At 38.9% G+C, this 144179-nt stretch overlaps 1 protein-coding gene across 2 annotated transcripts; it reads right to left on the bottom strand.

The window, feature by feature from the left end:
- Window positions 1-31485: 31485 nt before the first annotated feature.
- Window positions 31486-108271, bottom strand: Nca (neurocalcin homolog). 2 transcript variants are annotated; one of them, XM_068376757.1, is made up of 4 exons: window positions 108081-108271; window positions 107855-107973; window positions 91759-91947; window positions 31486-35043 (listed from the first exon to the last, which is right to left on the bottom strand). In XM_068376757.1, exons 1-4 carry the CDS (start codon window positions 108148-108150, stop codon window positions 34846-34848), a joined length of 576 nt encoding a protein of 191 aa, XP_068232858.1. In that variant the 5' UTR covers window positions 108151-108271; the 3' UTR covers window positions 31486-34845. The 2 variants fall into 2 exon arrangements, with proteins under 2 accessions (XP_068232858.1, XP_068232857.1); XM_068376756.1 differs by having other exon boundaries at window positions 91759-91950.
- Window positions 108272-144179: the final 35908 nt, after the last annotated feature.

The following is a 144179-nucleotide window of genomic DNA, read 5'->3' on the forward strand; positions in this document are numbered from 1 at the left end:
TGCCAATAAGTTGTGGCAGTGGGCTGTGAAGGTCTCTTGTGCCTTGTATGGACAACGGTGTCCACACACAATTATACATACTGTATAAATATTGCAAACTTGGCTGTGATTATTATTTTAGTTTGTGTTTTTTTTTTTTTTTTGTACTGTTTACGAACTGTGTCGTCTCGGGTTTGTGAGGGGTATTTTTGAGTATTGGAGACGGTGTCCGTGCTCACACATGTATTTTCTGTATATTTTGTTTTTGAAGATTTAGGTTTGGGGATTTGTTTGTCTGTCTTTAGTATTAAGGTTTCGTGATTGACATTTTTTGGTTATTTGAATGTTTTTTTAATTGTTTTAGTTTGTAAGTAATATAATATTAAGGTCATGTTTTGTTTTTTTTGTCCTTTTGTCTAAGAGTCCAGTTTATGATAACGTAAGGGGAAAGTTTGTTTTGTAGAGACAATTGTCAGTTAGTGTGATCAAGGGTGTGGGGGTTGTTATTGCAACATCCCGCCACATTATTTTGGCGCCCGAACAGGGACTGGCGAGGTGGGATTGGAAGCTAGACTGTTAGACAAAGGACTGAATTAGGAATAGGAATTAGATATAAGGTTGATGAAAAATATAAGAGCAATTAAGGGTTTTGAAGGAGGAATTGCGGCTGAGTAAGGAGCGTGAGGAGAAGTTTCTGTATGAGAATAAGAGGTTAAGTTGTGAGAATGAGGAGATGCGAAAGGAACTGAAAGCACTAAATGGAAGCGTAGAGAGAGTGGAAGAGGGTGTTGAGATAAGGATGCGTGAGAATGAGGAACGAATGGAAGCTATGATGGGGTAGGTAATGAGAATGATGAAAACTTTCATGGGTGAAGGTGCAGTCGGAGGGGTGGCCTCTGCTACGGGTAATGGGTTGATAGTGGAAGAGAAGGTTAAGGTAGGTGATAATGGGAAAGGAAGTGATATTATTATTATTATTATTATTACTATCCAAGCTACAACCCTAGTTGGAAAAGCAAGATGCTATAAGCCCAGGGGCCCCAATAGGGAAAAATAACCCAGTGAGGAAAGGAAATAAGGAAATAAATAAATGAAGAGAACAAATTAACAATAAATCATTCTAAAAAAGGCAACAACGTCAAAACAGATATGTCATATATAAACTATTAACAACGTCAAAAACAAATATGTCATATATAAACTATAAAAAGTCTCATGTCTGCCTGGTCAACAAAAAAGCATTTGCTCCAACTTTGAACTTTTGAAGTTCTACTGATTCAACTACCCGATTAGAAAGATCATTCTACAACTTGGTAACAGCTGGAATAAAACTTCTAGAGTACTGCGTAGTATTGAGCCTCAGGATGGAGAAGGCCTGACTATTAGAATTAACTACTTGCCTAGTATTACGAACAGGATAGAATTGTCCAGGGAGATCTGAATGTAAAGGATGGTCAGAGTTATGAAAAATCTTATGCAACATGCATAATGAACTAATTGAACGATGGTGCCAGAGATTAATATCTAAATCAGTAATAAGAAATTTAATAGACTGTACGTTTCTGTCCAACAAATTAAGATGAGAATCAGCAGCTGAAGACCAGACAGGAGAACAATACTCAAAACAAGGTAGAATGAAAGAATTAAAACACTTCTTCAAAATAGATTGATCACCGAAAATTTTAAAAGACTTTCTCAATAGGCCAATTTTTTGTGCAATTGAAGAAGACACAGACCTTAAATGTTTCTCAAAAGTAAATTTGATGTCGAGAATCGCACCTAAAATTTTGAAAGAGTCATACAAATTTAAAGAAACATTATCAATACTGAGATCCGGATGTTGAGGAGCCACTGTCCTTGACCTACTTACAATCATACTTTGAGTTTTGTTAGGATTCAACTTCATACCCCATAATTTGCACCAAGCACTAATTTTAGCTAAATCTCTATTAAGGGATTCACCAACCCCAAATCTACATTCAGGGGATGGAATTGATGCAAAGAGAGTAGCATCATCTGCATATGCAACAAGCTTGTTTTCTAGGCCAACCCACATGTCATGTGTATATAGTAGGAAAAGTAATGGGCCAAGAACACTACCCTGTGGAACACCGGATATCACATTCCTATACTCACTATGGTGCCCGTCAACAACAACTCTTTGAGATCTATTACTTAAAAAAATCAATAATAACGCTAAGAAACGACCCACCCACTCCCAACTGTTTCAGTTTGAAAACAAGGGCCTCATGATTTACATGGTCAAAGGCAGCACTAAAATCAAGGCCAATTATACGCATTTCCTGACCACAATCAAGGGACTTCTGTACAGCATTGGAGATTGTAAGAAGGGCATCACATGCTCCAAGGCCTTTACGAAAACCAAATTGCAAACTAGGGAGTAGATGATTACCTTCAGCTAACCTATTAAGATCTTTTGCCAGAAGACGTTCAAAAATTTTAGATAATATGGGAGTTATGGAAATTGGGCGGTAATCAGTGGGACTTGAGCTACCACAAACACATTTACATAGAAGAGTAACATTACCAATTCTCCAACAAGTGCTAAAAGCTCCTCTTCTTGCGAACTTGCACAAAATAACAGATAACTTTGGAGCTAAGAAATCTGCTGTCTTTATAAAAAACAAAGGAAAAATACCATTTGGGTCTACACCTCCATAAGCATCAAGGTCCATCAACAGAGCTTTAATCTCACGAGATCGAAAAGCTAAACTAGTTATTTTAGCCTCAGGAAAACAGGAATGGGGAAGTTCGAGTTTTTCATTACTCTGTTTACTGTCAAAAACATCAGCCAAAAGGGTTGCCTTTTCCTTTGGACAGTGAGTGACTGAGCCATCAGGTTTAAGTAAAGGAGGAACTGTTGCATCTACACCAAAGAGTGCAGATTTAAGGGTAGACCACCATTTATGTTCCTGAGTTGTACCAGAAAGGGTTTCTTTTATGGTTAAATTGTACTCCTTTTCAGTTGAGGCATAAACTCTCTGAGCAAAAGCTCGAAGCTGAGTATAGTTGTTCCAGGTCAAATCTGATCTGTTACCCTTCCAAAGGTGATAGGCCTCCTGCTTCTCCAAATAAGCACGTCTACAATCATCATTGAACCACGGTTTGTCTTTCACTCAGTACTTTAGCACATGAGAAGGGATACGCCTATCGATTATGTGACTAGATTCTCATTCAAAGGGACAACGGGATCTACACTATCATATAATTGTGACCAATTCAAGCACAAAAGATCATGCAAAAATCCCATTCCAGTCTGCTTGGGATTTCATATAAATTTTACAAGAATATGATATATCAGGGACAGGCTGCTCAGTCTTCACTAATAATGAAATCAAGGCATGATCAGATGTCCCGACTGGAGAACCAACCTTTACTAGTTATAACGCCAGGGGAGTCAGTGTATACGAGGTCCAAGCAATTACCAGACCTGTGAGTAGCTTCATTTATGATTTGCTCACAGTCTGATTCAGAGGCAAAGTCTAAAGCTCTTAAGCCATGGGGATCGGTAGGAGAGATAGAACTTAACCACTTCCTATGGTGAGCATTAAAATCCCCAACAAAGACAAAAGAAGCCTTTCTATCATCTTCTTGTATCAGCCATAATGGTAAGAAGACAATCGAAGATAGAATCATCCATGTCTGGATTCTGGTAGATCGAACACAAATAAAAGTTGTTATGCCTGCCACAAACTTTTATCACCCGAGTCTCATGACATCCACATTGATAGCAGGACTTATGAGAAGCAGGGTACTCGGTCCTAATTTACACCGCCATTCCCCTGGCCCTAGGGATGGCATTGCGTTTCAACATTATTGGCTTCTTAAAACCACTTATAAGGAGCTCAGATGAGTGCCTCATATTAGAAACCAAAGTTTCTGAGCACAAAAGAATATCATACTGTCTGGATGCAACTGTAAGGTCTTGGATGTTTGCATGAAGACCACGAATATTGCAATACAGAAGACGACATTGACGAAATCTAGGTCGTACTGGTCCCGGATTTCGCTCAATGTCTCCAGACAGCATAAGAATTAATAGAAATAAAAAAGAGACATCATACTTAAAAACTAGATTAACAAGAATTATAACAAAAATAATATGTACAGAATTATAAATAAAGTGATTGATGATACCCATAGACTATAGTAAAAAGTCGGAAAAACTGGTCAACATGGAGGAGCCGATACACCATGCAAGGCTAAATACCCTCCAGGATAGCCACTTCAAGTGAAGGGAGGACAGTAAGGATGGTTTTGAGAAGAAAAAAAGTCAGAAAAAGGAAAAGACAACCTCTTGATAAACCACCAGGCATCCATGGCCCTTCTATTAAGCCTGCCCAACACACCATTTCAAAAAAACAAGAGGAAAAAAAAAATAATAAAATAGAATAGTGTGCCCGAGTGTACCCTCAAGCAAGAGAACTCTAACCCAAGACAGGGGAAGACCATGGTACAGAGGCTATGGCACTACCCAAGACTAGAGAACAATGGTTTAATTTTGGAGTGTCCTTCTCCTAGAAGAGCTGCTTACCATAGCTAAAGAGTATCATCTACCCTTACCAAGAGGAAAGTACACTGAACAAATTGCAGTACAGTAATTAACCCCTTGGGTGAAGAAGTGTTAAGTATCTCATTGTTGTCAGGTGTATGAGGAAAGACGAGAATATGTAAAGAATAGGCCAGACTATTCTGTGTAAGTGTAGGCAAAGAAAAAATAAGCCGTGACCAGAGAGAGGGATCCAATGCATTACTGTCTGGCCAGTCAAAGGATCCAATACCTCTCTAGTGGTAGTATCTCAACGGGCGGCTGGTGCCCTGGCCAACCTACTACAGTAATAGTAATAGTGATAGTGAGATTGAAGATAAGGGAATTAGGCATAGTAAGGATGAACAGAAATGTGATAGGAAGAATGAGAAGAAAGGTAAAAGTGATGTGAAGAAAGAGAAGAAAAAGTGTCAGGGTGATAACAAGGATTAACATACTGTTCCATAAGGTGCATATCTGACCAATAACACCAGGGCCGAGTGAACGTTTGCATCACAGTGTTTATGCATTTCCAAACATCTGAACATGTCAGATAGATTCGGTTTCCATCTCAATTGAGTGGCATTATTCCGATAAGGAATTTATATATATTTTTTCTACACGAGAAAATATAGACTTTGATGTGTTGTAATGCTGGATCAGATTCATACTCTATTGTAACTATTTTTGATAAATTAGTTGCAAAATAAAATACAAAAACGTATTTGTGTCTTATTACTGCTGCCTCAGTTACAGACTAATAAAATATACTAGAGTTTTATTCAATCCCTGTAAAGGGCTGATAACTTGAAATCAGGATACAGATTTCCATAAGAACGAATCTTACATTCTCATGGTAAGTAGAAAGGTAAGCTCCAAAGTTTTCCCTTTTTGTTCCTACGGAAATACAAAACTTGAATCCTTATCGTCGATATTGACATTTTCCTTGCTGGGGGCAGGAAGCACTAAACCAGCTCCAGGCTTAGTGAAAATGACATTTGCCTGGAATTTCACATACAGGTCTAGTAGACCAAATAAGGAAATCTATTCAAGGTGGAAGGCACATACACAAACCCACAGCTAATAGTAATTTCAAGATAATTCTCTGGTATGTTTCCATTAGGATGACATGGCCCGAGCCTAAAAAGCGGATTTTGAGCAAAGTGAAAAATCTATTTTTGGGTGAGTGCTATGTCATCCTGATGGACCCACCCTTTTGCTGACCCCTCACAAAATTACTTTATCTGCGGCCATTTCTGCTTAACGATAAGAAAAGGAATGGCATCGCGGTAGTAGTAGAGATGGAGGTCCACTGGGTACCTAGAACGGTACCCCCTTCTTTAGCCACTATTCCCCCTTACATCAAAGAGTTAAATCTATTCGGGGTGAAGATTGCTATGTGTCGTATCTAGCATACGTCCCCTGATATTATGCGATATCCTTTACTGGATACTCGCGCCAGGAGTTCAATTCTCTGTAGCAAATATCCCTTAGAAAGCTACCTAAAGGAACCTTCCATCAGGACGACATGGCACTCTCACCCAAAAATACATTTTTCGCTTTGCTCAAAATCCGTTTCTTTGGCCAGTAAGAACCATACATTTGTATTTGAACAAAACAAAAGGTATAGTATGTTGAATTTTTTTTCTGTGGGCTGAAGGTCCCTAATTGCCCGTTGACTAAATATTCTTTGTCATTCCTAGTTAAAAATTTGGTTGAAGAAGCTCACAAAAAAATAAGATCCCAAAATTTTTAAATGCTTTAAAGTGAAGATACATGATACTAGGAGGGCATCTATTTCCCTTAACTTTTGTAGAAATTTTTCTTTGAAAAAAATTTTAACAACAGCTCAATGGCATACCAATTCGGTTTTCACAAAACATTATATAAAAGAAGCATGGTTTGCTCATGAAGACCACTGGGCTCTAGGCTCCATAGTGGCAGCAAGGGATATTGTCTCAGTAATTTTGCATTCAGTTAATTTACTATATCTATGGTTGTATTTATATTCAATTTAGAATCAATCATGAATATCAGCTAGATTGAAATTAACATTTTGGGACATTCTACAGTAAGGTATTTTTAATTTCTTAATTTAATAATCTGGAGTCTCATATTTCAAACCACAGTTCAATTGGTTTGTCAAAGTATTCTAGACATGTAATCTAGACCCAAATCATGCCCAAACCATCTCCAAACCACATTCATAATAATTAAAAAGCATAGCTGTGTGGCAGTTTCCATATCCATACGTTCTCCCTTGTACTTAAATCTACCCATCTCTTTACTTCAATTGCACCCCACCTCCAGCATGGGAGTCAGCAATATGAACTTCAAGGGAGGTTCATAGAAATAAACATAATTAAAAAAGTAACATTTCTTATTTCTATACTCACCTATTGTTTATTTACATACCCATCCCCCTCCCCATTGACTTATGGTATAATCAGGAGGGATGATTTCCACTTCAAAACTGAAGAGACCGAGTAACTAATGCAGTAGTCCTGAGCCTCTGTACACCTACCGCTAAAAGGTTCCATTCCCTTGTTGGGGCATGTAATGTATTTATCAAAGCAAAAGGAAATGGGAACATTTAAAAAAAAAATAAAGAGAGCTTCTTGAGAAGTAATAGGTGGGTATAGAAATATGAAATTTTATTAACAAAATTCAGCTTTAATACTTTTACATTCAATCTAGAGATAACTGATTTTGCCTTTTCTTAACAATGGGGTAATGATTATGTGAAAACAGCATGAACTGCGTGGGTGGTGTATGGGCACAGTGTGACTGAATTCATGCTAGGCTTGTTAGTATTTGTCCACAGAAAAGGCTCATATGGCACAAAATTTTTGTTTGCAGACCAATGCAATACTGTATTCGTAACTCATTTCAAATTTGTATGCTAGTATTCCAGTTTGCTTGAAATCAAAGTTACTTGTAAATTGAGGTACTACTGCACTTGAATTAAGCTTAATGGCAGTTAAGATATTTGGTTCAAGTAATCTAATAAACTAACTTAAAATTACCAATAGGAATATATAATAAAACAAAAAGAACAAAGGCTCTTGTTGCTGTACTTTTATTTGATACTCCGTCTCACAGGAAAATACAACAAGAAGGAAACAAGACAAAAAAACATCAACTTTGGTTCTTCAGTGTGCACTGGTATAAGACTGTGCAACTAAGCCCGGGCCAATAATTTACTTCCTAAATTGGTTGCCATTAGAAAAATACAATACACCAATAAAAAAGTAATACCTAAAGGTTATATAAAAAGTAACTTGTGCTATGAGTAAAATTGGTACGAGCATCTATGAAATTAAGCACTAATAATTTTATAAGACTTGAGATGAAAAAAAGTTGCAAAATTTACCTCTGCTAATACAGCAAAGATGATACTTCATTGTTGGCTTTCTTTTACATTTCATCAGACCTTTGCTTAGGCACAGTCTACACTAACCACCTTTTTCTTCTGATATCATAACACATACATATTCATTCTTGACAGGAACCATGCAATGAAAAAAAAAGAGATGAACTTTGCTCATACTCCAGCAACCCCTTAATCAGCAATCTGATTTCAAGAGATAAAAAGTGCAAGATACCAAGTTTTAGGCACTGTACAGCCAGATTCATTGGAGGGCAATATGCTAGACCAAATTTCAATTTCCTGTTAAAATGGAGTGCAAGTTTATCAAAAGAACTGAACATTAAAAGTCAATAACAATACTGTTAATACCTATACTAAATGATGAAACTGCCCACACTACAAAAATTTCTTCATCGGCATAACCATTATCATTCTACCTCACATGACAACTGACTGAGGTATCAAGAGGCAACAATTATAGTGCAGCGTGTATAATCTTTATTCTTAACAATTACCTTAGTTTGACACAATATTGTGGCTTTAGTGTGATAAAAATTCAAAGCAGCAAATATGTTAAAAGATTTTAGCAGCCCCCAATACAAAAACTGGCAGAAATAGCATTTTTTGGGGGAGTACAGCACTGTCATCAAGCGTCATCAGATAACATGTGGCAATCACAGAAAAATACCCAGGCATTATGCAGGATATCATGATGCCTTACCAAAATAGATATAAATTTTCAGACTTAGGCATTATGGCAGAAATATTAATACAGTATGATTGTTTTCATGGACACCTTTACATTCAGCACACATGTATAATGAAAAAGGTTGAAAGGTTGAAACTATGCATAAAATGTCCAAGTTCATCTTTTACTTTTGAATACCCTTTACTTTTGCACATTATTGCAGTGGTAGTAAAATTTCTTGTTAATTTGTATGGCACAGTCAATTCAGTTTTTACTCAAAACTGATTTAGTCTTGTTACATTAGTTACTAAGCAGCATTGACATAGGAGATGGGGAAGCAATAATCTGCACAAAAGGTACACAAGTTTTGATCATTCAAATGATACTGTTAAAAAATTACATCTCTGAAGTCCACTGAATGTATCAAGAAATTAGTATAGTAAATGTATGTAAGCATTAACTTGGGCACAAAATTGATGGTCATGCAACATTTTGTGCACACAATAATAAAGGATGTCTGAAATATTGTCATACAAAACCAAAGACGATAAACTAAAAGTGAGAGGAACCCATACCTTAATAGCACTCAGTGAATGTAACATTATGCATATGGGGACCTAACAAAATAATAAAGGCGGGCTCAACACCATGGGTCTGAGAAATATGTCCACAGCCACAATACTATAAGAAAGTTTAAACATACAATATATCATAAAACCTCGACCTTTTATCATTATAATTTAGAAATAACACAAGCACTCCACTGCTAAAAAGACAAAAAACAGAGAGAGCACTCCTGATATTGGGTACTAAAATGGAAGTGGAACCTTGAGTCAACCTTCTCATAAAAAATTCCTCATGACACTTTGGCACAAAGATGGAGGAGAGAATAGTCGTTGAATACACACTGAATGCAAAGGCAGGGAAAACTTGACCACATTCATAATAATTAAAAAGCGTAGCTGTGTGGCAGTTCCCATATCCATATTTTCTCCCGACCTTTTTATATTTGCCTACAATATTAATACCAGTTTAAAGATAATTTTACAAAATCCCCTAGTACTTCTGTATGAAAATCAATTATCCTAAAATCACAATCCTAGTCAAGACACTATAATAAAAAATACAATATTTTTTTTTACATTTAAAATACCTTCATTTTTAAGTTTTCTCAAAAATCTGTTAATTTTGTCTTCTTTTTTGTAAATGTCCAAAAAATTTGGTTCACCATGTAACTTAAATTTAGTTTGGTCTGCAAGAATGTTATTAACCTTATCAATATAGTCTGATTTATTGAGCAGTACAACACCTTTACCCTTATCTGGTTTACAAATAACCAAACTATCTCGTTTGCCTAGTTTTTTTTTTTTTTTTTTTTTGTAGGATACTCAAATCCTCCTTCCTGAAAAACGGTGTCCAAGACACTCTCAACTTAGTGTAAGTTTTATGTAAAAGGAAAGACAACTTATGTTGCAAACCACTGAGGTCATTAATCAAATTTAAACCCTTGAGTCGTTGAAAAAGCATTTCGAAAGGAAAGTAGAAGTCTGCATACTTAGGTCTGTAGGAGGGCAAATTGAAATCCAACCCAAATGATAACAAAAACTCTTCTCTTTTGGAGAGAACATAGTTAGATAAATTAAAAATACAACAGTTTCTCTTATTAAAATTAGGAGTAACAACACCTAGTGCTTTCAGTTTCTTTTGATGTCGTAGTTGTACAGATGAGACATAATCATTTACAAAGTCATTAAAAAGTTTCTGATATATAAAACGGTCAATAAAAGATAAATCCTGAAAAAGTTGTTCTCGAAGGCGACAAATATTAGTACTTGTATTTTCAATAAGTTTCTGCTTCGTCTCAATCTCCTTCTTAAGTAGTTCGTCCAAGGCATTTCTGTAAAATTCGGTGTGATATAACGAGGTCTTGTAGAGCCTGAACCGAACAAACTTGGGGTGTACTCCATTTAAAAGACAATACTGCAGGAAATCCAAATCACACTTGGCTTTCTCTTCTTTCAAGGTCGATTTCTCAAGTTTTCTCGAGGTGGTCAGGGTCACTGGTGGATAGCGATGTTGGAGGAGTTGCGAAAAGTGCTGAAAACGGTGACATCTCAGCTTAAACGCGAAGAGAAAGACGAAAAGAAGTCGATGTAACATCACGGACGTATCCAGGGATTACAGGTGAAGATATAATATTTGGTGTGCAGCAGGGTCCAAAAAACATCAGTTAACAGGCCATAATTTATTTAGAGACGTTTCGAACATTGCAATGTTCATTATCAATCTGTAAAAGATATAAATATAAAATTCTTAAAATTTGTACAATAATTTAAAACAAAATAGTAAAAGAGTATTAAAACATTATTGATTTTATAACGGAAAATCGTAAAAAACTAAAACAGTAAAACAAAAGAGAACCAGTGCTCACCAGACCATCCATAGGAAAAGGTGAAGAACGAATGAGTAAAAATTGTTACCCACCTATGACTTCAGTTATGCTAAGAAAAGAGTAGAGGCAGAGATATTAGAGTTTAAAGAAGGAACAAGCCGTTTGATATATAATGACTCAAGGGTAGTTAGAAATTCGCTTTGTTTTGTCCCACCAATAATTCAGTGATATAGGGACCTGCGACATTTATCTCCATTGGGATAAGACGGTTAATGGGACGCACATATATTCCATGAGGGGTGCGCACCTTCACAGATCTAATATGACCATCTTGACCGGGGTAGGTTTCATGAATACGGGCCAAGGGATAATCTTCCCGATTTACTTCATCCAAAATTAACAAACATAAATCTCCAATTTTAGGAGGCACAGGGTGGATACGATTATTTTTTATGTGACGTTCACGAAGGGAATTGACATAATCCTGGGTCCATCGTTTTAAAAACACTTGCAATAGGTTCGTGAGTTTCTGATAACTAGCTGGGAGGCTGTTCCCTTCCCTATATGTGGGGTCATTGAGGTCGGTCATAAAGACCTGAGTAGCAAGACCTGAGGAGCAAGTGAGAGGGTTCGACCGTAAAGCAGATGACTCGGAGTCAAGGGGGTATCAGTAACGTCGTTGACATCCAAGTAAACTAAAGGTCTATCGTTGATGACGCATTCGGCTTCTTGTACCAAAGTGACAAATTCATTATAGGTAGGATACAAGTGATACATGGCTTTCCTTAAATTAAGTTTGGTGAAGCCTATTAGCCTTTCATAAAAACCTCCCTTCCAAGGGGCACGGGGAGTGATGAATTTCCAGGTCAGGTTATGGGAAGATTTAAACCCATCAATTACAGGGTGATGCTTAAGTTCAGTCAGAAGAGTTTGACCAGCTTGGAAAGTGGAAGCATTATCAGAGATGATACAGTGTGGCACTGCTTGCACAAATTCAATGACCGTTAGCGAAGTTGTGACTTCGAGAGCTACGGCTCTGGTTGCTGCGCAGGTGAAAAGCAAGATGTAAGCAAAATCTACATGTGAATTGTATACCTTAAAAGCTCCAGTGAAATCTAAGCCAGTTACTCGGAAGGGCACTCTTGAAATGAGACGATTGGGATGATACTGGGCTAATGGAGGCATTGGGTACGGGGCCGCTTGCACCTTCCGGCAATGGATGCAACGGCGCAAAATTTTCTTGATTTACTGCCACATTTGGGGAACCCAAAATTGTTTACGCAATTCAACATGGAGTGTTGAAGTATTACGGTGCAGCAAACGTTCACGCCAATGTCTGACGATAAGTGTCTAAAGGGCACAATGATGTTCCAGCAAAATAGGACCTACATAATCTAATTCCACGGGGGCATTACTGAGACGGGAAATAGCTTTGAGAAGACCTTGGTTATCCAGGTAAAGTTTACGTTGGCCGATGAAAGCTCGTTCGTCCGAATTGAGACGAACGTCTTCACCTTGCACCTGCTTTAGAATGTTAGGATAACTTTGGTTCTGGGAACATTTTAACATGACTGTTAAGGGTGGAAGGTTGAATTTATTGGTTAGATTAGGGTAACGTTGTGACAAGGGTTGTATCCATTGGGGAATTAAACGAAGGAGTGCAGTGTAGCACTTGATCGCGTCGTGAAGGGAGCTGTAATGATCAAAAAGTTGTACTCCCGGGGGATCAAGCCGAATAGGGCATGCACATATCTCCGGGTTAATAGAGAACCTGCTTTGATCGGGGTACTATGAAGGGTTACTGAGCTAAGGAGGGCCTTGTAGCCAGAATTTATTCTTAAGAATATGCCTGAGAGCGACACCACGCGATGCCAGGTCCGCAGGATTGCTATTAGTGGGGACATGCTTCAGGTTAAGATTACAAGTTAATTTAATGTTGATTATCTCCTCCACACGGTTAAGGACGTAAGGGGAGTTACTTTTAGCATTATGGACCCACTGGAGGGCAGTTGAAGCGTCGGACCAAACAGTGACCGAAGCGTATATGCCAGGTTGCAGTTCTGACAAGTGTTTGGTTAAACGACAGCCCAGTAAGAGCGCAGTTAACTCAAGTTTGGGAATGGTTAAACTTTCATCCATTTCCAACATGCGTTTAGGGATGACTCGGGCTTTAGCCGTAAGGAGGCGAGAATTACCTTCCTGGGTGACTATATAAGCAGCTACTCCGAAAGCGAGCTTGGAAGCATCGGCAAAAATGTGCAATGCTGGTTGACTGCCATCATGCACATTACGAGGGACTTTAATTTGTTCAAGACCTTTGTACCTTTTGATGATATCACTCAGTTCTTGAACTTGCTCAGGGTTAATAGGGGTGTCCCAGCCCTTGTCAGTCATCCACAGTTTTTGAATGAAGAGTTTGCCTATAATTGTAACAGGAGAAATAAGACCGATAGGGTCATAAATGGAAGAGAACAAGGACACGACCTTTCTTTTAGTGTTGATGTGGGAATGACTTATCTCTAATTCAGGGGGTAATTTAACATTCAAGGTATCATTAACAGTATCCCATTCAAGACCGAGGTAATCATGAATGCCTCTTTCTGTGAAATCACCATTAAGAGGGGTATTAGTCGTCCATTTGGCTAACGGCATTTTAGCCTTTAACATAAGTGCCTCAATGAGGGGCCTCTCACTCAGAATGTCTTTGGGGTCGACATAACAGCGTTGAAAGTTATCAATATAGAAACTGGTTTTGAGTGTCGACGCCAATCTACTGGACTGACTGTCTAAATGATGTTGGATAGTTTGGTTAAGCAAGTAGGGGCTCGAGGTGGCGACAAACAGAACGACCTTAAATCGATATGCGACGATCCTTGTCATTTCTGGATCTTCAAAGAAAAGAAAGCGACAGAAGTGTCTCTGTTCGGGGACAATCTCTATGCGAAGGAATGCTTTGGAAATATCTGCAGTTAAACCAAAGGGCTTCTCGCGGAACATTAAAATCATCGATTGAATCTTCGATGCAAGATTGGGTCCTGTGTACAGAGAATCGTTCAGAGAAAGTGAATTTGGGTTCGACCTGTATGAAGCGTTGAAGACAATACGTATAGGGGTGGTGGCAGAATTCTTAACTATGGGATGATGTGGTAAATAATGTACTTTTCCATCAACAGGGGTGCGTAAGGGGACAGGCTCAATAAAATTTTCTTCAAGATACTCATCCAGAATCTTACGGTAATCAGTAAACAATTGGGAGTTCTTTGATTTTTTGACTGACATGAGTTGGGCAAAGGCTCTAGCATAATTTGAAGCGAGACGCTTATCACTCTTGAAAGGTAGCTGAACAACATACTTTCCGGTTTTATATTGAGTAGTTCTCTTGAAGAGATCAACTGCTTTCTCTTCAAGATGGCTGACGGGTTCTTTAGTGATACCAATGGTGTCAAGTTTCCAAAGGTTTTCAAGAGGCGGGTTTATAGTCATAGGCGAGCCAACATCAATTTGGTTAATGGTAATTGTGACTGTGCTGACATCTCTTGGGTCCACGTCAGGACGTGACCAATCAGGCAACTCTCCCCATACCACTTAACCGGCGGGAGTGCTAAACAGGTTTACACCTTGGATATTATGGGTACGCTTGAGGAGCCTGGGAAGATAATCGGCAGCAAGAATGATCTCAATACCGGTAGCATTATCATCGGGACGATGATCCGCGAGACGAATTCCATTAGCTTCTACCGTATGGACAGTACGGGTGTAACCTGGCGTATTGGCACTAACAATAGCCACAATCTTATGTCTCCGTCTGCCGATTTTCATATTAAATTGTACTGGATCAGAACTTTTAGGGGGTTCGGTACAATTAAATGAGTTAAGCAGGAACACCATCTGTCCAACAGGTTTAAGATTTAATAATTCAACAACATTTGGGTGCACAAAAGTACATTGTGCACCACAACCTAGAAAAACTCTTGTGGAGTGTTTAAATTTACCGGAGACTAGTTCGACAGTGGAAGTCGGTAATGCAACTGGGGTGAGGTCATTAGGCTCAACACACGTGGTGTTTTTGCCAATACAAGCAATGTGATTGAGGTTTGCCGCAGGGGTATTGGTACTGGGAGGGATAAGGGGTTGCATGTCAAGGGGGTTATTAATGGGAGGTCTAATGGGTTGCATGTTAGGGGGGGTTATTAATGGAAGGTCTAATGGGTTGCATGTTAGGGGGGTTATTAATGGGAGGTCCAAGAGGTTGGGAGTTAGGGGTGGTGTTAGCAAACCCACTAATGGGTTTGATGAAGTGGTTGGATACTGCAAGGATATTTGGGCATACAGGCAATTTATGAGCCTGCTGACAGTTCAGACAAACAATGGTTGCATTGCAATTGCTGGCAAAGTGTTGAAAGAAAAACATTTTGTGCAACGATTCATTTCTCGCAACCTTGATATCCTACTTCTTGGATCGGGGAAATGAGGACATTTGGATTGCACGTGGTCACTATTGCCACAAAAAATACATTTACCTCTAGCAGTCCCGTTACTGGGGCCAGCAATAGGCCATCCATTTGATCGAATAGGAGTCGTTTGTAGATCCACGGACCGGACAGGGCCGTTATTAACTTTAAGTTTAGGTATATGATTGTTCACGTTGGAGGAAGGAGGGCTAGGCTGGTTAAGTGATTTACCGTTAGAGCGTGAGTTTCCGTAACGGTTGGCTCGCGCAGGTTTATCACAGGTATTAGGTTTGGGGCCGTCGTCAGGGCTGGTCATGAGCTTCATCATTTCCTTCGTGCGAGTATGAGCATACAGGGCCCTTTTCATTTTGGCCAAGGTTACTTCCTCGCGATTGTAATATCGGTAAACTATACCTAGGTGGAAGGATTTGAGCTTACTAGTGAAAACATGCTCTAACATTACCTCTGGTAAAGACGACCCAGTTAGTTGTACATATTCAGTTTCCGTGGTGTCCCATTCCATGAGGAAACGACGGAGATCAGTGCTATCATTATTAGGGGAGGATGCTTTATAAAATTTATTTATCACGAGGTGTTTAGTCAGAACGGGGGACTCATACTCTCGTTTAAGACTGTCTATTGATTTTTCATACAGACCCTCTGTCCACACTTGGTTACCGAGAAGTTTACGCGCTGGTCCCTCATGGGTACGCAACAAAATCTTGTATTTTTCTGTGGGAGAGTACCTGTGGTTTTCATGTACCGTCTGGTGAAACAAACTCCACCAGCCGGCCCAACAATCTCTACGACCATCGAAGGGAGTGGGATCAGGATCTGCAGCGACTGAGACGCATACAAACTGAGGGTTAGCGTTAGGTGCTTGAGGGGGATTTGAAGGGTTGATTTTTCCCTGTGTTACAAGTTGAAGGTGCATCGTTTCTGCGTCAGTTAACAAACTGACAAGATCGGTATAACTAGACAGGACAGTGGGGTTGTTCCAATGAGGTTTCCACAAAGTTTTAAAGTCCCTAAGTTCAGCAAGAACTCTACTTACTTTGTTTTTACAGTGCTCTAAACCCTCAGGGGTTGCACAGGCAAAATCTATTGAGGAAACAGCTTTCAGAGTTATGTTTGCCTCTTTGTAAATGAATCTGAACTCCTGTGTTTGTTCTTCAAGACGAGCATTAAGGTCTAAAGTAGCCGGCATCTCCACAGCCTACTGTGGGAGTTTAATGTGACTGTCTTTGCCCGCCATCTTGGGATGACCACGTGTACGATGGTACAGAAGGTCCACAAAAAAACAAATTATGCAGACAAACAAAGTCAAACTTAAATAACACACGGCACAGAGAATGTTACAGACAAACGGTCACCGAGAGGGGTACAAAGAACAAGGATAAAGGTAACCTACCTATAACGGGGAACAGTAAACCAAAGTGTGAAAACAAATTAATGGTTGAGAGGAAAAAACGAACAGATCAAAATAGCAACTCCAAAGCTCACAGTACATACGAAAATTCGTGCAACATATACCGATTATCCGAACAAATAAAATAAAACCTGAGTTCTCCTTCAGGGTAGAACTTTCTGGTTAAAACGCTTGGTTACACAGATGCCTTTATTCATCAAAGGTTACCATAAATTACGTCCTAAAACACTGTACATCTCGTTACCTATCAAAGTCTGGGCTTAATCATTCTACAAATTGGCTAGTGTGTGAGGTTTTGAGGTACGACTTAAGAGGGTGATGTTTATATAGCGAAAACGCTACAAATGAATTTATAATGTTTAAAATTTAATTATTCCACAAATCAATGGTGTCAGATCCGGTTCGAAGGACCACTGTTATTTATTTAAGTGTGGGAAATAATTCCGGGAAAGGCCTCCCCGTTTCTGATTTCCGGACCCGAGCCTGAAGGATAGAGCGCCAACACTCTCACACTTGACAAACTAGAGAACCGCAACGAAGACGGTTTGCTTTCCCTACACACGTTTAAGTCCAAAGATTATTCTATACCGGGAATCTCGGCACCGATATCACCTTGATGTTCAGACGTTACTCCAGTGCGCAGAATAGTAAATCCCAATCAAGTGTGGTTGGACTGAATCAGTTACGTTAACGACAGTTTCACAAAGAGTTAGGGGGAGCAGTACTGTAAAAGTCAAGACGTTCTAAGGACCACCGGGAGGTAATACCGTAGAACATTACAATAAAGGATTGACACCGATAGCTTTAGATTGACGTAAATATAAACTTACCCTTAAGTCATATCTCACCTCATGTGATAACTCATTTTAGTCATTTCAAAATATAAAGGTCAAGTTGAAAACAGTTAATAATTTTAACCTAAAAATGGCATATATTTCCATAAAGTACAACAGGAATTTTCACCTAACTGACATAGGAAAAAACAGCAAAACTACCTAATTGAAATTTGAATAAAGACCACATGGCATATGAAAAATGAAAAATGCCAAGAAAATGGTCAAATCAATTAAATCGTAAATCAATAATCAAATGACTAATCAACCAATGAAAGTAAAAATGGTGACTGAAATAATACCAAAACTTCTACTCACTACTTTGAACACATTCCTCTCGGGCAATAAAATTTCAAACTTGATAGAGGGGAACGAGAACACAACTTAGGTTAATGGTCACGCCACGAATGATTAAACCAGACAGTTTGAACATGACTTCCTAGCTAAATGTGCACATCGTCAAATAAAGGCTAGAAAAAAAAAGGGGGGACAGTTCCTTGGCCAAGGTTGAGCACCGTTAATTAGTACTCACGCTCTTGAGGGTTGATTGTAGACGTAGTGGAGGCATCTTGCAAACTGTTAAGAACACGGTGCATCTTCAGTTCTGCACTGACGTGTTTTGTCTTCGTAAGTTTATCTTCTAAATAATGACACAAAGTAAGGCATACTGTTGGTTAGTAAATGGTTGACCCACAGGTAGTTGAACTGACGCCTATGTTAAAACGACGTCTCAGATAAAGAGGCTATGCCTACGTCCGCTTTCCACGCTTCCTGGTTTTTAAGTGGGGTGCTCACACGCTTCTGCCTGCCGCCGCTGAGCTGGTTCAAGCCGGTCGAGTCTTCTTCTTCAAATTTCCATGAGTACGTGGTTTGCTGAAGGGTGCTTCTTCTTCAAATTTCCACGAATACGTGGTTTGCTGAAGGGTGCTTCTTCTTCAAATTTCCACGAATACGTGGTTTGCTGAAGGGTGCTTTTTATAAATACAAGGATCATTCTTGAAACTCCAGGGGAAAGTAATTATAAAGAAATCCTACTGTCTGGTTTATAAATATTAAGATACATACACAAAAATTAAGTGGCGTTTAGTGATGTTCAATAACACAGGAAACAATCCTAGCTAAACAAACTCATAAATAGGTACTAAGATGTAAGTAGCAATAAGCTAAGATCAATGAGTTACGTAAATTAAAGAGTTACTTAAATACAAACCAATTGTGGTTAAACATCCAAAGCTTCAAGAGCATTTGGAACAGAATGCAACCAAGCGCTGTCTTTGAAAATTGTCGACGGTCGGTTGCATCGTCAGAGCAATGTACTGTGAACTCACGAAAGGAGAGTAAAATCATCTATAGAGGAATGAGGTGATGAAAAGTAAAGCATTACAGGGGAATGATGGACATGTTAGCAGCAATGAATATTTAAAGGTATAACAATGAAGGTTACAAAGAAAAAAAAAAAGAAAAAAGAGATGCGTAAAACCCAGAAAATAACAAACAAAAAATAAAAAATGGAAAAACGGGGGTGACTAAAATAAAGCGTGGAAAGAATTTCCACAGGTGTGAATGCTGGACTATTATTATTATTCTTTACCACCAGCATGAAAGTGTTTATTTATTTCAAAAGCCGTGATTCCTCCTTGGATAGACTTACTGCTTTGGAGAGAGTTCCCTTGAATGTTTACTTGAGTGTTGACGACTTGGCCTGTAACAGAACTTGATACGACTGCTCAGATTTATTTACTTGTTGACGACCTGGACTACGATTATGATTATGATTTGATTGCTCTTAACGATTTTATTGATATTGATGCCATAATGACCCAGCCCGTTTGAAGGATTTTCCGTTTGGATCACTGATGATAAAGATTGTGATGATGATGATGACTATGATTAATTAGCCCCGATATAGGAAGTGAGTGTGGTAGTTTGACTCGGGGTACTACCGTTTGCCAATAAGTTGTGGCAGTGGGCTGTGAAGGTCTCTTGTGCCTTGTATGGACAACGGTGTCCACACACAATTATACATACTGTATAAATATTGCAAACTTGGCTGTGATTATTATTTTAGTTTGTGTTTTTTTTTTTTTTTTTGTACTGTTTACGAACTGTGTCGTCTCGGGTTTGTGAGGGGTATTTTTGAGTATTGGAGACGGTGTCCGTGCTCACACATGTATTTGCTGTATATTTTGTTTTTGAAGATTTAGGTTTGGGGATTTGTTTGTCTGTCTTTAGTATTAAGGTTTCGTGATTGACATTTTTTGGTTATTTGAATGTTTTTTTAATTGTTTTAGTTTGTAAGTAATATAATATTAAGGTCATGTTTTGTTTTTTTGTCCTTTTGTCTAAGAGTCCAGTTTATGATAACGTAAGGGGAAAGTTTGTTTTGTAGAGACAATTGTCAGTTAGTGTGATCAAGGGTGTGGGGGTTGTTATTGCAACATCCCGCCACATTATTTTGGCGCCCGAACAGGGACTGGCGAGGTGGGATTGGAAGCTAGACTGTTAGACAAAGGACTGAATTAGGAATAGGAATTAGATATAAGGTTGATGAAAAATATAAGAGCAATTAAGGGTTTTGAAGGAGGAATTGCGGCTGAGTAAGGAGCGTGAGGAGAAGTTTCTGTATGAGAATAAGAGGTTAAGTTGTGAGAATGAGGAGATGCGAAAGGAACTGAAAGCACTAAATGGAAGCGTAGAGAGAGTGGAAGAGGGTGTTGAGATAAGGATGCGTGAGAATGAGGAACGAATGGAAGCTATGATGGGGTAGGTAATGAGAATGATGAAAACTTTCATGGGTGAAGGTGCAGTCGGAGGGGTGGCCTCTGCTACGGGTAATGGGTTGATAGTGGAAGAGAAGGTTAAGGTAGGTGATAATGGGAAAGGAAGTGATATTATTATTATTATTATTATTATTATTACTATCCAAGCTACAACCCTAGTTGGAAAAGCAAGATGCTATAAGCCCAGGGGCCCCAATAGGGAAAAATAACCCAGTGAGGAAAGGAAATAAGGAAATAAATAAATGAAGAGAACAAATTAACAATAAATCATTCTAAAAAAGGCAACAACGTCAAAACAGATATGTCATATATAAACTATTAACAACGTCAAAAACAAATATGTCATATATAAACTATAAAAAGTCTCATGTCTGCCTGGTCAACAAAAAAGCATTTGCTCCAACTTTGAACTTTTGAAGTTCTACTGATTCAACTACCCGATTAGAAAGATCATTCTACAACTTGGTAACAGCTGGAATAAAACTTCTAGAGTACTGCGTAGTATTGAGCCTCAGGATGGAGAAGGCCTGACTATTAGAATTAACTACTTGCCTAGTATTACGAACAGGATAGAATTGTCCAGGGAGATCTGAATGTAAAGGATGGTCAGAGTTATGAAAAATCTTATGCAACATGCATAATGAACTAATTGAACGATGGTGCCAGAGATTAATATCTAGATCAGTAATAAGAAATTTAATAGACTGTACGTTTCTGTCCAACAAATTAAGATGAGAATCAGCAGCTGAAGACCAGACAGGAGAACAATACTCAAAACAAGGTAGAATGAAAGAATTAAAACACTTCTTCAAAATAGATTGATCACCGAAAATTTTAAAAGACTTTCTCAATAGGCCAATTTTTTGTGCAATTGAAGAAGACACAGACCTTAAATGTTTCTCAAAAGTAAATTTGATGTCGAGAATCGCACCTAAAATTTTGAAAGAGTCATACAAATTTAAAGAAACATTATCAATACTGAGATCCGGATGTTGAGGAGCCACTGTCCTTGACCTACTTACAATCATACTTTGAGTTTTGTTAGGATTCAACTTCATACCCCATAATTTGCACCAAGCACTAATTTTAGCTAAATCTCTATTAAGGGATTCACCAACCCCAAATCTACATTCAGGGGATGGAATTGATGCAAAGAGAGTAGCATCATCTGCATATGCAACAAGCTTGTTTTCTAGGCCAACCCACATGTCATGTGTATATAGTAGGAAAAGTAATGGGCCAAGAACACTACCCTGTGGAACACCGGATATCACATTCCTATACTCACTATGGTGCCCGTCAACAACAACTCTTTGAGATCTATTACTTAAAAAAATCAATAATAACGCTAAGAAACGACCCACCCACTCCCAACTGTTTCAGTTTGAAAACAAGGGCCTCATGATTTACATGGTCAAAGGCAGCACTAAAATCAAGGCCAATTATACGCATTTCCTGACCACAATCAAGGGACTTCTGTACAGCATTGGAGATTGTAAGAAGGGCATCACATGCTCCAAGGCCTTTACGAAAACCAAATTGCAAACTAGGGAGTAGATGATTACCTTCAGCTAACCTATTAAGATCTTTTGCCAGAAGACGTTCAAAAATTTTAGATAATATGGGAGTTATGGAAATTGGGCGGTAATCAGTGGGACTTGAGCTACCACAAACACATTTACATAGAGGAGTAACATTACCAATTCTCCAACAAGTGCTAAAAGCTCCTCTTCTTGCGAACTTGCACAAAATAACAGATAACTTTGGAGCTAAGAAATCTGCTGTCTTTATAAAAAACAAAGGAAAAATACCATTTGGGTCTACACCTCCATAAGCATCAAGGTCCATCAACAGAGCTTTAATCTCACGAGATCGAAAAGCTAAACTAGTTATTTTAGCCTCAGGAAAACAGGAATGGGGAAGTTCGAGTTTTTCATTACTCTGTTTACTGTCAAAAACATCAGCCAAAAGGGTTGCCTTTTCCTTTGGACAGTGAGTGACTGAGCCATCAGGTTTAAGTAAAGGAGGAACTGTTGCATCTACACCAAAGAGTGCAGATTTAAGGGTAGACCACCATTTATGTTCCTGAGTTGTACCAGAAAGGGTTTCTTTTATGGTTAAATTGTACTCCTTTTCAGTTGAGGCATAAACTCTCTGAGCAAAAGCTCGAAGCTGAGTATAGTTGTTCCAGGTCAAATCTGATCTGTTACCCTTCCAAAGGTGATAGGCCTCCTGCTTCTCCAAATAAGCACGTCTACAATCATCATTGAACCACGGTTTGTCTTTCACTCAGTACTTTAGCACATGAGAAGGGATACGCCTATCGATTATGTGACTAGATTCTCATTCAAAGGGACAACGGGATCTACACTATCATATAATTGTGACCAATTCAAGCACAAAAGATCATGCAAAAATCCCATTCCAGTCTGCTTGGGATTTCATATAAATTTTACAAGAATATGATATATCAGGGACAGGCTGCTCAGTCTTCACTAATAATGAAATCAAGGCATGATCAGATGTCCCGACTGGAGAACCAACCTTTACTAGTTATAACGCCAGGGGAGTCAGTGTATACGAGGTCCAAGCAATTACCAGACCTGTGAGTAGCTTCATTTATGATTTGCTCACAGCCTGATTCAGAGGCAAAGTCTAAAGCTCTTAAGCCATGGGGATCGGTAGGAGAGATAGAACTTAACCACTTCCTATGGTGAGCATTAAAATCCCCAACAAAGACAAAAGAAGCCTTTCTATCATCTTCTTGTATCAGCCATAATGGTAAGAAGACAATCGAAGATAGAATCATCCATGTCTGGATTCTGGTAGATCGAACACAAATAAAAGTTGTTATGCCTGCCACAAACTTTTATCACCCGAGTCTCATGACATCCACATTGATAGCAGGACTTATGAGAAGCAGGGTACTCGGTCCTAATTTACACCGCCATTCCCCTGGCCCTAGGGATGGCATTGCGTTTCAACATTATTGGCTTCTTAAAACCACTTATAAGGAGCTCAGATGAGTGCCTCATATTAGAAACCAAAGTTTCTGAGCACAAAAGAATATCATACTGTCTGGATGCAACTGTAAGGTCTTGGATGTTTGCATGAAGACCACGAATATTGCAATACAGAAGACGACATTGACGAAATCTAGGTCGTACTGGTCCCGGATTTCGCTCAATGTCTCCAGACAGCATAAGAATTAATAGAAATAAAAAAGAGACATCATACTTAAAAACTAGATTAACAAGAATTATAACAAAAATAATATGTACAGAATTATAAATAAAGTGATTGATGATACCCATAGACTATAGTAAAAAGTCGGAAAAACTGGTCAACATGGAGGAGCCGATACACCATGCAAGGCTAAATACCCTCCAGGATAGCCACTTCAAGTGAAGGGAGGACAGTAAGGATGGTTTTGAGAAGAAAAAAAGTCAGAAAAAGGAAAAGACAACCTCTTGATAAACCACCAGGCATCCATGGCCCTTCTATTAAGCCTGCCCAACACACCATTTCAAAAAAACAAGAGGAAAAAAAAAATAATAAAATAGAATAGTGTGCCCGAGTGTACCCTCAAGCAAGAGAACTCTAACCCAAGACAGGGGAAGACCATGGTACAGAGGCTATGGCACTACCCAAGACTAGAGAACAATGGTTTAATTTTGGAGTGTCCTTCTCCTAGAAGAGCTGCTTACCATAGCTAAAGAGTATCATCTACCCTTACCAAGAGGAAAGTACACTGAACAAATTGCAGTACAGTAATTAACCCCTTGGGTGAAGAAGTGTTAAGTATCTCATTGTTGTCAGGTGTATGAGGAAAGACGAGAATATGTAAAGAATAGGCCAGACTATTCTGTGTAAGTGTAGGCAAAGAAAAAATAAGCCGTGACCAGAGAGAGGGATCCAATGCATTACTGTCTGGCCAGTCAAAGGATCCAATACCTCTCTAGTGGTAGTATCTCAACGGGCGGCTGGTGCCCTGGCCAACCTACTACAGTAATAGTAATAGTGATAGTGAGATTGAAGATAAGGGAATTAGGCATAGTAAGGATGAACAGAAATGTGATAGGAAGAATGAGAAGAAAGGTAAAAGTGATGTGAAGAAAGAGAAGAAAAAGTGTCAGGGTGATAACAAGGATTAACATACTGTTCCATAAGGTGCATATCTGACCAATAACACCAGGGCCGAGTGAACGTTTGCATCACAGTGTTTATGCATTTCCAAACATCTGAACATGTCAGATAGATTCGGTTTCCATCTCAATTGAGTGGCATTATTCCGATAAGGAATTTATATATATTTTTTCTACACGAGAAAATATAGACTTTGATGTGTTGTAATGCTGGATCAGATTCATACTCTATTGTAACTATTTTTGATAAATTAGTTGCAAAATAAAATACAAAAACGTATTTGTGTCTTATTACTGCTGCCTCAGTTACAGACTAATAAAATATACTAGAGTTTTATTCAATCCCTGTAAAGGGCTGATAACTTGAAATCAGGATACAGATTTCCATAAGAACGAATCTTACATTCTCATGGTAAGTAGAAAGGTAAGCTCCAAAGTTTTCCCTTTTTGTTCCTACGGAAATACAAAACTTGAATCCTTATCGTCGATATTGACATTTTCCTTGCTGGGGGCAGGAAGCACTAAACCAGCTCCAGGCTTAGTGAAAATGACATTTGCCTGGAATTTCACATACAGGTCTAGTAGACCAAATAAGGAAATCTATTCAAGGTGGAAGGCACATACACAAACCCACAGCTAATAGTAATTTCAAGATAATTCTCTGGTATGTTTCCATTAGGATGACATGGCCCGAGCCTAAAAAGCGGATTTTGAGCAAAGTGAAAAATCTATTTTTGGGTGAGTGCTATGTCATCCTGATGGACCCACCCTTTTGCTGACCCCTCACAAAATTACTTTATCTGCGGCCATTTCTGCTTAACGATAAGAAAAGGAATGGCATCGCGGTAGTAGTAGAGATGGAGGTCCACTGGGTACCTAGAACGGTACCCCCTTCTTTAGCCACTATTCCCCCTTACATCAAAGAGTTAAATCTATTCGGGGTGAAGATTGCTATGTGTCGTATCTAGCATACGTCCCCTGATATTATGCGATATCCTTTACTGGATACTCGCGCCAGGAGTTCAATTCTCTGTAGCAAATATCCCTTAGAAAGCTACCTAAAGGAACCTTCCATCAGGACGACATGGCACTCTCACCCAAAAATACATTTTTCGCTTTGCTCAAAATCCGTTTCTTTGGCCAGTAAGAACCATACATTTGTATTTGAACAAAACAAAAGGTATAGTCTAGTAGGAAGATAGGGTTCCCATGCACCCCCATGATACATTTTTCTAACTTGCATTTTTGCAATCCCTGGGGTGTCTGGAAACAGAATCCCCTTTGTTCCCATTCAAAAAAATGTCCCATGTGGGTCATTTAGCCGTCTATTTGTCCGCCATCTTGGATTTCTTGAGATGTAAAAGTTAGGGGTAAGGGAAATATAAAGGGCCTTTTCGTAAAGAAATAAATTAGTTACAGGTACAAACTAGGTATCATTGGAAAGGGTATGAAAAAACACTATCACAAGAACCCATCACTTATTCGGTCATGACATTGATGACGTCATCAAAGGTCAAAAGGTCACGTTAAAGGGGCACTAGTCAAAATTCGGGCCCATCCAATTTGTTAACCATCCTGCACCTAACTGAATAAATATTTTGGATTCTAATTTGCTTCAAAGAAAGTGTACATGAATAGGTAGTTTTTAAATCTAAAACAAATTAATTAACGAGAGTGTAACATTAACCCTTTCCACAAATAAAACGAAAATATTGAAAAAATTATTTTTTTAAATGAGATTAATGTGAAATTCCAGTTCGACACATCTTTGTTTTCTCTGCCTTTCTGTTATGGTAAAAGGCCTTATATGTTCCAATGAGTCCCAAAATACAGTCTATGTATAATTCCGTTGGTATCTTCACTTGGTATTATCAGAATATGCTATACACACATATATAGAGATAGAATGTCTGATAACGAGTTGCTATAACACGAAGGACAAAAATGTATTAACTTGCAATATCATCATGACTGCCAAAAGTCTCAATGTTCATATTAATCTAATCTTCATTATTACTGAAAAGTTCTTCATTGTCACTGTCTTGGTCAGCCTGTTCTCCATCAGGGTCATCATCACACTGTTCCATCTCTTCCGCAGTCTTGTGAACTAAGTCTATCAAGGCAGGGGGAAGTACCGGGCTGCAAGACCACACTGGCTCCAGAATACCCTCAGAATTTTGTTCCCAAACTTGTTCAGGATCATATGGCTTTGGAGACCAGAAGATTGGAATATCTGCTCGCTTGTAGATAGCTAGGCGATGGTTCACTCGACGAATGTGTGGGATAAGGTTGTCTCGGCAAGGTGGCAAATGGGAGAGGTCAATCTTATATTTTGTTGTCAGTTGCTCATCTTCCCCAACCATCTTCCTCAACATGATTCTGCGTACAGTGTCAATAGATTTCTGTCTGGAGTAGCCATACATCAGACATCTGAATGCCTCGATATCATCAATCGTTTCTGGCTCTACCGACCATTCATCCCCAAGTTTTCTGAAAGGAGATGAGTATAATTATATCAATTGCCGCACAAAGTTGATAAGAAAGTGTAATAGTCAGGGCATTGCATACATATAGATAACAAGATAAATACCTGAAAGCTTCATGATGAATTGGATGACGTTGTAACTTCTTAAGTGGTCCAATCTTGCCCTTTCCCTTGAAGGAACTTGAAACGTCCTCCCCGGTGAACACGTACAGGCCAAGGACCATTTTACCTTTATTAGCACCCATGGATTCTGCCGTTTGACTTATGTTGACCATTTGACGATGTTTACCAGTTCCGATGTCAAGAAAGATGGTAGGACCTATGGTGTTAGCATGAAGCAGGAGAATGACAAAGATATCAGTGTCTGGCGTCCTGACTACAGCTGACTTGTAACCCAGTTTTGCTGCATACTTCAGGTACAGCACAATCCTTGTGTCTGTTTCCTCCTGATTAGACGTAAGCTCTTGAACCTCTTGTGCTGCAACCTGAAATGATAATGTGGAACTTATCATACATACTGATTTTACACAGTAGGCAAATGGTTAACCGTATTAAATTAATGGAATTCAATTACTTACATCACCATCAGATGATTGTAACTGGTATGCTTTGCCGTTCACAACCACCAGTGCTGTGCCACAGTGCTCCATGCGAGATGCTGCTACATTGCTGCTCCAAACCTGGAATAGTAGTTCACAGAGCTGTGTTTTATAGTGTTCATTTGCCAGGGATAGTTTGAAGTCATTTGGTTTTCTTGTCGCTGGCCTTTGTATCAGATAACGCTGAGAAGATCCTCGGCGTAATCTCTCCTAGAGCCTTGATAGAATCAGCATGGTAAGAATCAGTTGAGAAGATAAAATCTTTCTTGGCCACCATCTGATCGAAGACTTGCAGACATATTTCTCCAAACGTAGGTGATATATTTGTCAGGGCATGGAAAAGGATGTTGCCATCTTGGATGTGCAGGGCACCCTTCGGAAAAGGAATATCCTCGTGACTATCGTCTGTGTAGAAATGCAGAAGTGCAGCTTTGTTGGTCTTATTGAAGAAACCATCAGCAGTACCCAGGCTAAGTGGTACAGGGGTGAGTGAATATCTCATCAGTTCATCAAGGTCTAGTGGCTCATCCAGGTTCTGGGATTTGACCAGCAGCATGAAGGCAAGGTCACTCTGCTGTCGGTATTGAACAATCTGCAGGTGTCGTATGGTGCTACAAGGCAGAATGTGTTTAGGTAATTTCCACTCTCCGTTTGTCACAGCACGGCAGATGTCCTGGAAATGAACCCACTAGACATTAGACAGAAAATGGTTTACATTTTCATTACAGAATGTGGTAAAACTATATATCAAGGTGGTAAAGCAAATGTGGTTAAATCTCACCTGAGCTATGGAAAGGACCAGACGTCGGCACTTTTCAGACTTTTCCATGACTCCTTCATCCACCAGAAGAGTCGACAGGACCTCGCATCTCGCATGGAGCATTGTGGCACAGCACTGGTGGCTGTGAACGGCAAAGCATACCAGTTACAATCATCTGATGGTGATGTTGGAAGGTATTCTTCTGATGCTCTGGCATCCAGCTCATCAGCTGTTGGAGACCAAGGAAGTGGTGTTGACTCATGGAACATCCTCTGAACAGCAATGCGCAAGTGCAAGGCAACATCCTCAAACTTGTCTCTGGAACAAAGTCTATATGCATATGTCACTGCTTCCGCAACAGAGATGCTTTTGCTGTACACCAGGTTGAAGGTTATGCATCCCCTGTTCCCAGGAAAAACTTTTGTGAAAGCGATGCTCTCATTAATTTTGTGTCTTTGAAGTCGGGTCTTCAGTTTGTCACTTCTGAAATCTGGATTTGGAAATCCACAGCGTTCAAGTTCTAGCTATCTACAAGCGAGCAGATATTCCAATCTTCTGGTCTCCAAAGCCATATGATCCTGAACAAGGTTGGGAACAAAATTATGAGGGTGTTCTGGAGCCAGTGTGGTCTTGCAGCCCGGTACTTCCCCCTGCCTTGATAGACTTAGTTCACAAGACTACGGAAGAGATGGAACAGTGTGATGATGACCCTGATGGAGAACAGGCTGACCAAGACAGTGACAATGAAGAACTTTTCAGTGATAATGAAGATTAGATTAATATGAACATTGAGACTTTTGGCAGTCATGATGATATTGCAAGTTAATACATTTTTGTCCTTCGTGTTATAGCAACTCGTTATCAGACATTCTATCTATATATATGTGTGTATTGCATATTCTGATAATACCAAGTGAAGATACCAATGGAATTATACATAGACTGTATTTTGGGACTCATTGGAACATATAAGGCCTTTTACCATAACAGAAAGGCAGAGAAAACAAAGATGTGCCGAACTGGAATTTCACATTAATCTCATTTAAAAAAATAATTTTTTCAATATTTTCGTTTTATTTGTGGAAAGGATTAATAATGTTACATTCTAGATAATTAATTTGTTTTAGATTTAAAAACTACCTATTCATGTACACTTTCTTTGAAGCAAAGTAGAATCCAAAATATTTATTCAGTTAGGTGCAGGATGGTTAACAAATTGGATGGGCCCGAATTTTGACTAGTGCCCCTTTAACGTGACCTTTTGACCTCTGGTGACCTCATCAATGTCATGACCGAGTAAGTGATGGGTTCTTGTGATAGTGCTGTTCATACCCTTTCCAATGATACCTAGTTTGTACCTGTAACTAATTTATTTCTTTACGAAAAGGTCCTTTATATTTCCCCTACCCCTAACTTTTACATCTCAAGAAATCCAAGATGGCGGACAAATAGACGGCTAAACGACCCACATGGGACATTTTTTTGAATGGGAACAAAGGGGATTCTGTTTCCAGACACCCCAGGGATTGCAAAAATGCAAGTTAAAAAAATGTATCATGGGGGTGCATGGGAACCCTAGCTTCCTACTAGACTAGTAGTATGTTGAATTTTTTTTCTGTGGGCTGAAGGTCCCTAATTGCCCGTTGACTAAATATTCTTTGTCATTCCTAGTTAAAAATTTGGTTGAAGAAGCTCACAAAAAAATAAGATCCCAAAATTTTTAAATGCTTTAAAGTGAAGATACATGATACTAGGAGGGCATCTATTTCCCTTAACTTTTGTAGAAATTTTTCTTTGAAAAAAATTTTAACAACAGCTCAATGGCATACCAATTCGGTTTTCACAAAACATTATATAAAAGAAGCATGGTTTGCTCATGAAGACCACTGGGCTCTAGGCTCCATAGTGGCAGCAAGGGATATTGTCTCAGTAATTTTGCATTCAGTTAATTTACTATATCTATGGTTGTATTTATATTCAATTTAGAATCAATCATGAATATCAGCTAGATTGAAATTAACATTTTGGGACATTCTACAGTAAGGTATTTTTAATTTCTTAATTTAATAATCTGGAGTCTCATATTTCAAACCACAGTTCAATTGGTTTGTCAAAGTATTCTAGACATGTAATCTAGACCCAAATCATGCCCAAACCATCTCCAAACCACATTCATAATAATTAAAAAGCATAGCTGTGTGGCAGTTTCCATATCCATACGTTCTCCCTTGTACTTAAATCTACCCATCTCTTTACTTCAATTGCACCCCACCTCCAGCATGGGAGTCAGCAATATGAACTTCAAGGGAGGTTCATAGAAATAAACATAATTAAAAAAGTAACATTTCTTATTTCTATACTCACCTATTGTTTATTTACATACCCATCCCCCTCCCCATTGACTTATGGTATAATCAGGAGGGATGATTTCCACTTCAAAACTGAAGAGACCGAGTAACTAATGCAGTAGTCCTGAGCCTCTGTACACCTACCGCTAAAAGGTTCCATTCCCTTGTTGGGGCATGTAATGTATTTATCAAAGCAAAAGGAAATGGGAACATTTAAAAAAAAAATAAAGAGAGCTTCTTGAGAAGTAATAGGTGGGTATAGAAATATGAAATTTTATTAACAAAATTCAGCTTTAATACTTTTACATTCAATCTAGAGATAACTGATTTTGCCTTTTCTTAACAATGGGGTAATGATTATGTGAAAACAGCATGAACTGCGTGGGTGGTGTATGGGCACAGTGTGACTGAATTCATGCTAGGCTTGTTAGTATTTGTCCACAGAAAAGGCTCATATGGCACAAAATTTTTGTTTGCAGACCAATGCAATACTGTATTCGTAACTCATTTCAAATTTGTGTGCTAGTATTCCAGTTTGCTTGAAATCAAAGTTACTTGTAAATTGAGGTACTACTGCACTTGAATTAAGCTTAATGGCAGTTAAGATATTTGGTTCAAGTAATCTAATAAACTAACTTAAAATTACCAATAGGAATATATAATAAAACAAAAAGAACAAAGGCTCTTGTTGCTGTACTTTTATTTGATACTCCGTCTCACAGGAAAATACAACAAGAAGGAAACAAGACAAAAAAACATCAACTTTGGTTCTTCAGTGTGCACTGGTATAAGACTGTGCAACTAAGCCCGGGCCAATAATTTACTTCCTAAATTGGTTGCCATTAGAAAAATACAATACACCAATAAAAAAGTAATACCTAAAGGTTATATAAAAAGTAACTTGTGCTATGAGTAAAATTGGTACTAGCATCTATGAAATTAAGCACTAATAATTTTATAAGACTTGAGATGAAAAAAAGTTGCAAAATTTACCTCTGCTAATACAGCAAAGATGATACTTCATTGTTGGCTTTCTTTTACATTTCATCAGACCTTTGCTTAGGCACAGTCTACACTAACCACCTTTTTCTTCTGATATCATAACACATACATATTCATTCTTGACAGGAACCATGCAATGAAAAAAAAAGAGATGAACTTTGCTCATACTCCAGCAACCCCTTAATCAGCAATCTGATTTCAAGAGATAAAAAGTGCAAGATACCAAGTTTTAGGCACTGTACAGCCAGATTCATTGGAGGGCAATATGCTAGACCAAATTTCAATTTCCTGTTAAAATGGAGTGCAAGTTTATCAAAAGAACTGAACATTAAAAGTCAATAACAATACTGTTAATACCTATACTAAATGATGAAACTGCCCACACTACAAAAATTTCTTCATCGGCATAACCATTATCATTCTACCTCACATGACAACTGACTGAGGTATCAAGAGGCAACAATTATAGTGCAGCGTGTATAATCTTTATTCTTAACAATTACCTTAGTTTGACACAATATTGTGGCTTTAGTGTGATAAAAATTCAAAGCAGCAAATATGTTAAAAGATTTTAGCAGCCCCCAATACAAAAACTGGCAGAAATAGCATTTTTTGGGGGAGTACAGCACTGTCATCAAGCGTCATCAGATAACATGTGGCAATCACAGAAAAATACCCAGGCATTATGCAGGATATCATGATGCCTTACCAAAATAGATATAAATTTTCAGACTTAGGCATTATGGCAGAAATATTAATACAGTATGATTGTTTTCATGGACACCTTTACATTCAGCACACATGTATAATGAAAAAGGTTGAAAGGTTGAAACTATGCATAAAATGTCCAAGTTCATCTTTTACTTTTGAATACCCTTTACTTTTGCACATTATTGCAGTGGTAGTAAAATTTCTTGTTAATTTGTATGGCACAGTCAATTCAGTTTTTACTCAAAACTGATTTAAGTCTTGTTACATTAGTTACTAAGCAGCATTGACATAGGAGATGGGGAAGCAATAATCTGCACAAAAGGTACACAAGTTTTGATCATTCAAATGATACTGTTAAAAAATTACATCTCTGAAGTCCACTGAATGTATCAAGAAATTAGTATAGTAAATGTATGTAAGCATTAACTTGGGCACAAAATTGATGGTCATGCAACATTTTGTGCACACAATAATAAAGGATGTCTGAAATATTGTCATACAAAACCAAAGACGATAAACTAAAAGTGAGAGGAACCCATACCTTAATAGCACTCAGTGAATGTAACATTATGCATATGGGGACCTAACAAAATAATAAAGGCGGGCTCAACACCATGGGTCTGAGAAATATGTCCATAGCCACAATACTATAAGAAAGTTTAAACATACAATATATCATAAAACCTCGACCTTTTATCATTATAATTTAGAAATAACACAAGCACTCCACTGCTAAAAAGACAAAAAACAGAGAGAGCACTCCTGATATTGGGTACTAAAATGGAAGTGGAACCTTGAGTCAACCTTCTCATAAAAAATTCCTCATGACACTTTGGCACAAAGATGGAGGAGAGAATAGTCGTTGAATACACACTGAATGCAAAGGCAGGGAAAACTTGACCACATTCATAATAATTAAAAAGCGTAGCTGTGTGGCAGTTCCCATATCCATATTTTCTCCCGACCTTTTTATATTTGCCTACAATATTAATACCAGTTTAAAGATAATTTTACAAAATCCCCTAGTACTTCTGTATGAAAATCAATTATCCTAAAATCACAATCCTAGTCAAGACACTATAATAAAAAATACAATTTTTTTTTTACATCAAAATTAATTCTACTTGAATATTGCTTAAGCAAAATCTGTAATCAATCAACTAAAAACGATATTCTCAAATACTTTACACTATAAAAAATGATTTCATGACAGGGGAGTTTTTACTCATATGTACAATATTATGCTTGTCAGGAGTTTACAATGGAATATGGGAAAATCAAACACCTGCCAGCATGAACATGCAATTGACAAAATGTAAAAAAAGGAAAAATATTGAACTGGAATACACTTAATTGGTATGTAGAATTACTCAGAACATCCGACAGAGGAAAGTCAACTCTCCGCTAATTAAGTACAACTAGTAAGTACAACTGGGATCGTTGAAAAATTACAAACCATACATGTTGCTACACCTCGTTCTTACTTATTCTGACAGGTGAGCACCAGACAAGGAATCTTTGTGCAGGTAACATGCAGTACATAAAGGAGGACCAGCAGGAAAGAACAGTCTCCTTCTTGTGCTGTACATTTGTTCACTCCACACAGACCCAAAAAAAAAGTCTCACAGCCCCAGCTTCAGTATAAAAAGTTACATCCATTGAACTCTGTCCCGTGACTACCTACATAATAATAATAATAATAATAATAATAATAATAATAATAATGATAATAATAATAATAATAATAATAATAATAATAATAATAATAATAATAATAATAATAATAAAGAACATAGCCCCTAAGTTTCAGTTTAGCAGGTTCACTTACCAATTTCCTCTTAAAAGATAGGGCTGAAAGTTAGAATATCCTGATGGTGGGTAACAACAAAATCCTCACCATAAGCACCTAGTCCTTATGCAGACACCCACCAGGGGCTGATCAATGATAAGAACATGAAAAGAAGGAGATGGGACATTCCACTGCAATGAAGCTGGGAGTGTGGGAACTATTAATCTGACCTATAAACAGAGAATCTTATGTGGGTTAGGAAAGGAACGGGGATAAAGATGGATCATGCTAAGTGGGAGTCTTAAAGAATAGAAGTGTAGGGAAGATATCCGGAATGCTTGGGATTGATGAAAGTTGGAGGTATTATTGGTCAAGGTCGGCTATGGAAAACAATAAGTATTAGGTAAAATAAAATGTCATGAAAAAGTTATAAAATTATGGGAGTTTATCATTGGCCAACACTGTTTATTATTTAATTAGGATTAAGGTTTTTTAGTGTAAGAGGTTAATTGAGGTGAGGTTAGGTTGTGAGAGGTCACTGGGATGACTGAGGATCACACTGCAACAGACGAACAATTGAAGGATCACTCTTTGCCCCTTCAATAAACTCCTCTAAGCTAAGTTTGCCATCTTTGTTTTTATCCATTTGTCGGAATATCTTATCAGTACGTTTCTCAGGTGTGCTCTCATCTTCTGGCATCTTCATTACGGATCCCACCATCTTGTAAATTGCCTGAAAATAAATGGTTGTCATTACAATTCAAGTATTCGATAACAAACTTTCATACAAAGTACTCGTTTAATACCATCAGATTCCTTCTAACAACTTTTTGTTTACAGTCATTTGATTTTAAAGAATTTCATTTAACTCTAATGCATACACTTATCATTACCGTTAATTATTTTAGTTTTATTAGATTAGTTGCTAATTGACCTTGTACTGTATAGGAAAACAAGCTTTCAACACATAAACTACAGTACATATGTATAGTGTAATACACATAAGCATCCCAATGCTTAGGTGGGTTAATTTTGCCCTAATAGGGGAAGAAAATCTGAAATGAAGTCTCCAAAATAAATTCTGTGTCATGACCATGCTGAAAATTAACATGGGTACCTAAATCCAAAGACAGAAATAAGTACATGAATAAAAAACATATGTAATCAGATAGTATCTCAAAGGAAATTAAGACACCTAGCAGACAGCTGATCAGTCAGGCACCTGCTCCCTGAGTTGTTTGGTATGGTTTTTATAAGATCTAAAGTGCATTCTTAAATGCCTTGGCCCTTGAGTAAGTATTAAAAACCATAAATATTTACAGTACAGGTGAAGGGTATTATAATTTCTCTTATCTTTACTGATGAAATATCTTTTACTCTTTATAAAACATAAAAGTTCTGTTACAACAAAGAACTGAAACTATAATTGCGGACCAAGTGTGTACCTTATAGGTAAGAATCTGAGAGTCCCTCAATCATGGCCATGTGTATGACACTAACTAAAAATTATTGTAAAACCATTGTTATAAGATCAAATTATTTCTATGACACTCCCTTGATACTCATTCCTTCTACTTCAGAAGCTTGGTCTATCGATATTTACCTAAACATTTACGAGAAAGTTTCCCAATCTTTTTTTTCCTTTCTATAGACACATGCCTCTAGTAGAGTAACGAGACCCTATAGCGATTAAAGGATAGCGAATTGCCAGAGTTAATTTATTCAAGCTTTCCATTGTATTGGTGAGAGTCAGATGTATTTCTTTCCAGATTATGATAGGTTTCATTGTGTTTTATGTGGGCTTCTGAGTTGGATTTCTTAGCTTTCCTGTATTATTGTGTTTAAAATATCCGTTTTGAGAAGTGCGATCCATGTGTTCCTCTCATGAAAATTCTGTTTCACGTTCAAGTGCTAATAGAACTTGATTTTAGTTTGAGGGAAAATCCAAAGAAGAATTGGCTAGTTGTTTATAGTAGAGTTAATTACGACATGGCACGGTAAATCGTCACTTAACCTGCCAAGTCTTGTTAGTGATTAGCCTTAAAAACTGGTAACTTATTTAGCTTCCATTTTTAATCTTGGAAACCCAACAAGGCTTCATTGGTAGGCGGTAAGTTTGACCTGGCCTAACCTGACTTCCATGGTTCGATCTACACAGTGTTTCATTCAGTAAAGATTCTGAAAGTTCACTGTGAGTTACAGTCGAGATCCTTTCGTAGAGCCTCGATTTCAATATTTACTTTAGATCCTTCTGCTGCTAAACCCTTGCTTTCTTAGTCACTTTAGATATCTAAATTGTGAGGCAGAAGACTGAGATGCTAGTCTGGATCCTTATGTCCCTTCTCTCGCTAAGTAAGCGATCTTAAGCAATCTAGTTTTTCATTTATGGATGGCGTTATGTATTGTAGGATATTTTTCTGTTTAATGTAGTTGGTGATTTTTTTCAAATAAAGCTGATCGGTTGCATCCCGTTTCAAGTTTCAGCTTTGGATGACTGCATTTTGTTCGCTTGCAAGGTCAGCCAGTAGCTCATCATGGGTCTGTATTAGCTGGGTGAATGTTAACACGTTGATGCTTTTATTACTGTTACAAGTCATATTAGGAATGATACTTAAATATTATAGTCGGTTATTTCTACTCTAGGTCAAATAATTAAAAAAGGTAAATCCACAAAATAACTACATTGCTGTTACACTGGAGGTGCTGTTGCAAAGGCTAAGCATTTCGTCCTTAAACCTTAACTTGTGTGTCGCAGCTAACGTACATACAAATTCAAATTAATTTACACGTATGTATTGTAACGGTCTGCGAGGAAATATTTCCTTGGCATGGTTTTAAGAAGACAATCATTTTGAAACGGGATGCGATTCCTAGCCCCAAGGTAATGGCGTATGGCGGTGTATATTAGGACCGAGTACCCAGCTTCTCATAAGTCCTGCTATAAATGTGGATGTCATGAGATTCAGGTAATAAAGGTCTTTGACAAGCATAACATCTATTTGTATTCGATCTACAGGAATCCAGACATGGATGATTCTATCTTCGACTGTCTCTTTTTTTTTTTTTTTTTTTTTTTTTATCCGATGCTCACCATAGGGAGTGGTTAAGTTCTGTTTCTCCTGCTGATTGCCATGTCTTAAGAGGTTTGGACTTTGCTTCTGAATCAGGCTGTAAGCAAATCATAAGTTAAGCTACTCACAGGTCTGGTAACTGCTCAGACCTCGTATACACCAACTTCCATAGTGTTATAACAAGTATGGTTGCCGTTGGTTTTCCAGTTGGGACATACAGCTACAGTGTCGGGGGATAGGATAGGGGGGGGGGATGGGAGGGGGAATTTTTTTGCCATCATACCTTGTTGACTTCCAGGAAGTAAGTTCTCTTCCCAGCCTCCGGGGGACTTGTGTATTCCTGTTTATTCCATTTCTGTGGCTTTTTTATTTATTTATTTATGTCTGTCTACTTTTTTATTAGTTTATTTTAATACTACGGACATGGTTCATCCTGAGCTATGTAAGGGACTATCCTTTCCCACCAAAAATGCTCGTTTTGTGTCTGTTATTTCCTCACTCGTTGTTGCAAGTTCTGGGTAAATGTTTTTGAATCTTTCACATGCTTGTGTGGCTCTTCTTTGGTACCTGATGTTTACTGGTTCGAGATTGTATATGTTATGGAGTGTTTCGTTGTTTTCATTAACGATGATATTATTATTATTATTATTATTATTATTATTATTATTATTATTATTATTATTATTATTGTTGTTGTTTTTCTTGTTGTTATGGTTTAGGCCATGTTTGTTTCTTATGTTTCCATTTTGGATCTTTTGTAGGGTTTTCATCTTTGTGTGAGCCATTGTGCATGCTGGTGCTATTGGATATTCAAATAGAGGTCTTATTGGGCGTCTGTAGAGATTTATTCTTGTTTTTATCCAATAGTTTGAAACATCTTAACGCTTATTTTCTGTGTTTTGCCAATTGAAGTTTTTGTTTGATATGGCAGCTTATGCCAGTTCTTTTGATAGAAAAACCAACTATTTTAACTTCATTGTTAAAACGGATTTTGAGCAAAGTGAAAAATCTATTTTCGGGTGAGAGAGCCATGTCGTCCTGATGGAAGGTTCCTTTAGGTAGCTTTCTAAGGGATATTTGCTACAGTGATACTTCCAGAGAATTAAACCAAAGGTCTCCAGGATTCTAACTCCTGGCGCGAGTATCCAGTAAAGGATATCGCATAAAATCAGGGGACTGATACTAGATACGACACATAGCAATCTTCACCCCGAATAGATTTAACTCTTTGATGTAAGGGGGAAGAGTGGCAAAAGAAGGGGGTGCCGATCTAGGTACCAGGTGGACCTCCATCCCTACTACTACCGTGACGCCATTCCTTTTCTTGTCGTTACGCAGAAATGGCCGTAGATAAAGTAATTTTGGGAGGGGTCAGCAAAAGAGTGGGTCCATCAGGACGACATGGCACTCTCACCCAAAAATAGATTTTTCACTTTGCTCAAAATCCGTTTTTTGGGCTCGGGCCATGTCGACCAGAGAATTAACTTGAAATTACTATAGCTGTGGGTTTGTGTATGTGCCTTCTACCTTGCATGGATTTCCTTATCTGGTCTACTAGACCTATATGTGAAATTCCAGGTAACTGTCATTACCACTAAGCCTGGAGCTGGTTTAGTGCTTCCTACCCCCTGCATGGAAAGTGTCGACATCGCCAATAAGGATTCAAGGTTTGTGTTTCCGTAGGAACAGAAGGGAAAACTTTAGAGCTTACCTTTTACTTTCCTTGGAAATCTGTATCCTGATTTCAAGTTCTAGGCCCTTATAGGGATTAAATGAAACTCTAGCATGTTTTATTTATCTGTAAATGAGGTAGCAGTAATAAGACACAAATATATTTTTGTATTTTTATTTTGCAACTATATTATCAAATGTAGTTACAATAGAGTATGAATCTGATCAAGCATTAAAACACATCAGGGTCCATTTTTTCTTGTGTAGAAAAAATATATAATTTCATTATCGGAATAATGCCACTCAATGGAGATGTGAAACCAAATCTGTCTGACATGTTCAGATTTTTGGAAATGCATTAACACTGTGACGCAAATGTTCACTCGGCACTGGTGTTATTGGTCAGATATGCACCTATATGGAACAGTAAGATAATCACTGTTGTGATTTGCACTAGAAGTATACCTATGCATCCGATGCACTGTAAAGTCCCAAAACAGTCCACTGTTCATCGCAGCACTAGACGACCAGTTTAATGATACTACCCGCCGCCACCACAAAATGTTTTATTTCACATACTTGCTTCGATAGTGTTTGTAGAAGACCCTGGATGATCTCCACCCAGTGTATGAGCAGAGTCTTTCAAAGTCCATATGTTGAAAGAAGTTCAACGAAGAAGCAACTTTCCTCGGTTCGTGACCTGTGGATGTAGTCAGGACCCACTGTGCTAATAAAGTAGGTGAGCTTCGCTCTCAGTTGTCTTAGGGAAAGGTTTGATCCTGAAGTTTTGCCTCTGAAGAGCTGTCCTCCCTTGAAGTCTGAAGATCTTCGAAGACAGACCTTAAAACACTCTACTGGGCACAGAGAGGCATCTTTCTTCAGTGGGCAGATTCTCCAAGGATCCCACCTCTTAGTGGGTAGCTCATTTTTGGCAAGAAAGGCAGGATCAGGAAAAAGGTTCAGTTCTCCTGTGTCTAGGAACTGAATATGACCTTCGTTTCTGAATAAGGCCACTATTTCACTAACTCTAGCCCCTGAGGCTATTGCAAACAGAAAAATTACATTCTGTATTAGATCCTTTAGAGTACAATCCTCATTGTTTAGGTTCGAAGCATAGTGCAAGACTTTGTCCAAAGACCACGTGATGGGCTTTGGTGGGGTTGCTGGCTTGAGTCTAGCGCATGCTTTTGGGATCTTATTAAAGATTTCACTAGAGAGGTCCACTTCAAAGGCGTACAGAAGTGGTCTAGCCAGGGCCGACTTACACGAGGTAATCGTAGTAGAAGCCAGGCCTTGTTCGTGTAGGTATATGAAGAATGCGTGACAGAAATCTATCGATATTTCTGTCGGTTTCCTTGTTTTCACAAAGGAAACCCATTTCTTCCATGACTATTCATATTGTCTCCTAGTCGAACTTGACTTATACTCTTCGATGAAGTCAACTTTATCCTTCGAGATCCCAAACTTTTTGTTCGCCGCTAGGGCGAGAAAATCATGAGATGTAGGTATTTGGTTCTCGAGGATGAAGCGTAGACAGTCGACTTCTGGACCAGTTGAGATAATACTGGATCCGGCAGAGGAAACAGCTTCAGTTTCAGCTCTAGAACTAGAGGGAACCAATTGGTTTTGGGCCACTTGGGGGCCACTACTGCTGCTGTCCCTCTGAAGGATCTTAGCTTGTCGAGGACTCTTAGCAGGAGATTGGTTGGTGGAAACAGTTAAATGCAATTCCACCTGTTCCAGTCGAGGGACATGGCATCCATCGCCTCTGCTTGAGGGTGCATTTAAGGGGCTACGTAAAGAGGTAGTTTCTTGTTGTCGCTCGTCGCGAAGAGGTCGATCTGCAGTTCCGGGACTTTTTCCGAGATGAAGGAGAATGAGTCTGCGTCTGGGGACCATTCTGGATAGAACGTCCGCCGTCACGTTGCAGAACCCTTGTTGGTGAACTACTGACAGGTGCCATCCTTTCTTCCTTGCCAGGTAGAAGATGGCTAATATCACATGGTTGATGTGAGGGGATTTCGAGCCTTGTCCATTTAGACATTTTACTATCACTTCGTTGTCCAGGACCAATCTGATGTGGATTGCTCTGCGAGGGGATAGTTTCTTTAACGTCAGGAAAACTGCCAAAGCTTCCAAAATGTTGATATGAAAGGTTTTGAACTGGTGCAACCAATTCCCTTGCACTTTTCTCTCATATGAATAGCCTCCCCATCCTTCCAAGGAGGCGTTCGTGTGTATTACCACTGATGGTTGTGGTGGTTGCAGGGGAATTGTCCGTGCTAGGCTCTTAGCTGTTGACCACGGCCTTAACTGCATGCGCAACAGGGTCGGGGTCAACCTTACTTGATCTCTTTGATGCGTATCTTCTCCAGACTCCTGACGCATCTTTTAGACGTGCTTTTAGCACCAGGTCTGTCACTGCTGCGAACTGGAGAGAGCCCGATACTCTTTCCTGTTAGCATCTTGAAATCCTCTTGTGACGGATTAGTCTCCTGACAGATCCCCCTATCTCTCCTCTTCTTGGATGGAATAGAGAGGTGTGACTTTAAGTCCCATTGGATTCCTAGCCATTGGAACTTCTGAGCTGGAGAAAGGCGACACTTCTTGCGATTGATCTTGAAGCCCAGGTGTTCCAGGAACTGGATCACCTTGTTGGCTGCCTGCAGACAAGTAGTCTTGGATGCTGCTCATACCAGCCATTCGTCTAGGTGTGCTACCACTTGAACTCTTTCGGAGCGTAGCTGCTGGACGATTGTTTCTGCTAGCTTCGTGAATATCCTTGGGGCTGTGTTCAGTCCGAAGGGCATTGCTCTGAAGACAAACTTCTTCTTCTCTAGCTTGAATCCTAGGTAGGAGGAGAAAGGACAACTCACTGGAAGATGCCAGTAAGCATCTGCTAGGTCTATCGAGACTGTGTACACCCCTTTTGGTAGAAGGGTCCTTATGTGTTGCAAAGTAAGCATACGGAACTTGTTGTTCTCGATGAACTTGTTGAGTGGAGACAGGTCTAGAATGACTCTGAGTTTGTCTGAGTCTTTCTTGGGAACACAAAACAGCCTTCCCTGGAATTTGATAGACTTAGCTTTCCTTATTACCTTCTTGTTCAAGAGTTCTGAGGTATATTCTTCTAACAAGGGGCTGGAGTGTTGGAAGAATTCTGGAAAACGGGGTGGAGGTCTGTGCCATTTTCACCCGAGTCCATTCGTGATTAGGCTAAGGGCCCAGGGATCGAAGGTCCAGCAATCCCGAAAGTGATACAGTCTGCCTCCTACCTGGAGCCCCTCATTGCTTGGGGGGTCATGCGGATTTGTTTCCGCAAACACATCCTCCTCGGCCCCGAGAGGAGTTACCTCCAGAAGAACTTCTCTTTGGGCCTTTTCCTTTCTGACTAGGGTGAAAGGAAGTCGACTGCCTCTCAAAGATAAGCTTGAACACTGGCGACTGGGCTACCAGTTGTTGAGGGACCATCTGGAAGGTGGTCTGAGGCATCGTGGTTATAGTCACAGCATGAAGTTGTGCAGGTGTGCGTGGTCTCCTTGCCTTTTTATTCTTAGGCTAGGGACCTCCGTCCAAGGAAGATTTCCTCTTTGAGTTCATGTCCCACTTTTGGAAAAGGTTCCTATTCTCCGTGGCTGCTCTGGCAATGATCTCTCGGACCACTTCCTGTGGGAAAAGGTCTTTACCCCAGACACTCGAGGTAATCAGCTTCCTTGGTTCGTGTCTGACGGTTGCTAAGGCCAATACGAACTCTCTGCAGGCTCTCTTTGCTCAGAGGAAAGCATATAAGTCTTTCACAAGAGTCCCCATGTGAGAATTAGCCAGGAAGATGAACATTTCTGGGGCGTTATGTAGACCTGCACTCATTTCCAGGCAGTTCTGATGAGAAAGGGAGGCCGCAAGTTTCTCCTTCGTCTCTTGTTCCCTCCTCAGAAGATGGTCTGACAACTTCGCAAGGTTCTCATTGAACTGCTGGCCTGCTATCTCTGGATCCAACTTAGAGACGGAGAGGGTTAGGTGGACATCCTTCCACTTCTCCTCGCAGGTAGGCAGTGCTAGAGAGAATGGTTTGCAGTCCTTCAGGGTTGGGTAGGGTTTGCCCTCGTCGACTGCCTTGATGGCAAAGTTTAGTGCTTTCTCCGAAAAGGGGAAAGAGACGGAGGAAGGAGCAAGAAAGGTGGGATGTCTCTTGCTCAGTGCTGAGACTTTGGAGATGGTGTACCTGGCTCTTTTCAAGGTTTTCAGGAGGATGGCCTGCACGTTGTCATGCTCAAAGACAATGACCTCTTTGGGTACCATTTCCTCACGGGCTGCATGTTCATCCCACAGTCTCACGTAACAATCTGGGTAAGCTGAAAAGTTAGGCCAGAACTCAAGGTCATCAATTAGTTTGGCCCCCAACTTCTCCGAGACGAATAGTTTCCCATTCATCATGGATGTATGCTCCGCATACCTCCTGGGGTTGGTTTCGGAGCAGTGAGGGAGATCCAACACTCTAAGGGGCTTCTTAGTGGAGCCCTTGGTAGTTCCATGGCGGTCTGCCCTCTCCTGCAACAGTATCTGCTGCTGCTTGATTGATTGTTTCATTGTCTCTTGTTCCTTTTGGAACAATTCTATCATCTGTTGGAATCGAAGTGAGGATCGCTTCGTTCTTGTCGGCCTGTGCCACTGGTTGTGGAGTTGGGGTTGAAGAAGTTGACGGCATAGGTTGGTATGCCGTCACGGCAAACAGGATCTTCGGTTGCCGTTGAAACGGATCCATCTTCTTCCGCTTGTGGATATTCCATGTGTTCTTCACGGCCTCCATGCTCAGTGTCAGTAGACACTTCTGACATCCTTTCCTGGTCGATGTCCATGCCTTCCAGTGCCTTATTTATGTCCGCTTCGATCTTCAGTTGTATGAGGGGAGACTGGACCTGTTCCTGGGGCACTATTGCGTTTGGTTGGGCCTTGGGGAACATTAGGCACCTTGGAGAGTCGTTGGGTAAGTACAGTCCCGGAGAGTTCTTCTGGAACCCTCTTACCCATTTGTGAAGGGTCTCCCTCGCTGTATCCCTAGTCTCTATGTTGACTGGGAGGGCTTCTCCGAAGCCGTTGGCCAGCAGGGTCGAGCAGGTGGGGCAACCCTTCGTGTCCCCAATACTTGAGGACTCCCGACACGATGCAGTAGGGGGCATGAGTCCTCTGCACATCGTGTGGCCACAAAAGTCTTTGCCTTTGTGGTTGCAAAACAATGCTGCACACTTCTCCATCGGCTCCTCCTGTGAAGGAAAAAGGGCCCAATGAGTATTCATGTTTTTTATATCAAGAGATATAAAAGCATACAATTTTCATTAACAATAGTAATCACTATTGTTTATAATAGCTTAGGATAGTAAGCTTGACAGGAAATAGAAAAGACACATATCTGTGATTCCTCTCCCAGGCCATTGCTGAGACCTCCGTCAGTAATAATATTTAGTTTCCCTGATAGGGAGAATACAAGGTAGAAAAACTCTAGGAACTAGAGTTAGAGTTACTAAGTGTCTATGCTAACATTATCCACCTGTAGTATATATTAATACTGATCGGTGATTTTTTGGGGTCCTGATGATTGAAAAAACCATCTGGGTGTTGAGGGAGTACTCACCCTCAACATAATATTGTGGTCCCAACAACTGACTGCAATAGGAAACACAGAGTATGTTAGAAAACATGTGTACTACTATATATTTCTACACTGTAGTTTAGCCGGCGGCACTGCGGGTGTTAGGTTAGTACCTGGCGGTACTAACTGACAGAGGGGGAAAAAGCATTAAGGATGGAGAGTTTCCTATTATTATGAGTAAACATAACAGCTGGAAGAGTAGGAGGACTATTAGACTGCCTACTGTCTCCTTGCCAGAATGAAAGTTCCAATGGAAGCGGAAAGAATCTGTTAGATTCTGGCTTCCACCCATCCACAAAAGGCCTGTCGCCGGCTATGACGTCGGCGGCAATGAATGTGGATGGGAGCTTAAGGGAGAGCTGAGGACTTCCCAAAGTATGTTAGGTTTCCCACCGGCAGCCGTCAGAAGCCGTCTCAATCTTCCCCCAAAAAATATTCACTTCGTGATAAGGAAGGGAGTAAGGGGGAAGGTGGCAGAAACGGCAGAACTAATACCAGCCTAGTACCAGCCGGTAATGCAGTCAACCTAGCAAGCCGGGATGACTGTCAGAATACTTGTGAGGGGGTTTTGTGACGACTATGACATCACTAAAGGACAGAAGGGGAAGGGCAAAGGGTCTTATAGTTCACTGATATGAGAGGTGGCGGCAGGTATGCCGCCTACCTTAAACATTGAACTGATTAAGCATGGCTTCCTGTGCTGACAACATCGTCGGCAGCATAGAAAGCATGGTTCCTTTGCTGACGACATCGTCGCTGGGAAGACAAGGGCACCCTGAGTTAGTCACTATCTAAATCAAAGCCGGAGGCAACAAGAACTTTGTTCTACTCGACGGCGATGAAGGAAGACAGTGGTTGCCGCCTGTGGCAGCGGCGGCACTCAGGGAGGGAGAAAGGGTTTAGCCTCTTTTCTCTGAGAGAGAATGAATATCATATATCTATAGATTCTAGAGAATGTAAATTCTCATCCGAATCGAGAAAGAACGATAGGGTGAGGCTAAACGTGGGGAATTACTTTACTCATGTATATATGAGAGAGAGTAGCCTTGCTCTGGTAGGATCCCCGACCAAGGTAGTTGGTACCACCGGGATTCCCGCCGCATACGAAAGGTAAAGTCACATAATAGGAAGAGGAATATTCATGTATGCAAAATCACCACTTGCATAATTTGCCTAAATAGCTCACATTATAGCTTAATCCCGGGAATTGTCGTCCTACTGACTAAATAAAATGCGATTGTAACGGGCGACTGCAGTCGTAAAATGGTTGCCTCCGGTTCTCGGCAACGCTCAACCAAACACACTTGAATGATTGAAATTTAACTGTGAAAAGGGAGCCTAAAATTATACACAGGAAAGAATTAATACTCAACTTTCCAAAGTATGAAGATGCTATAGATTGCATGATGAATATTTCAATAACTTGTAACAAAACACCGGGTTAACATGGGAGTACAACTCGCTTAGGTCGCTACAAGAAAAAGAATGGCGTCACGGTAGTAGTAGGGATGGAGGTCCACCGGGTACCTAGATCGGCACCCCCATCTTTTGCTACTCTTCCCCCTTACATCAAAGAGTTAAATCTATTCAGGGTGAAGATTGCTATGTGTCGTATCTAGTATCAGTCCCCTGATTTTATGCGATATCCTTTACTGGATACTCGCGCCATGAGTTAGAATCCTGGAGACCTTCGGTTTAATTCTCTGGAAGTATCACTGTAGCAAATATCCCTTAGAAAGCTACCTAAAGGAACCTTCCATCAGGACGACATGGCCTGAGCACAAAAATGGAATATTTATGCTGTTTACTGTTATTGGCGTTGGTTTATTTTTTGATACTGATAAGAGTTGGGATTTGTGGGGGTTTGTTTTTATTTTGCACTTGTTTTCGTAATCATTTATTCTTTTGATCTCTCTTTCTGTAGTTGGGACATCTGATCATGCCTTGATTTCACTAGTAGTGAAGACAGAGCAGCCTGTCCCTAATGCATCATACTCATGTAAGATTTATATAAAATCTCAAGCAGACTAGAATGGCATTTTAAATCGTTTGGGCTTGAATTGGTCACAATTGAATATCAGTGCTGATCCTGTTGTTCCATTGAATGGGAATCTAGTCATCTAATTGATAGGCGTATCCCTTCTCGTGTGCTGAGGTACTAAGTGAAAGACAATCCATGGTAAATGATGATTGTAGACGTGCTTATTTGGAGAAACAAGAGGCCCCTCGTCTTTGGAAGAATAATAGATCAGATTTGACTTGGAATAACTATACTCAGCTTAAAGCTTTTGCTCAGAGAGTTTATGCTTCAACTGGAAAGGAATGCAGTTTAACCATAAAAGAAACCCTTTCTGGTACAACTCAGAAACATAAGTGGTAGGCTACCCTTAAAACTGCACTCTTTGGTGTAGATGTAACAGTTTCTCCTTTACTTAAACCAGATTGTTCTGTCACTCACTGTCCAAAGGAAAAGGTAACTCCTTTTGGCTGACGTGTTTGTCAGTAAGCAGAGTAATGAGGCTAATCTAATTAGTTTAGCTTTTCGATCTCGTAAAATTAAAGCTCTCTTGATGGACCTTGATGCTTATGGAGGTGTAGACCCAAATGGTATTTTTCCTTTTTTTCTATAAAATCTACAGATTTCTTAGCTTCAAAGTTATCTGTTATTATGTGCAAATTATAAGAAGAGGAGATTTTAGCACTTGTTAGGGAATCAGTAATGTTACTCCATCATGTAAATGTGTTTGTAGTAGCTCCCATATTATCTAAAGTTTTTGAACATCTGGCAAAACATCTAAATAGGTTTGCGGAAGGCAATCATCTATTCTCTAGTTTGCAATTTTGCTTTTATAGAGGCCTTGGAGCATGTGATGCCCTTCTTATAATCTCCAATGCTGTACAGAAATCTCTTGATTGTGGTCAGGAAGTTCGTATGATTAACCTTTAGTGTTGTCTTTGACCATGTTAATCATGAGGTCCTTGTTTTCAAACTCAAACGGTTGGGAATACTGTAGGTGGGTTTTTTTCTTAGCATCCTTACTGAATTTCTAGGTAATGGGTCACAAAGAGTTGTTGTTGATGGGTACCAAAGTGAGTATAGGAATTGATATCTGATGTTTCTTAACGTAGTGTTCTTGGCCCATTACTTTTCATATTATATACACATAACATGTGGTTTGACCTAGAAAACAAGCTTGATGCATATGCAGATGATGCTACTCTCATTGCATCATTTTCATCTGGGGTTGCTGAATCCCTTAATAGAGATTTACCTAAAATTCGTGCATGGTGCAAATTATGGGGCATGAAGTTGAATCCAATAAAATCGAAAAGTATGATTATAAGTAGGTCGAGGACAGTTGCTCCTCAACATCCGTATCACAGCATTGATAATGTTTCTTTAACTCTTTTTGACTCTAAAAATTTTAGGTGTGATTTTCGACAGCAAATTTACTTTTGAGAAACAGATTTGGTCTGTCTTTTTTTTAATTGCACAAAAAAAATTGGCTTACTGAGTAAGTCTTTTAATATTTTCGGTGACCAGTTTTTTCTCAAGTGTTTTAATTCTTTCATTCTACCGTTTTTTTCTAAAGTGTTTTAATTCTTTCATTCTACCTTGTTTCGAGTGTTGTTCTCCTGTCTGGTCTTCAGCTGCTGATTCCCATCTTAATTTGTTGGACAGGAACTTACAGTCATTAAATTTTTTATTCCTGATCTAAATGTTAATCTCTGGCACCGTCGTTCAATTAGTTCGTTGTGCATTTTGCATTAGATTTTTCATAGTTCTGACCATCCTTTACATTCAGATCTTCCCAGGCAGTACCACCCTGTTTGTAATACTGGGTATACAGTTGATTCTAATAGTCAGGCCTTCTCCATTAAGAGGTTCAATACTATACAGTATTCTGGAAGTTTTATTCCAGCTATGATCAAGTTGTGGAATGATCTTCCTAATCAGGTAGTTGAATCGGTAGAACTTCAAAATTTCAAACTTGCAGCAAATGTTTTTATGTTGAACAGGCTGATGTAAGTCTCTTTTTATAGTTTATATATGAAAGATCTGTTTTAATGTTGTTACTGTTCTCAAAATATTTAGTTTTAATTTTGTATTACTTTTCATATAGTTTACTTCCTTGTTTCCTCTCCTCAATGGGCTATTTTTCCATGTTGGAGCCCTTAGGCTTGTAGCATCCTGCTTTTCCAACTAGAGTTGTAGCTTAGCTAATAATAATAATAATAATAATAATAATAATAATAATAATAATGTGCATTTTTGGTGGGCTATTACTATTGTGATTATCACTCGTACCCATACACTACTAACACTGGGTGAGTGGAGTATTGCCCTTTTGTTTTTGTAGTTCGGAATCCTCCCTTGCTCAGAGCCTACTCTTTTGCTCTACCAGCTGCAGTAATAAAAGAAACAGCTAACACGCACTCATTTTTTGTACAGTTGTGACCACATACTCTTTGTTGAGTTGTGATTGCTGTTGTTCATCATAAAGACATTTTGAGCTTCGTTGTAAAATTAACAGCATCGTGACAAAGGCCCCTAAGATAATTAATAAAGACATTAGGAAAAATGAAAAGCTTATGACCGCCATGCCAAAACTGTATATTCATATTGCAAAATTCACAATTTGTAGGTTACAGTTACAATTCTGAAACATAAAGAGGACATCAAAAGATTAGTTGATGCGGACTGTTTATATGGATCGATAAGAAACAGTTAGAAGGTGACATGGTTACCATTAATACTATTTTAGAGAAAGTAATGGTATGGGAGCTGAATAAGGGGCAGTATCAAGAGAATACAGATTTCAACTGAGATGTTAAGAATACCAGAAAGCCTACTAAAGTTTATAAAAGATATGGTTTCATCCGGACGAGTACTGAATTTATTTAATACTGACAATGATATGTCTCATGTCCATGAAATTTTAAAAAGGTCAAGGTAGTCAACACTAGATAGGTTCTTTGGCAAAACTGAACGAAAGGGTGTTAAAAAAAGACAACAAAGTGTCCAGAAAACGTAAATTAAGGGATGCAGTTGGGGGTAGTGAACGCCATTCAAGATGAAGAACTCGCTATAAAGTTCTCATGGAAGGAGAATCTTCTTCCAAGCAGTAACCCTCGCCTCCTCCTCCTCCTCCTCCTCCTCTCTCGTCTCTTCTCACAGGTTAAGTGCGAATTAAATTGTAAATATTTCTATTTTTTTTATTGTACTCATGTCAGGGGTTAAAATTTCTTTTTAAAATAGCATTACACACCTTTAAAAATGAGTTTATATGTGTATTTAAGAATGTGTGGAATGCACTGAATGAAGTACCTTTATTTATTATGTGAAAAATAATTTTCATTTGCTTGCTCCTGGAACAGATTATAAACTCGTGTACCGTGGTATCATACTACTGTACAATGAATACCTCGGAATTCCCCCTTTTTGATGTGAAGAGAATCATTAAATTGGTACAGCTATTACTAAGAATGGCTGGTAATTCTGGTTTTGTCTAGTCCTTAAGTCTTCTATACCTCAAAAATGTTTAGATTTGTATAAGACTAATCAGTTACTTAATCTTCTTTTAGATTTCAATATAACGTCCTGCTTTGAGCCAATCTTTAAAAGCGGGGTTTACAAGCTAACATTACTTATTGGTGTTCTTGGGTAATGATGTAGGAGGTGATCTTGAAATACTTTCCTTTGCAGTTATTTATAGTGTTTTAGGAGGCTTTCTTTTAGCAGAGAAGGCTAGGCTTATTATTATTATTATTATTATTATTATTATTATTATTATTATTATTATTATTATTATTATTATTATTACTAGCTAAGCTATAACCAAAGGGCTCCAACAGGTAAAATAGCCAAGTGAGGAAAGGAAATGAGGAAATAGATGAACTGTAAATGAGAAGTAATGAATAAATAAATATAAACTATTTCAATATCAGTAACGATAATAAAATAGACCAGTCATGCACAAACTATGAAGAGGGACCTATCCAGCCAGTTCATCGTAAAAGCTTTCACTGCAAGTTTGAACTTCTAAGGTTCCACTGATTCAACTGCGAGCTTCGGAAGATCATTCAACAATCTGTTTACACCAGGGAAACAACTTCAAGAATTCTGGATTGTATTGAGCCTTATGAGGGAGAGGGTAAGGCTGTTAGAATTAACTACATACCTAGTACTATGTACAGGATGGTACAGTCTGAGAAGATCTGAATGCAAAGGTTGGTTTAAATGAAAAGAAAAAAACCTCTTATGCAACTTGTATAAAGAACTAAATGAACGATTGTGTTGGGGAATAATATCCAGATCAGGAATAAAAATTTTAAAAGACAGCAAGTTTTTGTCCAACAAATTAAGATGAGAGCCAGCAGCTGAACACCACATAAGAGAACAAAACTAGAAACTAGGTAGATTGAAAGACTAAATTATTTCTTCGGGATAGACTGATCACCGAAAACTTAAGATTTTTTTAACAACACAATTTTTTTTGCAAATGAAAGAAGAAACAGACCGAATGTGCTTCTCTAAATTAAATTGCAATTGAGAATCAAACCTAAAACTTTAAGGGGGTTATGTATAGGTAAAGAAATATCAATGCGAAGATCTGCATGTTGAGTATCCTCGAACGATCGGCACTTAATACCATACTGTGAATTTTGTTAGTGTTTAACTTCATGCCCCATAATTTGCACCAAACACTAACTTAGCTAGATCTCTATTAAGGGATTAAGCAACCATTTGGTGTAAATTTCGGGCTAATTGGAGATATAGATGTAGCCTAAATGATAAAGTAGTTGCCCTATTGGTTACCGGAACTTAAGCCATTCTGTTGCTCCGAATTTGTAAGCAATCCTATTCACTGTTGTACAAAGAGATTGTATTATTATTATTATTATTATAACTTGCTAACCTACAACCCTAGTTGGAAAGGTAGTAAGCTATAAGCCTAAGGGCTCCAACAGGGAAAATAGCCCAGCGAGGAAAGGAAATTAAATAAATAAACTACAAGAGAAGTAATTAACAATTAAAATAAAATATTTTAAGAACAGTAATAACATTAAAATGAATCTTTCAAATACAAATTATGAAAAATAGAAAAAACCGAAGAGGAAGAGAAATAAGACGGAATAGTTTTCCTGAGTGTATCCTCAAGCAAGAGAACTCTACCCCAAGACAGTGGAAGACCATGGTACAGACTATGGCACTATCCAAGACTAGAGAACAATGGTTTGATTTTGGAGTGTCACATTTTCTTTGTCTCATGAGGGGGAATAGTTTTCTTTAGGAAAAGGCATGGTTCCTCTCTGGGAAATATGTCACATAACCAGATTAAAACTCTTAGCGTAAATGAAAATGATAGCCAGGCACAAAAAGTGTAGTGCTTCCAAGTGAATGATCACTGCATTACTCGGTATGTCTAGAAATTGGAAATGGTGGGGTTACCTTTACATAATCATGTTTGCAGCTTAACTGGTTAATGGCCCTACCACGTTGAAAACATTTCGTATCTGATCAGCAAAGTTAAGCAATGTTGGATCTGGTCGCTATTTGGATGGGTGATTGCCTGGAACATCAAATGATGTTTTTAACAATGAGAAAGGAGTTCTGTTCTCTTGCTCCGGATCCCTGAGAATGTAAGGTATTTTCCCTGTTACATACAGGAAAAATCTAGATCTTTACACGTTCCCATCTTTTACCTTGATTTATCAAGTATGAAACAAGTTCAGACTCTCTGCAAACCAAAAATGACTCAACAGTCCTGTTCGGCACACAAGTTGTCAGACTATACGAGATAGTTGCTGTACCAATTGATCTGCTCAGACAGCCTTTTTCAAAGGTGTCTCATCCAAACTCCTCCATCTTACATCTAATCAACTGGCGACTTTTAAACGTATGCTTGAACCTCTGGTTTTTGCAGATATCTAGATTTTCCTTCATATGTTCTAAAAGACAGTCTACCATTACTTTTCATCAAGGAGGTTGGAAGTTTAATTTCAATGGTGTCACTCTAAGAATGTATCAATGACTAGATCTAGCTAGAATTACTTTGTTAAGATTTTTTAAGGTTTCCTTTATAATAAAAAGAATATTCAATATCAGCCATTATAGGCTATATCTCGATGCTGAATTTGATACTCAGGCATCTGGGATTAGATAATTCCTTTATAGGCATTATAACAGATATCTTTAAGCTTGTCAAGATTAGAAGAACTCCAAAAATACAATATATTCTACCAGAATTTGGATGTAGTTTTATGATATTCAGAAGGTTCTATATTTAAATCTTTTGAAAATCTCTCACTTACGATTTCACAGCTTAAATATTTATTTTATTACCATTGACTTCAGTTAAACATATGATAAACTGCAAGAACTATCTTTTAAAGTGGGCTTAGGGAACAAAAGATGGCTTTTGTCTTTTATGCCTTCCATTAGGGCTAAATTATCTTAAGACTAAGAATCTGTGGCAATTTTATCATTTCCCATTTTCAGAAATGGTTTTAAGCATTTCAACGGAAAATAGTTTTCTTTGTCCAGTATATTTCGGACAAACTATGGACATTACAAAAAATGTCCCTGATTTGATTCTGGGATTTGAATTCCCATTAGTCATATGTCCAAAAATTTAATAGCATTTCTGGTTAACACTTTGGTCACAGAAAATCACCAAGAATATGATCCAAATCTTATTAAAGCCTTGAATATTGAGGTTTTAGGTATTAGGAGTAAACCTACATCTCTTAAATTTTGCAGAAATACTTCTTTGGGAAGATTTTTTTATCTTTTTTTTTATCTTGAAGAATCCTGGGTTTCTTTTAAACTTTTAGAATTCAATCAATATATAGTTTATTTTTTATATTTCAATTATTGTTAGAAATCAATCTGGGGTCTTGTATTTCAAGCTGTATTTTGAGATGGTTTCCATTAATTCAGACCCGATGAGCCTAGAATTTGAACTATTTTATACAAATTACTTTAAGTTTTGACTTATCTCTTTCCTTCACTGGCACCCCACCTCTATCAGTGTGTGGGAGTCAGCAATATTAGCATCAGGGGAGGTTCACAAAAATAAACAGAATCTTAATAATAAAATATAGTTGCTAAAACGGTAATATTAATATCTATTATTGAATAAATGTTACTAAAAACACTACCTTGAGAAACACCACTTTTCTGCTTACAATAGGTCTTTGGGTTACCATAATATCATCTTACTATATTTTGTGTATAAAGTGCATTTCCAATAAATTGTGTTTAAAAAAAATCACGTTTCAACTTCCGCCAATTGAGTTGTAAATACAAATGGACAGTCTAGTTATTAAGAGTGTGACAGAAGAAAACTCCCTAATGCAGTACCTGAGTGAGGAAGTCGGTGTCACTCATTTCACGATGGTACGCCGTTCTATATTGCTGTTCTCTACTTTTTCCAGCAATTTTTACCAGTAACCTTATGCCCTTCGTTTTTGTTACTATCTTACTTTATTATTTTACAATAATTTCTTTCGTGTTTTTTTAGTCCTTGTTATATTTTCATTGGTGAGTGACTTCAGTTCTTACGTTTTTAAGTGGTTTCTAACTTGCATCCAAACTCGAATTTCATCACGTCATAAAACAAATCTCTGTTAGAAGTCATGGACTTATATACATATACATTATTGCGTAATGGAGCATGTACTTTTCACAAGGCAGAAGTGTTATGAATATTGGGGAACTTCCACAAATATAATTTTTATGTAGTATATTTAGAATGATCTCTTATATGCACCAGGTGCCTTTTCAAAATTATAGAAAGCAGGAATTTATTTAGTACAGGCATATTTTGCTCTACAGGAATTATAAGACCCACCACGCCATTCATATATGAAATATGTAGTTGTTTATGAATGCTTACTTCAGTGAGTTGATGGATATTACAATCCTGGCTAGTCTTCTGTCTTGCAATCTAGTGGTCTAATAGAGCAGACTGGATTACAGGAATGCAAGGTTCCACAGCAGAAGAGTATGAAGTAAATAAAGAATTTGAGGCTATATGAGAGAATTTCGAATCAGAACCATCAGAACCCTACTAACTGGAGCTAAAACTGCTAAGGGAAAGTTGAGTAGCTATGCTGCAGTTTGAAACGGGGCATTTAGGGTTAAAACTTCTGCCTTTACTCGAAAACTCATTGGTATTCTTAGATTTCACAAGAGAAGTTAAGAAATACACGAGCTTTTGAAGCCCATCACTATCAAAGCTAGATTTCTTAAAGTCTGGAGTGGTATTATCTTCATCATACCAACTATAATCGGCTAGACTACTCTAAATTTTTCCGAATTAAAACTTAGTTTTCTCTTATGCTTTGAGCCTTTAATTTGGGCAGCAACCATTAAAATATCTTTTTCCATTAAAAGCTCAGTAAGCCCTTTGCTGTCCTGCACACACTTCCCTAAATCACAATACTGGACCTGCACGAGAGACAAAGAGAATGTGGATCATGATCGCCCAGAAACAATTCCCTTGAAAAGTCTACGTAGCAATTACTAACTAATCCATGAGAAGACTCCCATATTACTAAAAACCTAATTAATGGCACAATCTGGAGATTGGGAAAATAATTGCTGACTTGATAACACAAGAATGTCGCACAAACTGGAAGACAAAAGATGCACTGCATACCTAAGCCATGGTTATTGCTGTTAGCTGCTGGAATGTCTAGAAACTATATTAGAGACTGAAGCATACTGGAAGGAAAGGAAACATTAATTCTTATAGTTTTTGAGGGTAAAGACCTATACCAACTGAGCTTTGAGAGAACAGCAATATTAACATCAGGGGGATGTTCATAGACATAACAGTATTACTGTAGTTACTTGTTCACAAATTACGCTCATGCAAGTATAATCTATATAGGCTAATTAATCTAATTTACAGTACATCAATGGGCAGAAAATTAGCTAAAGCTCTAATTTTAGAACTTAGCATAAAACAAGGTAAACTTGGCTTTAACAATATTTAACAGTATTTATACTGGCTAAAAAATTTTATGTTTATAATCAACATATACTGTACTAGCCTTGCTTAGATACTTATCAAGCTTAACAGAGGTAAAACTTGAAATACAGTGTACCGTAATACTCTACCTCATTCTTTTGCAGTTAGAAGTTCTCAAAATGAGGCGAGTGTGGATTTTAAACAAAATCCAAGTTAATATACATTTTACTTATTGTGATTTTAAGAAAGATTCGATTTTTTCTACAAACTGGATAACTGCATGGCCTAATGGCCTAATTTTATTCTTTCATTTTAAATTTATCATTATAATTTATGTTCTTGAGTGTTTCAATTTTCAAATATATCAATCTGGTTTCAGTTTTAATTCGCTGAAAAATTTTCCTCTTACTGCTGGTATTACTACCAGTGAAATCAAGGCATGATCAGATGTCCCAACTGGAGAACCAACCTTACTTGTTATAACAACAGGGGAATCTGTGTACAACAGGTCCAAGCAGTTATCAGACCTTGAGTAGCTTCATTTATGAATTGCTCACAGCCTGATTCAGAGGCAAAGTCCAAAGCTCTTAACCCCTCCCTGTGGTGAGCATTGAAACCACAAACAAAAAGAAAAGAGGCTTTCTATAATCTTCTTGTATCTTAGCCATAATGGTAAGAAGACAATCAAAGATAGATTCATCCATGTCCGGATTCCGGTATATCGAACACAAATAGAAATTGTTATGCCTACCACAAACTTTTATTACCTGAATCCCATGACCTCCATATTCATAACAGGACTCATGAGAAGCTGGGTACTCATTCCTAATATACACTGCAATTCCAAGGGCCTTAGGAACGGCATCCCGTTTCAAAATCATTAGCTTCTTAAAACCAGTTATAAGAAGCTCAAATGAGTACCTCATTTTAGGAACCAGGGTTCTTGAGAACATAAAAATATCATAATGACTGGATGGAACTGTAAGACCTTGAATATGTATATGCAGACCACAAATATTACAATACTGTAGACAACACTGACGAAGTCTAGGACGTATTGCTCCAGGATTTCACTCAATGTCTCTAGACAGGATAAGAATTAACGGCAATAAATAATAACTAACTTAACAGTAAGGGTTTGGAATGTTCCTCTCACAGAGTCAAAAATTATTTAGCTACTTTAGATCCTAGATCTTACTGTTCCACATCCTTAGTAGTTCTATACGATATCTATATTGCGAGGCAGAAGACCGAGTAGGTAATTTGGATCCTTATATCCTTCCCCTCGCTAAAATAAGTGCCCTTAAGCAACATAGTTTTTATTTCGGAAGATGGCGCTTCAGACCATAGATGCTCCTAATTTCTTATTTAATAGAATCTTTATAAATATTTTTGCTGTTTGTGATATATTAGCTAAAGTTGGGCGATGAATTCATGTTCCAAGTGACAGTGCATTTCCGTTCCCTTGCAAGCTCAATCACTAGATCATCATGGAGTTACTTTTGTTATGTAAATTCTAACACGAGTGGTTTATCACCCTTACAAGTCTGGCTTTTAATAACACATGAATATTATAGTGGGTTGTTTGTATTTAATGAAGAACTCTGGTTAAAAATAAAAAGTTAAATTCTCAAATAATTCATTGCTATAATTTGGGAGGTGATGCTACATAGGCTATGCCTTTTGTCCATTAGCCTTTACATAGTCGCAGCACTAACATGCCAGTTGGAAACAATCATCGCTCCTGAAATATTACGATGACACTACCTTATAAACCTCTCAATTTACCCTTTTCATTGTGGATACGAGTATTTAAATTGTTATCACTATTACCAAGAATGGATGATGTTACCTCCGCCTACGAAGTTGGAAGGAGCTTATGTTTTACCCCCTGGCCACAATTTTAATCATAATGAAACTTACAAGGGTGAACTGTTATGTAAAAAGCTGGAAAGGATTAAATTTTGGAAGGTCAAGGTCACAGTCAATTAAATGTCCAATTCACATAACCAGCCATAAGTTTGTACATCGTTGTCACAGAGACTTCAAACTTAGTTCTTTTTTATGAAAATTCAATGCACAAATACATAGTGGTGATAGTGCCTTTACAGGATACTGAAAATTTTGGAGATAAAGTCTTAAATAATTAAGTAGACATACATACATTTAAGTAAAGTTGGTTCTGTTATTTATGCTGAATGTGTATCATATTTACACACACACGCTATATGTACATATTATACAGAACAGTACACAGCATATACATACACATAAAAATATATATATATATATATATATATATATATATATATATATATGTATATATATACATATACATATATATATATATATATATATATATATATATATATATATATATATATATATATATATATATATATACAGCATATGTGTGTGTGTAGTCAGAGTATTAGGTTTTAAGGAAACTTGTACATTATGGTTTGTGGAGTCATTTGGCAAAATGAATATTCTGGATATGTTCATTAGATTCTACTGAATATTATCACAAGCTGTTTTCTTTAAAAGTAATATAATACCTTCATTTTATCGTTAGGGGCATATAGCTACAAGTGATTCTCCAAGTTACTTATACTAATGGGGAATGTATTAACATCGTAATACGGAGTGGTGTCTTTCCTAAAAGTAGAATGTTTAACACAAAGCGGGGGTACTATCCCCTCTGTGGCTAGGGTTCCTTACCCTCTATCCAGTCCTAAGGGATGGGCTAATGGGGGTTATAGGGCATGCGAGATTACCTTTTCCTACCCAATGACTTTTTGGTGGGTGTTAATTACTCTTCGGGAGATGGGTTAGTCCCTTGCAGTCTTATTTAGGCGGAGATGGGTTAGTCCCTTGCAGTCTTATTTAGGCCACCTTCCTGTACCATCCAACTTGTCAGAGGGTTCTCGATTACCCCATGGGTAGTTAGGCTAAAGGGTTATTTCCCCTTGGGAAGAGTTTAGTAGTTATGTTGATCAATATTTGCCTCAAGGAACGTAAAAGACAGTCACTCTTTCCCTTGCTTGATACAAATCAAATCTCTTTTAATTACAGATGAACAACTTGTAAGTTAGGTATAACCAGGCGGGATGTAATATCCCAGCCAACCCTTGTTAGAACCATGCTCGCTGTTGCTATTATAGTGATTGTTGTGCCTCTTGGGGCACAGTGTGAGACCCTGAGAATTGGCCTTTCTGCTTATAATGGATTCAAGCAGCCAAGAACCAGCTCACGCAAGCAGCAATCTTGAGATATGATCCTTTATCCTCCTTCCATGTATGTCAAAGGATTTGAAAACAGCTCAGGTACATTGGAGTACATACCAAGATGGAACTCCGAGATCTCATCTGGCCAAAAGCACAAGCCTCGGCAGTGAGTGTTTTTGGTCATGGAACAGGCCCTTAGAGATTTTGAGTCAGAGGATGATCTACAGTCCTAGACCTTGAAGAAGAGAAAGGGAGAGCCGCCCTACTACAGAGGAGATGAGTCTCCTATAGAATACAACTTTATAAGTAATGCTCCAACTCCCGTTACATCTGAGCTCATTTGTATTTATATCCCTCTGGGGTGGCTACTGTCTGTCTTTAGGTTGGTTCAGTCACCTTGTGTCCCTTGTGGATGTAGAAACTATCCTATGGATAGTTGAGAACTTAGTACACTCCCACTATGGCAGTTCTTTCTAGGGACCTGCCAGTTCCAAGAGATACTGGGCTTCCTGCACCTGCTTGGGCCTTGTTACCGTTATGTGCATTTCCTTTTTTATTATCCTATTAAATATGCTTATATTTACATTCCAGAACCTTTCCACTCCGACATAGTCGGAACAATTATAAGATGTTCTACATGTATGCTCAAAGTGAGAAATAATTCACATTAAAGTTTTATTCATCGCACTAGTTGCTCTCTAAATAAAAAAAGTTTTCTGCAATAAATGAACACAGCAAGAAATGTATGCATGACATTCAGTGAAAAAAATAACTTTTCTATCATAGCTCAAAGCACCAAACAGGTAACCATTGACTTTTCTTGGATCACAGTACATTAACCATTTCATTCATTGTTAAATAATTTAACAGGCTCATTTCCTTTACAATTATTGTAGTAGTCCGGAAGTGATCAGAGCATACTTCCTGCCCAGTAACAATATAGTTTAGGTTTTGGCTTCTACAACAATGATTTGTGATTTATTTTGCATACTTTGTAGCATTTCTAAATTCTGATTTACATGTTTTATAGTTGAAATATTTCTGCTTATTTGACCAAGTCAAACTAATTTTAAATTGTCCCAAATTTTTTAATTTTCCTAAAAAAAGGAAAAATTATTCTTTCATCATACACTTGTGTATATTGAAACTTTTTATGGGTTCTTATATTGATTATATTGTAATCTAGAGCATTTAAAATGGGAATGTATTCAAAACTGTCGGAAAATATAAGAAATAAACACTTCTCTTGGTGTTATGTCAATGCCTTGCAAGAGGGAAACTACAGTGTATGTATCTATGTATATGGGTATATGTATATAATATATATATATATATATATATATATATATATATATATATATATGTATGTGTGTATACATATATAATGTATAAGTACAAATACACATATACAATATATATACACACATATATATATATATATATATATATATATATATATATATATATATATGTTAATATTAATATTAATGTTAATGGAGTCTAATGTTAACGTTAATGCAGTCTTATGTTAATGTTAATGGAGTCTTATCAAGGGAGTTTCCATTGAACAGCGGAGTACTCCAGGGGAATGTGTTGTCACCTATGTTGTTTATCCTCCTCAGGAACTTTGTAATGTGTAGAACAGTCACAGATGGTGGAGAAGGATTGGACTGGATTGGTGATAGGAATTTAGCAGACCTAGAGTATGCTGATGATGCTGTCCTTCTTAGCAGAACACCACAGGATTTGCAATGTTTACTTACCAGAATGCATGAAATATCACACTAGGTGCGGCTGAAAATAAGTAGAAGAAAGACAGAGATGATGAGGACGGAGTATGCAATAAGTAGAAGAAATACAGAGATGATGAGAATGGAGTATGCAATGGAAGATGAAATATCATTATAAGGAGAGAGGATTAATGAGGTACGAACAATGATCTCCAATACAGGGTCTTTAGAAATAGAGTTTAGTGAAAAATTGAAAAAAGCAAATCAGACAATGGCCGTGTTAAGTAAAATTTGGAAATCAAATCGCCTAAAATTTCACATGAAAATCAGACTATATATAAGTTTAGTGAGATTGGTGTTACTCTATGGACATGAGTCATGGTATGACAATGAAACATTCTCCAATAGATTTAGTAGATTTGAGAATAAAGCCCTCAGAAGGATATTGGTAGTTAAATGGCAGGACAGGATTAGAAATGAAACTATAAGAGAGATTACTCAAATACCATATGTGGATGAGATCATGATGAGGGGTAGATGGAGATGGTTTGGGCATGCTCTTCACACTCCCCAAGAGAGATTAGTTCACCAAACGTTTAACTGGGCTCCACAAGGTACTAGAAGAATTGGAAGACCCAGGCCTACATGACTTAAGACTATAAAGTGCAAAGTAGGAGATGAGGAATGGAGAAGTATTGAATTAAAAGCTCAAGACAGAGACGACCGGCGAAATCTAACCGAGGCCCTTTGCGTCAATAAGCGTAGGAGGAGATGATGATGATTATATATTTATATATATATATATATATATATATATATATATATATATATATATATATATATATATATATATAGATGATATATTTATATATACATACATATATATATATACATATATATATATATATATATATATATATATATATATATATATATATATATATATATATATATATACATATATATTTATATATATATATATATACATATATATTTGGGCTCGAGCCATGTCATCCTGATGGAAATTCCTCAATGGCAGATTCTATTTGGGATATTTCTGTGAGTTATATACCAGAGAAATTTTACCTTAGAGATATTGCGGAGTTCTAACCTCCGGAACAAATATCCCGAAAGATATCGAGTATAAATCGGGGACGTGTTAATAACAAGCCATGGTTATCCCTCCCCGAAGAGAGTTAACTTTGTCTCGAAGGATAAGGAATAGGGTAGGATACATGGGTGAGAGAGCCGTTACAATTCCCGATTTCTGTTTAACCATTCCTTTTCCCATATGCCATCCTTGACGGTTGCTTGGAGTTTTTCTGCCTGTTTTTCTACCTTTGTGAATGATTTAGAGATCATGAATGCTTCAGTTTCTTCCTCATTGACTAGGTTGAGTACCCTTTTATTGTGTGTTGAAGAATTTTGCATCTCCACCCCGTTTATTTTTCAATTTGCATGCTTTCATTGTTCTGTGGCCAACATACGGTGGGTGCTATTGCATCATGTTTTCAAATCACTCAGATATGCCTAGTTATCTAGTCATATTAGCCTATTGTAGGAATATGTTTACATTATTCTTTTAGTGTGGTATGATTATGGGTATTCCAACTCCCTTTTTATGGTGTTTTTTGTGTGTTTTTTTATCAGCAATGACTTACGATAGCTCCACCCTGACTTGTGGCCATGCCTGGTGAATTTTCACTTGTGCACCATCCCCTTCTTTCACTTAACCTTACTGGTTTTGTGAGGCTGCCCATCCTCCCATGCTGTTGACTCGTTTCAGTAAGGAACTACGGTCATGAAGGTCCTCTGGGAGTTGGATAGTGTTTTACAGTTATCGTAGGGTGACTGTTTTCACTTTCCACTTAGCTTATATGTTTGGTGAGGTGGCAAACCTTGCTGGTTGGGCCATAACCTGACTGTCCTGGGAACTACAGTTCCTCTTGTCTAGTCATCTTACCCAAGCTATTGAGTTTTTTTCCTCACCTGTGTGGTAGGCTATGCTTTCCTGCACAGTTCTCCCTATGGGCTAACCCTACCTAGGCAAAGAGTTGGTAGCCCCTTGGGATTTTTGCCTTGGCAGTTGCCTGTTCTGTGCCTGCATCTTCCCCTCCTGTGCTATGTTCTCCTTGCTGCAGAGTCTTGACTCCCTTGCCTGGTTAACCTATCTTGGCACAAGTGTCCCCTTCTGTCTCAGTTTCTAGTCTTGTCAGCTTGAGTCCTTGTAGCACTGGCTGTGTGTTGGCTATGGGACATTCCCTCTGCCGCCTTAGCTGCAGCCTTAGACTGGTCATCCCTTATTAGCTATCTTTCCTTCCTGTAACTCTCCCCCTGAGTGAGGATCCTTCCCTATGGGATTGTCCACTCTTTTCCTGTTGACTTAACAATGCCTCTGCTGCTTTGTTTCTACATGCCTGGGGTGCTGAAAGGTCAGTTTTTATCTTGGCTGCTATAAATAGTTGCTGCCTCAACATAGCTTGGCAGTATGATAAGTGAACTTGCCCTCTTCGGTTGTCCAATAGACCGACTCTGGAGGTCCTGGTGTTCCTTTGATGTGAATCTTTCCTCCATATTCCTACTGCACTGTCGCTGATAGTTTATTTCATAAATCTCCAATGATTTCTGAGCTGTTAGGCATGAGTCTTATCATCTCATAATCTAAGCCATATTTTAGCTAGTAGGTTTAATTATGTTACGATTAATCTTAAACATTACTTTATGTATAAAATTTCTTATCTAGGATTAATATTAAGAAGAAATATTTTTAATGATGTGTAGTCATTGAATTTTTTTCTTCTTTACAGGTTGTAGATAAGATGGAGTGTTCAACAGTCCCCTGTACCAGGCGGGTCAAGTTGACCCGTGGATACAAGACCTGCCGGAAACATGCGAACTGTCATGTTTCCAAGGGGTCAGTTGCAATCTGGGAACCTACTGACTGCCAGGTTTGCAAAGACCTCCTTCACACCAGCTTCCACGCCACAGACGTCTCCTTGGATGTGCAAGAACGGAGTTAGAAGGAACTGAAGGAGCTCCTCTTTCCCAAGGCCGAGGTGACTGCTGTTTTTGGTCACAATTTACTGATGGTTCAACTCCCACCAGTACCAGAAGATCATGCAGATGATGAAATTCAGGACGCTCTGCAAGTCATGAGTCTGGATGCCGACAACATGTCAACAGCTTATACTGCGTCATCAGAGAGGGAGAGAATCCTGCCGAGCACGAAAGCCTCTGAGGAGTCATTGGATGTACCTTGGGTGACTTCAATTCCCAGTGCTTCTTTAGCTTGTTCTCCCATCCCTGCTGCTCAGGCCGCAGCTTCTAACTCTACACCTGTCCCTACGATAGACAAACCTTCGTTTCATGGTCATATGGAGTTTATGGTGTCCATGAAGCTTTCATGGAAAACCTAACCACCAAACATGAACGTTCTCAAGCGGACCTCATGACGAGGATAGAAGCTTTACAAAAGGCACCTGCTTCTAAGGCTCCCCCTTCTTCGAGCTTACCAGAATGCATAGTTAAGAACCCTTGGCATTATGCTGAGCATATAGCCTTAAGTAAAGTATACCTTCACATCGTAGAAGGTTCGAGTTCCAAGCCAGCCTCGGACTTGGAATTTTTCCCATTGATCGATATTTGTCCTTACTGCTATGTAAGGCTTAACTTGGAAGCGTCCATTAGGGATGATATGATTCCTAAGGAAACAATCATCCTGGACCATAGCAAGGCTCAGTCTCTTTTGGTTAAGGAGCTGAAGACAATTGAATTCACTAATACCCAACATTCTGCTTTTGGCAGGAAGCAGGTCCTTTTGTAGCACCTAAGGATACTGTCTTCCCTAGCGCCTCTAAAAGCTTAGAGGCTGTAAAAAAAAGAAGCAGTGGAGGGTAGATCATTGCCAGTGCTAGAGGAGTGCAAATCATTCTCCTTAGCCCTTCCTTATGATTCGGACAGTTGGGAGGATGTCCAATATACCTTTACTGTTGGAAAACTAGATAAGGACATTGGAGGCAAGCAGTTTTATGGGGAACTGCCTAAAATTACCCAATCCCTTTTAAGGAAAGAATCAGAAGCTAAAGAGAGACTATCTGCCTCTTTATCCTTCCAATCTTATCTAAAGATGCTTATTGGAAACTATTCCAAATCTGATCTCTTCCCTGTCTTGGTGAAGACTTGCTTAACCATGTTTCATAGAGATCTCCATGCTTTCTTCCTAGCCAGGAGAGCATGTATAGAACATGACCTACCCACTGCTACGATCAGGTATGAGCCTAGAAAGCTTTGTAGACAAGTGGGGTATGTCCTCTAAATGGAAATTTACCCCCAGTGAAGGACCTCAACCCAAGGGCAAGAAGCTCAGACGACACTTTAAGGGAAGGAAATCCTTCCCTATCACGACAGACTCAGTTGCAGCCATCCCTCAGACTGTATATGCAGTTTCCCAACATGATGTATTACAGTCTCCAGCCTTCAACCCGGTGTATGAGAGAGGAACCACCATGTTTCACCCTGCCAGAGCTAAAACAAAAGGTACCAGTAGAAAGGGAAGCTCTGGAAAAGGTGGTCAATCTAGAGGCCTAGGAAATAGAGTCAAGGTGGTTAAAGACGCAGGTCCTTCACACCAACAATGAGGAGCTCCCCGAGCCGAGCTCCTCATTGTTGGTGTGAAGGACCTGCGTCTTTAACCGCCTTGACTCTACTTCCTAGGCCTCTAGATTGACCACCTTTTAATGAGGAGCTCCCTGAGCCGAGCTCCTCATTGTTGGTGTGAAGGACCTGCGTCTTTAACCGCCTTGACTCTACTTTCTAGGCCTCTAGATTGACCACCTTTTCCAGGGGGACCACTTCACCTGTTCAGGGATCCATGGGAGTTCTATCCCTGGGCTCTCAGCATAGTCTCAAAAGGAATAGGCTGGAAATGGAGACAGAAGCCACTCATGTTCAAGAGGCTCATCCAACCAAAACCCAAATTTATGAGGATCATGTACAGGGTCTTCTCCGGAAGGGAGTCATCCGTTGCACAAAATCCATGAACTTTCAAGGGCGACTAATCTGCGTGCCCAAGAAAGATTCGAACACTCTTCTAACTATTCTGGACTTGTCCCCGCTAAACAAATTCATTCTGAATGACAAGTTCTAGATGCTGAATATCTCACAAATACAGACCCTACTACCCAAGGGGGCTTACACCATCTCCATAGATCTAACAAACGTCTATTGGCATCTTCTGATATGTCAGCACTTCTCCCCCTACCTTCCGGCGTCAATGACCGTAGATGTCAGGATGCCTGAAAACTTTAAATCAATCAATCAATCAATCAATCCCCCTACCTTGGTTTCAGACTGGCAAGAAAGTCCCACGTATTCAGGGCTATGCCCTTCGGGCTCAATATAGCTACAAGGATTTTCACGATACTAGTCGAGGCCATCGTCCAATAATTACGGAACAGAGGCCTCCAGGTGATGGTGTACCTGGACGATTGGCTAGTCTGGGCTGCAACAAAGTCGGAATGTATTCTGACAGCCCAAGAAGTCATAAAATTCCTACAGTCTCTGGGCTTTCAAAACAACCTCAAAGAGTCCAGGCTGTCTCCAGCTCAGGCATTCCAGTGGCTAGAACTTCACTGGAATCTAAAATTACACACCCTCTCTCTACCGCAAGGCAAGAGAAAGGAAATCACAAACTCTTTGTTCAAGAGGACTCGCCAACTGGCAACAAGAAAGTCTTGGGTTCACTGCAGTTCGCTGCCATGACGGACCCAATCTTAAGAGCAAGACTCAAAGATGCCAACAAAGTCTGGAGAAGAAAGGCATCAAAAGGTCAGAGAGATCTTCGCCACCAAACCCTGGTCTTACTGCGAAAGCAACTCAAGCTGCCACCAAACCCTGGTCTTACTGCGAAAGCAACTCAAGCTGTGGTCCACTACCAAGAGTTTATCAACACTTCCCTCTGCAGTATCCTCCTCCTTCCATGACTATTCACATGGATGCCCCAGAACAAGGTTGGGGGGACACTTCCCTTCCAAGTAAGTACAGGGTCAGTGGTAAACCACATTTCAGAAATTTCACATTAATAATCTGGAAGCTATGGCAGTGTTTCTGACTTTGAAGAGACTGAACCTGGATACGAAATCACACATAAAATGAGTTATTGACAACAAGACAATCGTCAACTGTGTCAAAAGACTGGGTTCAAGGTCTCCTCAGATCAACCATGTGATTCTAGCCATCCTCACGTTAGCAAAGTAGAGGAATTGGCATCTCTCAGCAATTCACCTCATAGTCAGGTAGCCGAACTCTGTGTTTAGCTTAAAAAATGACTCGCAGCTGATTTCATGTTAGAATAGTGCAACAGGTGTTTTTTAAGTGTCGAGGCATGGGGAAGTCTAGTTCAGCTTGTTGGACATTGTAAATGTGGATGGTACAGCCGCCATGACAGTTTCCAAGATGGCCGCCGTCAGAATTTGTTTTAATCATACTGTAGGTTATAATGGACAGAAATTTGTTATGTTTGTGACAATTACACCATATTTTAACTAGAGAAACATGTTTATGTACTTTATTTTTGGTTTGTACCACAAAAGTTCGTATTATTGCCAGTTTTATGAGGAAAATGAAGAAAATGGGGTAAAAATTAAATGAGGGTAAATGATCTGAAAAATAGACTTAGCAGAACAATCACTACGTGTATTGAAGGAAACATTGAAGGAACAAACAAACATTTCACAAATGCCTATTGAACTTGAACAGTAAATGGATTTCGGCAAAGGCTTTTACATCCACGTACTTGTGTGCATCAGAGTCCATTATGTGTACATTTGCAACGTCGAGTTGCACAAACTGCTTGACATTTGCATGTTGTGAGCTCCAAACAGAATGCAGTGATTGGCTTCCCAGTCATCAGTTGTGGGTGAAGCATCTCACCACCTTCTTTTACCACCAGTTCCCACCCACTTTCCTCAGGTGCAGGAAGATGCGGTTCAGCTTCCAAGGTTCTTCTCCACACTAGGGATTGATAATGTTGGCGCCTGATGTGAAGAATCAGAGCATCATGGGTTGGAGGCAGATTCTCAATTGATTTGGTCAAGCCAAGAAATAGATCACACCTGACTTTCTGGATGGAGTTTTCTTGACTATTGGGAACATACAGCTTGCAGACAAAGGACTCTGTATCAGCAATCACATTCTCATCGGGAAAGTCTTCCTTGCCGAGATTCTGGAGAAGCTGGGAGTTTTGTTGGAAGATAACCCTTGCAGAGGGCTTCCCAATTCCAGCAAACTGGCTTGTACTATCTGAACCTGTTACAGCAAGAAATGTGAGAAGTGATGCTCTCTGCGAATCTGTGATGTTGATGGAATGACCAGGAACAAAGTGTTGCTTTTTAGGTGTTCTGGCTTTCATCCAGAGAAGAGAAAGTGGCTGAGCTGTGGCTGAGAGGCAAGAAGGAGAACAAGAACATCAGTGTCTCGACTCAAAACAATAGTTTGTGGGTATCCCTGTTCACTAGCATCCTTCACATGGAGAAGAATCCTAATGTCCGCCTCTTCATGCTCAGCAGATGATGTCCACACTTTTGCAGGGTCCATGAATCCTCTGTTCAATACCAGCTCCACTCCTTCTTCATTGTGGAACTTGTTTGCTAACTCTAGGCATAGAAAATTAGCCAAGCTAGCTTTGTTTTCATCTACAGAGATGAATCTATCCCACTTCCCCATGGACTGACTTCTTGTTTCCACATCTCGTCTGATTGCTTTCTTGCCTCATACTCTCTGACTTCGAGCTGTTGACTTGATTGGTTTCTTCTTGTACTGGTCAAAGGCAACGTCAATCCTAGAACAACTGTTGGAGAACACGTGATTGACATAATCAGCAACAGCATCAGCCCATTCGCCGAGAGTTTTAGCGTTCATCCTATTTCCTAGTGTCTGGATCATGGCCATTCCATCAATGACAGTGCATGTTTGTAATGGTTCAGGCGTAACATTATGTGGCAAGCCTTGCTGGAGAATCTTGCCAAGGTCTGCTTTGTTCTGAGTGTTCTGAGGTAGACGCAGTCTGCCATCAGGCATTGCCAGAGAAAGTGGCACTGCACAAATCTCTTGCTCCAACATTTTGTTCATGTCAATATCTCTGCCTGCTTGCATTGCTGTCACCACACGCGGGAGTAGTTTTCTGTCAGCCTTTAGTGCAACAGTTTTTTCCTTTCCGACATTGACTTCCACAGTGTACATGCTCTCAAACGTTTTAAGATTCTTTGATTTGATTATGTCGTGAAAACCTGTTGTCTTCTTAGTGAACCTGTTCTCCACAAACTCTGACACAATCTGCTTCCCTGTAAATTCAGCATGCAGAAGGTCATTCGTAACCACTTCACTTGCAATATCACCTATTGTAATTGAGACCAGTTCTCGGGAATTGGGATCAAATGAATTGTGAATCTCGAACAGGTCAATGAGCTTTTACACATTATCTTGGTCTTGCTTCATTCTCTTGGAACCAAAATCTTAATGTGCAAATTCATGCTCATCATCATCTTCTTCATTGCCTGCTACACTGAACATCATCTTAGTATCTCTGGTTAGCTGAGCTCTCTCATTGAAAGTTGGGCCCCATCTGTTACGGCCGGTGTCTGTTTTTATAATTCCACCAGCCCTCCAGTTACCTTGCCGGCCTTGTTAACATGTTCAATAGCCTGGTCTTCAGGTATTTCGTTGAACTTGTGCTTTGTTTCTTTTGTTACAAAGTCTCCTGCAATAAAGCCTCTGTGCACCTCTGGGGCAGTTTTGGGTAGCATATGCATATCAGCTAGGAAGACAGCTCCCCAGCATGAGTAATAGAAATGATCAAATGCTCCAAACCAAGGCAGCATGTCAGAAAATGATGTAAGGAACAGGCCCCAGTCTCCTTCACGAAGAGAGCGAGTGAACCTCTGGAGGATGGAGATCAACTTCATGTAGGTTCTCCAATAACAAAAAGTGGCATTCTCTGAACAAGAATCCTCAAACTCACTAAACAGGACCAGCACCTCTTCAGTTTCTGACAAAAGATCTTTAAGGGAGGAATTAATTTCTCTGTCATCTTTGTTGGCAAAGGCATCTGAAACTCTCCCAATTCCACAAACACAAATTGACACTACGACTTCACAAATAAGACTCCGTATATTCTCGTTTCAAAAGTGGTCATCAGGTACACGTGTCACGTGACCAACCAATGAATATATACAAAAATAACAAATGAAAATAAATAACAAAACTATAACATAAAACCCCACAACTCAAAAGTCATAGTTAGATTTGATGAATAATAAAACGTTTAAATAAGATAATATCAAAATAAGAAATTACAGAATCTAACATACAGCTAAACATAAAAACATACAATCAAACTACACCCAAATTCCAAGGTTATACGTTACATCAAACGATTACCAAACACAACCGAAACACGACGATGAGCAAAGTTTGTAACGGGTCAACCACGGTCGAATTTGATTACTATTATTAGTAAACATAACAAAGTTACCAACACATTAAAAAACGGATTTTGACGTAGAAAAAATCTATTTTTGGGTGAGATAGCCATGTCGTCCTGATGGAAGTTCCTTCCGCCACCTTCCTACTGTATGATATTTCTGTGAGTGATATTACAAGAGAATTACCGTCAGGTATCACAGGGTTCTAGCCCCCGGAACGACTATCAGAAGATATCGTGTATAATCAGGGATGTATCCGTAGATAACCACAGATATCTGCACCCCAAACAGACTTAACCCAGTCTAGCAATACAAAATTAAAGCAATTTAATCAGTACGAGTTCATTACAAGTATAAGCTAAGTTTAAAAATCCATGCATTACATTTTGTATATTAAGGGTTCTAATTCTTAGTAATGTGAATTAGGAACACCTACAAATTTTGTCAAATATTTTGAAAAATAACTTTTTTTGGAGAATGTATACACCAAGGTCTATCTTAATGCCAGAATCAACTTATATACGATGAAAAACATAGGAATTGACTCCAACATTGTGAGTTTATTGCAATTAGAAGCTGAAATATGAAAAAAAGTTGAGAAATTGGCGGCCATTTTGAAAACTGCCATGGCGGTCATACTATCCATATCTACAATGTCCAACAAGTGGATTCATATTTATTTGTATCTGAACAATCTATTTAGACTTGTTGGACTATTCTAACATGCAATCAGCAGGGTGTTGCTCATTTTCTGACTTTGGCTTCCTGACTATCAAAGGGGTTCGCAATGTGAGGGCGGACGCCCTGTCAAGATCTAAGCCTCTGCAAACAGAATGGTCTCTGGACGCAAAATCATTCTATTTCATTCTAGAATAAGTCCAGGAACTGCAAATCGATCTCTTTATGATGAGCTTCAACAAGAAGCTTCCCCGGTATGCAGCACTAAACTTAGATCCGGAAGCGACAGGAACGGATGCAATGTCTCTGGATTGGAACAAGTGGCCCCACATCTACCTATTTCCACTATTCAACCTCCAAATGAAAGGCCTGAACAAACTGCAGACCTTCAAGGGAACAGCGGCTCTAGTGGCTTCCAAGCGGCCCAAGAACAATTGGTTTCTTCTTGTTCTGGAATTCAAACCTCTCCAACTGCCGTCTACCACCTCCAGTGCTGTCCCAGGATGTTCAACAGAAGACTGTCTTCGCTTCCTCTTGGATAACGAAAACCCTTCAGCTCATGATTTTCTCGCCCTAGCGGCTCAAAGGAGAGATTTGACTTCATAGAAGAGTACAAGTCCAACACCACGAAACGACAAAGTTTGTCTTCCTGGAAAAAATGGGTTGCATACGTGAAAAGTCTTCAGCCCCCTTCTATTTCTATGGACTTCTGTATTTCCTTCTTCATTTCATTGTATGATCAAGGTCTGGCCTCTACAACTATTGCTTCATGTAAGTCGGCACTAACTAGACCCATTGCTTATGCTTTTGATATTGAACTCAATAGCAAGCTGTTCAATAAGGTCCCGAAGGCTTGTGCTAAATTGAAATCAAATACTCATTCCAAGGCTATTTCATGGTCATTAGATAAGGTCTTGCAATTTGCCTCTTCGATAGATAATGCCTCTATCTCTCTGAGGGATCTTACTCAAAATTCTATCTTTTTGCTTGCTATGGGTTCTGGTGCTACAGATTATAGCCCTTTCAGGGATAATGGCCACATTGAATTCTCGGAATCGGGGGAGGTAAATCTTTACCCAGATCCTGCATTCTTGGTGAAAATCAAACTTCTCACTACTGGAGGATCCTTCTCTGTGGCCCGTGGAGTGCCTTAAGGCCTACCTGTTAAAGAGCCGGGCCTTTAAAGGCAGTCAACTTTTTAAAGGGAAGACGAAAGGATCTAATCTTTCTCTGAAACCGCTAAGATCCCAACTCACCTATTTCATCAGAAGGGCTGATCCAGATAGTATATCATCGGGTCATAGAAAAGTTACCTCTTTAATTTTTTTCCAATCTATGTCATTTGCAAGCTTACCGGCTTACACAGGGTGGAAACCTTCAAGATTGTTCTTCCAACATTACTTACGTCAGTTGGAAGAGATTAAACACTTCGTAGTGGCCGCTGGTAGTGAGATTTTTCCAGCTTCTTAAGAGTTGGGCATGGACTCTTATGGACTGTATGGTTGGGACTTTTCAGTTTACATTGTGCAAGGGGATTAATGTTCTTTTCAATGTATTATTTATAATTAAGAGTCAAAAGTGATATTTTCCCTTTATGCCATGAGTGTTACTATTTTACTACCCTACTACATAATTTTGTGATCTGAAAAATTTGGTTTTCTATACATATCTACTGTATATAATGTTGTATAAATTATTGTTACATTGAATCTTTGGAAAAAATAAATGACTACTGTTCCTTTTGCATTTCCTTTCATTGGACCTACTGTACAAAATGAAAGCAGTGAACCTCAATTCTTAAGCCTCCTTATTAACAGTGAGAGAGACTGTGATACTCGATTTCCTTTGCTCCTACATTTTACGAACATATCGCTTGCGCTCATAGCTTGGTACCATAGTTACCAATGCTAAGGGAAGTATGGTTATGTCTATGAGGTGTAAAGGGTTAAAACTCTCCTGGCCACAACCCAGAATAAAAATTCTCTGGTACTCTTCCATCAAACAGGTTTTGACAACGGAAAAATCTATTTCTGGGTGAGATAGCCATGTCATCATGATGGCCTCCCAAAGCTTTTCATCCCCGCCCAATTCTCTGTGTGAGGCCTTGCGCCATGCAATGGCTGCTCCTGGAATGGTTCGACCAGAAACGCCTCATTTATAGCATACTGGGATCAGAAGTTGTAACGGCTCTCTCGCCCACGTATCCAATCCTATCTCATATCCTTCAAGACAATGTTAACTCTATTCGGGAAGAATAGCTGTGGCTTGTTTTAAACACGGCCCAGGTGTAAACACAATATCTCTCGGGATATTCGCTCTGGAGGTTACAACTCCATGATACCTCTATAGGTAAAATTCTCTAGTATATCACTCTCCGAAATATCCCAAGTAGAAAGCTGCCATTGAGGAACTCTACTTAGGAAGACACGGCTATCTCACCAAACAGATTTTTCCTAGTACGACATGGCTATTTCACCCAAAAATAGATTTCCCCTATGTCAAAATCCGTTTTCTAGTTGAGGACTTGTATTCGTCTATAAAATCAACCATTTTCTTCAATACTCCGTAATATCTTTTAGCAGCTAGGACGAGGAAATCATGTGCTGAAGGTTGTTTATTATCCAAGAGGAAGCGAAGATAGTCTCCTGTTGAACATCCTGGGACAGCATTGGTATCAGCAGAGGAATCTGGTGATGTTTGAGTTCCAGAACAAGAGGGTACCAATTTGTCTTTGGCCAATTTGGGGCCACTAATACTGTTGTCCCCCTTGAAGGTCTGAAGCTTGTCCAGGACCTTCAGAAGGAGATTGAATGGTGGAAAAGGTAAATATAGTTCCAATCCAGTGACATCACATCTATCCCCACTGATTCCAGATCTAAATTTGGTACTACATAATGGGAAAGCTTCTTGTTGAAGATCGTCACAAAGAGATCTATTTGCAGTTACGGGACTTGCTCTAGAATGAAACAAAATAATTTTTCGTCCAGGGACCATTCTGTTTCAAGAAGCTTGAATCTCGACAGGGCGTCCAGCGTCACACTGTGAACCCCTTCTAAATGAACTGCAGAGAGATGCCAATTTCTACGCTTTTACAAAGTGAGAATGGCCTGTATTACAGAATTGATCCGTGGAAATCTCCAACCCTGTCTGTTGATGCAGTGGACTATCGTCTTGCTGTCGACAAGTAACTTGATGTGTAATTTCTTCTTCGGGTTCAGAGAAAGAAACACTGCCAGGGCTTGCAGAATGTTGATATGGAATTGTTGCAATGCGACTGACCACTGACCCTCTATCTTCTTGGTGGGGTTATGACCCCCTCCCCCAACCTCGTTCCGAGGCTTTCGTGTGGATTCTCACTGACGGAGGAGGAAACTGAAGAGGGACGCGTGTCAACAAGCTTTCGGCAATGGACCACGGCTTGAGCTGTTTGCACAGTAGAGCCAGGGTTTTGTGGTGATGATCTCATCGAGCATTTGATGCCTTTCTTCTCCAGACTCTGGTGGCATCTGAGAGTCTTGCTCTCCGGATGGGGTTTGTAACTGCTGCAAATTGTAGCGAACCGAAGACTCTCTCCTAATGACATTTGGTGACCATCTTCGACTGAAGCAGACACCTAACCAAACTTGCTATTTCCTTCCTCTTGTCCTGAGGTAGAGATAGGATATGTGACTTCAAATCCCAGTGCAGACCTAGCCACTAGAATTCTTTGAGCTGGAGTTAAAATCAAACCAAACTTCTCGAGGTTGATTTGGAAGCCCAGGGATTGATAAAATTTCATAACTTTCAGAGCTGGTAGAAGACATGTCGACTTCGTCGCAGCCCAAACTAACCAGTTGTCGAGGTACACCATCACTCAAAGACCTTTGTTCCTGAGTTGTTGAACAATGGTTTTGACTAGTTTTGTGAAAATCTTTGGAGATATGCTGATGCGAAAGGGCATAGCTTTGAATACGTAGGCCTTTCTTGCTAGTCTGAAACCAAGGTAGCGGGAGAATTGCCAACCTATCGGAAGATGCCAATAAGAGTTGGTAAGATCTATGAAGACGGTGTAAGCTCTCCCTGGGATAGTAGGGTCCATTTTTGCGAGAGAGTTAGCATCTGGAACTTGTTGTTTTGAATGATCTTCTTTAGAGGGTACAAATCCAGAATAGTTTGAAGAGTGTTCGAATCTTTCTTTGGCACACAAAATAGACGTCCTTGAAAGTTCATGGATTTTTTGCAATGGATAACTCTCTCCTGGAGATGCTGCACATATTCTTCCAAGAATGGAGTTGTAGGTTAGAAGAACCTCTTGAACTGTGGTGGCTTCTGTCTCCATTTCCAGCCTAGTCATTTTGAGACTATGGTGTGTGCACAAGTATCAAATTTCCATTGATCCTTGAAGCGATAGAGTCTTCCCCCTACCGGAAGCTCCTCATTGTTGTTTTGAAGGACCTACTCCTTTATGTTACCTGCCTCTATTTCCTTGGCCACTAGATAGGCTACCTCTTCCAGACTTTCCCTTTCCAACTACATCTTTCCCTTGAGCTCCGACAGGGTGAAATGTAGTTGTGGCCTGTTCGTAAACTGGGTTGAAGTCTGGGGATTGTGTCACATACTACTGGGGAATCGTATACACTATCTGGGGAATAGTGGCAACTGTGGCAGTGTCTGATGGTTTTCTGGCCCCAAGCTTTCTTATCTTGAGAAATATTGGTAGCATGGAATCTAGTGTGGATAAGGTCCTTGCATATACTGGAGTTAGTAGGTTCCCAGATACCAAAGGAACCTTTCGAAACATGACAGTAAGCATTCTTTCTGCAGGCCTTATGGCTGTAAGGCAACTTGACCCACCTGGTGCAGCTTACCATCGCATATTCCATGTCGTCAGCATGTACGTTATCATCACACCAAACATTTTTTTAGCTTCAAACAGAAAAATATCAAAATAATTTTTCAAAATTGGTTAAAAAATTTCTACCTACTAATATCCACGGCTAAAGCTACACTCCAATGGAAGCTCACGCAATGCAGCTCCAAATTCTATATGAATTCCTATAGTGTGGTAGAATAGGGGAAAGAAAAAGATTCATACCAACAGAACACTTTTTCCCCCAAAATCCGTCAATCAGACAACCTAAGGTGGTGAAATCAGATACCATTCTACCTAAGGCGGCAGCAGCTGTACCTAAGCCAGCAGCTGTTTATAGCTGCAATGGGTCCATGGTCTAACCTTTCTTTACCCGGCAGGTACATCAATGCAACGCGGCAAAAGACATCGCTTAGTCGTCAACCTACTGGTTCCCATAGGGAACTAGTCATAGGGTAAGAGGAACGGTACAGACCAGTAAGAAAGGGAGGCAGATGGTAAGGATGACTTCCACTTGCCTAGTTGCTAACATTAGATTTATCAAGGAATAGGATTCCACCCATTGAAATCAATGAGAGCCATTTAGAATGGCCAGGATTGACTCAAATATCTGGAGGAAAGATCTCTTTCCTCAGAAACTGGTCAAGGGAGTGATGGACAGAGTAGCTCAGGTGAATAAGAGCCTTGGGCAAAATTGGGGTATGCCCTCTAAGAGGAAATTCACCCCCAGAAAAGGACCTCAACGCAAAGGCAAGAAGCCTAGGAGACTCTTTAAAGGCTGGAAAACCTTTCCTGTCGCAACAGCCTCAGTTGCCGCCATCCCCCAGACTGTGTACACGGTTCCCCAGCAGTATGTGTCGCAGTCTCCAGCTTTCAATCCAGTCTATGAGAGAGCCACTACGACGTTTCATCCAACCAGAGCTCAAAAGAAAAGTGCTAGTGGCAGAGGAAGGTCTGGAAGGTGCGGTCAGTCTAGGGGCCGAGGAAGTAGAGGCTATGCGTTTAAAGAAGCTGGTCTTCACGTCAATAATGAGGAGCTACCGGTAGGGGGAAGACTTTACCTTTTTAGGGATCAATGAGAGTTCGATCCTTGGGCTCACAGCATAGTCTCAAAGGGACTAGCCTGTAAATGAAGACAGAAACCACACCAGTTCAAGAGGTTCTTTCAACCCTAAACCCCAATCTTGGAGGATTACATATAGGATCTTCTCTGGAAGGGAGTCATCCGTTGCACAAAATCCATGAACTTTTAAGGGCAGCTATTCTGCATGCCAAGAAAGATTCAAACACTCTTCTAACTATTCTGGACTTGTCCCCTCTAAACAAAATTATTCTGAATGACAAGTTCCAGATGCTGACTATCTTGCAAATACGGACCCTACTACCCCAGCTACACTGTCTCCATAGATCTTACCTTTGCCTATTGGCATCTTCCGATAGGCCAGAGCTTCTTCCCCTTCCTTGGTTTCAGACTGGCAAGAAAGTCCTACATATTCAGAGCTATGCCCTTCAGACTCAGTATAGCTCCAAGGATTTTCACAAAGTTAGTTGTGGCCATTATCCAACAACCAAGGAACAAAGGCCTTCAGGTGGTGGTATACCTAGACAACTGGCTAGTCTGGGCTGCAACGAAGTCGGAATGTCTTCTAACAGCTCAAAAAGTCATGAAATTCCTACAGTCTCTGGGTTTTCAAATCAACCTCTAAAATTCCAAGCTATCTTCAGCTCAGAAATTCCAGTGGCTAGGACTTCACTGGAATCTAAAGTCACACATCCTTTCTGTACCGCAAGGCAAGAGAAAGGAAATCACAAAATCTGTCAGGTGCTTGCTTAGATCGAAAGTAATCACCAGACGTCAACAGGAAAGAGACTCAGGAGATCTGCAGTTCGCTGCCATGACAGACCCAATCCTAAAAGTAAGACTCAAAGATACTACAGGGTCTGGAGAGGAAATGCATCAAATGCTTGGAGAGATCTTCGTCACAAAACCAAGGCTTTGCTGCGCATACAACTCAAGCCATGGTCCACTGCCATGAGCTTGTCGACTTACGTCCCTCTGCAGTATCCTCCTCCTCTTGTGACAATTCACACAGACGCCACGGAACAGGATTGAGGGGGACATTCCCCTTCCAAGGAGATGCATGGTCGGTGGTCAGCCACATTTCAGAAATTCTATATCAACATTCTGGAACCTATGGCAGTGTTTCTAATTCTGAAGAGACTGAACCCAAATAAAAAAATCACACATCAAATTAGTTCTCGACAGCAAGATGACAGTCCACTGTCTCAACAGACAGGGCTCCAGGTGTCCTCAGATCAACCATGTGATTTTAGCCATTCTCATCTTGGCATCTTTCAGTAGTTCACCTTGAAGGGGTTTGCAGTTCCAAGCCTCTGAAAACAGAATGATCTCTAGATGCAAAATCATTCTGTTTAATCCCAGAGCAAGTCCCAGAACATTCTTTGCAACGAGCTTAAACAAGAAGCTTTCCCGGTATATAGCACTAAACTTAGATCCAGAAGCGGTGGGAACGGAGGCAATGTCACTGGATTGGAGCCAGTGGTCTCACATCTACTTCTTTCCACCGTTCAACCTCCTCATAAAAGTCCTGAACAAACTGCGGACCTTCAAAGGGACAGCAGCTCTAGTGGCTCCAAGAGCAACTGGTACCCTCTTGTTCTGGAACCCAACCTCTCCAGATCCCTCAACCATCTCCATTACTGCCCCAGGATGTTCAACAGAAAACTGTCTTCGCTTCCTCTTGGATAACGAAAAACCTTCAGCTCATGATTTTCTCGCACTAACAGCTCAAAGAAAGTTAGGAGTTGCAAGGGAGAGGATTGACTTTAAAGAAGAGTACAAGTCCGATACTGCGAAATGACAATACTTGTCTTCCTGGAAAAAATGGGTGGACCTCATTAAAAGACATCAGCCCTCTTCTATTACTATGGACTTCTTTGTTTCCTTTTTATTTCATTACATGAACATGGTTTGGCCTCTACAACTATTGCCTCATGTAAGTTTTCACTAACTAGACCTATCACTTATGTTTTTGATATTGAACTCAACACCAAACTGTTCAATAAGATCTCGAAGGCTTGTGCTAAATTGAATGAAATGCTCCTCCCAACGCTATCTCATGGTCGTTGGATAAAGTCTTGCACTTAGCCTCCTCAATAGATAACGCCACTACCTCTTTGAGGGATATTACTCAAAAGTCAATCTTTTTGCTTGTTATAGCTTCTGGTGCTGGAGTTAGCAAGATTGTGGCACTTTCAAGGAATGATGGCCATATTGAATTCTTGGATTCGGGGGAGGTAAATCTTTACCCAGATCCTGCATTCTTGGTGAAAAATGAACTTCCCACTACACATTGGGGGTCCTGGAAGATCGTTCCACTAAAGGAGTATCCTTCTCTGTGCCTCAAGGAATGCCTTAAAGACTACATGTTAAATAATCGGGCCTTTCAGGGTGGACAACTTTTAAAGGGGAAACAACAGGATCTAATCTCTCTTTGGAACAGCTAAGGTCCAAACTCACCTATTTCATCAGAAAGGGTGACCCCGATAGTATGCCATCGGGTCATGATCCTAGGAAAGTTGCCTCTTCCTTAAACTTTTTCCAATACATGTCCTTCGAAGGCTTACAGGCTTACACAGGATGGAAATCTTCTAGCGTGTTTTTCGAATATTACTTGCATCAATTGGAAGAGATTAAACACATTGTGGTGGCCGCTGGTAGTGTGATTAAACCAGCTTCTCAAGTGTTGTGCATGGACTCTCATGGACTATATAATTGGGACTTTTCAGTCTGCATTGTGCAGCTGGAATAATATTCTTATTTGCATGTGTACTAATCTATATATATATATATATATATATATATATATATATATATATATATATATATATATATATATATATATATATATATATATATATAGTATAGACTCAAAGGTGATATTCTTCTCTCATTTATGAGTGTTATTATTGTGTTACTCCGTTACATAATTCTGGGGATGGAAACTTTGGTTTTCTATGCATATTTAATGTACACATTGTTGCGCCATTTATTGTTACATTCATAAATTTTTGGAAATAATGAAAGACTATAGTTCTTTTTGCGTTTCCTTTATATGGAGCTACTGTTCACAATAAAAGTAGTGTACCTCCATTTTTTAATCCTTCTTTTACAGACTTCGGTCTGATAACTACTGGAGACAAAGATTTTATTCACAGTGATTGGGACTGTGCTATTAAATTCCTTTGTTCCTATGCGATTTTCAAACAAATCGCTTGTGTTCATAGCTTGGGACTATTATCCCAACTGCTATGTGGAAGTGTAGAGAAACCTATTCCCGACACACTATTTATCATGGGATATTGTCTATATATTTAGTGAATATTCTAGGAACTCAAAAGGGTTAAAAACTCCATCCAGCCACAACTAAGAATATTAATTCTCTGGTACACTTCCATCGGGACGACATGGCTCGAGCCAAAAAAACCGATTTTGACTTAGGACAAATCTATTTTTGGGTGAGATAGCTATGTTGTCCTTATGGACGGGCCAGTTACATTTCATCCCCTAACAATTCTCAGTGTGAGGCCTTGCATCACACGATGGTTGCTAATAGAATGGTGAACCAGCAAACATGTTCACAGCAGCACACTGGGATAAGAGTTGTAACGGTTCTCTCGCCCACATATCCAATCCTATCCTGTATCCTTCGAGACAAGGTTAACTCTATTCGGGGTCAGGATAGCCGTGGCTTGTTTTAAACACGTCCCGGTTGCATACATGATATCTCTCGGGATATTCGTACCAGGGGATATAACCCTGTGATACTTCTTAGGTAAAATTCTCTGGTATATCACTCGCAGAAATATCCCAAGTAGAAAGCTGCATTTAAGGAACTTCCATCAGGCTATCTCACCCAAAAATAGATTTTTCCTGTCAAAATCCATTTTATAATCCTGTCCTGCCATTTAACTCCCAATATTCTTCTGAGGGCTTTGTTCTCAAATCTACAAAATCTGTTGGATATTGTTTCATTGTCATACCACAACTCATGTCCATATAGTAACACTGATCTCACTAAACTGACTTATAGCCTGATTTTTATATATAATTTCAGACGATTTGATTTTTAAAATTTGTTTAACCTAGCCATTGCCTGTTTTGCTTTTTTCAATCTTTCATTAAACTCCAATTCTAACGACCCAGTGTTTCAGATCATAGTTCCTAAATATTTAAATGATTCCACCTCATTAATGCTTTCTCCTTCCATTGATATTACCTCTTCCATTACATATTCCGTTCTCATCATCTCTGTCTTTCTTCTATTTATCTTGAGCCCAACCTCATGTGATATTTCATGCATTCTGGTAAGCAAGCTTTGCAAGTCAGCGTCATTCGCATACTCTAGATACACAAATTTCCTGTTACCAATCCAGTACAATCCATCTCTGCCATCCCCAACTGTTCTATGCATTACAAAATCCATGAGGAGGATAAACAACGTAGGTGACAACACATTCTCTTGGAGTACTCCATTGTTCACAAGAAATTAATTTGATGGGACTCCATTAACTTTAACTTTGCACTTGCTATGCTCATGAACTTAATCAAATTTACATATTTAAGAGGAACTCCATAATAACGCACGACTCTCCACAAAAATGGCTGGTGCACACTATCAGAGGCTTTTTCATGGTCCCAAAGCCATCAAAAGTGGATTTTTATATTCTACACATTGCTGTACAGCATGTCTTAAAATCAAAATTTGATCTACAGCTACAGCTACAATATAGGGGGATAGGATAGGTGGGGGAGGGGAGGGGGGGGGGAAGTTAGGGTTGTAAGGATTGGAGGGGATAGTGTTAAAGTGAAGTACAGTGGGAGGTGAAAAGATTAAGGCAGACCCAATAGCTTTTTTTTTTTTTTTTTTTTTTTTTGGTTTTTTGCTGTGACATCATGCCTTGAGGACCTCCAGGAAGTGGGTTCTCTTGTCAGCCTCCGAGGGACTTGTGTATTCATGTTTATTCCTTTTCTGGGGCTTGTTTATTTATTTATGTCTGTCTACTTTTGTTTTATTGGTTTATTTTAATACTCCGGATTGGGTTCATCCTGAGCTATGTAAGGAGCTATCATTTTCCAGCAGGAATGCTCGTTTTGTGTCTTTTATTTCCTTACTTGTTGCAAGTTCTGAATAAATGTTTTTGAATCTTTCCCAGGCTTGTGTGGCTCTTCTGTGGTATATGACGTTTACTGGTACGAGATTGTGTATGTTATGGAGTGTTGCGTTGTTTTCATTTGTGTTATTATTATTTTTATTGTTATTATGGTTTAGGCCATGTATGTGTCTTATGTTTCGAATTTGGAATTTTTGTAGGGTTTTCATTTTTGTTTGGGTCATTGTGCAGGCTGGTGCTATCGGATATTCGAATAGTGGTCTTATCAGGCTTTTGTAGAGGTTTATTCTTGTTTTTATCCAATAGTTTGAAACGTTTTAATGTTCCTTTTCTATGTTTTGCCAGTTGGAGTTTTTGTTTGATATGGCAGCTTATGCCTGTTCTCTTGATTGAAAGACCAAGGATTTTAACTTCGTTGTTAAATGGAATGTTTATGTTGTTTACTGTTATTGTTGCTGGTTTATTTTTTGACACTGATGAGAGTTGGAATTTGTTGCTATTTGGTTTCATTTACCACTTGTTTTCGTAATCACTTATTCTTTTGATCTCTCTATCTGTTTTTATTTTCAGAAATCTTTTTGATTTTGTAGGATGCATCATTATTTGCATTATGTCATCTGCATAGGCGTAATCTATGGCATATTTGGGGGTGGTTAGCATATCTGTTGTGTAGATTATAAAAAGTGTTGGGGATAGCATGCCCCCATGTGGTACCCCACTTTTTATATCTATTGTTTCTCCAAGTTTCCCATCCCATCTCTGCTACGTATTCTGACAGTTCTGTCTTTTATGTAGCTTGAAAGGAGTTTTTCCATTATTACTGGTAGTTCTAATTAGAGTATTTTATATTTGAGGCCATCATGCCATACTTTTTCAAATGCCTTTGAGATATCTCTGCAGATGACATTGAATTGGTGTTTTTTTTATTTAGCTGATTCATGGCAATAGTTTCGTAAACTGCCATGAGGGCAGTTTCTGTGCTTTTTCCTGTTTTGAAACCTTGTTGGTGTCTGTAGAATTTATTGTTATTTTCTAGGAATGTCCTTAGTCTTGTGTTTATGATTTTTTCAAACACTTTTCCCGGCACTTCCGGCAGAGTGATTGACCTTGTTTGCTGGCAGTTTGGGGTCTTTCCCTGGTTTGGGGGGAAGTATGAGAATTCCTTCTTTACTTGGTTTTGGGTAATATCCTATTGAGGGTGTAAAATTTAATATTTCTTGGAATCTTCTCCATGCCACCATTGGTAGTTTTGATAGCATTTTCATATGCCACTTTTACCTTGTGCTTTATTTAAATTATTTCACTGCTTTCATTATCTCGTGCATTTTAATGTCTGCTGTTAAGTAGTTGTCCTTGTCCAGTCTTTGCAGATCTGGGTGTTGGTAGGGGATTATTCGTTCCCTATTTCCTTGTAGGAAGTTGAGGACTTCTGTTTCTCTGTCTGTCGAAATTTGTATTTTCTTCTGTGATTTCGAATGTGATTGCCCATGTTTCGGTTAGCAATTTAATTTGACCTTCGGTGTCTTCTACTTTATCACCTTTACGGTTTATCAAGTAAGGTATTTCTATTTTGGGTTTTCCCAATAGTCTGAAGTTTTTCCCAAAAATTTTTCTGGGTCTTTGTATATTTGTCCTAGTTTGATTATCGCGTTGTTCCAGTTTTCTCTGTTTAATCTGCTGGATTCTTCAATTATTTCATTTTGAATATGTGTGATTAGGGTGTATGCTACCCTTATCCAGTTATGTGTGTTTGATTGTTGGTAATTTAATTGTTGTGTTAGTAGTTTTAAGTAGTCGCAATCTAGGGTGTATTTATGGTATGATATTCTCTTTAATGGAGAGACTCTTTCTATTGTTTCTGAGATGTCAGACATCCATTTGCTTATTGCTGAGTTTATTGTGTTTTCTGTTGTGGTTTCATTGTTGTTTAGATCTGTTTCTTGTTCCTGTGTGGCTATTTTCCTGGTTATCCTATCTTTAAAGAGTCCCCAGTTAGCTTTTTTAATGTTTCGTCTGTTTTTTAGTTGTTTGACTATTGGTTTAGTTGAGCATTTAATTATGAGTGGTACGTGATCAGATGCTATAATTGGACCTGGTGTTATGTTATAGTTTAGGTGTGCTCTGTTGTTTTTAAGAATGATGTCAGGTCTGCTGGCATATTGTTTATCCAGTTTGTTAGCCATTGTGTTGACCATTGGACCCAAATGTCTTGAGAGATTGTTGTTTATGTGTTGATTTAAAGCTTTAAAGGTTTAAATGTCGCTCATGAATGGCAGAGGCAAGGGACAGTGACATTGCCATAGCAAGCAGGACAATGCCCAAGAGACTGACCATATATTGTCAGCGCCCAAAGCCCCTCTCCTCCCCAAGCTAGGACCAGGGAGGGCCAGGCAATGGCTGCTGATAACTCGGCAGATAGACCTATAGGCTCCCCCAAACCGCCCAACCCTAGCTCACAAGGATGGTAAGGTTGCAAACACTAAAGGCACTAACGAGTCTGAGCGGGACTCGAACCCTCGTCTTGCAAACACTAGGCAGAGACGTTACCAATTAAGCGTGACCTATGAATGGGTGCCTTGCATTCAAATCTCCTATTATATAAGTGGGGATGTTGCTGTGTATGAGCGGAGATATATCTGTGTTTTGGAGGAATGGTCTTCTTGGTGGTTGATATATTGTACTAATGTTTACTGGACCTTTAGTTGTTTGTATCTGGATTATTAGCATGTCGGAGTTGTAGGTGTCTATTAGCTTGTGTTTGATGGATGTTTTGATTGCTATGACAACACCTGCATTTCTTTCGTTTTGTGTGTTCTTTCTGTATACTTTGTATGTGTAAATTTTTATTTGCTCCTCGTTTAAAGTTTTTGTGTAGTTTAATAGTATAATGTCTGGATTTAGTTTCATGTATGTGTTTGTTACAGCGTTTTTCCTTGTTGTCCATTCTTGGACGTTGTGTTGAATGATTGTTATTTTTTCTATTGGTTGCCGGTTAAAATCCATTTTGACTACCTTTGCCTGGTGCTGTTACTGTTTTGAGTTTTTGTTTAACAGGGGATTCTTTCTTTTATTTGGTTGTATTCCTCCACTTCGACTCTATTTATTTTTATCATTTTTGTGATAATGTCTGTTATCAGTTAGTAGGTTGACTATGTCTCTTCCCGTGAAATCTGTGTTTCCACGTGACTTTAACCTGATTATTGCCCAAGAGTGTTATTGCTCTTTTCCTATCTTTTGATTTTTTGGGGCAGAGGTGATGTTCCTACGAGACATAAAGGTGAATATTCAGCTTCTCTCTTCCTTTCTTTTTCTTTTGCCGTTCTGGGATTATTCCCCTTTGTATGTTCTGCATTGGGGATTGTTGTTGCGGTAGTCTTGGGGGTTTCCTTCTCCTCTTCTACATTTTCATCTTCAATTTCAATATCTTCCTCTTCATCTGATTCCATCTCCTCCTCAGAGCCCAATGCTGAGTCTTCAGGGGGAGTTTCGGGGCATTCCCTTGACACGTGTGGGAAGGTCATCCCTAAGTGAGCTAAGACTTTATTGTTATTTGCTACCATTCGTTTTGGTAGTTTTACCTCCGGCAGTCTATTTAATTCATAGACCTCATCTAATGTTTTTTTAATGATTCTGGATCAGTAGCTTCCTGTATGTGAGCACTGATCAGGGCTGTGTATATTGTTACCATTGCATTCAATGGCAGTCCCTGGTTGGAGTTTGTTGCTCCCTGAAGGGTAGGGGGGGGGGGGCCACTGGTTATTTGGGCTGTCATGTTGGCATATGACTGCCCTAGTTGAGTTTGTAGTGTTCTAAGGGGACCACTACAATTTATGCATTTTGGTGTTTGGGTATTGCAACTCGTATATCTATAGCCTTCTTCTGTACAGTTGATGCAGAGGACCATCTTTTCTGAAGGATTCTTCTTTATTTTGTGGTTGTACTGAAAGCAGTTATAACACGGGGTTATTTCTACAAATATCTCTTTTTCTATTTGGCGGGGGAGGGGGGGGGGGTGGACTGGTTCCCAACTAGTACGTCATTTTTCTGGATTTTGTTTGTCATGTTGACATTTTCCAGTCTTAGTTTTATGACCGACATTTGGCCCCATTTTAGTTTGTGGAGGTTTGTGATCTTAATATTTTGGTTATTTTTTTCTAATTCCTGAATGAGGACATCTTCAGGTATACTCTAAACGTGCCTGTATATTTCCTTCAGTGTCAAGGTACGTTCAGCATGGTATTCTGGGGGTTAATTGCATCTAACTTTAGCTTTGGAGCTCTTGTTTGAGTTCAGGGCAAAGTGTTTTTTCGAGGTGTTCGTCTTTTAACACCACTGCGTATCTATTTTGTTCGTTAATTATCTTCCAAGGGAAGATTTCGTGGCGACCCAGGAGGGACCACAGCTTGATTGAGGTTTCAAGTGCCTTTTGCACTTAAGATATTTAATTGTAACCTTGGGCCTCTTGAATTATGATTGTTTTCTTGGTAATGATAATAGCGTATTTATTCTAATATTTGAAATTTAAGGCTTTATTGCTAATATAAAGCTTTTATAGCTCTTGCTGTTTAAGGGCTGCAAAATTCTTTGAAATCACGAGGCTTTATTGCTAATATAAAGCTTAGATTGCTTTATAGCTTTTGGTGTTTAAGAGTTAAAAAAAAAATTGCCAAAATCTTTTCTGGTTAGAGGGTAAGGATGGGGAATGGAGAGGATAGGAATCACATTAAACTGTATATAGTACTAAGGGAGTGGGGACGGTGTCAGTTCACCAACCTGCGAGAAGCACAAGTTCCCGATCTCCACTGCAAATACAGCAGAATTTTGCGCTGTAAATAGTAAGCGGATTAGCCTTTGAATAGCCTGCTGTAGCTATACAAATAACCGCTCTATTTACTATTTTATTGTAGTGTACATGGACACTCTACCAAGCAGGGCAACGCCGTCTCTCCCTGTCTTATTGGAGCCACTACTGAGGACTGTAGCTGAGCTGTTGTCTCGGCAACATTCGGAGAAATAATGTGAAAATTTGGTCAGTACAACTTCTACATTTTCGAAATCCTGCTTGTTCATCTCTTAGCTTTTTTGTTTAGGTATAGTAAATATGTCTGTGTTGGGAAGACCCTACTGGGAGATGTAGCCCTCAAAATAAAAAGAAAAATCCTTTTATCCAGTACAGGGATTGGAATTCACCTCCCTTTGTTTCCGGATGTAAGTTAAGGATTTCTTAGTGCTTGAGAATACTACAGAGGTCTTTACTACAACAGTGTTTTCTGAACCTGAAGGGCCTTCAATATCGCTAGGTTTCCGTCAACTAAAATGAAGAGCTGATCCTTGTAATTAAAAGGATTTAGAAATTTTAGTTTTAGGATTCATATCTGAGAAAATTCCCTGGCAAAAAAACTTATTAGTGTCCATCAGACAAGTTAGTACTGTAGTTGAATCCACTTTCATTACCAGAACAGAGATTGTATCTAGGTAAAAACCTTGTTACAATTAATATCGAGAAGAAATTGAAAAAGTTCCTATTGGAGCAAATTTTCCTTAAAGACGTCCAAGTCCATTAAAATCTCTCCATGTAAGAACTGCCTGAGACTTGAATTGTTAATAATATACAGGAAGGCAATACTGAATCCCCTTTTCTAATAGAGTTCTATTGCCATCTTCAAAAAAATATCCTGGACTGACAACATGAGATGCTTTTACTCACCAACCTTAAATCCCAACCTCTCTAGAAATCTGAGAAACTATTCTTGTATCTGCAGCTTTTTCAACATATCTGAAAAATAACCAATCACCAGGTATAAAAGAACTCTGAGTCATAGGATAGTTTGCCTGTGTAGATGGGGGCCATCATCACAGTGAACACTTGAGTGATTGCCCTGAGACCAAGAGATGGACAACTTTATAGGTTTACTGTATCTGTGACCAGGTAAAGACATCTTCAAATTCCACTGGACAGGAGGGTAGAAGAAGACATCAGTTAAATGTATGGAAACATTCAAACCATTGTTTAGTACCCTTCCCCCAAGAACCTTTGGGGGTGTTTAATGTTAAAATTGAGAAAATTGCAAACTTTTGTAACCAAGATAATCAAAACTGATTATCACCATTCTCACTAATTGGGAACAAGAGATAATTTAATAAATCTATCAAAAATTTTATCAAACCATTTACAACCACTAGATTAAAACATTAGATCCTTTGCCTTAGTTTCTAGGTAACTTGGATTGGTCCATTGGACAAGGTAAATCTGAAGAATATAGAAATTCAGAAACTTTCTTTGACTAAAGCCAGCACCTATGGATCGGAACGAAGCATTTTAAGCATCCCTACCAGATAAGCAGGAGAAAACTTTTCTTTGATTCAATTTGTACTACATGATTGACCCTCAATAAGGGATCCTTTCTTATGACTCTTGATTGAGCCGTGTTCTCTTATCAAAGGGAACGGTCATGAGTTCACTTTGTTCACACTTCTAACCTCACCTGTTCTTCAACTTTGAAAATAAATACAAATATTTAAAGCTGTATCAACAGTATGGGTACTCTTTAATTTTGAAAATATATATTTTACTTTCCATTACTTGGCAAACAATATTTGACTCCAAAAGATGTACTAGAGACCATGCATTGTGAATCTAAAATGCATCCCATATCAATTGAAATTAAGGTTTTCATAGGAAGAATAATAACCTAGACCTAACACCATTTAGGTACCTGGTAACAATAACAAAGCTGATGAATCGATTAATATTTTTTTTAAACTACAGCATTAATACTAATCATATACTGTATACCTTTTAATACTACATATGTCTAATAATTTAGACCTAACCTAAATTAGGTAACTGGCAACATTAAACAATCTAATCAATAGATTGATCATTATTTAAAGCTAAATTATTTAATCTAATTATGAATATCTTTTAATACCACATATAGTATGTCAAATAATTTGGATCTAATCTCATTTAGGTAACTGGGAACATTAGAGAAGTCAATAAATAGATTAATCATTAATTAAAGTGAAATCTTCAATACCAATCATATATATATATATATATATATATATATATATATATATATATATATATATATATATACATATATATATATATATATATATATATATATATATATATATATATATATATATATATATATATATATATATATATATATTGTTAGTAATGGCGGTCATTTCGCCACCTTTTTCAAATAACAAAAGACCCCGCCAGCAAGCATGAGTCAAAATGCCACGAGTTTTGGGACCCTACCCTGAGTCTCACCCCCCTCCAACCATCCTATACCAGTCTGCTCCCCATGAGATCTCAATTTCAGCTACCTTCTACGAGTCACGTGACAACATCGAGGTCCCAGGAGAAGGAGGGAAGCGAGCTGTGAAGGATGTGGGGACACGTGATCAAGCCTGACCAATAGGACAGTGGTCAGGCCAGTCCCCCCTACCCCCCCCCCAATTGGGGGTCAAGTGGGGTTGATCTACCCAGGGAAAACTGGAGATTTTCTTCGCGACTCAGCCTCCATAAGGAGAACATCTCCCTTTCTTCACTCAACGTCCTTGAGGGAACCACCATCGCTCTTCACCCTCAAGACATCAGGGAGGCAGGACCTCTGTCTACATCTTTCCATAAGGGAAGGAAACCAGAGCCCTTTTTACTAAAGGTAAGGTGTCTGATTTTGAGATTCTCAATATCCTTACCCAACCTTATCACACCCCATTTTTCCTTATCCTCTAAAGAAGTCCTACCCACTGAACCTTGTATCCTATCCCCTATACCCAGAACACGTGTGCCGTTTAGTCCTAGTTTTGATTAATTCACCCTGTGACAGTGTTGATTCCCATGTGTAACGTTTAAATCCCTAAGCTTGGCATTTTTATTTAATTTGCTTAAAAGTTTTAACCACACGACTTCATCGTGTTCCAAGCCGGTAGAAGTAAGTGTGCTGATAATAATTCAATTTATTTCCCCCTTCCAGGGAACGTGATTGCTGTGCTGGAGTTTCATCCACGGTCCCCCCAAACTCCATCCGAAGCTCCTCGTGGCATAAATTACAATATAAATAATTAGCTGTTGTGCTCCCCTTTTCTTTTATTAATTTTTATTCAAATGTTATTGTAAATACATATATTTGTCAGTATTCATTGTATTATTGCTGACTGGCGACCTTTACCATTGTTATTTGTTTTGTTATGGCCCCTGAGTCCCTTAAGCAAGGCCGGACTCGAACCAGTGGCCCGTAACAATATATATGTATATATATATATATATATATATATATATATATATATATATATATATATATATATATATATATATATATATACATATATATATATATATATACACACACACACACATATATATATATATATATATATATATATATATATATATATATATATATATATATATATATATATATATATATATATATATATATATATATGTCCCACTTTTTGTGCTATAATAATAAACTGTCCCCATTAATGGAATAGTACTGATATTTTCTTTAATTTTGCGATTCCAGGGAAAAGTATGATTATTAAAGGTAAGTAGAAAATTTTTTTGATTGATTTTTGGATTCTCTTTTATATACACACATATATATATAAATATATATATGCATATATATATATATATATATATACATATATATATATATATATATATATATATATATATATATATATATATATATATATATATATATATATATATGAAATGTCCCGCTTTTACAAACAAAATCTGGTCACATTACAGAAAGGAAGACTGAGGCCTACGCCTACGCATTCTTCATTAGAATCTCTAGATTAAAAAAATGTCCCTAGGTACAATACACAAAGAGAAAGGGGATCCTGATCACCCAAAAACAATTTTTAAGCACAACAGTGTAGCCAGTGCTAACAAATCCAGAGAAGACATTTGAAAAAAGAAAAAAAGAAAAAAAAAAAGATCTAAAAATAGAAAACAGACCTGACATATGGAGTGGGGAGCACATGTTCCGTGTCGGCTTTTAAATTGAAAAAGAGCTTCTTAAAGTTAAGGAGTAACTTACGGAGTAACTTCAACATTCCAGCTTCCAGGGACATAAGCAATATAAACACCAGTGTAAATTTATTAAACTAAAACTGCCTCGATTACAATACGAATGATTACTGAAAATGACTGCAAAAACTAGAATGCATACCAACCCACATTATCCACGCAACATGACCTACCTTAAGTCTCTTGACTACAAGAAAAATTAAAGATAAAAAAGAATGACCATTCCTTTTTTGAAAACTTAGTGAAACTTATACTGTGCAGAATTTGTTGACAGTTTCCTTGCCCATGTTATATTTATCTTGCCAATCGTGGCAACTTGCTTAGGAAAATGACATACTGTAAGCACAGTGTTCTGGCTTATATGGGATGGGAAAGAATGGATTAGAGATAAGAAATTGTCATTTGAGATTTGGTAAGGTATTGTAGCTAACAATTCTAAGTTAATAACTTATGATTCAAAGGTAAGGTTTTCTTTCAGTGAGACAGTAGTTTCTTTAACAATATGAAATCACAATAGAATTTTACTGACTTAAGACAACTAGTGCACGTGTCTGTTTGTGAACTCAAAAAGATTAAAAGCAAAGACTTAGGTAAGGATAGAATTTTTAAGAAGCTTCCACATGCTACGATAAAAGTAGTTTTAAAAATATTGATATTTCTCTAAATTGCATGTTTCTATGGCTAAAACCATTGTCCTTTGTTGTTCCATTGTAAAGACATGAACAAATCTGCTCAAAATATCTTGTTCGTGTAAATTTTTTTACTAGAATATATAAAATAATTTAAAAAGTAAATTGCTAAATACTGCATTTTCACACCACATCAAGTCAATGAAAAACAGGTAAAACTCACTGTAACAATTTCCAGCATCTCTTGCCGGCTGATGTATCCATTGCCATCTAAATCATACATCGAGAAGGCCCATCTTAACTTCTGTTCTAGTTTGCCTCTGGATGTGACAGAAAGTGCACACAGGAACTCCCTGAAGTCTATTGTACCATCTCCATTTGCATCAAAGGTCCGAAACACGTGCTCCGCAAACTGCTTGGGAAGGCAAGTGATGAAGAGTTGCACACAATCTAGTCAAACCTCGTTTGGATCGCCCCTTATATTTTCCAACTTAATTTTTTTTAAAGTTAATTTAAAGAAATTACAACTGAAAAACTTACAATTGAAAATACATCAATGCCAATTTACCATGGCAAAAACTAAAGGCAGAAAATCTAAGAAATTATAGAAAACACAAAATAAACAAAATCAAGAAATTGGTAGTCTCTTTAACCTTCTCTTAGTTATGTGATTCCATGCTTGTTACTCACTGTGAGTTAATAGCCAGAATATTAAGGGGTTTTAGGGAACGAGGTTTGACTTCTAATAATTTGGCGTCACTTAGCCAGGATACAAAGGTAAGGTATACAAGGCTTCTATGCAATCTAAATAATTCTTAATCAATAATTCATTTACAATAATCATATAAACACTATCTTCCATCATTTTTTCAAGAGATTTCTTAACATATATAACAATAATTGGAAATCCTCGTGAAATAATTACATCATGCAGACTGTATTACCAGAAATTCTTTAACAAATGCATGTACAGTATTAATATATAAAGCCTGTATGTTTTGCAGGGTTTCTATTTTAAGAATAATTCTTTTTAAATACCAAGATTTTAAAAAGTTTCATTTAGAAATAAATCTATATAGATATTTCAACAACTATTGTTTTTTTAGGAAAAAATTAATTCGTTTTATTCTGAAAGTTGGAGAGGTAATTACTACACATGCAATTTAGTATAGTTGAAAGAGTTAGGGTTCATTTGTGACACACTAAGAAAACCATTTCTTTATAAATAATAACAGCTTTCAAAGCAAGTTTAGTACTTTAGCTCATTTCCTCTTTAGAGTATAGGAGTAAAAATATAACAAACTATTAAGAAGGAGTTATAAAATTTTTAACCTCACAGTGAATTAATCTATAAGTATAACTTTACAAATAAAAAAGAGTAAAAAAAAAGCTAATGAAGTTTTCATTAACAAAGATTTAGTATTTTGTACACTTCTTAGTCACAAAATTTAATTTCATTTAGTAAGATGAAACAAAAGTTGCTAAAAAAGTTTCTTGCTTGCTTTTGGAAAGACAAAATTTTCATTATTGTATGCAAATCAAAAGAATAAAAATTGACAGTCATCCAAACACTTTAAGAATTCTTTTTCCTTCATTGGCTATATAACATTTGCCATATCATGAGCCTTATTGACCCTTTAATTCCAAAGTATTACTATCAAGGCTGTTAAACTGAATTGTTTATCAGGTGTTGCGTACATTACTTAAACACTCAATATAATGATAATAAAGTGGCGCTTATACAATTTACCATTTCAATAACAGCATTTCTTTGTTTCAGAAAGGATAAGCCAAAAATATTTTAATGATATTTTCCTTCATATCAATTAAGAAAATGTTTTTTTTTTTTCATTTACTTCTGATATAAGATGAATATTCAGTCTAAGAGTAGTCATCATGGTAATAATTTTGTCGCCGTTTGTAATAAAAGATATTTTCCCTTATCAACGTAAAGGTCATTACATTTTTAAATGCCAAGTTTTTCATGAACTACATAGCAATTAAAGTTTTCTTTCACCAAGAGCTAAATAACTTGGATAAGTACAATACCCTCTTCTTCTTTCCCACCATTATCCTACATCATGGGTTTGCTTGCCTGACGTGCCCTCTCTAATGCCTTCTATCAAAGGCATTCTCTGCCTCCCTCTTGATCTTCTTCTCCCAAGCCCTCCTCACTCCCTCTCCATCATTCATCTTCAACACATACCCACACCTTCTCAGTAGCTACCCTCTTATCACCTCTGTAATCCTCACTACACCCGCCACTCTTCTTATTTCATCATTTTCGAATCTTTCATGCAGTGATATTCCCATAATCTACCTTAGCACTCATCTCTCTTCTCTCATGCTTTGCTTCCTTTTTTTCGTTATAAAGACCATGTTTCCGATCCATACAATAAGACTAGTCTTGACTTTTAGCTTAATTGACATTTTCTTATCTCATACCACTTCCAATACTTCCCTCCACTTCCCCTAAGCTGCTTTTATACTATTCTCAACTTCAGCCTCAAATCTTTCATCCTGACTTATAGCAGATCCAAAGTATCTGAATTGTTCCACATGTTTTATAAAGAAGCTTCTACTTCCATGCATAGCTATCCTGTCCCTACATTCCTTACTGCTCACCACAGTCTCAGCCTTACCCGCATTTACTCTTAGGCCACACCTCTCCAAAGTCTCTTGCCACTCTACAACTCTTCTCTGTAAGTCTTCCTCATTTTCAGCGGTAATCACCAAATCATCATTCCCACAACTTTTCATCTCATGGTCTCTTCACTTACACATCCATGACCATCACAAATAGAAACGGACTTAATGCTGACTAATAGTGTAATCCAAGACTAACTTCAAATGTTTCTGTTCCTCCAACAGCCGTTATTACTTTGGTCATTGTTGTTTTGTACACCATCTCTACCATTCTTATTCGAGACTTTCTTCTTCCTCAAGCACCAAAACATCACTTTTCTTGGTATTCTATCATAAACCTTCTCTAGATCTACAAAATCAGTATTGCTGTTTCTCAATCCTTACAGTCTCTCTCAATCTCTCATCTAATATGCTCTCAAAAACTTTCAACCCATCCTCTGTTAGTTTAATTCCCCAATCCATACATCACCTTACTGTTTAAATATGAATACCATTAGACTCTCCTCCCAAACGTCATGCATTATTTCCTCTTCCCATATTGCCCTTAATAAATATAGCATCCATTCTTCCCTACCAGTAGCTATTATCTTGACCATTTTAAATTGAAACTGAGGGGCCTGGTGCTTTGTCATTTTTCATTTTACTCAATGCTTGGATACAAGCACAATTAAGGTCAACAAAATTAAAATCCTTTTTCTATTCAGTGTTCCTTTTCATTTCATGAGAGAATAGTGTAGCAAAGTACCGCTTAATTTATGGAATAAACTAATATATATTATTACAAACACAAAATAGATAATGATTAAGGTCTAGTACTTTAATATACTGTTTTACATGATTTCATGGGCCATACTACGGGTCTCCATCCTGTCACTTCCATACCTACTGATTTTCCAAACCATCTGTTTCCAATCCTTGCATGTAGGCCTGTAAGTGTATGTATGTATGTATGTATGTATGTATGTATGTATGTGTGTATATATATATATACACACACACACACACACATATATATATATATATATATATATATATATATATATATATATATATATATATATATATATATATATATATATATATATATATATATATATATATATATACATATATATATCATATATATATGTATATATATTGCATACCTGTCTCCCAATGCAAACCATTTCTGTAAAAACATTTGCATATCACATCCTGTTTTTGTCTATGTACATACATACACCTTAATGCTTAAAATAGTTATTGGTAGAATTAAGCCAAAAAGAAAAGTTGTGAAATCCATAATAGAATTTGAAAACAAGGAATCCCCTCTAAACTATAAAACCACCTGGTTCTCTTCATCACCCGTCTCGCCCTACCTTGCACCTTCCCCTTATTCACCAACCTTCCTTACTACAAGAAATGTAAGGTTATGTTTTCATGCATTTATCTACTTTTAAGGGGTTAAAGTGCTGTGTGGTCTTCAAGGATGTTCCTGTGAAAGGCTAGAACAGGGAATCCAATATGCCATGATTATCAAAGAAATGCTTTCTCCCCTGCTCTAGGGCCAGTGTATCAATGTGCAAAGCACAGCTTAATGTGTAAAGGGGAGATCTCACAAAATCAGGGTCATTTGAACTTGCCACACAACCTTAGTAGATGCAAGTTGTCTACTGTGAGTGATGTTATGCATCACAGAAAGGAGTCATCCTCCCAATCTTCGCTGGCGTACCTATGTCACAACATACCATCAACCACCATTCCCTTCTAGTCTTCCAAGATGTAAACAAGAGTATCTTTGTGTGATCAAATCACTTCAAGAATATAATCAAGTTAAGTACCTGTATTCAGTTTTTTCTTCCTTTTGTGGTTCAAATAATGAATATAAGTAAGCTTGGTTAGCTTTGGCATTCGAGTAATTGCGTTTGTGTGTTTCGTTTACTAGAATTTCATAAGTAAAGTTACTGTGCTAGACATTTTGTCTCCTAGTAACGTTAAGAGGGGTGTTCCAATTATTACATTCAGTTATGAAAAACGCTGGAAAGTTAACTTGGGGCATCCACACCTTGGTTAGGCTAGCATAACCTCATTGGAAACTGCAGTCCGTTTCGGGGTTAAAGTTAGCTGAATCCCGCGTGAGTGTTTATTAGCATTATAAGTGTGGTAAGGTTAGCATTGAGTCAGGATTAGTCTACTTATTCAACCGTATCACATTGGCTCTTTAAAGCCTATTCTTTAAACAGTATTCCCACATACATGATTGTATTGGACTACTTCCTATTTTAGGAAAGGAGGGGGGGGGGGGTAGATGTTCCCATCCTCCTACAATTGGGTATATTATCAAGAGATGAGGAGCTGACTGGTTAGTCAGCTGTTCTTATAGGTAGTCATCCTCCCATAGTCCTCTGATATGGGTATTGGAAAGAGAGAAGAGAGTTATGATAGAATCACATATGATGTGAATCCTTTCCTATTCTAAGACTGGGTAGGCTCACTTTAGTAGTTATTCTCTTGATCTTTGGCTTGATAAACCATGAGTTTACATGATATTGTGTTTAGGATGAACCGTTGCCTGTCTTACTGAAGTGAATATCTTAGATGAATGGGTAATTGTGTTGTGAGTCCATCTCTCTTAGTTTGGTGGTCATTATAGGAAAGGGTTGGGAGACTTATTAAACCCTTCCAAGAGAGTTTATGATGAGGATTTTTCATTTAAATCATTTTATTACAGACGAGTGTCATTAGGCTTGGATGCATCCATGTTAAACATAACTCAGCCAACCAGAAATGGGGTTACGAGTGTTGTCAGGTGCATTGTGATTGTTCTGTTGATTGGGGAAGGTCTTGGGACCCTGAAAAAATCTTTTTAATTTATTTGGAGTGGATAATTTCCACTTAAAATTCGAAGCCTGAGACAGAACACCTAATGGCCAAGGCTGTTTTCCTCCTTTCTATATGGGTGAAAGGATTTTCTAAGATTGTGCATTCTCCTGAGTATTTACCCAACAAGGAATGCAGAGATCTCATGAGTCCTAACATCCCAATTCCAGTAGGTAGGGGTTTCCCCTATACATGTTGTTGACTTTGGTTCCGTGGATGATCTAGACTCTGCAGAGAAGGAGACCTTACTACTGGGATACTCAGAGGAGCCCTTGGGTTGATGAAGGAAGTATCCCTTCTGGGACATCTCAATGACCACTTCACTACCTAGGTTGGATTCAGGTCAGGCATCCAATAAGCAGGATAGCGGTCTGCCTGGATTTGCCAAGCTTGCATCCCTAGTGGATGCCTCGCTGATAGCTAGAATAGTCGAGGCATTGATCCACTCCCTCTATGGTCAGCCCACTCAAGATGAGGCCCTTCCTGGTACTTTTTGGCCTGCCTTCTGCCTCCTCCCGACTCCAGTCTGGGGATTTGGCTGTGGCTGGGCCTTCTAGTTACCAGCTTCCAAGGAAAGCTCGTATGAGAGCTTTTGCTTCCAGTTCTTTGGATTCGGCTATTGATGGCCCTTCAGATTGCCAGCTTCCAAGGATAACTCCAGGGTGGACTCTTTCTTCTGTTCCTGGAAACTCGACTGTAGCTGGACCTTTGGGGTACCAGTTTCCAAGGGACGCTCCAATGGGGTCTCCTATTTGTTTCTAGGGATTCTTCTGTGGTTGGGCTAGCTTCCAAGGAAGGGTCTAGGGGGCTTTTCCTTCTGTTCCAAGCCATGAAGGCTCGGTAATAGGGAGGGGCTTCTGCCATGGATGTTGATGTCCAGATCACCTTCAGGCTGTTATCTGCTGGGGAATCTTTGGAAACGGGGGCTATAAGAGGATCACAGATGACCACTTCAGTGGTAGCCAAACTATTGTGTTAGCCCGTCTACAAAGCCTTGCAGAACTTTATTAGGATTAAGTTCGGGGTAAGGCATGGCTGCTTTTGATCTGGAGAAAGTGGAGGTAGAGGAATTTTTTGTACAGTGATCCAATGGGAAAACTGCTCTTCCCCCAAGCTCTTGTGGACAAAGCCAAAGCCAATGTGGAGGTAATGGCCCCATCACTTCCAGAGAATAGAGGAAAGGTTTTTGGGCCTTCCTTAAAATGAATAAAGTTTCCTCTCTCAAGTTAACAATCTATGGGATTCAGCAACAGGCTCAAAAACATCCCACTAACAGTCTAGTTCCTGTTTCCTACAACAAGCCTCGTCTCACACCGATGTTTCATTGAGAAGAATAAGGACATTAGAGTTACCCCTCCCAAGGTGAGGCCTTGCCCCATGGCCAGATAAACTTGGTTGTAGAGCAAGAGGAGGTCACTGGAGATTTTTCAAGAGAAATAGGGAAGCCCAAAACCAAATAGAGGCAAGGGATCTCATCAAGAGGAGCATTGGATTGTGGATCCTCTCCATTGTTTCGAAAATGTTGGGCCTTTTCTCAATGGGCCCAAAGTGTAGCCTCAATGGTTGATCATGGATTATAACCAAGGGATCTCTACCTAACCTTTTTGAATAATTATTGAATGAGTAATAATTGTGCATTAACAATACATTTCCCAACTACCTACAAAATATACGGAGCAGTAAGAATGTATATAGCTGGGTCTGCATAAAAGGTAGATTCAAACGTGTCACAATTTAAGACGACCAAGGCTCTAACTATCAGAATTTTTTAAATCATACAGAGCTACCAATGACTGCTGTCATATAAAACAGTTTTAACAGAACCTCTCAAGCATGCCTTTGATGTGGATCTCAACTCAGACATGATTCATAAGATCAACAAGTCCTTTCCTTAGCATAGACCATCTCCACCCACTCCTGTGGTTTCTTGGTCTCTGAATGGAATTCTTGAGTTTTTGGTTGGGTTGGATAGCCTTTACAAAAAGCTATATTTTGATAGTTTCAATTTTGAAGCATGATTCAATAAACTGGTGGCCTTTCAGAGGGACCAGGAATTCATTACAATATCCCAGGTCATCTTCTGTTCCGGACTCTAGGTCTATTTCATTCACCAAAAACAATAAGCTTTTCAGAGAAAGGATCCGCTTTAAATCTCGGATCTAGAATCAGGGGATGGCAGCCTCTACATAATATCAACCTTAAAATTATATTTACAGAGATGCATGTCTTCAGAAGGTAATCGGTTTCAAAATATCCACACCATCAAGCACTTTCAACAGCGGCTATCAGTATTTTGATGACCTACATATTTAAAAAGGCTGACCCTATCGACATCCCTGAACACCACGATGTGAAAAAAATTGCCTCCTCCCTTTGCTAATGTGCAATTTCAGGACACCCAAAGTTTTCCAGGTTGATCTGAGCATAGGTTGTTCATTAAACACTACCTTAAACAAATTGAAGCAGTACAAAATTCATGCACGATACTTGGTGCATTAGGGTAACAGATAACAATCCTTATTGCTTGTTCCCTCGTAACCTTGTTGTCTTGAGATGATAATCCTTATTGCTTGTTCCCTCGTAACCTTCGTGTCTTTGAGACTCGAGGTTTGTTATTGCTCCCGTGTATGTTTTAATTAATAAAGTTCCTGTGTGAAGAACTGACGCCTCTCTCTCGCCCCTGGGTATTATATGGTAGCAGAGCGTGTTTTGAGGGACTGCGGCGATTGTTCTTGGAGATTGAATTTTACTACGAAAGATAAAATAAAATGATGAGCAGCTAAAAGTTCCCGAACATCGGGGAGGGGGAGTAATCCGGAAGTTCAGTGTGTAAGTTGCCTTAAATGTGAAGCCGTCTGTGAGAAGGAAAACCAAAGGATTTCGGCTTATGAACTGGAAAGGACATATTGGTTCTGTCGACCAGAGTGCTTCAGGGAGCAGATATCATGGATAGATGAAGAAAAATTAGTTTTGATAATGCTGAACTGTTGATAAATGGTGAGGCAGACGACCTGAGCCTGAAGTTGTTTAAGCCGAAGAATGGTAATTACGAGTCTTCACAGTAGCTTAATCCTTTTGCTGTTTTGAGTGTTTGTGAGTGCTTGGGGATCTTCAGGAAGAAACCTTGAACCCTGATGTTACTATCTACAATAAAGTGAATCAGTCATAATCGGAAATTGTTGATATATATTTTTTCCCTCACGAGGAAAGATGGCATCTTCAGAATACTCTGCAGTTTCCTTACCAGGATACATTGAAGATGAAAGTCAGCTTATGAACCAGTTGACCCGACTGGCTAACTTTGGAACCATAGACAATGCTGGAAATTTTATTTTCAAATTTTGTCATAAGTGTAAAGGCCCGGTATTGGGACATAAAGAAAATGGAGATGAGAGCAAGTGTGAAAATAATGATTTGAATTTAGGTGAAGTGGAACAGGTAAAACGGTGGCTAGAATTTGTGGACAGTGCAATAAACTATTTAAAAACAGAGCAACCAATATTTCGCACCAGAAAAACTTTCACAAAGAGTGGGATTTCGGTAAAGAAACAAACAGGACAATGTATGAAAAGGAGTGATATGGATGAAAGACTAGACAAATTATTGAAAATCATTGAAAAAAATTTTGAGATAAACCAAGTTGGAAGTGGAAATAACCATGTTAATTTAGTTAAAAATCGGAAAGCTCCAATCTGGACTAATGGCCAGGATTTTGAAAGTTATTGCCATCAACTAAGGCTATGGGATTCACAGACAACCATTCCTCCAATTCAAAAATTTTTCGAATTGGTGGATAGTTTAAAAACAAACAAAGAGATTGGAGGATTATCAGAATTTGTGTCAAGAGAAGTTATAGAAAAAGTAAACACTAACAGTGTAACTATCATTGAAGATGTGATAAACTTGCTAAAAGGTAAATTTGAAAAAAACAATCTTGGCAAAAATGTCTGTATTGGTTTCTGAAATACAAAAATTTGAACAGAAAGATAAAGAAACAGGTGAAGAGTATCTGAATAGATTTGAGAATCTTTCAGTCAAAATGGATAGAGCAAACTTTGGATCACAATGGAAGTTATGGACTACAGTTTTGTTTTTAGATAAGTCTAAATTAGAAACAACAGAAAAAATTTCAATTATGAAATAACTAAAAAATGTAGAAGATAAAGTGATAATAGAAATATCTAAAAAGGAGTTCAAGGAACTAAAGATAGGAAACCAAATACCCGAAAAGGAATTGGACATATTTTATACAAATAGACAAAGATCTAAATCTAGATCAAATGAGCAAAGAAATAGGAGACCATACTCCTGTTCGCGAGACAGAAGCCAAAACATGAGAGAGTCAGGAAGCAGATATCAGAGTAGAAGATAATACTCTCGATCAGGAGATAGAAACCGAAACAGAATAGACTCCTTTAAATGAAGAGAACCTTCGGAAAGGAGAAGTGAAGATTGTGAAGAACTTGAAAGGAATCGGCAAGATCGTCCGATAGAGGGTGGCCGGAGCCTCAGATCAGAATCGAGAGAGAAAAGGTGTAGAAATGAATGCTGTCTGATTAGATTAAGTAACATCAGATTTGTGAGTGAGACACGAGAAGTAGAAATGCCTGAAATTTACTTCACGGATGAAATCAATGAAACTGAGATGATTATTGACAATGGTGCACCCAAAAATGTGGCAGGAATTAAATGGATAGAAGAATATCTGAAGAAAAATCAATTTGGAAAAGGACAAGTTAATGTTAAAAGAATAAAAAGAAAAAGTTCAAATTTGGACCCAAGTAAAGTTTATGAATGTCACAAAATATTTGAAGTTCCACTTATAATTAAAGGAAAGAAAAATGGAACAGAGTTCAGTAGACTACGAGTGCAAATTTAAGCTAATGTCCCTTTTTTGTGTTCTAAAGAACAACTTCAGAAATAGAGTGCCTCTCAGGATTACGAGAAAGGCAAGGAAAAACTAGTTATCAGAAGCTTGGCTCCAAACCTAGAAATAGATTTGATAACCACTAAAGGTAACCATCTTGCCGTTGTCTTGGAAACCAATAAAGAATGTAGCGAAGAAGAGATTGTAATGTTTGTCAAGAAATTGGAGAGCAATAAAGATATCAGAGTATAAAAGAGTGAAAAGGATACATCTGGTATCTAGGCATAAGGGAGAGACTTAACTCCTCCATTTGTTCACATTGGCAGGAGTAGTAACCAACCAAACCAAAAAGATTATTAAGAAAATTGTTAATGAATGTATACCCTGCCAAAAGTATAAAAAATCATTAGGTATACCAAAAGTTGCCATCCCAACCGTGACGGAATTTAATCAAAAGGTCACAGTTGACCTAAAGCAAGTGAAGGAGGATAACATTCTGTGGATGGTAGACGCCTTCACAAAATTAATAAATTGAGTTGTGCTAAAGAACAAAGAAGCAGTCACTGTTTTGCATGCCATTACCCAGAACTAGTGCGAGAAATACGGATATCCTACTGAGGGATTTTGGGCAGACAATGGATCAGAATTTCAAAATAAGGAAATGGAAAGTTTGGCTTCTGCAATGGGAATTACGATCAGGTTTGGCCCAACATATTCCCCTTCGAGTAATGGTTTGAACGAACAAAATTATTACAGCGCTGATCTAACTATGAAGAAAGTGATGGAAGAGAATGATAGAATTACATTAGATGAAGCAGTTTCAAAAGCAGCCTGGTGTCATAATAATAATATAACAGTGAAAGGATATGCCTCATTACAGTTACTCACTGAGAGAGCTGTAGTAGTTCCTGGTATAACAAGTGGAAATGTAGCCACCGAATCTTTAATCTCGGAGTCAGAAGCAGTCAGAAGACATATTGAAAATCAAAAGGAAGTGAATAAGAAGTATAGAGAAATTGAGTATGGTGAAAAGTTGAAAATTGCCTTAAACTCAAGAAATGCGTCTTTTAATGATTATCTGTATACACCTGGGGAGAAAGTATTTTACCAACACAAAGGTGGAAAAAAATGGTTTGGTCCCGCTACGTTGGAAAAGATGGAAGGGAGAAGTGTATGGATTTTAGCAAATGGAGATATGAAAAAGGTAGCTTCTTGTCACTTAAGGACTTCAGCTCATGAGAAAAAAGAAGATGAGATTGGGTCGAAGGATGAGGCAGCTCTTACTGACCAGTCCGAGAGTGAGGAAATTAACTAAGAAAAGAGAGAAGAAGCGACAGTTGTTAGTAAACCTGATTTGGCAGAAGAGAATTATGACAAAATGACCGTGAAAGATCATCTTCCATCTGAAAAAAGATCGAAGAAAAGTAAAATTATAATTATGACATTCAAGAATGGCGAGGAACACAAAGGAAAGGTGACTGAAATGAACAAACCTAACTCAAAGCGCAAATTCGTGTGCTTCATAAAACTAGAGGGAGGTAAAACTATTGAAGTTGACTTCGAAAATGAAATAAGGGACTGAAAATATCTGATTAATGAAAAAGAAGAAGAAACCGAAGTAAGAGAGACTAAGGAAAATTTCGAACTAGATAACATTGGTACTTACTGGATGAAAATGTCAAATGACGAGTGCTTGGTAGAGGAAATAACCACATATGTGGTAGAAGTTCCAAAGAGTCGTCATCATGAGCCAGAAGTTATAAACGCTAAAGAAAAAGAACTTGAAAATTTTGAGTGTTATGAAGCATTTGAAGAAGTAAAAGATACAGGACAGGAGAAAATTGGTTCATGGTGGGTCATAACTGAAAAAGAGAGACAAGATGGGCAGAAGACCAAAATAAAAGCAAGGTTAGTTGCTAGAGGATTCAAGGAAACTGAGAAACCAAAATCAGATTCCCCAACCGCCTTGAGAGAGTCTTTCAAGACTTTCATCGCAGGTATCGGCTAATGAAGGATTTGAACTGGAGAGCGTCGACATTTCAGCAGCTTTCTTACAGGCCGAAAAGCTGGAGCGTGATGTGTTTGTTGAACCACCCAAAGATGTAAAACAGGAAGGAACCATTTGGAAACTGATAAAGTCAATCTATGGGCTTGAAGACGGAAGTAGGAAATTTTGGCTTAAAGTAGACAAGATTTTTAAAGGAAGAGGAATGAAAACACTACATGGAGATAACGCTTTCTACTACCTCTATGACGGCAGATCATTACATGGTATGATTTTATGTCATGTTGATGATTTTTCGATTTCAGGAAAAAGAGAATTTGTGGATATGATCAAGGATCTTTTAATGAAAAATTTCACGATTTCAAAGATGGAGTCATCTGAATTCAGATTTACAGGGATTGATATAGTTAAAACAAGAGAAGGATTAGAAGTAAGCATGGAGGATTATGCCCAATCTATTGAGGAAATCAAAGAAATAAGGAAAATTAGAAATGACGAACCTCTAACAAGAACCGAATATAAAGTTTTCAGGAAGTATGCAGAAAAAATCCAGTGGTTGGCGGAAATGTCCGACCCGACTTAGCTATTGTTGGATTGAAAATGTCTATGAAAAATAAAGATGCTACGATCGGTGATCTAAAGAGAGTAAACAAGATAGTGAAGAAAATTGAATCAAGAGAAAGCAAAATAGAGTTCAGTAAAATAGGGAAGAAAGAAGACCTGAAAATTTATGGCCTCGGAGATGCGAGTTACAGATGTGACTCAAAGTCAATTGGGGTTAACTTGATTTTAATGGGCAACAAGAAAACTGATATAGTAGCTCCTATATATTGGAAAACAAAAACCATCAAACAAGTGTGCCATTCTGCCAAAGACGCTGAAACAAGGAACTTAACTAAATTAGTAGATGACAGTGTTTATTTAGCAAAAAGTGTTGAACAACTTATGTTTGGAGAAAAAGGAGGAAAAATCCCAGTAAAACTGTTCACAGACAGCATACCAACGCTGGAAAGTATAGCATCATCAAAACAGATAGAAAGAAAATTGTTAAGAAACGCAGTGGCAGACTTGAAGGAGAAACTAATTCATAAAGAAGTAGAATCATATAGTTGGCTGAATACTAAAGACATGATAGCAGACATATTAACAAAGGAAAATAAAGAGAGTGATGACATGGTGGAAGTCTTAGTTAAGGGAAATGAATGAAGACAATATTGTTCATTTTAAAAACGATGAGTTGAGGGTAGAAAATGTTAAAATTAAAGAGAAGGGAAACAGGTTTTAAATATATGTATAATTTCTTTTGCATTTCTTAGATATTTATGCAATGGAATGTTGTACGTTATGTAGACTGTTATAGTTCTTTTATTATGAAATGCTATTGTTTGTATTCATATTACAATGTACGTTTAGGTTTAACTTGATAACAATTTTATATTTGTCACAATATTTTATCCATTTTATTATAATCAGTAACTTCTGTATAGATCTGTTTGTTTAACGAAGTAAAACAGAAAAGGAGGACGGGGGAATAACAGAAATCAATCCTTATTGCTTGTTCCCTCGTAACCTTGTTGTCTGAGATGATAATCCTTATTGCTTGTTCCCTCGTAACCTTGGTGTCTCTGAGACTCGAGGTTTGTTATTTCTCCCGTGTATGTTTTAATTAATAAAGTTCCTGTGTGAAGAACTGACGTCTCTCTCCCCCCAGTGCAACCAATATCTTTCAGACACCCATGTGAGGTGAGTCAGACTTGTTAGTTTTTCTTCTTACTCTTGGGAACATGAGCAGGAATTGTAGGTTGGGCTTGGTGGGACGGTTGTCGTGAAATGGGCACGAGTCTACTTATTAATACTCTGGTACTTAGTCCTTGGAGACCACATAGCGCTTTAACAACAATAAAAGTTTTGACAAAGGAAAAACTTATTTTTGGGAATCCCCTATGTAGCCCGCAATACCCTCCCTCCTCCCTAGCCTTGGCCAGGAGAGTGTATCAGTGTTTGTTATACCTTTGACAGTGAATAGTAGTGGTTGAGGGTTTGCTGTAGAGCAGGTATGCCAGCAATGACTGGGATGATGGTACATTTCTGGGATGCAATGCATGACATCATCCATAGCAGATGATTTTCAGTTAATGAGATGCTGTGGCAATTTCGAATGAGCCTGAACGTGCGAGGTCTCCCATATACACACCAGGTTGCCATGTTGGCCTTTTCGGACATACAACTCAAAATTTGGCCTTTTTTTCCATGCTAGATACCTAAATTTGACCTTTTAAAATTGGTTAACCTTAAATGCTATATTTTCGGACTTTTTATATTATTAGGTTGGCCTTTTAAAGGTGCAGTTGATCAGACGTTGGCCTTTTATCATTTGGAAAATCTGGCAACTCTGATACACACATTGATACACTGACCCTCGATCAGGGGAGACAATATTTCTTTGGTAATGATGGTGTACTGGATTTTTGTTCTAACCTTTCACGAGAGCGTCCTTGGAGACCACACAACACTTTCCCGGAAATAAGTTTTTCCTTTGCTAAAACTTCTTTATTGTCTAATTTCTACAGGAATTTGTGCACACGAACCGTGAAAATTTTGTGTAAAAAAGGTTTCTAATGAGTGGTTTTTGGCCGTGCAAATTTTGTGTAAAAATGCTTTATAATGAGTGGTTTTTGGGGTCAGGCATGGATTAACTTAATTTGCAATATTTTTCTTATGGAAAATATTATATAAGGTTTTTGTATAAAGCTATCTGGAATTAAGTTCAAAAGCAAAGCTTCCTTATGCCTTCATGTATTGAACCTTGCAAGTCATATTTCTGCAACCAGCTTAAAAAATCCATAACCTACAACAATTATCTAAATCAATAATGCAAAGGGTTCTTTGAATTAATAAATAACTATTGATACTGCGGACTAAATTAGAATTACAATAAATAACTGCTTTCGTTGCATTGATGCAGCAATGTGGGATATCCAAGAATGGGAAGCTTTAATTTGTGTGAAAATAGTGCCATATAAGGCTCATGGCTGAGCGTTAAGGAAAGAAACATTGCAATTTCAACAAGGTTAAGAATATATGTCTCTATAATCATTACCTTAATGTTACAATTTACAAAATAGAAACTCCTTACGAGCTTGAATAAAAACAAAGCTTCTAAGTTATATATGATAGTATTGCAACACATGATATATGCAAGAAGTTACATGCTACTGAAGATGTAGGACATAAGACCAATCTAACATACATACAAACCCAAACATAGCAACTGTCTCCCTTGTCCAACTGTCCTTTCTTTGATATAGTAGAGAGTATTTGAAATACTTAGACATTGCTCATGTCAGAGAATCATTCCATTCTAAATACCAGCTCTTACGAATTCTGTCTACAAAGCAGCCAATGCATTTTTCTATAAAATAATTTATATATACTCTAATAACCATAATTTGTGGTGGTCGGAAACGGTTTTAAATTTATAATCGCAATTACATGTAGACTTAAAATAGGCATTCAAAATGAATATGTATTATTTCTTATCATATTTTAAGATAAAACAAAAATGAGCATGGGTTTCAGTAAAAACAAAGTATAATTTTGTTACAACGGAAAGGTACCGTAATTACTACCTTAACATTTATACACTATAAGATATATACAAGCATGGAATAAATCCATGCACAATAACATATAAATACATACAAAGGCGGAATTCATTCATACACTATCTCAAATATAGGCTACAAAGATAGAATTCTATAAAAGCCACGAAAACACACACACACACACACACACACACAAGATTATGTACGTAGAATGCCAAAAAAATTGAAAGTCTTATCTGATAAATCGCTTCAATATGACTACAGTAGACCTTTACATGCATTGCCACTCCATAAATTTCTGTAAAGTTTTATATGACAATTAACATGCTGTACATACCTTTGACGCATCACCATAAGGGAAAAAATTTCCATATATTTTCTTGAACTCATCAACAGACAAATGTCCTGTGGGGCAGTCTTTTAAGAAGCCTTTGTACCATTCTTGAATTTCAGAATCTGAAAAAAACACGTCATATCAAAATGGATGCGAATGAGAGATGAAACATAATACATTCATATTGACAGTGGTCTTTATATTTACAATAAGCACACTTAAAACTTACCTGTGAATTCTGTGTTAGAACGTAGGTCTTCCAGTACCTCTGGCTTAAGTTTGCTGTTTTGCTTGCCCATGGCTGTGTATGTATTTGGAGGGAAGAAGGAAAATGCCTAATATACTAAACTCGCCTGTCGCACCTTATGCTCTTGTTACTAACTCACAGCTGTGAAAAGAAAATCTATTATCAACGTCTTTCAAAGTGAAAACCCTGAAGGTAATAAAACAATGATCAAGATAATATTAACTCTAGCATTGGTGAGAGGATCATATATTATGGATTGTCATATCTCTCACAGAAATGATAATCAGAAAGGTTTACTTCAACTAGCTGCTGAAATTTGCCTAATGCCATAGTGAAAACAGCAAAAAAAAAATATTAAAACCTTCGTCAAATAACTAATAATTCTACCTGTCCATAAGCAAAAGACTAATATTGTATATACACAATAAAAACTGTTGCAAGCATGTACCATCAAAAGACATCTATTGAAACACTGGAGAAAATGACAAAATAATTTTATGATATAGGCCTACTAAAGTCATTAATGTTTCTAAATATAGAATAAAAACCCAGGTTACTTGGACCTGCAAGATGTAGAAACTGTGACGGGCCGAGAGAGGGTTGTGAACTCAAAGGCAGGATGCAATCAACTAAGTTGTTTATTAAGGAACACTCTCCTTTATATACAAAACCTCAAGGCAACAGGACATAACATGTTCGAGAGACAGACAATGTTACAGAGCAAAACCGGAGACATGATCATTCAGGTTCTTTTTAGTGCTAGGGAAGAGCGCAGATACAAGCATAATATATACAAAAGGAATTATGTACAATTGTGTGACACACGGTTGGTACATGGCTCCCCCCCCCCCTAAAAATGACATACTGTACATGTTAAATAGGGCGCCCTGATCTAGAAAGGCGAACTGTAGGCGGGTCATCTGGCAGAAGGTAAGCAGGTTTTAGACGATCAATGGAGACCCAGTCTTCTTTGCCCTGAATGTTTAGTAGGAATGCTTTCGGACTGCGTTGGATCACAAGGAAAGGGCCCGTGTAAGGGGGCATTAGTGGTGGCTTGCTAGTGTCGTTGCGCAGGAAGACGTGCGTTGCAGAGTGCAAGTCCGTTGGTATGTGATGCTTCGCTGGGGGCTTGTAAGTCTGGCGACACGGAGTAAATTTTCTCAGGACGTGACGTATGCGCTGGAGATCGTCGGAGGAGGTTGTAGAAGGAAAAAATTCAGCAGGGACGACCAACGGGTCGCCATACACCATTTCAGCTGCCGAGACGTCGAGGGCGTCTTTAGGAGTGGTCCTTAGTCCCAGGAGGACTCAGGGAAGCTGAGTAAACCAGTTGCAATCCTTGCAGCGGGACATCAAAGCTGCTTTGAGGTTGCGATGAAAACGTTCAACCATTCCATTGGCAGCGGGGTTGTAGGCCGTTGTCTGATGTAGGGTGATGCCCAGGAGATTCGCTAATGACGTCCACAATTGAGAGGTGAAAGTGGTTCCCCTGTCAGAAGCAATATGCTCAGGGATACCGAATCTTGAAATCCATCCAGAGAGTAAGGAAGATGTACATGAGGCGGACGTTGCAGTTTCCATGGGAATGGCTTCAGGCCAACGAGTGGAGCGGTCGATGACGGTAAACAGGTAACGATGTCCTTGTGATGTGGGTAGGGGGCCTACAACGTCGACGTGAATGTGCGCGAAACGACGCTGAGGTTGAGGAAAGGTGTCCACTCCTGAATCCGTGTGTCGATGTACTTTGGAAGTTTGGCAAGAAGTACAGGCGCGGACCCAATCCTTAGCATCCTTAGAAATGCCGTGCCAAATGAACTTTGCCTTCAGCAGCTGTGCAGTAGAACGGCACGAGGGATGTGAAAGGCCGTGAATTAAATCAAACACCTTTCGGCGCATGGGAGCAGGAATCCAAGGTCGCGGTCTACCAGCACTGACGTCACAGAGGAGGGTGGTGTTGGAGTCTTCGAGGGGAAAGTCTTCCCAACGGAGGGATGTGAAGGATGTCCTACAAGCTTGATACTCTGGATCCTGTCGTTGGGCTTCAGCCAGGGCGTTGTAATCCAATCCCAGTTGAACGGCAGCCAACGTGTTTCTTGACAGGGCATCGGCAACGGGATTCATTTTCCCAGGGACGTATTGGAGGGTGCAATTGTATTCAGCCACGGCGGAGAGATGTCGGCGTTGACGGGCGGACCAGGCGTCACACTGTCGAGTGAAGGCGTGCACCAGAGGCATGTGGTCTGTGCGAATGACGAAGGGCGTACCTTCTAAGAAATGGCGAAAGTAACGGACAGCCAAGTGCACCGCCAGCAATTCTCGATCGAAGGTAGAATAACCCGATTCTGCCTTGGACAGTTTTCTGCTGAAGAAGGCCAATAGGCGGGGCGAGCCTTTGACCACCTGCTCGAGTACTGCACCAATAGCGACGTCGCTGGCATCGGTGGAGAGAAGGAGAGGGGCGTGTGGGATAGGAAAAGTGAGAGCCGCAGCAGTTGATAGGGCCTTCTTTGCATTGCAGAAGGCTGCTTCTTGAAGGGGACCCCACTTCAGGTCCTTTGGCTTGCCCTTGAGGGAGGCGTAGAGGGGAGCAAGAGTGGCGGCAATGGCTGGCAGAAAACGGTGATAATAGTTGATCATGCCCAAGAATTCCTGCAGAGCTTTGACGGTCGAGGGCGCGGGGAAGTTCTGAACGGCTGCTACCTTCTCAAGGAGGGGATGGACTCCTTCAGGAGTGATACGGTACCCTAAGAACGACACTTCGTTGGCGCCAAAGGTACACTTGTCGTACCGGACTACAAGGCCGTTTTGTTGCAGGCGGTCGAGCACGATGCGCAGGTGACGGAGGTGTTCCTCTTTTGAGGAGGAGAACACAAGTATGTCGTCCACATAACATACACAGAAAGGGAGGTCCCCTAAGATGCCATCCATGAGACGTTGAAACGTTGCCCCAGCATTACGAAGGCCAAAACAGGAGTAATTGAAGGTGTATGTACCAAACGGAGTGGTGATGGCGGTCTTGGGGATGTCTTCTGGGTTCATAGGCACCTGATAATACCCCTTCAGGAGGTCGAGCGTAGAGAAAACCTTCGCTTTGTGCAGGTAGGTCACGTCGGCAATGTTTGGGAGGGGGTAGTGATCCGGTTCTGTTTGCATGTTCAGGCGCCTGTAATCCCTGCACGGATGGAGGGAGCCGTCTTTCTTCAGAACGATGTGTAAGGGTGACGACCATGGGCTGGAGGCCTTTTGGCAAAGGCCCATTTCCTCCATTTCGGCGAACGTCTGTTTGGCGGCTGCCAATCGTTCCGGTGCCAGACGTCTGAATTTTGCGAAGACTGGGGGTCCCGTCGTCTTGATATGGTGATAAATACCGTGCTTGGCAGGAACCGTGGGCGTTTGGCGAAGTTCTGGACGGAAAACTTCAGGGTACAACGTGAGGAGGTGGGCGTAGGCATCCGTGGGTGCGCTGATGTGGAGAGCGAGGTTAGAGGGGGCGGGTTGAAGAGGTATCGACAAGTACGAGTCTGCGTTGACCAATCGTCGGTGGGCGCCATCGACCATAAGGTGGAAATGAGAGAGGAAATCCGCACCGAGGATTGGCATTGTGACGTCAGCAACGAGAAACTTCCAATTGAATTTACCGTTTCCGAACGATAATGTGAGGTTCTCGTAACCATAGGTGGGTATCGCAGATCTGTTGGCAGCTACCAAGCGGACGTCGGCAGATGTAGACAGACTACGTCGTGCCTTGAAGAGTTTCGTTGGCAAAAGAGAACGACAAGCACCCGTGTCTACCAAAAATCGCACGCCCGTTCCTGCATCCTGTAAAAAGAAAAGATTAGAAACACGGGAGGCCACCGCCACAAGCGATGGCCTACTTACACGTTTTTTGGCCACTGACAATCCTTGGCACATTTCTTCGCGGTTGCCCCGAATCTGAAGTGGTAGTAGCAAAACTGCGGCGGATGGGAGGTAGTAAGTGGCTGTAGAAGTCGTTCGTTGGGGTGCGGCCGATTGGTGGGTGGTGGGCGGCTTTGTCGCCGCTTCGGCACGTCACGGGGTAGGCGTGTATGTCCTACGGCATTCATGTCACCTTCGGTTAACGTTGAATAGGCATCCTCGTCGTCAGGGGTGGAGGCGTTGATGGAGGTCTTGAAGTGGCTGTCCATAAGGGCGTCGGCTTTGGTCATCAAGTCCTTTATGGGTAAACTATCGACATCGGGTATGGCAGCGCGTACAGGTTCGGGTAAACGGCGTATCCAAAGGGCACGAAGTAGGTTCACCTCACGAGGAGATCCGTCTGCGGCAGGTTGAAGGCGAGCGATACTGGTCATTCCCCTGAGGGCAAGCGAAGCCCTTTGGTCCCCCAACGGTTGTTGCGAGAGCTGAAAAAGCTTTGCTATACGGGCGGCTGGCGACGGCGAGTACTGCTGCAGAAGGTATGTTTTGAGGGCGTCATACGCTATTGGGGTGTCTCCTTGTTCACAAAGCCAGTCGGATATTTCTGGGAAGGTGTCCCCGGGTATCGCCGCGAGAACATAATCCGCTTTGGTGGTTGAGCGAGTCACGCCCCTGATACAAAACTGGACCTCTGCGTGCTGAAACCAAGCAAACGCCTCTCCGCTGGCAAACGATGAAAGTTTGAATGGAGCGGCCGCGTCACCAACTGCCGTAGAGTCCGCCATAGTACCAACGATGAAGGGGCGAGGGGGTGGGGGTGGAAGGCGGTGGGAGCGAGTCGACTTCCGGGGTCACCAATGTGACGGGCCGAGAGAGGGTTGTGAACTCAAAGGCAGGATGCAATCAACTGAGTTGTTTATTAAGGAACACTCTCCTTTATATACAAAACCTCAAGGCAACAGGACATAACATGTTCGAGAGACAGACAATGTTACAGAGCAAAACCGGAGACATGATCATTCAGGTTCTTTTTAGTGCTAGGGAAGAGCGCAGATACAAGCATATATATACAAAATAATCATGTACAATTGTGTGACACACGGTTGGTACAAAACAATGTTTAGACTTGAATATTTACATTATAGGAAAAGTAAATGAAAACTATTATCAAATTTCTTATTTTGAACCATTTGATTTTGAAATATGTAGCTCCATAAGATTTTCAAACTGCAACCAGAATCGTAATTTGATTATGACAATGTCTAAGATTTATCCTGCTGAAACACTTTCAATATTTAATTAGGATTCCTATAAAAAAAAAAACTTTCCTTTCATATAATGCTCTTTATTTTTATTCTTTTGTATTTCTACTTTTGTCCGTCTTTAAATTAGTCTGTGTTTGTTTAAGGTCTCATGCTTGGGTGACATGTCACCATTACATTAAACTAAGGGAGATTTAATCCTAAAATTGGTTTCTAAAATCACCTGATGTTCATATTGCTTTTGACCCTGAATGCCTGGAATGGTGACGTTTACTTTCCTTCCAATATACTAATGCCTCTAATAAAGCAAAGACAGTGAAGAGAAGACGGGAAAGCCCGTGTGCACAAAGTGCCCGATCATCACCACCTATTGCCAACGCGCCCATCTAATTTCTTAACTAGAAACCGCCTCCGCATACTCTACGTGACTCAACTCGATATTTCAGAGTTCGGGTGTTGTTATTGGTTTACTTTTATTCACCTTGTAATTTTGTATGTATTATTATTGATTCCCATTTATCTGTAATTTACCTATATTGTTGTTTATACATATGGGCTCCGTGTAACCTACATCATTTATTTTCTAGCAATCAGAAGACTCTTTCTTTACACAGTACGGTGGGTTAATATAAAATCCAATATGGTCAATATTTATTATTGTTATTAAACACCTGGCAGCGTATATTAGCATTAAAATGTGGCTAATTCTAATATAACCTTTCACACATTTACGAAAGGCAAGTTAAGGATAAAATAGACTGAAGTAAATAAGCAATAGACGACAAACTCACTAGCGGTGTTGACGTTTCATGGGAAAATCCAATAAAAGCGTGGAAGAGATGACCTCACGTGGGAGGTCAAAGTTTGTCTTCAATCTGGGGGGTTTTCATTGGAATTTATCATCTTTATGGGGCATTCGGCTTACTTACTCATGTTTGATTAGGGCAAACTTGTTTTTCTGTTACTTTACCTATATATATTTCTAAATTCCAAGCTCACAAAAGCGCTTCATCAACAAAAATGAATTATAGTGTTTGGTCTAGGTTGGTATATTCATATTTTCACTTGAAAAAGTTTATTTTTCTAAATAACTCAATCAAAATGATTTCGTTTTCATTTGTAAATTGATATACATCTTGATGAATTCTGAAGAAGGTGTCTAATATTTCTTAGTAAAATAATCGTATGACATTTTGAATGTATTCTTCAATTTAAAATGTGTACACCATTTTTGCATAAAAAAAAATGTCATTTCTGTAAAATTTAAGCCTTATTCATATATTTATTTGACATAAAATCAATATACTATCTGAAATTAATATGAGATAAGCGTGCTGAAGAATGAAATATAACAAGTGTAAAATATGAGGATCTCACCCAGTTGTATAGGCTAATCGACAACTTCGTATTGGCAAGCTTCCATTGAACATTATCCCGCAACGTAGAATGCCCTAGTTGATACTTACAAATACGATCAGAATCATTCTTTTTGTCTATTTGTTAAAGAAAGCTTTGTGAAGGTAGTTAAAGTTAACAAAATTTCCAGGCACAGATAACGGATGTAATCAAAATCACTAGATATTTCGAAGAATCAGAAGCATATGCAAATAGCAGCCAATCTAAGGCATTTGTCAAAATGATCTGTCTAAAGTATTTGATCTATAGGTATTTGTTCACAAGACACGCTCTCTATATAGTGCCAAATTATGCAAAGCTATTGTTTTCCTCTATTACCTTTTTATAATTTAAAACAATTCGTCACATGGGAAACAAGTTAAAATTATAAACAAAAAACTAAAGAATTAAAAAAAAAAAAATAGCCTGGTTTCCACACTAAACGACTTGGAAAGTGTCACTATTTGTGAATTGTATATTCTATGGAAAGTTTTGAGTAATTACTCCATTCTTAATTTAGTATATATTTTGAATATCTATTATTATGGTTGCCCAATTACACAAACTCCCAAGCTCCAAACTCACCTGTTTATTTTTCCATTAGTCTGTTATACTTGAAAATACCCGAGCTCTGAGAAATTACATAACTCCCAGATGGAAATATATAAAAACACTAAATATCTAAAGGTCTCTTAGGTACTCTCAACACAAAACTGAGTGATTATATAATATGTAACAAATCAAAAACAACCTCTTACTTCTTTCTTAGTCAGGGATAGGAGCAAGCACTGTTAAGAAATATGGGTGATCAAAATAATACACACTTTACATAAATATATTCTATAAAAAGTTACAACACTAATGGAAAAAGAATTAACATCAAAATTAAATTACTTGAAATATTAAATCTGAACAAACCTTAAACTATGACAAAAGAAAGATTCTTTGAGAAAAAATTATACAATCACTTGATTCACTAGAAATTAATTTATAAAAATATTTAATTTCGATCATAGATGAAAATAGTTAACACTTTGACACTAATCATTAAACCCTTAATGAAATTTACATAAAAGTAACTGATACACTTACGACTTTTGGATAACACGAGGTAATCGAACAGTTAAGCCAAAATAAATACACTTCACTGTTTTAACCTAAATCGCACAGGGCCAGTTAAAAAACTTATAGTATACCAGTACTTAGAAAAAAAAATATACTTGAAATAACATTCAAGGTTTCATTAACGTATGAACACACTATTCACAATATATGTTGGATAGAAATCGTTGATCACGTTTTAGAGGGAACACACCTGAGGCACTTGAGATTTTGCAACAAAATATGAGAAATAAAGAATTAATTCTTAGAAATAACGTAACTTCACATATTCTGACTTGAATGAAAAATACAATGAAATGAATGACGAAAGTCTTATATAATTTACATAAAATTAATTAAACCTACATGAGAGGAACTCACCTTACGAGCTGGCTATACATCTCTTAAATACACAAATGAAATACATGAATAAAATATTGACTCTATACTAGACCAGCTTCATATGATAGCTCTCCCCAAAAAAAGCTTATTTATTCTGAGCCTCAATCCACCGATTCAGCCCAAGATAAATAATCTGCAACCACGATATCTTTAGCTGATATGTGTTTTACGTTAATACTATATGGTTACAAACATAATGACTACCAAGTCAACCTTTGATTATTATTCTTCATCTTTGTAATTTCTTTATTCTGTGGTCGGCTTACATAACTTCCAGCATTTTTTATCGCCGTGATTAGAGCTATCAGTTCCTTTTCAACTGTCGAGTAAGCTCATTGTTCCTTCTTCAGCTTCGAGGACATAAAACAAACAGGGTGAAGAATTCCTTCCTTGCCTTCTTGTAAGGGGACACCTCCAACCCCATTGTCCGACGCATCAGCTTGGATAAGGAATTTCTTGTTGAAATCCGGTTTCAAAGTTAATACGGCATTCCTTTGATTTTCCTTTTTCCCGGTATTTCGATAACGTAGGTCCAATCACTGCTCTTCTCCAAATTCCGGAATGGTTCTTGAAACTCGTTGGCCAAAGGGAATCTCCTTACCAGTGAGTAAACCAACACATGTTATCCTACAGCAAACTGTCTGTTCGTACCCTTCATACCAAACCTATTCTTCATTTTTCTTCGACTCATTTTCAAGCCTTCTAGGGTAAATTGCCTTATCTCGCCAATCCTTTTCCTCAAATTCTTGACATTTTCTCCACCCGTTTCCTCTCGATCTTTCCCATTCCCTACCAATATTTCAATCAGTCCTTTGCTGACAGGTTCTCCTCATACTTCAATCGGGTGTAAGGGAGCTTTCCAGCTATCTGACAAACGTAGCATGCACAGCGAAACTTATGCATGCCAGGCCAGAAAAAGTTTCATAATCTTCTCCATCATCTTCCTCATTCCCATGTCCTGTCTAGTGCGCTATGGCAATCACCTGTCTTTACAACAGTGCGGGAATCAATATCTGACAGTATATTCTCCATTCAGCATTCCCAGAGATATCAGAGGGTCTATGCTTCCTCATAAGCAACACATCTTTAAGATAATAACAGGTGGGGGACTACTGCACCTTCGTCTCATCCATCACACGGTACAATAACTCTGTTAACATTGCATCCTTCCGTTGCATTCCCATCAGCCTTTTCCTACTCACTTGTCCTACTTCTAATGCTGAGTTGTCTTCTATTTCTTCTAAATCCATTGCTTCCTTTTCTTCCTGCTCATTCATCTGTCGTTTCTCTTCTCTCGGGCTTATTCGGGGACTCTCCTCTTGCATACCATTATAGGAATCCTCTTCTTCTGTGAATAAATCCTCCAAGTTCATCGCTCCTTCGGTTTCTCTGTCTTCTTTTGCAGCCACTTTCTTCTTCATACTCTTAGTCGTCACACAACTAGGAAACAGATACGGCTAGTCCTTATCGAGTTCATTCGTAGGACTATACTTCAATGGTTTCTCAGTTACAATGGGACAAGGCACAAACCGGGCTCTACCAACTTCATTACCCAGCAGGACTTCTACTCCTTCGACAACCAATAAATCCTTTACCGCAAAATATAAATTACCTGTCACCAACTTGCATGACTGTTTCAAACGGAAAATAGGGGCAACTTCCTCACCTCCTATTTCCTTCAAAACAACAGTCTCCTGTGAAAGACAGTTCCACCAACGGGTGAACACCTTGAGTCACTATACAATAGTTACAACTAGTGTCGTGCAATATCTTTACCGGGGTTTGCTCACTCACATCTATTGCGGCTAACATACATTCATAAATATATGGCTTAAAGGCATCCACGCTATTTTGGGTTGTCCTGTTCGTCGTGTAAACATTAGCTGGCTTATTTTCCTCCTTCATCCTTTCTGTTTGTTTCTTCGGCTTCGCAATCTGCGAAGTTGAATTATCCTTAATCACTTTGGCAACTGCTTTCGGTTGGTTCGACCAACATTCCCTACTGATATGTCCTCTCTTGCCACACTTAAAACAGACAATATTAACCTTCTGCACGTCTTTCACGATACTTGAAGGAGGTTGATTCAACAATTGTTGCCGTGGTACTATCGCATTCTGCTTTGAAACAGTACCAGTGGTACTTCCGCTGTAACTATTGAACTTGTTCATAAAGTTATTACTGAACTGGTTTCCATGGTTTGGCGAATACATGACACTTGGTCGGAACAACGGTTGAAACTTCATACCCGAGGAGAGTTTACGATTGATAATATTACAATCTTCACTCAGCGAAGCGGCTTTATCAAGTTTATTCACCTCTCTCTCTCTCAAGTACGTTTGAATATGTTCAGGAATTCCTCGTAGATGTTGTTCCAGCACTTATAATTCTCCTAAATCAACCATCTCTTAAAACATCGTTGTACTTTATAAGTGTAATCCAGGAAAGTCCTTTTTCCGTCCACCCGCAAACTTCGGAATCTTTCATTATAATATTCAGGGGTCATCTGATACACTTGTAGCATACTTCTTTTCATTTCTTGATACTCCTTCCTCTGGTCCTGAGACACGGAAATATAAGAACTGCGTCCTTTATCAATGAGAACATTCTGCAATAACACAGACCAGTTATCTTCTGGCCATTCCATCGTCGAAGCGACCGTTTCAAAATGATCGAAGAACTCGTCGGGAGCTTCTTCTGTGTATTTTGGAATTAACCTCTGTGCATTCGTCACACTAAACACGGGATCATGCATAGCAAGGGTCATCTCTGTCTGCGTTGCCGACCTTGCACGAGCATTCAACAGTTCCAATTCCCTTGTACATCGTGCTACTTCTCTCTCTTTTTCTTCCCGTCTTGCAATTTTTTTTTGCTTCCATTTCCTTCACACGTCGTGCTATTTCTCTTGCTTCTTCCTTCACTTTTTCTTCCATTTTCCTCGCATGTCTTGCGATCTCCCTGGATTCTTCTTTCTCTTTTTCTTTTCATTCTCTCTCTCCTGCCATCATCTTCAACTTAATTAAAGTCTCTTCCGCTACAACTTGTCGAATCTCAGCCTCTACATTCCTGTCTGCTTTCATTCTTTCGGTTCCTAGGTCAGCTGATCCTTACTTCACTACTTCTGCTTCAGCATTCTCCAATAGTCCGCGAGCTGCTTCAATATCTTCTTACGACAACCTTCCTAAGTTTATCAACGCTTCTAAGACTAGACACTTGATTTGGGCTTTAATCCTTCCACTCGTTGCATGGCCACCACATGCCATTAAAATAGAGATCCACTGAGCTATAGTTACATTAGCTTCTGACAATTCCTGAACAATTGGGTTTTTCAAAAACTCTTGGATATTTAGCTGTGCCATATTGTACTTTACAAAAAAAAATTATACCCCTCCAAAAACATATCCTAACAATACACATAATCCTATCAACACTAAACTGTTCAAACCTTGAATGAAAACACGGCGCTGTTATCACCAATATTTAAAACAGACTCACTTGATCCCAAGGGGGTGGGCACCAAAAATATATATTACGGCTGGCAAATTACATTCACTCCCGAGCTCCAAACTCACCTGTTTATTTTTACATAAGTCTGTTATAATTGAAAATACCCGAGTTCTGAGAAATTACATAACTCCCAGACGGCAATATATGAATACGCCGACTATCTAAAGGTCTATTATGTACTCTCAACACAAACCTAGGTGATTATATATTACGAACTATTAAAAAACAACCTCTTACTTCGTTCTTAGTCAGGGATACGAGCAAGCACTGTTAAGAAATATAGGTGATAAAAACAATACAAACTTTACAAAAATAAATACATTCTATAAAAAGTTACAATACTAATGCAAAAAGAATTAACAACAAAACTAAATTACTAGAAATATAAAATCTGAACAAACCTTAGACTATGACAAAAGAAAGATTTTTTTAGAAAAAATTATACAATGACTTGCTTCACTGGAAATTAATTTTGAAAATATTCAATTTTGATAATATATGAAAATAGTTAACACTTTAACACACTAATGATTAAACACTTTTACATGAAAATAACTGATACACATACGTCTTTTGGATCACACGAGGTAACCAAACAGTTAAAACAAAATAAATACACTTCACTGTTTTAACCTAAATCTCACAGAGCCAGTTACAAAAATTTATGATATACCAGTACTTACATTAACACAATAAAGTTGAAATAACATTTAAGGTTTCATTAACATCTGAACACAGTATACACAATATATGATGGACAGAAATCGTTAATCATGTTTGAGAGGGAACACACTTGGCGCATTTAAGAGGGGAGAGGACGAACTTTGGCTCTTACACAGGGAAAAGCTGGATGTCTTCTGCTGCTTATGCATTTCTAGGGGCATATATATATATATATATATATATATATATATATATATATATATATATATATATATATATATATATATATATATATATATATATATATATATATATATATATATATATATATATATATATATATATATATATGCAAAAAAACTCTGTAGATAAATAAGAATATAATTTTGTAGCCTTAGAATTAGAGCAGTTAGTATAAAAAGTAAGCAGAAGATAGTACTTCAAGTTTGCAGGTTAAACTGGCATAACCTTTTTTAGTTACTAGTGTGAGACCTGTCAAAACGACGGGTAAATTTATAGATGTTCACACACATACACACGTACCCCCATAGCACCAGGGTATGATTACTCCCTCTACCCCCTATCAGAGGGACTGGAAGAGATGAGTGACCAAATATTTCTATTTATATACAGTATGTATATATATATATATATATATATATATATATATATATATATATATATATATATATATATATATATATATATATATATATACCATATACGTAAATATATATATATATACACACACACACACATATATATACATATATATATATATATATATATATATATATATATATATATATATATATATATATATATATATATATATGTATATATATGTATCTATCTATCTATCTATCTATATATATATATATATATATATATATATCCAGACATTTGCTTCTTGTTATATAAGGGAGATGTATATATGATAAGGATCCAGTAAATCTGAATTATTTTTTGGATCAATTGTCTTCAGATTTTCCTATTTATTTTTTTAAGTATTCCTTCTCAATAGATTACAGAGCAAAACCATCATGAGAAAATTTAGCCATTTACAGATATAATTGATTAAAAAGTAGAAAATCTTAAATTTTTTGTTATTTGCTAATATCGATTGGTAATCCTGTGGGAATTTCCATTATCTGAACGTGGGACTTACGGTAAAAATTACTCCAATCCATAGAAATTTCATTTGAGCAAAACGGCAACACTGCCAGCCCTCACTAGCGCCACTTGTCAACGCATCCTACTGAGGAGGGAGAATGCTCACAGAAATTCAACTATGGTTTTTGTCTTCGTTTTATCATCTTTGCTAGTGAAGTGATGAGACTTACCAGAGTCTACCAAGAATACCATGCTGTCCAAAATGTGCATACCGAAAAGTCGACGTCAGAAAGAAAGCTTCTCCGAATTTGTTAGCACTTGCTACACTGTTGTGAATAGGAATTGTTTTTGGGTGATCATGATCCGCATTCTCTTCGTGTCTCATGCCGAGGACAATTTTTTAATTTACAGAATCTTGTGATGAATGCATAGGTGTCACTGTTCCTCTTTGGAAAGTATGTTTCATGGTTGCTGATCAGATTGAAATCAAGTGTAAATGAATGCTTTCTTATAGTTAAGGAGGAATCCAGAGAAGACCAGGCCACATGATTATAGAGAAAATAATGACGACAATGCCACTCGAGCCTTTGGATTTGCTATACCCTAACAAGCTTATTTTTCATAGTCATAAGCTTATTAAGATTTTTATCAGTAGCGTGATGGTACTTCAGCATGTTGTTCATGCTTTAGGCCAGGAGCACACTAGCGACTCTGTGGCGCCACAAAGCCACAGCATCGTGTGACGGGGATGTGATCTCCCATAGGTTTCCATTGTTTTCAAGTTTTGCCGCGCAAATTAGCGTCTGTGGCAAGCGACTGTGGCTCTCTGTCGCTCATCCCCGCCACAGGCATGGCGTGGCTTTGAAAACAATGGAAACCTATGGGAGACCACATCCCCGCCACACGATGTTGTGGCTTTGTGGCCCCACAGAGTCGCTAGTGTTTCTCCCGGTCTTAGTGATCCATCTAGCAATACTTTACGAAGCTATCTATGTTTTCATGATTTTGCGACTCAAGTTGTCTGTTCGTTTTGATAATGGCCTAGGTTTTAAACTTCAGCGACAGATTATCCTCTAATAATGATAGTGCATATATATATATATATATATATATATATATATATATATATATATATATATATATATATATATATGGAAATGTTATATACAAAATATCTAACCATGAAAGTTTCCTTTCTTGAAAATTAATGGTGATGTAGTGTTGAAAATTTGAATCTTCCAATAACAGAGATTTCCATCGTCAATTGTCCAGTACGCCTTTTTATGTGGTTCAGATGCGATCAAGCAGCAGTAAAAGATAGTTGCTCATTGTCAATAGAGATCCATTACTCTGGGTGATAATGAGTGTAAACTGTAATCATCACTGAGACAATAAAAGAAATATAGCGGAATAGTTTTTCTTAATATATTACAAGTATCAAGGCATAAACTGGTGAAACATGGGAAAGTAATAATTTTGAAAACCAGTGAAAAAGTCCTGCCTCCGTAAGAACAGTGATTTAGATTTCTTAAATTTAATGTCCCTTTAGTGTTCCTTTCCCTTCGTGTGTGCCTTGCTTAACATTGAAACTGTTCTCTTGTAATCGGAAGATTGTGTAATTACGAGTACTTCAGTACAGTAAACTAAGATGTTCATAATTCAAGTAAGCTGATTATCTATGATTTGAAACTTGTTTGAAGGAATTTTTTAGTCTGCGCTCATTTATGTCAATTACTTTTAAAAAATATATGTTCTGTTAACCACTTGAACGCTGTCTATTCCAAGAATTAATTAACTGATTATTTTAAGTGACATTACATCTGCCACAATTTGGTGGCAGCGGATGTACCAGAACAAAAACAGAACTAGTAGGGTTGTGGTGGCCAATGTGGTGAGCTAAGATGAGGGGTTTGGGGAAGCCTATAGGTCTATCTGCTGAGTCATAGAGCAGCCACTGCCAAACCCTCCTTGGTCCTAGTTTGGGTGGAGAGGGGGCTTGGGCGCTGATCATATGTATATATAGTCAGTCTCTAGGGCATTGTCCTCCTTGATAGGGCAATGTCACTGTCCCTTGCCTCTGCGATTCATGAACGGCCTTTAAACCTTTCAACAGAAAAAACTAGTGTTTAAAAATGGTCAAAAGAACAAGTGACGGGAATTTAGTGTTCACATTAGACAAAGAAAAGAAGACGGCTATCGTTATCTAAAACAGACTGAAGGAGCAGCAAGGTGAGCAGTGATGAAATAAGAAAAAATGCAAAAGGGAAGGGTGAACACACAAAATACATGGCAAACATTCTGAAGAAGTAGAAGAAAACTCTACCAGAGAGAAACTCAGAGACCAGCAGAGAAGAGCAGTGAACGATGATGGAAGTTATTTATAGCTTGAATAAATATATGAAGAACCTATTGTATCAGCTGATGTCCCTAGGAAATGTAAGAAGAAAACTCTAATGCTGATATCAGGGTCAGTAACCAGGACTGGTGGCAAAGAAGCACCACCCACGGAGAGACACTAGTGCCTTTCCATCGAATCGGGTGGTCTGGAACAGCTACCACCTACGGAAGAAACCGCCGAAACAAGAACTTCGGAATGGAGGATGTCATAATGTGGCCGGGAGGAAACTTACGTGAGGAATCCCTCTCGTCTCTGAGAGGATAACACGGCATTATTCCAATGGGAAATGGGGATTGCCGACATGCTGTTTTCCCATCACAAGAGCAACAACATCGCGACTCGTCATCTGAGATGGCGGGTCAGGTCCTTTCTAAAGCCCCCTATCATCCTATCATCACAAGTTGTTGGGGTTTCTGCTAAAGACCGTAACGATGGAGATCTTCATTGTCAATTCAACAGCAGGAGGTGCCCTGGCAGACACAGTGCGCCAACAAATGCTAAGGACAACCCCAAAGTGTAAAAGAGGTCCCAGACAGCAACAGTAGACTGGGAACCTAAGATAGCCCACAGCAACTCACCATATAAGTTCAGAAACGTTGTACAAAGATTTGCCATCATCATCATCATCATCATTATCTCCTCCTACACCTATTGACACAAAGAGCCTTGGTTAGATTTAGCCAGTCGGCTCTATCTTGAGCATTTAAATCAATACTTCTCCATTCATCATCTCCTACTTCACGCTTCATAGTCCTCAGCCATGTAGGCCTGGGTCTTCCGGCTCTTCTAGTGGCTTGTGGAGTCCAGTTGAAAGTTTAGTGAACTAATCTTTCTTGGGGAGTGCAAAGAGCATGCCCAAACTATCTTTATCTACCCCTGATCATGATCTCATTCGCATATGGCACTTAAGTAATCTCTCTTAGAGTTTTATTTCTATTTATATCCTCCCATTAAACTCCCAATATTCTTCTGAGGGCTTTGTTCTCAAATCGACAAAGATGTTAGATATTGTATCATTGTCATACCATGACTCATGTCCATACAGAAACACCCATCTCACTAAACTGATATATAGCCTGATTTTTATTTGTAAATTCAGGCCATTTGATTTCCAAATTTTACTTTACCTAGCCATTGTCTGATTTGCTTTTTTCAATCTTTCATTGTGCTCCAATTCTAAACACCCTGTATTAGAGATTGCAGTTCCTAAATATTTAAATGATTCCACTTCATTAATCCTTTCTCCTTCCAATGATATTTCATCGTCCACTGCATATTCCGTTCTCATCATCTCTGTCTTTCTCCTATCTATCTTGAGCCTAACCTTATTTCATATTTCATGCCTTCTGGTATGAAAGCTTTGTGAGTCCTATTGGTTTTTCTACATAAAGACAATGTTATCAGCTTACTCTAAGTCCGCTAATTTCGTGTTACCAATGCAGGTTAATCCTTCTCTGCCATCCCCAACTATTCTATGCATTACAAAATCCATGAGGAGAATAAACAACATAGGTGACAACACATTCCCTTCGAGTACTCCACTGTTCACTAAAAATTCGTTTGATGGGACTCCATTAACATCAATTTTGCACTTGCTATGCTCTTGAACTGACTTAATCAAATTTACATATTTAAAAGAAACTTCATAATAATGCAGTTCTCTGTTCAAAATTGGCTGGTGAACAGTATTAAAGGCTTTTTCATAGTCCACAAATGACATCAAAAGTGAATTTCTATATTCTACACATTGCTGTACAACATGTCTTAAAATTAAAATTTGGTCAGTACAACTTCTACCTTTTCGAAATCCTGCTTGTTCATCTATCTTTCTCTCTAATCTCTACAGAATTAGCATACTATATTGGTGCGTCTATCATTATTGCAATCAGTCAGACCTCATTTTTTTTTTTTTTTTTTTTTTTTTTGCTATTTTCACCAACACTCCTAGCTCTGATTCATCAGGTTTTGCCTCTTCATGACATATTCTACAAAATAATCTTGTAAGTATTCTGGGAGCCACTTCATTTCCAGCCAGAATAATCTCGGTAGTTATTCCATCGCATCCACGGACTTTCCATCTCTTGAGTTTTTTAATGATAACTTCGACCTCAAACACACTAAATTCATTCATGGGCACATCAAGGTCTTCTTCAGTTTCAGAAATATCAATCAAATTATTCCTTTCATATCTCCTATTCATGACCTCACCAAAGTGTTCCATCAAATGCTGCCCTTCTCCATCTTCTGTTGTTATAACAGATCCATCTCTCTTTTTGATGGTTATATGCTTCTTCTTTTTTGCCCCCGTAGATTTCATTAATAATTCTATGAGCAATTCTTACACCATAGCCACTCAATGAATTCATAGCTTTGTCAACCTCATCTCCTTTCCTGTCTAAATATTCTCTCCAGTCATTCCTGGCTTCTCTTTTGACCTCATTGTCAATACTGAAATACTTAATAGGATCTACCTTGTAATTTTCATTACTTCCTCGGAAACTTTCAATAATCAATTTCTGTCTGTCTCCTTTTTATAGTATCCCACGTATCATTTGATGGCCATGGCTTTCTCCTTGTAATAACATGTCCCAAAACTTCACAACCAACTGACTGATAAATGTTTTTAATTTCACACCATTCCTCATTAATTGTCTGTTCCTAGTCGCTTAAAGACTCTAAGATGTATTGTAACATGTTTTAAAAATGTGTAGAGTAACAAGGTTGTAATTTTGATTCTTTTTAAGCAATGCCAAAGTAAATTGAAGAACACTATTTTTCGTGTATTGATTGAAGAAAGTATCTTGTTGTGTAGGATATTTTTCATCATCATCATCATCTACTCCTACGGCTATTGACGCAAAGGTACTCGGTTAGATTTCACAAGCCATCTCTATATTGAGCTTTTAATTCAATACTTCTCCATTCAACATCTCCTACTTCACGCTTCATAGTCCTCAGCCATGTAGGCCTGGGTCTTCCAACTCTTCTAGTGCCTTGTGGAGCCCAGCTGAACGTTTGGTGAACTAATCTTCTTGGGGAGTGCGAAGAGCATACCCAAACCATCTCCATTTACCCCTCATCATGATCTCATCCACATATGGCACTCGAGTAATCTCTCTTATAATTTCATTTCTAATCCTGTCCTGTTATTTAAATCCCAATATCCTTCTGAGGGCTTTATTCTCAAATCTAATAAATCTATTGAAGATTGTTTCATTGTCATACAATGACTCGTGTCCATAGAGTAACACCGATCTCACTAAGCTGATATATAGTCTGATTTTTATGTTATTTCAGGGAATTGATTTCCCAATTTTACTTAACCTAGCCATTGACTAAACTACTTTTTTCAATCTTTCACTAAACTCTAATTCTAAAGACCCTGTATTGGAGACCATAGTTCCTAAATACTTAAATGATTCTACCTCATTAATCCTTTCTCCTTCCAATAATATTTCATCTTCCATTGCATACTCCGTTCTCATCATCTCTGTCTTTCTTCTATTTATCTTCAGCCAAACCTCGTGGGATATTTCATGCATTCTGGTAAGCAAACATTGCAAATCCTGTGGTGTTCTGCTAACAAGGACAGCATTATCAGCATACTCTAGGTATGCTAAATTCCAATCACCGATCCAGTCCAATCCTTCTCCACCATCTCCGGCTGTTCTATGCATTACAAAATCCATGAGGAGGATAAATTACATAGGTGACAGCACATTCCCTTGGAGTATTCCGCTGTTCACTGGAAATTCATTTGATAAAACTCCATTAACATTAACTTTGCACTTGCTATGCTCATGACCAGACTTAATCAAATCTACATATTTAACAGGAATTCCATAATAACGCAGGGCTCCATAAAATTGGCTGGTGCACACTATCAAATGCTTTTTCATAGTCCACAAATGCCATCAAAAGTGGATTTCTATATTCTACGCATTGCTGTACATGTCTAAAAATGAAAATTTGGTCAGTGCAACTTCTACCTTTTCTAAATCCTGCTTGTTCATCTCTCAGCTTTTCATAAATCTTTCTCTCCAATCTCTTTAGAATAAGCATACTATATATTTTCATAACAACTGACGTAAGTATTATGCCTCTGTAATTATTACAATCAGTCAGGTCTCCTTTTTTTTCACATTTTCACCAACATGACTAACTCCCATTCATCAGGTTTTCTCTTTCATGCCACATTCTACAAAATAATCTTGTAAGTACTCTGGGAGTCACTTCATTTTCGGACAGTATTATCTCGGCAGTTATTCCATCATATCCAAGGGCTTTCCATCTATTTAGTGTTTTCAGGATAGCTTCAACTTCAAACACACTGAAGTCATTCATGGGCACACCAAGGTCTTCATCAGCTTCAGGTATATCAGTCAAATCAATCCCTTCATATCTCCTGTTCATAACCTCACAAAAGTGTTCCATCCAACGTTGTCTTTCTTCATCTTCTGCTGTTATAACAGATCCATTGTTCTTTTTCATGGGTATATTCTTCTTTGCCCATATAGAGATTTCATTAATAATTCTATGAGCAATTCTTATACCATAGCCACTTCCTGAATTCATAGCTTTGTAAGCCTCATTTGCTTTACTGTCTAAATATTCTCTCCAGTCGTTCCTAGCTTTTGTTTTTACCTCACTATCAATACTGGAATACTTAGCATGCTCTACCTTGTAATTTTCATTACTTCCTCGAAAACTTTCATCAATCAATTTCTGTTTTTGTCTCCTTTTTATAAGAGACATTTATCTTGGTGCTTTTACTGTTCTTAAAATATTTTATTTTTCCTTGTTTCCTTTCCTCACTGGGATATTTTCCCTGTTGGGGCCCCTGAGCTTATAGCATCCTGTTTTTCCAACTAGGTAGCTTAGGAATTAATAATAATAATAATAATAATAATAATAATATGGTATCCCAAATATCATTTGATGTCCATGGTTTTCTCCTTGTAACTGAGTGTCCCAAGACTTCACTACCAACTGACTGATATATGTTCTTAATATCACACCTTTCTTCATAAAGCCTCCAAGACTGCAAATTGATTCCTACATTCAATTGCAAATGTTTCTCTGTGCTCTTCTTCTAAAACTTTAGTTGTATCCAACCTATATATTCTATCTATCTTTCTGGTGGGTGCTTTCAGTTTTAATTTCAGTGTGGCAATGAGGAGCTGGTGATCACTACCAATACCCGCACCTCTATAGCTTCTTACATTTCTCAGAGCCTTTCTCTCTTTATTAATGGCAATGTGATCTATTTGTTTTTTGTAATTGCCACATGGTGAAGTCCATGTATATTTGTGGATGCTCTTGTGTTGAAAAAAAAGTACCGCCAATGACAAGATTGTTTGCTGAACAGAAACGTATGAAATGTGCTCCATTTTCATTTGTAACTTCACCAAGACCCTTGACACCCATCACATTCTCTATCCCTTGATTATTCCTTCCAACTTTAGCACTGAAGTCGCCAATGGCAATTTTCATTTCTCTCTCTGGTAACTCATCTATTACACTGCAGTTCTTCATAGTATTCATCTTTCCTTTCTTCAGGGGAATCATTTGTTGAGGTATAGCATACTATAATACCTATGTTCCACTACTTTGATTTGAACTTTGCTAGTAACAATTTACTATTTACAGCTCTCTACTCGGTTAATGCCTTTTCTGCTCTTGGTGTCATCATCATTCCTACTCCTCTCCCAACTCCATCTGATCTTCCTGAGTAGATATATATTGCCTTGGTTTAAAGTTTCCTTACCAATCCCCTTACAACGTTTCACTTAGGGCAAAGATATCCAAAGTATATTTCACAAATTCACTCTCAACTTGCAGTAACTTACCAATCTGATTCATGGTTCTAACATTCCAATTACTTATTTTCAATTTTTCTTCTCTATTTATAAACCGGGAGATTCTTAGCACCCCGCTACGCCCGAGAGTGGGGGCCATTCTTTCATCTTCTCTTTCCATGCCTGACTAAATCCATAGGGGATATTTTTTAAAAATTTGAGTAAGGATAAAATTTGCTTACAAAAGAAATACACCTTGTTCCTGTAGCTGTGTGGATGATTTTTTTTTTCATTGGATAATTTGTGGATTTCAATTGCATGATTTCTTTAGTTGAAATGATTCATTTATGTTTGCTATTTATGACATTCGCTGCCAAACATATTGAATATAATTTTTGATAAGGTGTAATGACACATCGAAAACTATTTGTGTTAGAAGGGAGTAATAATGATACTCAACAGTTACTCAACTCAATGGAAAAAAATTTTAAATTATAATTGAAATGTAGGATATTATATATTGCCTGTAATTTAATGTTAAAAGGTTAGTGTACGAGATTCTTATGATGTCATATTTGCATACGTACTTGGTAAAATTATAGAGAGAATGTGTAACTTAGATACGTTGATCTTAGAGAAATTCCCATGGTCATATTTGTTCTTCCGTGACACACCGGTATTGCCAATTGATTAGTGTTTAGTTTGTTATGATATTATTTAAATGACAAAGTTCAACAGATATTTGTAAGTTTTTATCCGAGATTGTCCTGATTAATGCAGATGAAGTTGTTATCGTAAAGTAGAAGTAATTTCAGTTGCTGATAGTTCGTTAAGTAATTAGTAGTTTGTCATGTGCGCGATCTAAAAGACCTTGCATTTACCTCAACCCAATTCAAGTAGCTAATATTTTGTTGTCATTGTTAAAACCGGGCAATGTTACGGGATCATCTAGGAAAGTAGCATCAAATTCTTTAACAGGAAGCATTAGTACACTTTAAATTTAAAGGCCGCCCAATTCTAGTTTAGATGAAATGAATGAAGAGAACGCGAGTCTGTGTGAAGAACCAAGTTAAGCATTGTGACGTAGCATACGTTGAATGGGTAATCATCTTGTGTAAGTTTGATACTAAGATAAAACAAGAGAAACAAATTATCAAGATTTTAAAGTACGTAAGTTCCTTTGGCCTATAAGAAAGAATAATAAACGTGGTTTTCCAACTTATTAAAGAATTGTGTGTTTTAAGAGATCGTTAAAAAGTAAGGAATTGATTAGATGTATCTGATATCTTAATAGAAAGGGGAAAAAAATAAAAGTCATGCCTAAATGTGTCACTTTCTTTCTGAGTTGTGAGTATGTGTTCGTCTGAGTAATTAAAGTACATAAGAATTTGGAAAATGAACGAACATTGAAGATTAGTTGCCGCAAAGTTTTTGTCAGTTCATTTGTGTTCAATGTACCTAAAAGGGAGAAGGAAGATTGGACTTCTTGGGGTCCCGGATGAGGAGGAAGATTTGACAGGTGCATCAACTGATGAAGAAAAGGTTAGAAGGGTGTGGAATGTCATTGGTGAAGACGTCACAATTTGAGCATGTCGGAGACTTGGTAAACGAAAAACAAATAGTACCAGAAAGCAGCCAATCCTTGATCAACTTGATGCGAAGGGTGTTCGTGATCGCATATTAAGTAAAACTAAGAAATTGAAAGAAATTGGGGACCCTTTCGAACGGATTTTTGTAATGAAAGATGTTCATCCTGCAGTGCGTAATGAATGGAAGAGATTGAAAGAGGTTGAAATGGCAGAGAAAAATAGACCTGAAAACGTTGAATGCAATATCAGATTAGATTCGAAAGCAAGGAAAATATGGCGTGATGACGTAGTTATTTACCAGTGGAATACATATCCTTTTTAATAAGACCACAAATACCTAATTGAGATAGCCTCATGGAATGTCAACGGAGTAAGAACTATATTAAAGAAGAGCTCAGTATATAACCTTTTGTACCAGTTGGATGTGATAGGTCTTAACGAAATAAAAACTGATCTGCCCATTCCATTGCCCGGATATGTATCTTACAAGAGTGCTGTTAGTGGCGGTAAATAAAGAGGAAGCACAGCTCTACTGATAAGGCGCCCATAGCAAATTGGGGTGATAAGTGTTGACACGAGTATTGAAGGTCAGGTGTGGGTACGCCTGTCCTGTTCACCGGACATTTTGTTTGGATTCATATATATATATATATATATATATATATAATATATATATATATATATATATATATATATATATATATATATATATATATATATATATATATATATATATATATATATATATATTTTTTTGGGGGGGGGGGGGGGGCTCAGCCATGTCGTCCTGATGGAAGGTTCCTTTAGGCAGCTTTCTAAGGGATATTTAGCTACAGTGATACTCCCAGAGAATTAACCACAGGTCTCCAGAATTCTAACTCCTGGCGCGAGTATCCTTAATATAACTTTTAAGGATATCGCATAAAATCAGGGGACGTATTTCTTGATACGACACATGGCAATCTTCACCCCGCATAGATTTTACGTTTTGAGGGGGAAGAGTGGCGAAATAAAGGGGAGCCGTTATCAAGGTTACCCAGTGGATCCCCTCCCAGTACTACTAAGGCGTATTATTCCTTTTAACGTAGCCATTTAAGCACAGTGCTCTCCCACGTTGCTCTCGGTGTTGTTACTGTTTTGAAGGAATATTACCATGCAATCTCCAGCATCTCCATCCTCTGGAAAGTTGAGTATTTAATCTTTCCTGTGTATAATTTTTGGCTCCCTTCTCACAGTTAAATTAACATAATTTAGGTGTGTTAAGTGGAGCACTGCCATCCCCGGAGGCGGCCATTTTAGGACCGCTGTCGTACGCCGTAAATGCTTTATTTAGTTAGTAGTACGACGTTCCCGGTATTTAGCTATAAAGAAATTCTAGCTAGTTAGGCAAAATTATACTAGTGAAGATAAGCTTTATACATGTAATATTTCCTCTTCCGAATAAACATTTCTATCGTATACAATAGGGCCTCGGTGGAACTAGCGTAGCTGAGATCCCGACTCGAGTTAGGCTAGCCTAACGCGTTTAATATACTTTAGTAACGTTATCCCCTGTTTAACCTCTAGTATCGTTTTTATTAATTCGGTCGGAGATATAGATATCTCCTAGAATTACTAGCATAATTCGATACACTTCTCTTTTAGAGAAATGCGGATAAACCCTTCCTTCCCCCTGACTGCCGCCAGCCCAGACGACAATCTTATCTTCTGTCATCGTCATCGAGTAGTGTACTCTGGCTTGACTGGGATAGTGTTTTCTGTCGATCTTCTTTACCGGCGAGTATCCCGGCTTTGAAATACGACAGTAACTCAGGGTATTCTGTCTTGATGCCGACAACGCTACCGATGGGGGAATAGTCATTCCCCTGCCGGTTACACCGTTGTCGACATAGGAAGTTCGGCTTCCCTAGTCCACAACCGAAAGTGGGTAGTATAATTGCTGCCACCTTTCTCCCTTGTGGACTAGAAGACATGTCTTATATCCGGCAATGTCTCAGGCTAGGGAATCGTTATTCCTCTGCTGCCCAAGACAGCGCCGGTATAGGGAACTATGTTTCCTTGATTTACAGCCGAAAGTAGGAGGTATACCTGCCGCCACTTTTCTCTGTAAAGTATAAGACCCTTTCCCTTTCCCTTTTGTCCTAAGCTGTCACGATTCCTGTGGCCGGTATTTTACAATCACCCCGCTTGTCGGGCTGACTGGGTTACCGGCCGGGCTCCTACAAAGGCAGTTAGGTTGCCGCTATGACCATCTCCCTAACGGAAGCAGAGCTCCGGGAATGGTTGAGCCAGCCCTTGGACTGCCATCCACAAACCCTGTAACTGGCAGTACAGCTGGCAACAGAAATTGTTGCTGGATGGAAGCTAGAATCAATGTATTCCTCCCCTTCCATTTGAATCCTCATTCTGGAAAGAAGGCAGTAGAGACAGTAGTCCCTACACCCCTAATTATTGTACTAAACTATAATAATACGGTAGTCCTTCTTTCCATTCTTTCTCTCTCTCTGTCGGCTAGTGCCGCCAGGTACTAGCCTAACCTGGTAGCATACCGGCAAAACTACAGTATAAGACAATACAGTAGCCAGTATTCCTGCAGTATAACAATACAGCAGTTAGAAAACTACAGTATATGATGATACAGTATTATGAAATTTACAGCATACTCTGTGTATCCTTTCACAGTCCATTGTTGAGACCGATTAGAAAATGTTGAAGTGAAGTATTCCTTCAACATTCTGATGTATCCTAGATCATCGGAATACTAATGATTACCTTTCAGTATTAATATTCTACAAGTTGTGGAGTTAGTGTTAGTATCCACTGACTCCGGCTCTACGTACGAGAGTTATTAAACTCTGTATTTTCCCTAATAAGGAAATTAAGAATATTAATATTGTAGGAGGTCACAGCAATTGCCTGGAGGGGAAACACAGATATATGTCTTTCCTACTTCTTTTCTAGCTTACTATCCTAAGCTATGATAATAATAGTAATGTATACTATTTTAGGCATGTGAAAATTTATCAGTGATATAAATTATCCCATACTCATTTCACTATTTCTTTCCTTACAGGAGGAGGCTAAGGTGAAGTGTGCAGTCCTGTTCTGCAACCACAAAAGTAGGGGCTTTTGTAGCCACAAGATGTGCAGGTCTCATGCCCCCCTGCTCCATCGCAACTGAAACCTTGAGGTATTGGGATACGAAGGGTTGCACCGTCTGTTCGGCCCTGATGACCGAAGGATTTGGTGCAGATATCCCGATGATGACGTAGTGAAGGGATACAGCGAGGGAAACGCTTCGGAAGTGGGTAAGAGGGTTCCAAAAGAACTCTCCGGGACCTTACCTGCCCAACGAAGCTATGAGATGCCTTCTGTTCCCTAAGGCCCAATCCGACACGGTTGTGCCTCAGGCACAGATCAAGCCTCCCTTCATCCAGCTGACGATAGAGGCTGACATCAACAAGGCACTTGAAGGCATGGACATCCACCAAGAACGGACGTAGGTGTCCACAGACACTGAAAAGCATCTTCTGCAAGAAAATCCTGAAGAAGAGATGGCCCAGCCACCCACGGAGGAAGAAGGATCCGTATCAACGATAACGGAAGACCCTCAGTTTTCTGTGACGGCATATCAACCTGTGCCGTCAACTTCTTCGGCCCCAACTCCCCATCTGGAACCGTTGACAGCCAAGAGCGAGGCGCTCCTAGAACAGCTTCAACAGTTGATGGAATCGTTCCGCAAGAAACAACAAGAGATGAGGAGGCAAGTTAAAGAAGCGAAATGCTCGGGCGTTCTCAGAGGCTCTCACAAGCCTATCAAATTCTCTGACTTACTTCAATGCTCCGAAACCAACCCCTGGAGGTATGCAGAGTATATGCCCATGATGAATGGGAAACTGTACATTTCCAAGAAGATGGGAGCCAAACCCCTCAACTATCTCCAATTCTGGCCTAACATTTCGGCTTACCCAAAATGTTACGTGAGATTGCGGGATGAACCAGCATCTCGTGAAGAGATGGAACCTAATGAGGTCATGATCTTTGAGCATGACAAGGTGCACGCTCTCTTGACAAGTACCTTGAAGAAAGCCGGCTATACCAACTTGAAGGTTTCAGCTTTGAGCAAGAAGCACCCTACCTTCCTTGCTCCTTCCTCCAGAGCTTTCCCCTTTTCGGCCATACCTCTCAACTTCGTGCTGAAAGCAGTTGACGCAGGCAAACCATGCCCCACGCTAGAGGAGTGCAGACCATTGTCTCTAGCTCTGCCTACCTGCGAGAAGGAATGGAACGAGGTTCATCTAACCTTCTCAGTCTCGAAAATGAATCCAGAGATAGCAGGACAACAGTTCAATGCGAACGTTCCAAAGTTGTCAAAACATCTCTTGAGAAGGGAACAAGAGACAAAAGAGAGACTAGCTGCCTCTTTGTCTCTCCAGAACTGTATGGAGATGTATGCAGGCCTTTCAAATACCCCAGATATGTACATGGTCCTAGCCAAGACTCACATGGCTACCCTTGTTAAGGACATGTACACTTTCGTGAAGGCCAGGATGGCCTGTAGAGAGCATATGTTTGCTAATGCAACAGTTAAACACGAGCCTAGGAAGTTGATCACTTCCTGCATCTGAGGCAAGGACCTCTTCCCAAAAGAAGTGGTCCAGGAGGTCATTGCTAAAGCTGCCACGGAGAATAGAAACCTTCTCGAGAAGTGGGGCAGTCTTCCAAGAGGAAATCATCCTCGGACACTGGTCCCCAACCCAAGAACAGGAAGACAAAGAAGCCACGTGTGTCTCACAGGCCTCCACAACATCCAACCGTCACCATGACCACAGTGCCCGGAATGGTTGCCCAGCCGCAAACCACCTTCCAAATGGTGCCCCAGCAGCTGGTAGCTCAGTCGCCAGTATTTAATCCAGGCTTTGAGAGGCACACCACTACCTTTCGCCCTACAGGCAGAGGCTCTAGAAGAGGCTCCTCAAGATACCCCTCAAGGGGTAGAGGAGGAGGTCGTCAAGGTAACAAACCCTCTGGAACATCTCAGAAATGAGATGCTCCAGGTAGGAGGAAGACTCTACCACTTTCGGGATCGTTGTACCTTCGATCCCTGGGCTCACTGCCGAATCAAGAATGGACTCGGGTGGAAATGGAACAAAACTCCACCCCCTTTTCCTCAATTCTTCCAACACTCAACCCCCTTATTGGAAGAATATACCTCAGAACTCTTGAGCAAAAAAGGTAATAAGGAAAACGAAGTCCATCAAATTCCAGGGAAGGCTGTTTTGTGTTCCCAAGAAGGACTCGGACAAACTCAGAGTCATTCTGGACTTGTCTCCATTCAACAAGTTCATCGAGAACAACAAGTTCGGATGTTAACCCTACAAACAAAACATAAGGACAATGTTACCAAAAGGGGCGTACAGAGTCTCAATAGACCTGGCAGATGCTTATTGGCCCCTACCAGTCAGCCTGGTACCTAGGATTCAGGCTACAGAAGACAAAGTATGTCTTCACAGCCAGGCCTTTCGGACTAAACATAGCACCAAGGATATTTACTAAACTCGCAGACACAGTCGTCCAACAGCATAGGAGGCATTCAGGTAGCGGCATACCTGGACGACTGGCTGGTGTGGCCAGCATCCAAGACAGCTTGTCTGCAAGCAGCCACAAAGGTGATTCAGTTCCTGGATCACCTGGGCTTCAAGATCAACTACAAGAAGTCTCGCCTCTCTCCAGCTCAGGAGTTTTAATGGTTAGGAATCCATTGGAACTTGCAGTCACATCGCCTCTCCATTCCACCGAAGAAGAGGAGAGAGATTGTGGGATCTGTCAGGAAACTACTGAAACTCAACAAGATTTCAAGATGCCAACAGGGAAGAGTACTGGGCTCTCTCCAGTTTGCAGCAGTGACAGACCCAGTGCTAAAAGCACAACTAAAAGATGCGTCAGGAGTCTGGAGAAGATACGCATCAAACGCTCAAAGAGATCAACAGAGATTGACACCGACCCTACTGCAATCGTTTCTAAGGCCATGGTCAGACAAGGCCAATTGGTTTCTCAAAATATGCTGACTCCACTAATTAAGATAATGACATCTTGGTCAAAACAGGACAGTCCCCTTATCGCGGCAGGCACTCTCGTCAAGGCTCGTTTTACTTTCAAAATGTTGAAGACAGTAAAGTGATGACAGGTTTGACCAAACAATACGGTAGTCGGATCTCGCCTCGCTGCTCACACTTTAGGAATAGATATTTCTGTGCTTTATAATATATCCTTTTAAAAGTATTGTATCTACCCATGACAGCAAGCCATAGATTGGAAAGGTTTATATCAGGAAACGAACGATAGCTGTATTCGCCCTAATGATGAACAATTCAGAGAATTTTATGAAGAACTTTTTAACCTTACGAGACTAACAGAAACCTGAATTGATCTGAGTGATTATACCGTTACAATTCCTATTTTAGATAATGAAAAAACGAAGTGAAAACTTAAACGCACAAATGAAAGTCCGACAAATCTGGAGGACCCGATGGATTATGTCCAGGGTTTTTCAAGGTATTACCAGTTCAGAGGATAATGAAGTTGAATTCTTTGTTTGAAGTCAGTTTCTCTTCAGCTCGTTATTCATTTCCTTGGCAATTGGCTAGGTTAGTTACAATATTCAAACGAGGTGATCGTATGATTCCTGTTAATTATCGTGGAATTAATGTAATTTCAAAGTTATATGATATGGTCTTATGTAACTGTATAATGCAAAGGTTATCTCCCTGTAGAGAACAGGCTGATGGACAACCTAAAAGAGGATGTATTGAAGATGTAGTAACGTTAAGATTAACACTTGATTTGGCTAAAAGGAAAAAATTACCTTTATTTGTTACCTCTGTAGACTTTTCCCCAGCTTATGACGGGTGCCATGAAGTACGTTATTTTGTATGCTTAAGCGGTTGGGTTGTGGGCCAGTGATGATTGCTGTTTTAGCAGCGATGTATCACGCCACACATAGCATTATAGGAACTGCCGTTATTACAGCTATGGTGGGAGTGCGTCAGGGATCCCCTACTTCATGTATACTCTTTGTATTATTTGTTAATGATCTGATCAAGTTAAAGATGGTGTGGCTACATACTCTTGTAATAATAGATGAAACTGCCGTATTATCTACGTCTAGGAATGGAATGATAAGTAATTTAGGACTTCTTAATCGGTTTTGTCAAAATAATGGTATGAAAGTAGTTATGAATAAAACCAATTTTTTTTTTCTTTTTTGCTATTAATGTAGGGATGATTGAACGTGAACCAATAACGGTGGATGATTTAACGGTGACATGGTGCGATCGCTATATTTATTTGGGAAGTGTTTTTACAAGTGATGGGTTGGTATCAGCTGCCATTGCTGCTCATGCGTAAGTAAAAAAGTGCCACATTTTAAAATTGATATCTTTTGTAAATAAAAACAACGAAGTACCATTTTATGAAAAGAAGAAACTTTTTAATACGACTTTAATGTCAACAATTCTCTATGACTCTTCTCTATGAGTCCTGGATTAATGGAAATCTGAAACCTATTGTTAAATTATATAATTGGGAGTAGGAATGATGAGACTTCTAAATAATTTGTTCTGATGAAGCTTTGTTGAGATTTTAACTTCGTCAGATTTGAGTGTTGAGTTACAGTGTTCGTTGATGAGAACTTTGGTGACCAGGGCAGGATGAGAGTCAGCTGTTTTATGGTTTGCATGAACCGTACATGAAGAGTTACTTCATACCGTACAATCGCATATGTAGCAAAGAGAGAGAGAGAGAGAGAGAGAGAGAGAGAGAGAGAGAGAGAGAGAGAGAGAGAGAGAGAGAGAGAGAGAGCGAGGCTGTTAGGGAACTAGAGAAAAAATGTTGCGAGAGAGAGAGAGAGAGAGAGAGAGAGAGAGAGAGAGAGAGAGAGAGAGAGAGAGAGAGAGAGAAAGAGATGACTTGTGCATTTGATCGTCAAAATGCTGTAAGATAATTGGTTTCGCCCCTAATCTAAGTGATATATTAGGTATAGATGGACCAAATCAAGATGATCAGCTAGAAGACTGAGTTTTTTTTTTTTTTTTTTTTTTTTTTTTTTTTTTTTTTTTTTTTTAACTGTGTAACGTAAAGTTATTACGGCTTAAAGCAAAGGTGAAGAGGCCATGACACGTGTTGAACTCTGTTATCCTTACATCAACGTCAACAACAAAATTTTAGTTGTCCTAATCGAATTCCAAAGAAATTTTTTCCAATGAACAATTGTATATTTGATATTGGGACCAATTAAAAAAAATGTGATTGCTCTAGAAGACCTGTTAGTTGATGATCGCCAAATTTGAATTAAGATGCAAAGAATTTTTGTCTTAACGTTAACACAATAATTGTGCAATCCAGGGAAAATGAATCGTTGGGAGAGAGAGAGAGAGAGAGAGAGAGAGAGAGAGAGAGAGAGAGAGAGAGAGAGAGAGAGAGAGAGAGAGAGATCAGCGTTAGAAATTATTTTCTGTTTTTCCCGGTATGTCACCCTTAGAGTTTTATATGTACCACTAATATTAGTTCACTAGATTTGGTTATGGTTGATTTGATGTCACTTAGTAAAGGTTGGACATTACTATTGTAGTTATTAAGAGGTAAGAGTACGAGTAGTGGTCATGGTAGGGTTGGCATCGAGATTTTTTCCAAGGCCGGTCGCTGCATAATGCAGGCGAGATGGGAGGGAGGGGGGTGGTCATCGACTCAAGAGTTATCCAGGCCTTCAATAGTTGATGACACTAGTGGTACCATAAAATATCCCACATAGAGGACGAAGTTGAGAGCTACCCCAGTAGAGGGGATTGCTCTTGGGGGGGGGGGGGTAGGTAGAACCAGGTAGACCTATAGTGTGGCCACCGAGACTACACAATGGCCGCTGCGTCTATAGTCAATTTTTTCTAGCGAGGTAGATTTGCACCGACTCGCAGGGGTGCGCTTTTAGCTCGGAAAAGTTTCATAATAGCTGATTGGTTGGAACTATTTTTGTCCCGGTACCATCATTATTTTCAAATAATTACCTAGTAATGTGAATCAAAACTTATTTACTAACCTAAATTTCTCCCGCAGATATAGATTTGGTCAATAAGTAATGTTAACGAATAAATATATATAACGTATTGTGATGGTAAGTCTAAATTTAATAACACCCGCCAAAGTCAACAACAGGAGCTTGTTTTCGGATGCATTTGGCAAAAATTTGTAACTTTTCACACATTTTAACACAAATTTGGATAAACTACAATAAGCATAAAAACTCGCTATTGGTGAAAATAGCCGGGAGGTAATAGAAGCATTTTACTGTTAAACACCAAAGAGGGGATGAAAGGGAGAAGGAGAGGTATTACAGTTGTAACTCGATGGTGAAATTATAGATTCGTTTAAGTGTGATTTTTATACAATTTATGCAAGACAACTGTATCCTCAAACCAAAAATATTGCTATTAATAAAATCTAAACCTTTACGAGTGATTATACACATTTTCAAAAGCAGCCTTTCTGAAAAGCAACGGCAGGTAAGGGCGTGCCCTTCCTGTACTTATTTCATACTGTAGTGAAAGCCTCCCCCATAACTTTATAAGAAATCTACTTCAAATCATTATCCTCACGAAGGAGGTGCAGTAACTCTTCATCATTCACCTGACATACTGCAATAAATATCGTAACTTATTCCAAGTTGCACTGCATTTATGGCATTCCGTGAGAGGGCATCCGCCACTTTATTTGAGTTTCCCCTAAAGTATGTAATCCGGCAAGGAAATTCCACGATGGCTGAGAGCTGGCATCTGCGCCTTTAGTAAATGCCTGGATGAGAGGCAAATGGTCTGGATGGATGGTGCAGGGCCTGCCCTCGAGGAGATGGCCTAATTGGCGTACGCCCTTGTGCACTGGCCGCAGCTGTCTGTCGAATGTAGAGTACTTCCTCTCTGGGCCAGTTAATTTACTACTGAAGAAGGCGTATGGCTGCTTTCCATTCAATGTCTGTTACTCTAACATGCCTCCAATTGCAACGCTGCTGGGACCCTTGTGAAAATTAGATTCCATCAGGAGAGGGATATGCAAACCTTGTAGCGGATGTCAGGGCTCTCTTGATTTCATCGAACACGTTCTGAAGTAGTGGCGTCAAGTTCAATTTCTTCAGATTCCCTTGAAAGGCGCCATATAGCGGTGCCATGATTTCTGCAACATGCGGCAGGAAACGGTAATAAGAATTTATCATTCCGGCAAATTCTTGAAGACTTTTGACATCCTTGGGGATGGGAAAACTCGATGGCGGCCACCTTCTGCGGGAGTGGAGAAATGCCCTCTGCGTCGACTCTGTGCCCTAGGAACTCCGCTGAAGTCCTTGCCCATTCACATTCATCAGGTCTGACTACAAGACCATTTTCCCTAAGGTGTTGTAGAACTATGGATGTCTTGAATATGCTGCCTGAAGAAGGGGCTGAATATAAGTATATCATTGACATACACGATGACGAAGGGCATGTCTTCCATTATGGAATCCATTAAGCGCTGAAACGGGGCACTTGCATTCTTGAGACCAGGTAAAGTTGAAAGTGTAAGTGCCAAATGGAGAAATTATGGCAGTCTTAGGGATGTCTTCATGTGGCGACGGTCACTTGAAAATAACCTTCAAGAATGATCTGGCACTATGACATTGTTAAGATAATGAAAATCTCCACAGGGCCTCCACGTACCGTGTGCCTTGGCTAACACGTGCAGGGGGAGGCCCAGGGTGAGGAGTCGTTTTGGCAGATTCCTGCTCACTCTAAGTTAGAAAACACTTCCTTGGCGACTTTGAATTTCTCCGGTGAAAATCTCCTGTAGCGGGAGTAAGCAGGACGGCTTTTGTGACAATGTGATGTTTAACCCCATGCTGCGGGGCCCCAGGGGGACGATCAGCTAAGTCTTCCTTGAAAACACCCTCGAAATTCTCCATAAGAGCCTTGAACTCACGTGGTGTATTACAGCTTATGTCCGCAGCCATCCCCAGCTTCTGCAGCTGTAGGAGGCGCTTGGAGGCGACATCCACTGCGAGTTTGAAAGTCTGAAGGAAATCAGCTCCCAGCAAGGGCTCCTCGATGTTGGCTACCACGCACACCCAATGGTATTTTTTTCCTTGGAAGGATAAATCCATCATCCTCACTCCATTAATCTCGAGTTCTCCTCCATTTGCGGTGATGATTGCAGGTCCTTTATAACTCCGGAAGGAGCCGTTACTTGACGAATGTTGGACGAATGATCTGCAGGCACCATGTCCACTAGGAATTTCATTCCCGAATTGTCATTCCTTATGAAAAAGGACACTGGCGGGTTAACACTATTGACTGACCCATGCTGATACAGATACCGACAGTTTGGCCCTCTAGTAGGGCCCTCACTTACTTGGGCAGAAGGATCTTGGTAGGATGCATGACTTTTCTGCGGGGCTGTGGCAGGCTGCTGCAGCCCTAAATTTAGTTTTTTGACATTCAGTTTCAGGGCTTTTCACAATATCTGGCTTTCGTACTGAACTTACAATGGTAGAAACAGAGGCCCTCCCTGCGGGCCAGAGGGAAAACTCCTCTCTCCTCGCCACCTTGGTGCCATGATCCAGATGAATAGCCACGCCCCATATGTGGTGCAGATGATGGAAGGCGATGGGTACGGAGTGGGGCCACCTGTTCCCCCTCGCTGCTGTTGCTGTAGTCTTCCTTCCTTTCCTTTCTTCCTTTTTCCCTTTTTTGCGCGGCAAATTTTTGCATGCTGCTTTGGCCCTCTTGTAGAATGTTAAGGCTCACAATCTTATTCAGAAATTCTGTTATTGGCAGCAACAATGCTTCATGCGCTGCTGGCCTTACTGCTTCTGGTAATTGAGTGATGGTTGTTTCCCATAAGATGTCGACCTTTCTTTCTTCTCTGGTGACTGTGGGTGGAAGGGTGAGCAAGTTTGGAGCTTTTAATATGCATGGTTTACCTTAGTATCCCCCAATGGGACATAAAGTAGTCTGAAAAATTCCTTGGCTCTCTCCTGGGGGTTGCTGAATACATCTCCAGTAGCTGTGCCTTGATATTGTCGTATAGAACGGGCCTTGGTTGCTTTTGGTACCAAAAGTTAATATGTCTCCAGACGTCACGAGCCAAAAATTCCAGAAGTATGTCTGTCATACGTTGTGTCCGTGTAATTTGTCGGTTACGGAAAATTGATTCGGCTCTTTTTATCCACGCCTCAGCCCTTATTAGTCCACAGCAGAGCAAAAGCTTCAGATATGACCTGCCTCTTACATCTGTCCACATCTGCTAACTTTCTTAGTTCATCAATCGCCCTTTCTTCATTCCCCTGCCTCTTTTGCAATATCTAGGAACCCATTCTGTTATTCTTAATGTGCACCAATCATCTGGCATTCTCATTTTATGTCTTGCCCATGTCCATTTCTTTATCTTACATGTTGTTAAAATAACCTCTATTTTAGTTTGATCTCATACCCATGTTGCTCTTTTTCTGTATCAGTGTAATTCCCATCATTATTCTTTCCATAGCTCTTTCAGTTGTAACTAGCTTATGTTCTAAGGTTTCAGCTAAGCTCCAAGTTTCCAACGCATATGTTAATAACGGTAGAACTATCTGATTAAGTACTATTTACTTTTACTTTTCATAATCTCATATTGTTTACTATAACCTCTCCATCCAATACTTATCCATCTTTTAATTTTGGCCTCATGTCCTAAGTACAAATATTCATTAACAATCTCTAGAGGTTTGTCTAGAACCCTTTTTTTTTTTGTCTCGCTGTATTTTCATTAAGAATTATTTTAGCTTTACTCATATTCATTTTCAGTCCTGCATTTCTGCTTTCTCTCTTCAAATCACCCTATCATCTTTTGCAATTCCTCTCATGATTCACTAAACAGAACTATGTCATCTTCAAATCATAACTTG

The sequence above is a fragment of the Palaemon carinicauda genome, chromosome 7, assembly GCF_036898095.1.
Source record: "Palaemon carinicauda isolate YSFRI2023 chromosome 7, ASM3689809v2, whole genome shotgun sequence".
Taxonomy (NCBI): domain Eukaryota; kingdom Metazoa; phylum Arthropoda; class Malacostraca; order Decapoda; family Palaemonidae; genus Palaemon; species Palaemon carinicauda.

Bases quoted from the DNA above. Each gene is read 5' to 3' on its own strand.
- Nca (XM_068376756.1), bottom strand. From the start codon at position 108,150: ATGGGCAAGCAAAACAGCAAACTTAAGCCAGAGGTACTGGAAGACCTA. The intron at 91,951-107,854 runs GTATGTACAGCA...TGCCTTCCCAAG, and splicing joins CTTATGGTGATGCGTCAAAG to CAGTTTGCGGAGCACGTGTT. The intron at 35,044-91,758 runs GTGAGTTTTACC...ATTTATTTTCAG, and splicing joins AGATGCTGGAAATTGTTACA to GCAATTTACAAGATGGTGGG.